Consider the following 144,179-nt stretch of genomic DNA (forward strand, 5'->3'; position numbering starts at 1 on the left):
TCTCTGCTCCGGTCATCACTGGTCAGTTTCTGTCCACAGGACCACTGCTGACCGGATATTACTTGGGTGGTGGACCACTGTGGTAAACACAAATTGTGCATTTCAGCAGATGGGCTACACTCTCTAACTGCACACCTACATGTTTAATTAATAAATGATTCCTGTAATTGGACGATAAGTGACACTCTCAGAAATCTGAAGTATTTGAGTGGCACTGCACTGAAAATGAAACTGATGTATTTGTAATGCTTTTATAACAAACAATAAATGGACTTTAGCCCATTTTCTAGCCCTGAAAAAAAATAATTTTAATTATTTAAACACAGTATACACACAGTAAAAACTTTTTTTCCAGTCTCAGCAGCGCTATATTTATTCTTGAGGAACATCATACAAAAGCCTTAAATTAGCTATACCCATAAAATCAAGAGCCAATGCATATACTAAGCCAAATATTGACCTGACATATTGGCTGCTTCAATATATCTGCCCAGTGTTAATGGAATACATTTCATTTTTCATTACCTATTTATATTTTGATTTTCAAAAGGCAGGCTTTCGCTAGGGCAAATAAAATATGAATGATAAAGAGAACATATGAGATGCAAACAGCATCCAAATTACAGAGAGTCTCATATTTCAGAAAGGTTAGTGTACTAGGCCTTGAAACCACAGCGAACTCTAGAAAGTCACTGTTTAAAGGCCACTGGCTTTATTTCCACTGGCTGCTTATTACCGATGCCTTAGTTTCATTTTCCCCACTGAACCGGAAAAAACTTTGCTCACACACACACACACACACGCACACACACACACACACACACACACACACACACACACACACACACACACACACACACACACACACACACACCTATTGCCTATTATGAGTAAGCTTCAAAAAACACATAAAAGTCCCATGAATTGCAGCTTGCCACCAGTGCATATAAATAAATCCTGGACCTTGACTTCACATCAGCTCTGAGAGAACGTAACACTTCACAGGTCTACACAGTTTGGCTCTGATTGAGTAAAAATTATTGAATTGATGTTTCAATCTAATTGCAGAGGATACTTATTGTGTGATATCCTAATTTTGGTTTAATTAACTTTTTAATCAGCCTTAAAAGAAAGTAAAAAAAAAAAAGAAAAGTCTTGTTAATCGTCAACTCGGATAATGACTAAAAATTATTTCTTGTATATAAAGGCCTACTTTGACATTTGACTGATTGAGTCAATTAAAACATATTACACTAGCAGCGATTTCATCAAGTAAAATACATAAAACTGATGTTGCATAACTTTTCTCCCTAAAAATGCTTATAAATCAGTGTGCATGAATATCTGTTTGCCCATATGAACAGAGTATGCATGAATCCCACAGGTGGTGCTTTCATCCCTGAGCATGCTGGCTGATTTGTGTGTGTGTGTGTGTGTGTGTGTGTGTGTGTGTGTGTGTGTGTGTGTGTGTGTGTGTGTGTGTGTGTGTGTGTGTGTGTGTGTGTGTGAAGCCTGATTATCCCCTGCCCTTTTCGCTCATTAAAACAGGCCTGTGAGTAATCTGCTTTCGGGCATGTCAGAAATCAGCCCTATATGAAGAGCTTTAGCTAGGCATGAAAAGATGAAAACTGAAGATTGTCCTTTCAATCATATTCTGTTTCAGCCCAGGACCTTTTAAAAGCTTCAATAAAACTGATGACACTGGATATGCTACCAAAAAATGGGAAAGACAAAAATAAAAATGTATGGCGTGGTCCTTGTAACCTTTTGCCGGAGCACATCATCGTTTTCTGGTGCTGCCTTCTTGGTTCACCCGCTCTGGCTGGAAGAGGACACAGCCTGTGATTACTCCGACACTCCCACACCACCCTTCCGACTAAATCATTTTTTTAGACAAGAACTCAAACACCTTCTCATCCAGCAAGCAGTGCGCGTTTTCGTTTTCCCTTCTCACCTCACTGGCATCTTTACTCAGTGTAATACGAAACCACCGTGTTTGGGTGGATAAAGAGCACATTAAACATTTGGGATTAGAGCAGGGAGGGGCGGATTTTATTGCCAGCACATAGCAGGGGTATAGCTCATTTTACAAGGCTCAATTTACAGAGCAATCAGGGATTAATGTCAGTCTCTGTCTATAAATCAGCACTTTTATCAGGCCCGGGACCCCCTCAGCATGCTAATGGATGGCAATGAGAACTGTAGCGTTTGGGAGTGTAACGCTACAGTGCTGGAAGGGACGAGCTGGCAGCAGTAAATGGAGCTGACCCTCCCACCTCTACTACTCACCCCCCAGGTCACAAAGGGAGTAGTATATCAAGGAATAGGACTGCATTAAACAAACACTGCTTACGGATGGGGGAGAGTTATTTAACAGCAAAGGATAGTACTCAAAAAAGTTTTTAACCTTCCATGTACCTTTAGAGCAGTTTAGAACCATGGGGGGGTGGTACACACATCTTTAGGTAGCTAGCCCCCAATCTAATACTCTCTACCTCCTTTAACCCTTATATGGTCCAAGGGTCTGTGGGACCCATTTTTAAAAAATCAGCTTAAAAAAATTCTACAATTTTTTTTTTTTTCAAACTGAGATTCATTGGTCCTTGGCTCATTTTCTGTGAGCAACATAAATCAGAAAATATTTTCAATGACCACCCCCCCGTACCCCCCCCTTCACATTTGTATTACATACAGGGTCCAGGGTCCACTGGGCCCTGGGCTAGTCAAAGTGGGCAATCAACATTGGGTTGGGTAGTTGATAGTCGTCTGTATGACTTTAAAGGATATACAAACAAAGGACAGAGGAGTTTGGCATGCAAAGGTGAGCAACCATCAACACTTTTGATGGTTGTCACATCAGGGGTTGATTGCATATTGTCAGACAGCAGACGAAGAATCTCTATAGAGACAAAGGGGTGAGATCTGAAAGAAGCATCTTTTCTCTCAGCCCTCATTATCCCTCCCTCCTCTCTGGACCTGTGTGTGTGTGTGTGTGTGTGTGTGTGTGTGTGTGTGTGTGTGTGTGTGTGTGAGTGTGTGTTTCATCCAATCATGGGGACATGATGCTATAAATGCTAAAAATGCTAAAAATGCTATAAAAGATGGCAAAGCGATTCTCAGTTCAGACTGCCTTACAGCTGCTATTGGAAGAGACAGAGGATTTTGATGGTGATTCAGAAGAAGAAATTTCAGGATCACATTTCTGAAATATCAGAGTCTGATAGTGATAATGAAAAGGAGGATGAGCAGCAGCCAGCTCCGTTAGCACCAGCCCGTCAGCAGCTAGCCATAGGACCAGCCTGTCAGCCAGCATGATTTATGATTCATTTCCTTATTGTGTTACATTTTAATAAAAAAGTAACTAATAAATAAATGAGAGCAAACTAATTTAACATATGTATTGTTTATTTTACTTGCAATTGGGCTAAATCTGCTGATTATTTTAACAAAAAATGCAATGGGTCCCCCACGCCCAGCTGGACCCCAAGAAGGCAGACCACGCCCGGATCTCATCAGGGTTAAAGCAGTTGCATCTAGAGGCTATATGCCTCTCAGTAGAATCAATCACAATTCATCATTTTATCCATTCGCGGAATTACAGATATAGTTATATCACAGGTAACTGTCATGATTACATGCCACTGTAGCACAAGACTAGGATGGAGAGATAGGGAGGAAAGAAGAGGGGAGAGAGAGAGAGAGAGAGAGAGAAAGAGAGAGAGCAATATCCCTTGCAGAGCCACCATTATGTGGAACATTGCCCAGGAGAGCCAACAGCACAGATCTTGCTGGAGTGATCAGATTCCACTGAAGTAAAGAGGCAGTCCACCACGTTAATGTATTTGAAATGACTGAGGGGGAAATGGATATTTAAATGTAGTACTTGACCAAAAACTCTCTCTATTATCGTGGCTGAATTCTTTATCAAGCAAAGATTACATGGTTCTGAATTCATCAGAGTTTGGCTGATGTGCCAAGTATACTGGCCACCATCGAACGACTGCAGCCAATACCCATTTAAATAATTTGGCCCAGATCAAGACAATGAGCCATTGTCAGTAAGTTACTTGGTCTATATATAAACAAAGACTGGAGGACGGAATTATTTTAAGTGCTGTTTCTGTATAACAAAATGTTCTCAAATTTGATTTGCTATTTTTTTAAGAGCAATCATGCATACCTTATAATACAAAATGAGAGAATTCTTTATGTGACACTTATGTATATTCTTGATAAATCATTTATTCTGTTAAGTATGTGAACACAATATTTTTTATATATCAAAACAATATGTTTTTTTTATTTAGAATACCCAGAAAATATATTATTCAATTTACATCAAGGGGGAAGAATATACATTATGAACATCTTCACAGTATAATTCTAAAATAATATAACTTCTTTCAATTCCTCATACTATAAGCATGTATGAACATGATTTTCACTTAATAATTTAATTAGCACGCTCTCGTCCTTTACAGTGCCATTCAGCGGGCCATCAGAGTCAGAGAGATGAGACTGTAAGTGATCTGGGGGAAACCATCAACCTGGGGCATAATTCTGACAGCGAATGAACATCATGCATTTGTCCTGAGTTTCTGGTAAGAAAGAGAATTCAAGGCTTCCAGAGATAACTCAAGTATAGCAAATTCTACAAGTGTCTACAAGGGCCTAATTAAAGAAACTGTGTCCTAAAGTCGCTGACTAGCCTTATGATCCTCAACAGGCCTTCCCAACTGGAAGATTATAATTTGGCTTATTCCAGCATTGTATTCGATTCACAATTAGCCTACAGTATAAAGTACTGCCTGAAAAATGGAGCTTTGTCGGAAATCAACCGCAGATTCACGTAGCACCGCCCCGCTGTACAGCGAGAGAACGTAATCCAGGATTGTGAATCATGATATATAATGACATAATAGGTTCCTAGTGCCTGTACAACAAACACTGCTCACCATCTCTCGCAACTTTAAACCATGGCACTGTGCCATAACAATAATCAACATGCCAAATCAAATAACAGTTCACCTTCATGCACCGTGGGGACACAGCACAGCGCTTTCGCCAGGGATAAGCCGGCGTGCAAGTAAATACACTCTAGTTCAGCTGTGTTCGCCAGTACTGAGGTGATCATAAGCTTTTGTTACGCCGTGCCCCTCTTTGCCGGTCGGTATTAAGTTACCTTTTTGGAAGCAGTTTTAATACAAGTAATTACGTCCTCTTCATGGCACAATGATTGTTGTAGTATAAATACCTTCTCTGGAGAATGGCCAAATGGAAATTACATTTAGCTTTTACAGTGCTGTCATACAGTGCAGATGAAAGGAAATATCTTGCCAAAAGATAAAACCCTGTTCAAATAGACAGAGTTTACATTACAGTCCTGGAGGGTTGAGGTTTTTTTTCATCTTAATGCAGTGGTTTCTTTACAAGTATTATATTCATAAATGTAGATATTTTTCAAAAGATAAATGACTAGAAATAACACGCACAGCAAGAATTTCGCAGGCTCTTTATGTGTAAGGAACGAAAAATAAGAACTGTATCCACATCTAAGTGAAACGTTACAATTTTATACCGTGGAGCATCAGGAAATAGTGGAGACTTGCAATCATTCCAAAGTACCATGGGTAATATTCAATACATCACAGCCTAACACAGTGGAACTTTTTTAAATGTTACATTAATTCAACCAATCTTTTACCAGTGCCATGTGTTTTGGACGTCAGTGAGCTGACAGTGAAATTAGCGGAGCAGTCACTGGACCCAAGACCCCCAGGTGCCCCATGGAGAAGCATTGGCATGAGGGGACGTCTAGAGTCATTATCTTCATTAGCACGTCTCATCAGCTCTATAGCCTGTCCTACACTTCCGACTACAGACCTCACAGCTTCCAACATACACCATCTTGAAAAACCCCATTTGTCTCTCATTTTTCTTCTACAAGTCATGCTAATAGTCCAGAGGTGCTGTGAGCGTGATTTGTGTAATAACCATTGTGCAGCTCAACTGCAGATATCTTATGCAAAGTAGCATAGCTTTAGAATTTGCCCACATTTGCTATTAAAAATCATTTTGTGCTGACATAAAAAAGTGAGACATAAAGTGATTCACCTCATATGTGTTACTGAGGGGGAAAAAAACACAGAACAATCCATTTTAACGTATAAGCCTGGTACAGCTATGTCATGAATGTATAACACATTTGTAAACTGAAGAATGAAAGAAGGATTGCAGAGATCAGTTCATTACGCCCGTGTCCCTGCACGCTTGACACAGCTGAGTAAGCTGGGGAGGGTTTCGAAGGCCTTGTTGTGCATCATATGGGAGAGGACCACAACGCTCCGCTCTGGTGTGGTGCTCCTGACGCAGGTCCTGGCACCAGTAGACCCATGCCGTCTGGTTTGCACCATTTCAATATTTCAGTGGCAGTATTCCGTCTGGTTTACACCATCGCAGAATCTCAGTGGCAGCCAAGGAAGCCTAACCCAGCCCAGCCACCAGCTGGTCATCCGACCTCCTGTTTCATGTAGTGGAAAAAATTGGATTTCAATTAAAACTTGTACCCCCACCAGTTTTAATGATGAAAATAATTAAAACGTGATAATTAAATGCAGTATGACCTGTTAAATGAAGTGCATTTTTTTTTCTTCAAGAAAATCTTGGTGCAAACAAAAATGGCAGAGGACTTGCATGATGACAATGTGCGAAAAGTGAGAATAAATTTTTTGGCCACTTTTTGATGGCTGTCTAAGTTTTCCAATTGCTCCCTCTTTCCAAAACAAGTCAAGAGCATGCAGATGTGCACTGCTGCACCCAACAAACACACTTACACTGCTAATTCAACATGTCCCATCCATTTTCCCAGCCAGCAGAGCACCTTGAGTGTTCCCATCTGTGTGCGCATGTGCATGTGTGCTAGACTCTTTTTTTGCAGTGCCAAACACTTTACATTTGATAGCTTGCCAGTCGACAGAGCGCTAGCCCGCTCAGGAACCCATAAAGTGCCGGTAAAAACGACACAGCTCCACATGAACAGACTTGGCCACAGTGAATAAATACATAAACAAGCAAAACATTTAAATATACATGTGCATACATGAGTGGGCCCTGCTCGGCACCTCTGAAGCAGGGTAGCGGGCCGATAAATTACTTTGGAAATGGGGTCCGCTTCATGGGAGGGGCCTCGAAGTTTCTTCGAGCCATTGACGACTAAACAGCTAAAACATCATGTCGACAACCTTGGAGCTGCACAATAGCACTGGGTGGGTCAAAGGAGAGGAATCACATCAGACTGTTTTGTGTTATTTGTTTGTTCTGAAGCTAGAACTTCGAGATTTTAGATAAATGCGATACAAAGTGATTTCTATATATTCTTCATTCCTCCTTGCCAGACTACCACAAAACAAATGTAATTGTGTTGTAGAAGCAAACTGTGACGATCCATAACTTTCTAAAGATCCCCAGTCACCAAATTGTAATCGGCATTGCAAGGTAAAGTAGACTGCTGACGTCCATCTATAACCCTTTGTGGAGTTGCAGGCATGTATGACTGCATAAGTTTCCACACAGAAGTTGAACAACTTCCCCTGGCTTTCATGTATATCTCTCTCTCTCTGTCTCTCTGTCTCTCTCTCTCTGCGTCTCCCATCAGCCACAGCAAGCCCAGGCCACGGCATGTTTGGCGGAGAACCGGAGCGCAGGCCGGGCAGCGGAACAAGAGCTCTGCCCACGGCCATGGAGCTCAGCTGGCCGGGTGAGGGATTAAATGAAAAAGCACAAAATGGAAGCCCGGGCCTGTTCAGGGATCAGCGCTGCGGGCCATGCATGGGGATGCTGTAATGCTGTAATGGGATTGACTGGAAGCAGCATGGGGGAAGAGCCAGGACTCATCGCCCGCCGTGCGCCCAGGGTGACGAGACAGAACTGGAAGGCTGTGCACTTCTCTTACCCATTCAGTGGTGGGATGTGGTGTGTGTTTTTGTGGAGTGCATGAGTGTAATTGTAAGAGTAGTCAAAATATAGCTGCACATGTGCATTGTGCATTAAAGGCAGTCACATCATGTAATGTGTAATAGATTGATAGACAGACAGACAGACAGATATAAAAGACGAGGTAAGTAACTGCAGTGTAATTAGGTAAGATATGTACAGTCTCTCTCTTTCTCACACACACACACACACACACACACCCACACACACACACACACACACACACACACACACACACACACACACACACACACACACACACACACACACACACGATTTGGTAAGTGCAAATAAATGTATAAATATATCCTTTAAATTTGAGCTTTCACAAGACCTCAGATGAAAAGCTGTTGAAGCTCATAAAGGTTACTGGGAAGGTCTACAAAATAATTTCCAAAGATGCCAGTCCACAGTTAGGCATACAGGTTATAAAAGCATTCTAGAAACATCAAGGTCACGTCAAAGAAACTCAAACAAGTAACAAAGTGCCTTAGAATGGCATCTAAAGATCTGCAAATATCTTTTGCACTTGGTAACGTGTGTTTATAAGTCATAAGACAGGTACTGAACTTGTGAGCTCATAAGAGTTTACCACAGAAGAAAGCATGTCAAGTTTGCCAAAGACCACTTACATCAAAGGGATTAGGATCACGTTCCTTGACTACATGGGTTTTTCCATCTTTTTGTAGGACTTGGAAACAGAAAACGAAGCAAGTTACATTAACTGTTCTATTAACTACCAGTCTATACAATCCTGAACTAGAATCTAAAATAGTGGTTTGGAGGTGAAGATCTCTCACCTAGATGTTCCACAGAACTGCTGGAACAAAATACTCAGGTGAGACAAATGCTATCCTGGTATACTGTATGTATGCGGTGTTATGACTGGGGGGAAACAGAACTGTAAAAACTAAACCCAACAATATAGCCTATTTTAATGGTACCAACTTTCTCTGCTGTAAGTTATATCAGAAAACTCTATAGCTTAATGTTAGGGTGCACACCTGCGATTCAAAACTCAAATGAGTTTTGGTCATGCACCATGATAATGGTCCAAAACAGAAGAAACTGAACAACACAGTGGCTGAGGTGAAAGTAATTACATGGGTCCTGACTTCACTTACGGTAAAATATGTATTGGGATCTGAAGCAGACTGTTCAAGCAAGACATCCCCCCACCAAAATACACATGAACTTATTAACAGTTAACAGTATTTGACCCAAATACCTTTCAGCCACTGCACAGGACTGACCGGCGGCTCTGAACTGCCACAGGTTGAGGACGTTGCCAACCAAGCACCTTACCCTATCCACTAAACACCGCTTATACGTATTAACATTTGTTCTATTTGCCCAGTGAAGACATGTTACTTTAAAATGCCGCACGATGTTCATTAAATAAGACTGACTTTATTTATTCTGACTTATTTGAGGATCCTATCACATTTCAGGAGGTCATTAATGCAGAAATGAAGATTATTCTAAAACATCCAATTTTCCAAAGAGGGTTTCCTTCATAACTACATCAATAGATTAGAAACTCTAACTGAAAGTATGTCCAAATATGAAGCAATACATTTCTACTCAATTTTTCCTCATTTAACATATTATATTTGCAAATTCTGTATATTTGTCTGTATATTTTGTTATATGACCAGATAGTGTTTTTTTCAGAAGCATGGTAAGTCTGTCAAGATGAGCAGCAGGGTAATACAATATCAATGCAGGGTTACCAGCTAGACATGCACATTTATCTAAAAACATCTAGGAATATCTAAAGAATTTATCTAAAAATATCTAGGAAAACCTGATTCAGGATATCTCTGGAGTTATATTATTTTTGGATGGTTAAGGTTAAAAAGGGCACCACAAAAAGGTTTATTATGAAATATTTGACCTTTTAATTATTTGCTTTAAATAGGGAAAATGGGAAAATCAACGTTCTTTTCCCTTGTCATTGTGAACCTCTACTCTGCAAGGAGTTGATGATTGATTGTGCTCTTTTATTAATTTAGACTATGGTCCGTTACCTCCAAGGCAAGACTGCCTGGTTGTTAATAAGATCTTTAAGAAGCCCTTTAAAGAGGTGCGATATACCATAAGCAGAACTTCAGATCCGTGGCCTTTAACTACATTCCAAAAAATGAACCTTTAACAGCAAAAATGCCACAGGTAGTGTGCTATGATCTTGAAAGAGATGAAGAAGTTTAGTGGTTAAGATCTGATGTGCAGAGCTACTCTCTGCTTCCTCCAGGCCTGCCCTCTGCTAAATTGAACAAAAGTAACAAAGCTGACATTCAAACTGCATAACCACAACAAATTATTAGGTTTCCCTTGTCTCATTTCTCTTCAGGTGACTGCCAGGGTTATTTTTAAAATACCAAACGAGGTACCAGCTATAGGCTGCACACCAACAAGTGCTTTATCAAGTGATGGAAAGCACCTGACTGGAGAAATCTAACCTTTATTTTCTAAAGAAAAAAAAAGAAGCATGCTTTAATAATTTGCCAAGACTACTGAGAATACTGAATTCACAATTTTTGCCAATTTGTTTCACAGCCCTGGCTCGCACTGAGCTATTTTTAAACAGAACAGGTTTAACACACTCAGTAAGTGGGTCAGTCAGTGAAAGTGTAACATACACTAGGACAGAAACAAGGAGGCCAATAGGAACAGAAACGGCAAACCGAAGGTCACAAATGCCTTGCGTTAGATGGGTGCTAGTGTAAAGAGTCGTAGCACTACGCTCTGCGCTTGTCGCTGATGCATTAAGGATATTGCACAATCTCTCTCTTTTAATCCTCTAATCTGCAGAACTCGGGGATTTGCTGGCTGCATCTGGCAGACCCCGTGGACTGGGGCTACACTCTTACCGCGCAGTCATCATATCCGTGTCCCTCCGTAGGGGTCTGGGCACACGTCACCTCCGTGGCAGTGGTAATTTGTTGTAAGCTGTGGTGTTAATGGGGTGGTAATGGGAGCTTCCCAGGTGAGGCTGTGATGACAGTCTGCATACGGTCGGTGCTGATGACATGTAGAGGAAAAGCTTATTGCATCAGAAGTTGAGAAGGGACTATAGGTATAGAGCTATAGATCATTATTGATCAATGGTCTATGATGTAAACTAGGATACCTAAAACCAATATCCAACTTAACCAGATAATAATAAATGCATTAATTGCTACTCCCATGCTTGTATATTGGACAGGCACTTGCTTATGCTGTTTTAAGTGCTTAAGCAGCAACACTAATCTACCACCCAGGATATGCAGTGGATAAGCATTATCTGTTCATTTTCTAATCTCTTGAAAGTCTCCACTTTGTTAGAAGGTGCCCAGCAGCATGTCCAAAGGTAAGAAGGGTGCTGTAACTGAGTAGAGGCGCTATATCAGTCACGTAAGATCACATATGTACCTCTACAATCACAGGTAGCCTCTACTGACAATACTCAACCAGATAACATGGAATTTTACAAAGTGATGTTTGAAAATAGAATGTGATTACAACTCACCAGTTACTGCAAGTCTGACAAAAGTGTAGGGTATTGTTAAAGCAAGCGATCAATGTGGAACTAATGTCCACATTTCAATTCAGCAAATCCATTTTTTTATTCAATGTATTCTCCCTCACCCTTCAAAACAACTTCACAAAAAGCTCTTCACAAAAAAAGGCTTCTGGGATGATGGATGACTAAATACCAATGATGAATGACCAGGTCAGTCAGGCCCATAGAGCCATTAGCAAAGCTTTTACTGAGATGCCTGACCACCAAGATCGACTTTCCCTCCTCTATGGTCCAATGTAAACAAGCAGACTACTTGCACCACATGTATAATCTATGTGCCTATGTGCACACCTATCTATGTACGTTAGATGACCTTTTAATTAAACATACGATTAAAATGTATGTTTGGTAAATATTTTCATTCTATATTTACACACAGACTAATATATATATATATATATATATATATATATATATATATATATATATATATATATATATATATATATATATATAAACACACAATACATACCCTATCTGCACAATCTAGTTTATTGATTATAACCATAACCACACCATAACCTCAGACACACAACACATTCTGGGTAACCCCTGTAAATCGAATTATCAATGGCGCGTAAAGGAACAAAAACGTGGATGAACTAAGGGTCCCATGCAAAGTCAACCAACATAATTGCCAAGACTCGCTTCCATACATTCGTGACGACGATAACTGAACATTCATTAACAAAAACGTGGCGAACGCCAATGTCACAAAGAGTTTAAAAAGTGGATAATCAGAAGATTTCCCTTTCCACTGCGGCGGACCTGTGTTAGTATGCGTTACCATCATCACCCAGTAGCGCCCAAGCTGCAAAACACCCCGACGCCTGGACGGAGTTGCTTCTGAAGAATACTAATAATCTCGTCGCTGCCCATTTATTTTCGAAATGTCCTACCTGGTCAGACGGTCGTCTTTCTCTCAAAGGAACCGCATTATCTTTTCAACCTTGTAATGAACTTTTAATCCGTGCGCGAGATGCTGTATTGTTCCCGCCGTTGTCTACTCGCGCATCCGCCCTCAAATACTCATCACTTCTACCCGAGACGTGGACGTAGTAAACTCACAGCTGTTACACACACCGCACAACACCGGGCTGCATCTTCTTCCAGGACATATTTCCTCAGCGTCTAGCTGTTAAAACAACAGGAAGCACATGTCAACTGTTTTCATCCTTTGAAGCAACAATCAGTGGGGGAGGGCTGAGGGATGTCGTTTCACGCTCCGCCGAGCACAGTGGACGCCACCATCCAAGGTGAGCGAGGTCTGTGTGCCAGGGGACTCATAACCTACTTTGACGGTCGTTTCATCTGTGCAATTTTAGACCACGTTATATCGGCGAGGAACATGTGACGTCCTTTTTTTGCTTGCTTAGGCGCGTCTATCATTGTTTGTTTTTTTTTTTAATAAAAAAATATTCAATTGTGGTATTTAACAGTAACTCAAATAGAAAACGGTGAGCTACACGTGTTCTTGGAGTTCAAAGCAAGAAGCTCCAAGCTCCACCCCAATTGAAAGAAATAATTCTTACACACACAAACACACACACACACACACACACACACACACACACACACACACACACACACATATATATATATATATATATATATATATATATATATATATATATATATATATATATATATATATATATATATATATATATATATATATAGATATATATATATATGCGTGTGTGTGTGTGTGTGTTCATATATATATATATATATATATATATATATATATACATACACACGTGGCTTGCTGCTTTGTGTTAATACGTTACATTTCTATTAAGCATGTGTGTAGGATAATACAAACATGTTTCTCTGAAGCACAGTTGAACAAAAAAAGTGTTCCTCTCTTGATAATGACAGATTGCATTCATTTAGTTTGGTCAGGGAAAGAGCCCCCTCCAGAGAAACACGGATAATTGAAAAAGGGTCTATAGATCGGAGAAGCGACACATGAAAACAAATATCTCGCGGATCTAACAGAATTACTGCTGATGAGAAATAATGCTGCCATTGGAAAATATTGATTCTAATTGTAAATAAAAAATAACACTTCGTTTTATGGCTTTGATAATACACCATGTTTGACCTCAAAGTGTATTCTAATAATTTAATCATATTTTCCCAAAGATAATTTTTCCCCTTTCTGGTAATTATGCTTTACTAGACTTTTATGATGTTATGATAGCTTTTCGGTAAGAATAAAGCAGATACATATATAAGACTCATGTTTTTTTGAGTGTTAGATCTTGCCAATTACTACTGTAGGCCTGTACCGACACTGCCTTAAAGGTGTTTCTGCCAAAAACGTGCTTTGGGTGGTGTATTTTCATGACACGGGTGAGAGAATCAGAGCTTGCAAAGGTGCTTGGTTCCTGTGGTGAATATCTGGAAGCGTTGTGAGACAGTATGAGGTGAGGTACTGAGGGAAACAAAGCACAGTGTGTTGCTAATTGCTGAGGGTTTTTTGTACCCAGCAGCTATACAGTCACAAGTTCTGACACAAAGCCACAACACAGCTCCCCGAGCAGCACAACTGATAATGCTGCAATAATGCATGCAGCATTAAAGAAGTAGATTTCTAGGATTTCAAAAAGCATTACCATTACCAAAAGGACAGGCAAGATTCATGTGTCTCATACCTAGCAGTGCATCAGGAATACATCTTAATGTGTCTGTGGAATGTGTTGTCTAATGGTTTTTTCCTATGAGGTATAGTTTTCAGTGTTTTGATGTTGTTGACAGCAAAGTACTGTCACCCCATTCACCAACATCACCTTGTGTTCAACTGCTCACACAGGGCAATAACACATATTCTGTTTCCAATTAAAACAACAGCATGAAAAATTACATGTTCGTTCCTCTGTCTGACTAGAGCTGTGGCAATGTGTCCCTCTGACACTATCGACAGTAGCGTGGTCCAAATGAAATGATGTGTTTTGATTGGTTAGATTTTGTTGGTCTGTTTATGATACATTTGGAATGTTCATGCATACAGTGGCATGGTGGGGGTGGTGGGGGCTGGGGGTCAAAGTTCATCATGTTTGCAGAGATGAATGCATTTTTCTCTATGACTAATAGTGTGCAGTGCCCATGTGTGAAATTCCTATCTAGTTTTTTTGTAAGGAAGCATCTGGATTGCTGTCTGCAGTGCATCAGAGAAGTAGGATGCTTTTGAAGCCAATACTCAGGGGCTTAGGTCAGCCCTCAGATGCCCAATGACCTACAGCAGTGCGATGCAGATAAGAGTGAAGGCATGGCAGTTTAACGGTGACCCAGCGGAACGCATGAATGAGGGTTATATGTGCCAAATTGATACCCCCCCATAGGTGCAACTCACTTCAAAGCGCTGGTCCTTATGCTGCCTCACCTTTATCTTTTCCACGAGCCTCCATCACTGCCTTTTGTGAGGCGGCGAGACTAAATCTGTCGACTGGACAGGTTTCTCAGACAAAAGCAAAAAAAAGTGCTTATTAAAAATGTCTCCTTCTGTCTGTGAGCCAGGGAGATAATGGAGACATGGAAAGCATTAATTCCGTGCTATTGGGTTCATGACGTCGGGTTATCTCCTCTTCACTAATGTGGGAAGTGTCTCAGCCAGAAAATTTCTTACTAATATTTTCAGATGTGAAACTGAAATTGCACATGTGCTGAGCAATTGGCTTTCTAAGACTCAGTTCTTAGTGCAGACTGTCATACCATTTCTCCTGATGCTCCTAAGAAGAGTGTCTTAATTAAGAGTTTTAGCAAGTACGATTTAATATGTTCTTTTCGATCACCCGCATCAGTTGTTGTGTGAGAGTGACGTGTATTTGAGGATATTCAGGCCTACTGCTTGCTTAGAATGTGGCCAAAACTCTCAGTCTTCTGGATATTTGGCCTAAACACAGCAGTGGGATCAGAGACGTTCTGTTCTCTGTAGAGAGGTCTCTGCAGTAAGGCACCATTTCATATCTGTCACAAATTAAATACTTTTTATGATTTGTCCTTAAATACTTAGCAACATAATACTTAGAAACTCTACTTTTTGTTCATTTTGTATTTGTGAGGTGAGGTTTGAAATGACACCATTAAAAGATAAGAAAGAAAGAAATCAATCAGCATCATATATGAAACTGCCGGTAAAAGCTCAGTTATCATGACAAATGACTGCATAATAGATTAGCTGAAACTTAATATTTATTGAGTTGCAGCTATGAAACAGAAGCAGATTTCGGAGCATTAGCAGGACTACCTAAAAGTCATTAGTACTACACTTTCATCTGTATTTGTATGAACATGTTTAATTATCTGTAAATCACAGAATGTATTCATTACTTTTAGTCAGCTGTGTCAGATAGATGCTAAAAATGCAATATGGGTATTTAAGAGGTACAGTCATAAATTATATACTGAGAGTTTATTATGAGGAAATTCAGTGGGGCTGAACTGCAAGTTTGTATCTTTTAACAATTTAATTAAATCTCATAGCATTTTGGATCACAAAATGTTCCATTATCATTTGTTTTGTTAAACAGCTTATATGGCATGATATCTAATGGAAATTATATCTAATAGATCTGATTTTTATAAGGCTATCCAAGAAATCACAATTAAAATCCATTACATATGAATCAAACTTTTAAAGAACATTATTGTGAAATTTGAAGATTTAAAAAAGTGGCATTCACTTACTTTGAGTATAATGTCTAACATTTAAAGGCAGATGTTAGAAAAGGGAATAGAATTAAAGAAAATAACATCAAGAAAGAAAAAAAAACAAGGAGCACTGGGATAAACACGAGGGGAGTAGTTCAGTCGGACTGTAATAGCACTTAATGGCTTCAGCTATTTCCAAAGGCAAGCGTGTCAAAATATGCAATTTAGTAACGGGTAAGGAAGACCTGTCTGACCTGGTAGTTAACTGTTCCCAAGCCACAGCACAGTAACTCAAAGTGTCTGAGAGGCCTTTAGCTTGAATTTGGTTCAACCCCCCACCGCCCCCCACCCACTGACTCTACATCCGGTGTAGCACTATCAAGGATTGAGTGCCACGGTGTGTGTTATCAGTTTATTCTGTCTGCCTTGCACACATCTGCAAAGGGCAGCTGATATCCTTGGGTGCCTCACGTTTCAAGGGCAGCTGAGAGAAGCCACTTTTGGGAGGCACTTTGTGCGTTCCCCAAGGCCTGGGCGTTTGGGTCCTACCACTCTGATACTGTTATTTACAGCAACCTTCATGCTAAGCTGCTTCTTTTGACATTTCAACTGTAGTATCACTCCGTTTGATAGAAGACCAAAGTAAGAGGAGAGGCTCATTAATTTTACACACAGTCTTATAGTGAAATCTCTTTAGAATGCGATACACTTGCAGGTTCTGTGAGTATCAGTTGGAAGCTATAGTTAAATAATCAATGGCATGAATGCTGACTCTATTATATTGATTTGGTTTCTCTAACATTCTCCTAAACCTGCTCTGGAGGCCCAACAGGCACCGTGTGAGCTGGGTATAAACTTCACTCTACAAATCACAGTCTTAGTTCTTGAACAGAGCTGTGAGGTCTGTGACGTTTGCTGGATGACTGGATCAGAGATGCCGATGACATTTGTCAGCTTCAGATTTTCCACATTATGCCTCACAGACCATTAGCCACAGAACTGGTTAAGAGGACAAACACTTCATGGGTAGTTCTCCACATGGAGAAAAAAACTGACAAATAGATCTCTGTAAATGCCATATTTTCTGGAAAATCTCAGTAACACAATGTGTCATAACTTAGGAGTAGTGTAAAAATTTGTGATTAATACCTTGTCTTCACCTACCTCCACTGTAGATTCTGCTTCGCCATGAATGAAGAATGCTAACATCATCTGGAGAAAGGTTATGTAATTATGCCTGACATGTAAGTAAACCTCCAATTGGCCAGCAAGCAGAGCCGTGTCATCCAGTAGCGGTGACTGATAACAGCTGAAGAGCAGAGGTCAAATGGAGATGACTGATATAGGTATGGGAAGAGCAGCAAACCTCACTAGGCAGACTGTTCAGGGCAGATACAGGCCTGGTACGCAGATACAGGCCAGGACACGGAGGAATAGGAGAAAAGGGGCTGGTGTAAGGGGTCTTAGTCCAACTTTATTCAACATGAAAAAGCCAGCCTCATTAGTCCTGTGTGTGTGTGTGTGTGTTACACATAGCTCATATGCAAAAGATAAGGGTTGAAGAGGGACTTTGAAATGCTGCTGAAAGGAAAATATGACTTACAAAAGATCCCCTTAAGCTGATTCAATATATCACCTGAAATAAATAGGATAATAGAAGCACAGAACAAAAGATTGGTTAGGTCACCACCGCAGCTCACAAAACATACATAGCACCAGTGTGGAAAACAAAACAGTGATTCTGAGGCAGTTAGGTTAAAATGCAGTTGAATGCTGTATGCAATTTGTAGATTTATAGTGTAACAGTAGGAATCCTTCATGAAGCCCAAAATCTTTGTCTTGTGACACAGCTCTCACACAGAACTCAGCCTCCATTTCCTTTGTGAGATGTTTCAAGATCTAAGAAGAAACACTCAGCCAATAAACATGCGACACGTCTCGTCAATAAACATGACCCATTTCTCAGACTGAAAAGAGGTGCAACGTTATATGAGTATACTGTCTAGGTCAGCCTCAGGTTAGACACCATCACTTGTGCTGCATTAACACACCTGCGCATTCACATTCACTGTGACATGCCCTTCTTCCTTCAAACAAACACACACACACACACACACACACACACACACACACACACACACACACACACACACACACACAAACAAACACACTCACAGTAAGGTGCAGCTGTCTCAGTGAGTCAGACCTGTGTTTGTGTGTACGTGTACATTTGAAAAGCTTCAGAAAGAGACATAGATAAAGGAGGAAGGAGAATCATCAGAAGCAGCAGAGCATCTGCCATTATATATTCTGTTGGGCGTCTTGTTGTTGACGTAACAATTGAATTTCTATTCTATTTTATATTTGAAAATATGTATTAATTTTGAGTGAAGCCACTGCAATCCACCATCCAGACTGGAGGCTTCAAAGCCTTTTCAATCCTACGCCTCCAGTTTGAAGTGTCTTTTTCATATAAAAGTGAATAAAGATGCTATGGAACATGAGTAGCATAGTAATGATCAACTCTCAGCCCAACTGTTGGTAGCGAATTTCTCAGACACAAATATTATCATTCAACCTGATGTGAACACCAAGATCTAAGCGTAAATAACCTTAAAGGAATGCATGGGTATTATTAAAATTCTATTTAGGTGGTCTCAAGCCTGATGTGACCTATCTACTATCAGTATTCATAAGCTAACCCAAATGGTAAGCCTCAAAAGGATAGAAGTTTGGATGGCTTAAGGGCTTTAGATTGAAATAGGGAAGAGGAACCAGTAAGCAAAAGTGTATAAAAAAAGAAAAGCTTTGGCAGAATAGCTAACCAGCAGTCCTCAGTGACACTAGAATTCAATACAAAGTTAACAGAGGCACGAGTGACGTTTAGTAAGATAGATGTGATGATCACAGGGATTGTCATAATCTGACAATCCAATTCTTACAGCATAATCCAATCAATGTTGTGTGCCTGTGGTGTGGATTTATATTCACTCTGATCTGTGCCAAAGAAATTAACTTACCACGCAGTGCTTTTCCAAGCTCCAAATCCAGGCATATTCTACAGTAAAAATACTTGTCCTTATAAAATTTATGGGTAATTTTTTTTTTCATATAGACTCATGAGATACATATTGGGTCACATACAGTGTTTAATTTACAGAGAAGTAATCCACAGGGAGATAGTCAATATCAGGCTAGGAGACTTGTCTTCAGGACCATGGACAGCTCCATTGTGGCTGTCAGGCTGAACAACACTGAAATATATGAATCCCCTATGTGAACATTTTTTGACTTTATATGTAACCTCCATAAAATTAACGTGTTAGTGATCTAAAAGCCAATGTCAAAGAAGTTAAACATTAAATAATTACCATTGAACTACATGACTGCAATAGATTTCTAAATCTCTCACTCTTAACATCACCTGCTTTCCATGTTCTTTGAAGCTTTCTGAGAGTGTCTGTGTTGTGCCCAGTCATCCATAAAAAAGGGCAGATGTGTGTGTGAGCTTGTGTCTGTACATGTACTACTCTGAGATTACTTTATGTCAGCAGTCACCATGTTACCTGTGAATGAAACATTGAAGGGGAATGATGGATGTCTTGTGTCTATTCAGGCTGAATAATTTAGTCATGTTGCCAATGAGGCTCATTGCGTAGGGACTTAATAGTATGATCATCACTGCAGACTCTAATTTCAATATTCTTGTGCATAAAAATCTGACCATTCTGTAATATAAGCATTAAAGATATCTGAGTACTCAGTGAAATTATGTGAATATGCAATTAGTTTGAAAAATCACTTTTGCTTACATAACTAAATTACACAGTAAAGTTAAAATGACCCAGTCCAAAAAAAACCCAAACAAAAACAAAACATTGAGACAAAACAATAATAGAAAATTTTAACTGCAGGAAATAAGGAGACCTAAATTCATATGTGTTAAAAGAACTTATGCAGACTGCAAACTGAACCCCAGGCCTGTCTGTACCCAAGACCTCGAGCTCCAGGAAAATCCAAACCTAAAACTGCTCACTCTACTGTCCTTCTGACGTGAGCAGACCCACGTTCTCCTAGGCCTGGTTAAGCAATGCTTTGCTTGGTTGCAGTGCACTGGATAGGGAGGACAGGGAAGTAGACAGGAAATGCCACATGTTGTGAAACAGATAAAAACCATAATAGACCTATCACTAAAAATGTAGTGCTGTAAGCAAAGTGAATGTGCAGGCACACCTTACTTTTTCTAAGTCATAACATTATGCGAGCCAATATACCGGTGCAAAAATAATGATTATTAGTATGTTCTCAGGGAACTGATAACCCTGTCTGGCAATAGCTGATTTTTTTTGTGGAATGAGAATCTAGAATGGTAAGCAGCATCTACCCAGCTTAACAGTGTTCTGTGGCCCATGCACACAACAGAGCAGTATAATAACAAACTATTCATCTTACCAGATAGTAGTGATCATGCATTGAACCTTCTCGCAGGGACTTTCAGGAACATTAGTTGCCAATTATCCTTGTGAACGTACAGTCAGATGAACATTCGCATTAAAAATGCCAACTGACCTTGACTGTTCAAATCACTTAGATTACACTCCACTTGACTTGTGAGCCAAATGTATTGATCCTCTCCAAGCATATGAGAAGAGAAGTGGAAAAGCATTCACCAACAGTGTTATCCTCTGGTCAAAAATTAGCCCAAAAGCTGCTCTCTGTGCTGCATGTGTTTGCAGGAATACTGAACACACAGGTATTACAGGCAAGTCCTGTAAAGAGAAAAAAGGAATGATCTGTTGTGGGTGTTGTTCTGCTGAACATCTCTTGTTTCATAACACAGATCGTCTTCTTTTGGCAGTGGGTTCAGTGGCTGACAATGAAGCATGCCATCCACCCCAAGCTTGGGCCATTAGGCTGGGTTTACTCTGGCTTGGATGATTCAATCTTTACTTATTGGTTTAATCAGAAAGGTCTCTCGTGGATATGAACCTATAGGTTTCAGTGCTTAAGTCTCTCATGTCATAATGCTGTCAGGTTGAAGCTAGAGTAGTTCACCCTCCAGCCTCCTCTAAGCCTTGTAGAACTAGTCAAATAAAACTGCAAAAGGACCTGTAGGATATCTGTGGAGATGTTTTAAATTAACTGGCTCTCCCAAAAGCTATTAAGCTTTTTTTTCTCCAAAGTTCCTTGATTGAATCCAAGTTGGGGGATGTGGCACTGAACCCTGTGTCTTACATGTGCCTCAACATTTCCAAGACTTGTGTAATTACAGTCTTAACTGTCAGCAACGTATTTGCAGTTTCTGGGTTGGAATGTCTAAGTGTCTAAGGGTCTGTTTGAACACAGTGATATTGTGGTGGATTTCATTTTTAATGTATATAAGTACAATTTTACCCAACATTCTACACTTAATCACTCATCAAGTGAGATGAAAACTTTTTTTTTTTTGAAAATGTATAAAAAATTCTCTGTATTCCATTTTCTTTAATTATCTTGGAGATGTGTCTAGGACTCAGTTGGAGTCCACATGTTGCAAATTGAAGTGACTGGATATAGCTTGGATATATAAAGACACACACCTGGGTGCCCACAACAAGCATCATCAGGATAAAATCCAACCCATGAAGTCCAAGGCGATGTGGAAGGTCTGTGGATCTCTTCAATCAAATTGTGGCAAGGCACAGTTCAGGGCAATAATATAAAAAGGTCTCAGACTTTGAGTGTTCCTAGGACCACTGTGGCCTCGACCATTTTGAAATTGAAGAATATTGGCACAACCTTGAACCTTCTTGGGCATTCAGTCAAGCAGGGCCTTGATCAGGGAATTAAGAAAGAACCTGAGAGGTCACTCTGAAAGAGCTACAAAATTTCTGGGCAGAGATTGGAAAACATATAGGATGGAAAGCACTGGAGAACATATAGGATGGAAAGCACTGGAGAATATATAAGATGGAAAGCACTGCATAAATCTGCAGCACACCTTAAAACCAGGCCTTGAATAGCAGCATTTATGCGTAAAAGGCATATCATATCCTGTTTGGAGTTTGCTAAACAGCATGTAAAGGAGATGCTCTGACAACATGTAGAAAAGGATTATCTGGTCTGATGAGATGAAAACTGAAGACCTTGGGCAGAACAGGAAGAAATATGTCTAGCACAAAACAGGAACTGCCTATCAGCTAGTAAGTACCATTCCTACAGGGAAACAGTGGTGGCATGCTATGCAGGTGCTTCTGAGCAGCAGGGACAGAGAAACTGCTAACAATTGAGGGACAGATGAATGCAGCCAACTATAGGAACACCTTTAAAGAAAACCTCTTCCATAGCATACACACATTCAGAACGGGGGCGACAGTTCACCTTTCAACATGACAATGATCCAAAGCAAATTACTAAGACAACACTCGAGCGTCTTTGGACAAGCTTCTGAATGTTCTCGAGTGGCCCAGCCAAAACTCATAACCCCCATCACGCATCTGTGGAGACACCTCAACATAGCGGTTCACAGATGTTTGCCATCCAGTCTGATGGATCTTAAGAGAATATGCCATGAAGAATCGAATTGCCCAAACCAGGTGAGGAAAGCTTGTAGAGACGTTTCCAAGACACCTTTCAGCTCTCATTCCTGCCAAAGGAGATTCTACAAAGAACTCAATACAGGGCCTGAATATTTTTGTAAATGAGAGATTTCAGTTTTTACTTAAGTGTATATTGATGGGTAAAATGGCAGTTATATTCAAAATCAAATCTCTATGACATTAATTGTGTAACAAGTAATCAGAATTCATTCTATATAGTATATAGATTCGGCAGACCTGGTCAAAATATAGTTGTTTGAAAGTGGCCCAGACAGATTTGTTCATAATAGTGGCATCAAATCTGAGCACAAACATAATATGATACAGTGGTGTAATATGTCCAGTTATTGACCATGGGTCCCCATGTCAGTAGTTCTTACCACATTAAAGTCACTTATATTTTTTTGAACGGTTTCTTTGTGGTTCCTACATTTCTGAGGTATGAGAGTGGAATCTCTCTCAACTAGGATGTATTAGTATCTGCACTACATCTACAAACCCTTGCCTACCATTGTATGTAAAGCTCAATTTTCAAAATAACATTGCAAGCCCTAAAATGTTTGTGTTGAGTAAGCAGGGTATCTGTTGTCATAATGAGGTCGTAGTGTTTCCACCTGTAGATATTCACAGCTGCTTTGGCATTTAAGTTTTTGTCTGTATTTTATCATTAGGGCACAGACAGTTAATTAAGTAGACTGACTATGTTGCATACACAAATGAGAAAGTGCATGGGGAAATACATTACAAGTATTTTCAAATAAAGATAATATTAAACCTGCCTGAAGTGGTATATGAAACATCTAAAGTTACAAATGAAAACCCAATCCATAGCTATCTTGAAACCAGACACAGCCAGGTCAAGTAGCAGGTAAACCTCTAGAGAGGTCAGTCAGTGTTGAGGTCAGTATCCTCTTAAAGTGGTTCAGAAAGACACAGCGAAAAACATCTCTCTTCAGAAGCGCTGCCTTGTCGACTTGGTGATAAACCTCTTGGCTTTTTCATATTTGTTTCAAATTGGAATGGTAATTTACTCCAGTAATGACATCATATCCAGTTAATAGCCCAGCTGTCAGATTGAAGAAATGTGTTTCCTAACCCTGGACCACCACTCCTTCTCTACATTGCTTCTTCTCTGCTTGAATACACCTGACTCAACTTGTGAGCTAATTAACCATTCCTCATGAGCTTAAAATGAGCGTTCGAGCAGGAAACGACTAAAAGGTGTAATGCTGGAGTAATTCCAGGACTTTAGGGTTATACCGTGAGGCAAATTCAACATACTAAGGCTTTCATGAATAAAGTGTGATTTGCTAAATCAACATTCCCACTCCAGCTTAATCGATTTTGTGAATGTGAAAAGGAATCAGGTAAATGAGTTCATATATTGGCCTTGTGTGTTCAGGTTTCATTGGCGCATGGATATCCTTGCTGTGTGCTTTGGTGTCTGCATACAGATTAATAAAGACAAGCTATGCTGCACACATTACACTGTAGTTTCTTAGGGGAAAATGTCAGATATTCATAGAAAAATATTTTTCATAGACAAATCTTCCAGAACCACAAGGGGGCACACTATCCACCCCCCATTGAAGGATTGCTTCTGGATGTCTGACCCAAGTCTTCATTTATCACATCAGCGGTATGCTGATGTTCATCTCAGAGGCTCATTACCATGACTGAGTCTGTACAGAGCAATTTACCGCAACAGGGAGTCTCCACATGGGGTTATGGATAAAGTCTGTGGAGCAAACTTGCGTGCAATAAATCTGCCTTGAAACTTCCTAAGTGTATGTGTGTTTCAACAGCTCCTCGGAATTCAACATGTCCTTATGACCTTTTCTCTGAATCTCACAAGAGTTAACAATATTGGTTTAATATGCGTGACCACAAAAGCTGTGGAAAAACAGTAACAAAACAAGGTCCTTAACTTAAACCTTTCGCTATTTAACAAAGATGCAGAGTGGGCAAATCTCCACAGCTGACTTTACAGACCCTGTGCTTGCCTAGTCCTACTGCTGCTCCCTCACAGATGGTGTACATCTCAGAAAAAAATGTAGAAACAGTTGCTTTTCAAGTGGATGGGAGGTTTGAGAAATGTCGTACCACATAAGACCGAGACCCAAGCCTCAGTAAACTTGAAGAAAGCCTTGGATTAAACTTCTTGCCATTTCTCCATTCGTGTAAGCTTCCATACTCTCAGAAAGTGATTAACACTTACTCTTGTGTGATTCTGCTCAGTGTGAACAGTTGGTTTGAATCCTTCATGTCACACAGAATTCTGGGAGCAGCACAGTGTGACTGGGGTTGGACAGGAGCAGTCACCATGTGTCAGAGTTCATACGCATGATCTCCATCTGCTCTGAGAGGTAACAGCGGAGGCCATGGGTGCTCACTGGCTTATTCTGCAGAGGATCAAACAATGCTAAGTTATGCTGAACGGATCACATTTTATATTATGGCGCGTGTCACATATGTCTAATGTATATGGAGGAACAATTTGTGCTTTTACTCACTTCAGACCAACTTGCGGCCTTGTGATGGTGGCCAGCTGAGTCGGGCATTAAGCTGTCATCTTTTTCTGACCGGAGGTGTGGCAGGCCTGGCCATTTGGGACCCATGCTCAGTTACTGCCACCGCAGGTTCTACAGTGATGTCTGGAAAAAGAAATGTGAAATGAAGCGTACAAGCCCGGTGCCAGTAAACTTTTCCTGTTAGCACAACATAAGTAATGGGGTCAATGCCCTATAATTTCTGTCCGTCAGTTCCAAAGGCTTCAGCTTCAACCACTGAGTCCGTGAAGTAATTAGAAGCCCTTTGGAAATTAGCTTCACTGGCAGAAGGCCTTTTATCTAATGACATTAATGCTTTGTATATTGCCTGATCCTGACAGTACTAAGCATGCATCAGCTGTGTTTCTCTTAAGCTTTACTTTGAACATTTGCCTTTCAGCTCTCTGCAGGTACCAGAGTTAACAACAGAAAATTCTGATTACTTGCTGTATAATAGCGACATCTGTCACCATCTAGTTTTTCAAAAGCAATTAATATGAATACTGTAAGCATGTTTTATCCCACCATTTCAAGTTATCCACCAGGCTAGTTAGTCAGAATAGTTGCATTTTTTATATAAGTGCATTAAAATTACACAGTTTTCCTCTATTCTGCAGCACTAACAGTATTCTATGAATCCATCAATATGAAACAGACAGACCGTTACGGAACAGCTCCGGACCCTTCCCTGTGGGCGTGCCGTTACGTCGTCTGCGTGTCGTTATGTCCATGTTTGTACTTCCATGGGTGTGGGTTGTTTGTGAGCGTGTTTGTGGTTACACCTGTGCCTTGTCTCGAGGTCACGTGGGTCTGTGTAATTCACCTATTTAATGTGCGTTAACGCGGTGTCTTGTGCTCGTCTTTGTCTAAAGTTTCGTGCCTGTGTGAAAGGTGTATGTACTGTTTGTACTCCGCACGGAGCTTCACATGTTTGTCAAGTGTTATTAAACGTTTAACGTGCCACAATTGACGTTCGTCGTTCCTCCTGCATCGAGCGTCACACAGACAAGTACAAACCTTGCCTTTAACCTTGCCAATGCCCCCCCCCCCCCCCCACACACACCCCCTAAAAAGATCATGTTTATTTAAACATGTTTATTTATAACATAATTTATAAATAAACTGCAACACACTAAGTAGTCACTGTACTAAACACTAAGGAGACAAACATATAATGCATGAACTTCTTTTGGGTAAGAATGAACACCTGAAAAATACTTAGAAACCAAGGAAGAAGTTGCGAAATCAATCAATGTTGCGAAAGGCATAAATGTGCTAATGAAACAGAGATTGCCAACCATCCAAGATGTTGAGCAGTTGATGTTGGTGTGGTTCAATAAAAACAGTGGGAGATAGACTTTCGGAGGCGATCATTTGCAAAATGTATGACTGTTGCGTGCAGATCTCGTAAAGAAAATTCCTGGAACGAGTGCTATGACAGTTATTCTCTATAAAACTATCATTATTCTCTATAAATGTGTTTTTTTGGTAATATTTTTGAGTGTCTGGAATGGATTAATTGGATTGACATTATTTCTTATGGAAAATATGGTTTCAATTATCCTTCATTTCAACTTCGGTTTTCGTCATTAATCCATTCGAAAGTGTCGACGATAACTGAGGTTCTACTGTATTTGAATCTGTCAGATCATGGTGAATAAATGAACAAGTTCAACAAAGACTCCTCCAGCAAAGTGGCAGGCAACAGAGAACACTTTAATCCTCAAGTACACAGAATTTTAGCTTTCATCCTCTCTATTGTCCTTCCTTTTGGTACAAAACAACAAAAAGAACACACACACACACACACACACACACACACACACACACACACACACACACACACACACACTGATGTTCACTATTAAATCAAAGTGCCTTGTGTGGCTGTTTGAGGGAGAGGGAGCATTACTTTATGTTCACAGCATCTATTTCTCCCCATATCTTTGATTGAATTTCTTTCTATATTGACAAGATTGGAACATGAGTGCCCTTGTGAATGTAGAAAAATCTTGATACACTCCTATAATAAAACCTTATGTTGTGTGCAGGCCACTGCAGAATGTGTCAAGATTAGTGTATGGAGAGGATGTGACCTGAAACACGGCACATAAAAGAGGGGCAGAGGGAGAGAAGGAGAGAGAGAGAGAGAAGCAACAGTGATACATGGCAGGGCAGGTCTAGGTACAGGTCTAGGCAGGACTGTGATCAAAGTGATGGCAGCTGTTCTCCTGAACCACACCGCACAAGACTTTGGCGTTTAGCTCCATGCATTCTGAACGTAGCATCCTACAATGTGTTTACACATCGTCATAGGTTCAGCCTTCTGTATATTAGACTCCTATCTTTTGTGCTTGATACCACGTAATTAGGCCCTTATATAGATTTTCTATTGATCAAAACATCATATAGTAGGTGACCTTGAAGCAATATATATTGTTTTATGTCTTTGATACATTTTGATTTGAGCATTATTTTAAGTGTTGTGTCTTTGACTTTCTTGACAGGGTACTGATCTGGTACGTCTGAGAAGAACTCAATCCATCTTTAGCTTTTTTAGCTAATCATTGGGAAAGCCAGAAATAAAAAACAGCACACAACAATTAGCTAATCTTATTGCACTATGTGAAGCCTTTCAAACAGCTGCCCCTTGAAAACAAATAGTAATTATGAGACTGCAAATTTGCCACGAGTGCCTCCAAGGCTATGCAAAACAATCTGGCAGATATGTTAATTGGTGTTTACATGACAGTGGTCGACTGACTCTTTGTGAGAAGGACAAGAGTAACAGCAGACTCGAATGGTACGGGCTCAAAAGGGCTTGACCACATCAAGCTAAATCCAACAAGCACCCAGAGATTCGGACAGACATGTCCGGACACGTTCCTTTTAGAGCGACTTCCACTCCTCGGCTGTGGGCGAGGGGAGGTGCCTGTACTTGCATTTTAGCCGTTGTTCTTTAGTTTCCTCCAGTCCTCTCATTTATACAGCTTAAGACAAGCAGAGCAGACATGAATAAATCAATCACTCTGTTCTGGAGTCTTTAATATCACAGCTTTGATAAACACCTTATTATAAAACGTCACACAGGCTGCACTGATCCTGGTGAAACACGCAAGTCTCCCTTCGTTTGGTGGCGTCTCCCAATCCAACATCTATTATGTATGATTCATTGAGAGGAGGTCAAACAGCTGCTGCCGCAGATTAATGTGCACATAAATATTAATAAAAGTGCTTCTAAGGCTACGCTCCCGTAATCTGCAAAACAATTGGGCCTCCTGGGCAGCTGAGTGAGAGCGGGAAAATCCCGCTGTGAGATTCATCATTCCAGAAATGCCTGCGATTCCAGGAGAGATGCTTAATCCATCATGTGCATTTATTCATCAGAAGCCCTCTTTTTGTGCATGTTCGGGTCTGAAGATCAGAGACGTGCTGCTGGAGGGGCGTGGAGAACCCAGATTCGCCTGCTGCCTTCAGCTGGCTATACGAAGGGCTTTTCCTTGATGTAGTGTTAGGCAGTGCTTATGTACAGATGTTATGTGCGATATTTTGAGTGTTTTCTCTGTCTGGAACATCACAAAGCACTTAACCCCGCTGTGTACGCTTGCCTTCTATCTGTGAATTCAGCCAGATTCAAACACAAACCTCACAATCCCATTTTCATATACCAGGGTACATTTTGGTAGACACCCACACAGAGTGGCACTAGCATACCTGATATTTTAATACAAAGTAGTTTTTTTACGCTTAATGATCATCTAACAACTTCAATTTGTCAAACTCCTGCTTACCCATCACCTCCATGCATTTGTTTATTTATTTTTGAATCCATTTGGTATTTGTGGCACTCTTAAAGTGCAACAGTTCAGCTATTATGCTAATGCTGGTAAGCTTGCTGGAACCCAGAGTTAAATAGAGTTGCAGAGACTGGCAGATGGGAGACCAAGGCCGCTAATTAAATGCGAAGCAGAGCAATGCAAAACTGTGGGCATTAAAATATTCCACTAAAAGCTGGGGCCTGAAACACCAGTGCAATTATCAGGTTTGCACTCCAATTCAATGGTGGTAAATTGATGTTACGCCATACACTCAACCCCATTTAAATTTGCTACAGTCTATAACAATGGCTGCAAGAAACAGTGTTGGATTCTCATTGCATTATCAATTCATGAACAAATTGCTCATTTGTGAATGCATCAGGTTAAGGTTAAGCACCATGAAATGTTAGTGGCATTCAAGAGCCTGGAATGTCCCTTTGTGGCTAATGATGGTTTTAAGAAATCTATTATCAGATGCAATTGTGTTTGGGACATCCAGGGATTACTCACTTACAGTAATGGGTATTATGGGTCAAATATATTACCATGAGTAGCACAATTTAATAAAACAACAAGTGTTCACCTGGAGACACATATCTCAAACAAGATTTGCTGTAAGCACAACAATTTTTCTGTCATTTGCTGGCTGACATAGGAGATACTAGATATTACCACAACCCCAGATATTACCAGATGTTACCACAACAAAAGCCTTATTTTTGTTGGTCCAGAATGTTGAGGGCTCAACGTTGTTAACAGGCTCAGCGCAGTTTAGGTTTTGCACAGACCGTTCCGCTATTTATTTGTGCCATGACAAAAGCTTTACTTATATCTTATGGAAAACCAGCATTCATATCCATGATTATCTGATGATTATCAGGAAGCTGAAGTCTTCCACTTCCCCACTCAGCATGATTTGCAGTTATTTTCTGTTATTTTGGCCCTAAATGGTTGTACCAGACCTCTCAGAGTAAAAGTGCCGGTCCAGAATACAGCAGTTCTCTGGCTGTCTGATGTTATCTGGGCATGATCTTTTGGCAGCTTTTATTCCAGACAGATATGGTCTGTTTTTCTAGGGCACTAGCGAGTGTCCAAGTGATTGGCCTTGCTCTCTGTTTGAGGCTGCCCGTCTAATAGCTTCCTATACGAGTTGCTATTTTGAGAAATAGAAGGCAACCTAAATGTTTTATAAAGGAAAGAAGACTTATGGCTTATATAAAATAAAGGTGTTTTAGGAGTTTGAGTTGAAAGAATAGAAACTCATCAAAAAAGCTTCCATATGATGAATTGTTAAAGGTAGAAGTGTAAAGGGCACAGAGGTTAAAAAAGAGAGAAGTTTATCCAGTTGGTCCCGTCTTTCTCTTCACTCTCAGAGCATCCAGTAAACATGTTCTTCTGCCACACCTACACTTATACCCAAATGTACTGCTACTGCCGGCCCCGTGAGACTTGGTAATAGCCGCTTTCAGACTCTATTCGTAATTAAGTCCCACGGAAAGCCACATGACATTGTGGACACAAAGCTGAGGATCCAGATTTAGTGGCCGCCCCGTCCTGGCCCCGGTGACAGCGCGGGTTTGGGTCATTAGTGCAAACTGTGCAAGGAACTAAGTGCTCCTGTCCTGTTGGCATCAGCCTGGTCATCAGTGACCCAGACAGTGCCCCAGGGCTCCATCTCCCTCAACCGGGCCTCCCTGTACACACCTCCCAGAGCTTCATTAGTCCTGCCATGCTCTCTCTCTCTCTCTCTCTCTCTCTCTCGCGCACACACACACATATACACAAACACATTATGCTGAATGATTAACTGATCTAAAAATGTCTGCACGTTATTGGACATATCTATTTTCACTGGATAAGAAATGGCTGTCGTGGAATGTACGGTCATAAGATACTGGCATCCAGTGTACAACTGATATATCATCTGGGCCATCCTGACCACAGCGGATGTAAAGTAACTTTACCCTACATATAGATTCACCTGTTAACGTGAACACAGAGGTGGTTTACATGCACACATGCATGTGGGGGTTATTTTTGGTGTCTAAATTCTGGCTCATCATTCACCCCTCTAATTTTTCCCCGAAATAAATGAACCATCAACACAAATTCAACAAAGATAATTAAATTGCCAGAGGAACTCAGAGGCCAAGAAGAAATATGAAAGAACACGATTCGCCTTGTTGTCGTGGGGCAAATTACTAAATGATGCTCTATACAAATGAACCATCATGCTCATTTGTCAGCTCACTCAAACCACGGCCTCTCCTGCTATCAGGGTGGAGAAAATGCATTTTCTCTCCAACCCATTAACAATTCAATAACTTATGCAAAGCACAGGCAGTTTGTTTATTCCTTTCTCCCTTTTGATAGGTTACATAAATCTCTGATATTGCAATATTGATAAACCATTTTATCCATTGCTGGCTCTGCATTGAAACTGTCCTATGAATTTTAAGCCAAAGGAAGGAATCACCATGGTCACATTCTTGTGACCAGTCGATTTCTACAGGAATCATTTTAGTAATGGAAATGCAGCATTATTCATGAGCGGCTGTGACCACGGCAACACTGCCGGATCCATTCAAGCAGTCCGGTCTGGCCCACGAGTTCAGCTGGGTGAATGTCTGTAGACTATGCTGGCTAAACTATTTACAGTCATTTGGTCTTTTGTGGATACAACCAAACCATCCGAAAATGTTCCTCAGTTCCAATTTCTAGCACAGAATCGAAAAGTAGACGATGCTAAGTGAATCTTTTGTCTTGGACATACTGGTGGAAGTATGAGCAAAGTATGATCATCAGAATGGGATCACACCAAAACAGTTCTCTGGGAAGCTCATATATTTGTACAGAGGATGAATGTGGGTATTCAGACTCCTGCTGCCAATTAGTTATGATAAAATTTTATAATTAGGTTACAAATGTACCACTCTTCATAAGTGAATAAAGTGTGAGAATAGCTTGCAGAATTAGATTAGGGTACAAAGACTTTTTGAAGACACTGAGTGACACATTTAGCCCAACCATTGAGGTCTAATGCAACAATTCATATTTCTTCTCTTTAGCCACTTTTGGGCTTCTTACCCAGATGTTTAAGAATGTGTAAGATGCAACTGCTATGAATGCAGCCTTACAGACAAGGCCTACATTATTCAAAGGAACAGAGTTATTCAACAAATGGATGAGGTCCACATTGCCTTATGCTAAGCTTAATAATAATAATAATAATACATATTTTAATTTTAAAAATACATATCTATAATTTTTTTTAAATATTTGTATAGTTTTATAGATAGATATATATCCCTTCCCCAATGAAAATGAAAAAACCAGAAACATCTCTAACCCCCTAAACTTTTATTTAGAACTTTGTGTATGTATTTATAGCAGTAAATGATAAAATACTAAAATGAAAAAAAATCTGTTTATGCATTTTTTCTTATCTTTGTTTGTTTCTTTTTGTAGTCTGTGTGCATCATTTATAATTTTCCAGAGTAGGCTGCAAAAATAAAAAAGAAATAATCAATTTAATTATTTATGGTGAACTCACAAATAATCAGAACTGTGAAAGAATGAATGTGTTCTTTAGTGGGGTGAGGGACACCATCAGGATGTTTTGATCAGATGATCTGATGGACACCATCAGGATGTTTTTATCAGATGATCTGACGGTCTTTGAGGGTACATGGCTAGCAGTCATACTACTGTGGTAGGATCTGGAAAGACATGTAATCACTTTAAGTAGTAGGATTTTAGTAGGATAGTTCTCTTATCTCTGCACATGCTATGACTGGCTGCTGCATTCTATACCCTCTGCCATTGGGCCTTGGAAGTCATTTCCTTTGAGAGGTCTAGCAGAGCTATACAGTAGTCCAAATCTAATGATACATGTATGAGTTTTTCACTGACAGTTGTATTGAGAATATTTCTGACCTTTGTTATGTGATGCAGGTGATACGGTGCTCCATAACTAACATTGTTTAAATCTTAGGTTTCAGTCAAATGTGATTTTTGATATGGCATTAGGGCTGATCTGATAGGGACTCCAGATATGCTATAGGGACAGTGTGGTCATGACCGTTCAAAGTGATAATATATTCTCACTGTTTTGTCATCGTTAAGTTGCAGGAAATTATGACTCATCCAGGATTGATATCTTCTGGACAGTTAAAAATCTAATGAGTGGGACGGGACCGTGCGGACCGGTAATTGTGTGTCGTCTGCATATTGCTGAAATTACATATACATTTACCAATGACTCTGGCTAACTGGAATGGGGTCTAGGGGATAGCTAGCAGTATTTAAGAGTAAAATCACTTTTGTAAGTGTTTCAAGGTCAATCTCTGAGAATGCCCACATGGTGCTTCCTGGCGCACTAGATCTAGCAGGTCTGTGGGAATCCTGATGTAATGTTGTTCCTGATAGAAGATATCTTACTGACAGAATCTATCAAATTCATTACACTTATAATTAGAAGGTTCTAGTAAGGTCTAAGGTTAGAGGTTAACAAGCCTATCCATTGTAGCAAAAAGGAATTTAGGAATGTTTCGGTCAAGCTAGAAAATTAGGCTGTCCTTACAATGATAATCCTTTTGAGTTAGGTTTGCAGATTGCTAAAAATTTCAAATTGTACAGTGAATTTAGTCCATCTTCATCTTGGTTCTTGATTTGAGTTAGACATATAAAGTTGATTGGCCTGTAAAGAGGGACTTCAGTTTTCTTAATAGTGTTAAAACTGGCATGCATAGTGAATGTAAAGTACAGTAATGGTCTGAAATTCCAGTATCAAGCTTGTCTGACATCTTGATCTATAACTAAATCTAAGGCTGGTGTGCTAATATTTATGTGTGGGGCCAGTTACTTTTTGCACAAGGTCAAAGGAACTTAACATGACAAGATCATTAATACCAGGATGTATGGTACTGATCATTCGCCAGTCAGTCATAATTCATCAGATTCTTCAAATAAACCTGGCTGATGTCTTACTCCCAAGATCAGTAGCAAGACATTCAAACGTGCTCTATTCACCAAACCCTTGTTGTCCAAGTCACGTCATGCTACAAAAACTACATTTTACTCCCCCACCCCTTTGGTAAGCCAGAACAATAACAAGACAACACACTGGTCTGAGAGTCAGTTATGGCAAACCACTAACAGGTTCCATTATTAACTGACGGCAGTCTGAGCCAACACAGTGGTCAGTGTGAATCATTTCCTAAATAACTATTGAATAAATAGCTGAAAATGGAATTCTGCTTCTTATCAAGATTCCTAGTCAGGAGAAAGTTGATTGGGCTTAAATATGAGGGGCTGCTAGATTTTCTCAGACCATTGTAATCATCTGTTCTTGTAGGAGGACAGGGTGTCACTTAAATAAGCAAAAACAAGCACTTGGCTAACTATTCTGGGATTGGTAACAAGCATAGCTTTTAACAAGCTGTAAGAATGGCGGCATGTTAGAAATTACATATAAATGCAAGCACAGCCTCATTGCCCTCTGCTTGCTGTTTGACAGCATTTCAGCACACACCATTCTAGCCACTGATCTTTGTCTGACATTGGGAGGGAGAAGGGAAACTTTTGGGAAGCATGCAACTGCTGTACCTTTATTTCTTGGGAAACCTCTGCAGATAATTAGGTCATGACCTGTCCCATCAGACAGCATGAGAGCCATGAAAATGCAATGTCCAAGCTAATTGGCTGCCGTGCCAATTTACCATTTGAAATATTAATAGGAACATCAGGCTGCCCTATCAAGTCAACAGTGGATGCGCAGCTCTGAGAAATCATGATTAGATTTCCACTTCTAGCAGAACTCAATGAGTTGCATGCATCCATGGTCTATGGATGAAATTGATGTGGTGCTAACCTGGTTATTTCATAATGAGCTGATATGTGGCTGACAGGGTAAAAACAGCCAACAAGTCCTAACGACTGCTAGTAAATGATTAATTGTATTGTAACGATATTGGAGGAAGCAAAAAGCAACTAATACAGACTATTGATAGTCCAAAGGCCACTGATTGCCACTTCAACCTGTTCATGACCCAGTTTCCTGTTTACACCAAAGAAGGCAAAGATATTGTTCTTTTTTTGCAGCATTGCATTAAGTGAAGGAGATGGTTCCCTGAGATGGTGGACGGCACAGTCATCTCCAGGACCCCTGAGGCTGTAAAAAGGAAGCATTCCTCTCGGCGAGTGTCCTACCAGAGGGCTGGACATGATGACTGGACGTGGGAGCCCCAGAGGACTGCAGGCACTCAGGTCGCAGAGAACAAGAGTGATCATGTCAAATGCACAGCCACGTCAAACTCCGAGCAGTGAAACTTCCTCTGCAGGGGTGCGGAGTCTTTAATAGTGGGTTTTTCTTAGCATCCTGAATAAAAAATTTTTTGCGAGACCCAGTTACTCTGTAGGAACCTGCCAGCCCGTGGAGTGTCTCTCTCAGACCAGCATGGGAAAGTCTTTCAATTAGCTGGTGCCTTTAAATGAGAGAAGTTGACACTTCCGCTTGATTGCCTAGTGACTCAAGAACTACCCCTACAGCTGTCTAGACAACAGCAGATCTGTTGGCTCCCTCCTGAAATTGTCCAGAAAATGACGTCTTCGCCAACACACCTATGGACTTAGCTTGAAGGAAATCCAGGAGAGACACATGGATTATAGCGGTTATCTACCGCCAGGCCTGTTTGGCAGACCAAGGCAGAAAGTTTTGACAAGAAGCCTGTGCAATGTGCAACACAGAGATAAAAGCAGTGAATAATAAGCAATTACTTCATTAGTTTAACTGAACAAGGTTACATTAGTCTCAGGTGGATGGAATTAGCCTGAGAGCACAAGTGCAGACTGCTCTTAGCTAATATTCCTCTCATATAGAACTAAAAATTCACATAATAACAAGCGCGCACCATTTTCCCCAATTCCTTTTATGTCTTTGAAGTGGAATTCGCTGTCTAAGATAACAAAGGGTGACACTCTGTTGGATTGGTACCACAAACACCGTTATTTGAAGAGCAAGAACATCAGGGGAAATAATGTCTAGATAAAATGGATGAATAAGTCCAAAACATTAAAGTAATTCTGACGATAATTAAAGTACAGACCACCAACTGTTACGCGCAAACAAGCAATTAGGAGCAGCAAACACGTTATGAAGAGAGGCAGAGCAGGTCTCGCTCCTGGGTGACCTTGAGAATCGCTTTGGGATGCCGCAGCGATGCTCGGTGCTGGCAGGCAGGCTGTGTCTCCGGGCTTGCTCACGTCGTAGTCGAGGCTGCCAGGTGGATAGGTACAGTCACTGAGCCACATTGCCCCGTTACATATTTAAACTGGAGAAGCCTGCCCTGGGGGCGGGAGGTGGGATGGTGGTGGTGGTGGTGACACAAGAGCACATCTGCCAAAGCCATCTCCGAGCACACCTTGACATTACTTCTCGCCATGCTCCAACATCTCCTGCACAGACTCCGTAGGAGAAGAAAAAAGGGAAAAAAAAAGGCGCACGGGGGGGTTGGGGGGCGTTGGCTGAGGATCCCGAAATTGAAACGCAAAGCCGGGGGAAGGTGTAATGGCGCACCGCTGGAGGGGTCAACGCCTGGCTGAGCTGAGAGATGGAGACGGGCGAGGACGGGGGACAGGAGGGGAGGGGCCGGCAGGCGGGTGGCCAGGGGGCAGGTGAGCTTTCACCTTCATCTCTGCAGGGGTGGGGATGAGCGTCCTCGGCGAGGACATGGACGTCACGTGGGGGGAATGTTAAACATAAATAGACCTGCAGAGAACAGGGCAGCAGCAGACTCACTAGGTGATGCCACAGTCTGAGTAGTGCACCATGTCCAGTGTCACCCCCTACAGGAGACTAATGACACAGCAACGCTTCATCACACAGCCCACAGGCAAATGAGCAGAATTTGAAGATACATCAAAAACCATGAAGTTATTCCATAAGACCACCGAGATATATATATAGATTATGTCAAATGGTAGGAACACACATAACATTCTAAACATATTAAATATTTTCTGCAATTAGGAGAAGTCTCCAAGTGCAGAAAATAGAAAATGTGTGATCCTTATTCTGAATAACATAATTGGTTGACTTCACAGCAGCACTTGGACACTCAGAGCAACAAAAAATGTGCATATTGACCCAACCGAACCTTCATTCTTATTTATTTATTAAAAATAAATAGAAGAAATGTGACCTTGTCAGGGATCCATTAGGGAGTGTTGCCTCCTTATATATACGCCATGAAAAGCAGTGGTGGTCATATTTTATTCCTTGCAATGCTGTGCATCTGAAATGGCTCCATACACCGCCACCATACATCGCCAACCATCCAGGAACCTCCACTCCTGCAGAGGGGGCTCTAAAGCACTTGTTGAGGTGGCACTGGGTCCCAGAACAGCACCAGCCCTTTTGTCGTTGTGGGAGAAATCGTGGTCCTTCTGCTCGCTCCTCCCCGCGGCCGCACGGGTATCATCAAAGCACCTCCGCTTTGATCAACTCTTCAAAAGCCTTTTCTGGACTCCCATCAATGCCATTCTGACAGCGCGGGCTTTCTGCCACCAGTCATAAAACACTCATTAATTCACCGTCTACACATTGGGCTTGATTCCCGGACCAGATTCTTGTTGTATTTTGGCTATATTTATTTTAAGGCGTGTGCCTTTAAAAGTAACAAAAGCGAAAACGGTGCAGGAGTGGAATCCTGGTGCAGAGGGTATATACGTATATACTTCTCAGGGCCATTCAAAGTATATTTCATAAATAACGCATGACCACAGCAGAATTGATGTTGCCTGATAAAAACACAATAGCCAGGCTGCATTCGTGGTCAGCTGCATGATGTGTGACTTATAACTACGTACATGTGAGCATTGAAACTCGGCGAGACACTGGGCTGGCATCCCAATAGAAGAGTTGATCTTAAGCCCTTCATTTATACTGATTACGATGCCAGAAATGCACCAGACCTTAAGGAATCTGAGTAATCTAAGGAATTTATCTCTGAATAGCAGACCTGTGACTTATCAATACCAATTCCCCATAGCGTCCTCGAGGTTCCGTTCTAACTGTGCAACACATGGTTACGTTACAGCAAACGTGGAGAACACACGACATGAGTAAATCTCAGACTATTATATCAATGGAGCAGCAGCACCACACACCAACAGAACTGAACCTGAACAGTCAACAAGGCATGCTGACTTGCATCAGAACCATTTAGTTCTGTCTGAAACTGACCTAACAGGATTCGGAAAGCGAGCAGGCAGGAGGCTGACACGGAAAGGCTCTTTGGTTAGTCCAGGGAGCTGCCCCTCAGCCTGCATGGCTGGAGATGCTGAAAAAGCCCAGACTGACAGGGATCCATTAGGGAGCGTGGCCTCTCCTTAGTGCCAGAGACCTGGGAAAGACCGGCGAGAGACTATCTGCCTCCCTCTCTCTCTTTCAATCTCTTCCTTTTTTCCGGCTATGCTCTCTCCTTCCATCCTCCATCAGTCTGGATTTGGGGATGTGCGGGGTAGCTGGGGGTCTGCACGGAGACACTGCAAAATGGGGGACAAAATGTTGTGACCCTTTTCCAATCCCCACGGCTATCTGCTATTACGCTCCGTCTCAGAGGGTTCTCAGAAGCTTTCAGATGAACTTTTAGGGAGTTCATCCCAAAAGCACTTTTACAATACTTTACAAAATCTTATATTTTTTTGGAATGCCTAATCATGGTAGCTTCCCTGAATTGGAGATGGCTGTGGGGGGTGTGGATTGGTTTGGTGAGTAGTATGGGGGGGGGGGGGTGTTTTCAAAGCTGGAAGACAACACACTCACTCTCTGTCACGCACACACACACCCCTCAGGTATAAACACCAACCCATTCCTCTTTGTGTGGCAAATTAAAATTCCTCTCGGACAGCAGTCTCAGACTAACAGTGGAGCCATGTCTGAAGAAGCAAGACCTGACACACATGGCTCTGTCCGCTGCCCACAAAGAAAAGTGGAAGTGCTCGCATAGATCACTTCTAATGAGGCTGTCTGTTGCCACACTGCTCCGTATTCTAGTCCAGCTACTTTAAACGGCCTTTTAGGGCTTCGCTTACAGACTTACTGCTCCGTACCTGTTAATTAAATACACCAGATTCAGATACAAACATTTTCCCTGTATCGAGTAGCATACTGCCTGGTGATGGAAGCATAATTTGCTGTAATTACAGGCAAGAGCCACATTTGATAGCGAAACGCACCATGGCCGTGAATCTGTGCGACTAATAGTTTTTTCACTTGAAGTGTCCTTGCTGCACTAGCACGGCCATAATGAATGCAGAAACCAAATAACCAAAGTGGGAGAAACAACAACGGGCTGAAGAATGAACATCAAACGACTTCATTTGCATGAAATTAAAGCTGGAGCATTTCATATTTGGTAATAAATTGCATGCTGTTCGAAAGCAGTTGATGAGTTTACATAATGCCGTATTTAGAAATGCCATATGAGCTTGATGACACGAGCACGCCATTCTGGGCATAACCAGAACAGATGTTGACTTTACACCACGCATGGCACCCGCAGGAGGTCCTTGTGGAGGGAGGACACCTTCTAAGCTTTGTACCGTGTCCGCAGCGAGAGCTCCTCCATGCCTTCAGTCTCCAGACGACACGCGTCATCGCAGGCACTCTTATGACTGCACTTAAGACGATTCAAGCTCAGGAGCTGGAGCCCAGAGGTCTGAAGACAGTAGTATTCATTGTTCAGGCATTGATATGCTTCAGCGACTCCTCACTAACAATGACACACTACTATCCCTCACTGCTAGGTGACCCTCTAAACGGCACCTCTTTATCTACTCTATATAGGCTTCTAATTGGCGGCGAGCCCAGACAAGCCTTTAGGAAGGTAAATGAGCTCTTCTAGCTTCCACAGAGGAGACTACACATTTGTTCTCAAAGAAACACAGAAAGAAGGCGTGCCCCCCCCCCCCCCCCCTCTCCATTACTTCACAGCATGAGAGGTCTCGCATACATCGAGGTATACATCAAGTTATATGTTATGAAAGCAAATAAAAACACCATGGTAAAACGATCGCAATTTTGCCATAAGCACTGCTGTTTACCACAAAACACGACTGCTCAGTTAGATGTATTCAGACGCAAGTTAAGGCTTTTCAATAGCAGCGTAACTTGCCCATCCTCTCTAAATAGCACATGGGAAGTTGTTTTCAGTAGCCTCTCCATCCCGCATCTCCTCCCCACCCCGTCTTTGTTAACTTCACACCACCAATTACTGGCTGGACGGTTGTGAAAACCACAGTCCGGCTACAACCACAGCCCTTCTGCATCATCAAAGCCTTTGTTAAGAGCCACCGGCTAATTCACCGCTGACTTCTCTTTATGCAGTCGTTTTATTTCTTTCCATCCCCTGATCTCACACCCATCTCACATTTGTTTAAACTCAGCCCGGGCTTACACGCAGCTTCCTTTACTGTCTGACCTCTATGGATCACACAGCCATTAATGACATCCATACGTACGTGGGCTGTCCTTCATACCCAACATATCGACCATGCACAGTCTCTGTGGACAGTAAACATCCACAGATCTATGATGCTGGGGTCACCTTGCTTTTAGAGCTCCAATCTTCACTGTTGTCATTTCCAAGCTGTCTGTCAAACAGCAGCACCTGAACACAGAATCACAGCCTTGGACTGTAATCTGTTGGAGAGAATTGTGTATTAGGGCTTTGATAGAACTTGTTTCTTTATATGGGCAAATACAAACACACACACACACACACACACACACACACACACACACACAGGGTTATGTTTTTTATAATGACTCAAGATCAAGCCCGTTTCCAAGTTGGGGAAACCGTTCTGTCGACCGAGTTTGTATCCATGACCTCCCATCTCTGTGCTGCCCTCATCAGCGACAGGACACAAGTGCTGACTGCATCTGCCATGCCACAGAGCAAAGAGGAAGAGCTGACCTTTGACCCTGGACAGAATTCAATTTTGGTAAAAGGACCTTCTTGCCACCTACTTGCTGCGGACCCACAGCACCGCCGGATATAAAAACATACCGGGGAACTGGAGTCACTGACCATTTTCCAGGGAGGATATTGTTGAGATAAAGGACACATGTTTGGACTGGTTGAGGTGTCAGAGTGCCAGGTAATCAGACTACTGCACCTTTACAGTGCTGGTACTATTTTGAGACGGATACCACAGTGTGCAGTACAGGATGCTTAGATTCAAGAGCGGTGATGTTTCTTGGTCATCTGCTTGAAGGTAAAAGCAAAAGAGTAAATTAGACCTTGATATTTATCATTTAGAATAAAAAAATATCAATATGTGGATCTTGAAAAGATACTTCTGTTACCAAAACTGGTCGCCTAATTTAGAGTTGTAGCAAACACGGTTCCTGACAGGACAACGTTTGCATACTGAACAGTTCCTATGCTGCGGAACTCTCTCTCAGTGCATTTCAAATTAGCCAGACCTTCCCTTTTCATTTTTGCACCTTAACCCTCAACAAAGGAGTCATTAAAAACCAATGATCCCTTACACAAGTCCTTCAAATATGAAGTCAGACGTGAGCCGGCGGAGGCGCTGCTACATGCTAGCTCACGCTCATCTGCTCCAAGCCTCCCCCACGGGCTGATGGAGCTGAGATCTACCACTTGGTGACAGCACACTTAATCAGCACAGTGAAACGGAGGATCACAAGAGACGGGGCTCCGTGTCGCGCGTCTCTCCGCCTCCGCCGCCACTGTTTCAGCGATCGCTGAATAACCACGCGTGATCACGGAACCAATCCACCGCTGCTTTTAAATTATCGCTTCAGTCCCACCCGCCGCATGCTTTGTCAAAGACTGCAAGGCAGTAAAAGTGATATTAAGAATATTGATTGTTGTGTACGGTGCGCTATTAATAATGGTGAACATGGGCCGGGAGCGATATGTGGGCCTACAGATCTGTCCCTGTAGGATGGGGAGATGCACGATGGGAAAGGTGTTCTTCAGGAGAATGATGGATTGCGGGTTGCCAGTCATGCACCAAGATTGGTAAAGGCTCTAAAGACAAAAATTAATGTTAGCAATTTTGCTCTAGGAGCCATTAAATAGATTACAAAATGGATTTTCAAGAAAGGGAGCATACAGTAAAGTTCAAAATTGCAAGCATCAGTGAATGACATTTTCAGATAATCCAAAACAGGAACTTTGTTCACAGAATGACATCTGAAAAATAGCCAGTGCTTCATTGTTTAGAAAGTCTGTCCTAATTACAAAAGTAGGCTAAAATACCAAAACAAATGTTGAGTTAACACTTAAAACAAATTATAACACTTTGGTGAGCCTACAGAATACTGATAGGCTATCCAACTCTTCTTGCCAGCACATTTACCAATAACAATACATTGTTTTGATTTTTTTAATGAAAAATCAGATGTAATAAAGGGTTGAACTCATTAATTTAACTTGCCACAGAAAATCACATTACCAAAGTGTCCCTATGTTTGAAAGCCAGAATGCCTGGTCACAACATACTACCTCTCTCAAGTGACCTCAGCTTAGCCCTGTTGACAGCAATCATTAATAAATTCAGGCATGTTAAAAATGGCTCTCCCTCCATTACGCAGCATCCAGGGGTGTCATGACCTTCCATAAATTTGAAAAAGGGCGCTACCGAGGCGGAGCTGCAGGGAAAAAGCGGCGATGAAACATTAATATTTTCACCGATGTTTTATTTAACTACCTCGCAGCAGCACTAGGGGGATGGAAAACATTTACCCATCGGAAATGATATTAGGGCTCTGGCACAGGCCGCGTGATGTCTTGTTTATTTTGCAGAGAGTAGTTCCAGGGAGCCATTATGGCGGGAGACATGTGGGCTCTCCGTTCCGCCCGGAGAGCAGGAGGAACACCGGCCTCACGAACCCAACACGGCTCCTTTCATCTTAAAGTAACACAGAACCACCGTGTGCTATTGAACCGATGCTCGGTTACACGGCACACAGTTCATAGGAGAAAGTCCTGAGTCCTGTTGATGTAAACCGCGGGAGGATTCGGCTAATTGATTACTTCTAAAGCTGGGCTGTGTTCTGTACGTACCACTTGAACACGTGCTCTTATTTAACAAATATCTTTGTTAAATTGGAAAGCTTTGCGATTGGAAAGCTGGTTATCAGTATCTGCCGACGACGACGATAATGGCAATTTCACTCAGGCACCGAGTGGAAAAGTCGGTTTTGAACTGCTCTTTCTCCAGTCTTCACTTAAAAGAGATCGAAACATCAAAGGAAACATTTAAACAACAGCCAAAAGAACCCGACTGCCTCCCAGTACCGAGTAACCAGTAACTGTAGCCTTCAGCTCAGCCTGAAATCAACACCCATTCTAATTTCAGACTCGGGCACTATGAATTTCCTGGAGCGGATCCAGGTGATCTTAACATTACACTAATTAAATACTCGCATGGAGCAGCTCGGCTTTTGATTGATGTCTGACCACTTGGGATCACCCAAAAGTGCTCGCTCCGCGTTCTGGCCTCCCACGAGATGGTGATGAATGGCGAAACAAACAAATGGAAATGTTTATCGTACTCTAATCAAATTAACCACTCTATTGCACCCTTAATTGTTTATTAAAGGTCTTAAGATGAAATCACATAATGAACCTGTTACCCGTTTTAAGCTTTTTTCCAATTAGGAAACGCACTGACTCATGTCGTCTGAACGATGTCATTCCTATGAAAAAGAAGCTTTGACAAAGTTCTGTTTTTTTTTTTTTGGAGTGCGAGAACTGCTTGTGTTTTTTCTTCTGATAAGATAGTCACAGCACCCTCTACTGTTTCCTACAGGCTAAGACATTTAGCAAGGGAAACGAGAGGACGTCTGGACTTTTAAACCAGAACCTCAGACCTACGCCAAACCGGAACATTCAGCTTTGTCCGGTGCGACAGAATACGAACAGTTTTCCGGTAACCCAGAAACAACACACGCTAACTCCAAATTTCCCGATTTAATTGAGGAAATATGAACGTGCTCTGTGCTGAATAAAGAGTTGTTATTAGCAGTAAGTATAAGAATATACAAAATGGACCGAGGCATTTTCTGATAAAACGCGTTTGGCATGCAGATGCGGAGGTGGTCCAATTAGCTGTGAAGAACCATGGGAGCAGCATTCGACAGAAAGCTCCAGGAGCGCACATAAAGTAACCTTCCCACGAGGTACCTGATAATAAAACGACTCCGCCATCTGCAATCTAATTAAAAAGTCGATCTTAGAGCCCAGCCCATGCTAAATAAGAGATGAAATAACTCATCAAGACGCTTATGTCTTTAACGACCCCTCTGCTCGGCGCAGCCTCATCGCAGGACAAATACGGCCGCTGAGAGAAAAACATCACATTACTGCTGAAATGCATCGAAGACTTTTGCTAGTTGTTGTCATATGCTACACACGATTAAACAGATTTTTAAAAATCTAATCCCGATTATCTTTTTCTTTCAAGTGAATCATAATGTGTGAATAAACCGTTATAATCCAGTCATTTACACTGACATAAACAGCACATGGTAGCCTACATGTTGAAGTGCTTTGCTGTCTCTTTGAAAACTTATTGCTACGCTGGTACTGTCTTTAGTCCAGGATTGACATCAAGTAAATCCTTGCACAAACAGGAGCCACAGTGTGTAAGTGTTTTTTCCCAGTAATTAAAGTTAATAAAGAAACAAAGCAGTAACACATCTGTGCATGTATTTTCCTTCATTTCCACCTGCTGACATGAGGCACAAACAGTATGCAGCCCCATTGAAACCAAGTCCGCTTCACAGTCCTTAAGTCATTTCTGGCTAATTCTCTACTGTCCTTATGTTTTCAACTGTTTAGCCTTCCTATTCATTCAGCATGTAATTATGGGTCCATGCTTCAAATGATGTCCATAAAATGGAGCCCTTCCATCTTGGACAGCTAAAGCCCAACAGGGTAGACCTTCACGCAGAGCTGGCTTTAATGACTTTTTAATGGGTCTTTTATGCTCTCAGTTTTAACAACGTACTTACAACAGCTCTAATCATTTTATTGGAAATGATGAATGATTGAGAAAAGGCTAACATTAATTTAATTTACCGCTCGGTCTTCCCATGTTGAAAACCCAAGAAAGCATTACAGGGAGAGGAGACAGAAGGGTGGAGTGAACGCAGCACGCATGCTGCACTAGGGGAGCAGCCGGGCTAATTTATGATAGCAGCATTGTTGCTTCCTCTTATCTCTAATTAGCCTGCTTTTGTTGAGCCTACTGATTTCAGTGTCGAATCAGCAAGGCCTGGTTAACAAGACAGTGAGACGGTGGAAGTGCACGGCCTTCTAGAACCTCACACCATTCCTCAATCACAACAGGAACTTCTAGAACCTCACGCCGTTCCTCAGTCACAACAGGAACTTCTAGAACCTCACGCCGTTCCTCAGTCACAACAGGAACTTCTAGAACCTCACGCCGTTCCTCAGTTACAACAGGAACTTCTAGAACCTCACGCCGTTCCTCAGTTACAACAGGAACTTCTAGAACCTCACGCCGTTCCTCAGTTACAACAGGAACTTCTAGAACGTCCAAAGACTTCCAGGCTGTGATGCAATTAGTGCCTGTTGATTTAGGGGAGGGAGAGGGGACACTAATCTACAAGGAGATGCATTAACCCGTGTTCTCCAGGAAACATGGATTAAGGAACATTATATGGTGAATTATGAAAAAATGAACATAATTCTTCCCAAATGTTGCTCTCACAGATTCAGCTCTTCAGATTAAAGAAAATGTAGGAATCATTCATTCAAGAGAATTATGCATATACTGCACTAAAAAAATCAAATCTACTGCAGCACAATATTATGCCATCTTAATTTATGTTTGAAAAAAGGTCATATTTCTTAGTTGTCTTGAAGACATGCTATAGCCCTCTAGGAAATATTCTCTGGGGGCATTTCTGGAGCCAAGGCAGGACATTATAGTGTGGTGGCCTGTGTGATACCTGACAGATGACCATTTTCTCTGTCAAACATACCTGTTTTCAGTGTAATAGACAATTGAGAATTTGTAGTAAGCAAGATGATGAGTATCATTGTTAGGAAGCACATGCTACATGGCCTTTCAAAATTAGAGAATGTTCTCCCATGCAGCCTCATCATGAACATTTAATAACACAAATGACTAATAAGGAGTTTCCATGGAGAAACCAACTAAATGTGAAATGTATACTTCAGCCAAAACCTGTGATTATTATTGTGGGAAAAGATACATATCTACACACTCATTTTGGGGTTTGATTAGTAAAATAGGGGTTTGATTAGTAAAATTTGCCATTTAGTGAAGGGACTGAATGCAGCTGATTGCGGGTGATTTCACCCAAATCAACGTGTCAAATAATAATTAAAGAGGAAAAAACAAATAACAAGGAGACCTGTTTGTTTGAGCCATAAACATGCAAAATGTATTACACTCTAGGCCTTGGTAAGCAGTCCGTGACATTCCTTCAAGATGTTGCATTCTGAATAAGAGAGAAATTCATTATTCTGGAACATGACTTTATTATGTCTGTGGTAACTACATGCGCAGTTTTCCTCTCCAGTAAGACTGGGTTAGCTCCCTTACCTTCTCATCCTTCTTCTCCAAGGGCTCTTTACTCGTGCCGGGCTCTCCAGACTCTCTGTTTTAGCCTGTTCGAGCCTCCAGCTAACTCTCATCCTCCTCCTCCTCTTCCCTCCCACTCTGATGGGATTTATTAAGTGGACAAAGGGCTCAATGATTGAAACAAACACTTGACATTTATCCCAAATGCCATAGCTGTTAATTAGGAGACAGAGAGAGCTCCTTAAAAACAAAACAATCATTAGATGATGATATGCACAGACCACAGCTCTGATTGGTTGCTATGGATAGATACGAGGCGACATGAAATCCAAAACCACCCATGAATCGCGCCTTCGAAGTGACCCTACAGAAGTGACCCTACAGAAGTTAGCTGTAACCAAGATGGAGGACCGCCAGCACCTACCTGTCCGACATCTATTGAAAAATTATTCCTACTCATGCAGTCCAAAAGATTAATCACCAGGCCTGACCAAAGGTTTATCAAACAAAGGGGGAGATAAAAAATCAGTACCAGCAGTGTAAAGTGACCCATTTAATCCTTCAAAAGATGGACCATTTTGCAAATGAATGTAATTCATGAGCCCGTTTTGTTTTGTTTGAGGAATCAAAAACAAAAACATCACACTACAGTGAAGTTCATCACTGAATATTTCATGACTTAACCTTTGCAGTTCAAAGCGCTGCTGGGTGGACTTTAACAAAAACCAATTAAAGCACAATGTGTTATTTTAAAGCAAAGACACGTCGATTTTAAGGGATGAAAGAAATGACTTCAATGGAGAATTGATCTCTAATTGATTATGTATGATGTTGCAATCTGGAAACGGTGAAGGCTGACGAGCTCTGCAACCCCCCCCCCCCCCCCCCCCCCAAAAAAAAGCCCACACACCACCGCACTCGCGCACACACTAATATCTAGTACTGAATCGACTCTGTTTCATCAACCCTTAAAAACTGCCAAATATCTCCTGCTGAGTTCTACTTCAGTTATTCAGCAAGACAAATGCAATTAGTACAATTACTTTACTTCTTCGCTGTTTTTTTTTGTAAGAAATAAAACTAATACGGTAACAGCAGGCGTTCATGTGCAGTATTTGAATGGAGATGGTAACGCCTACTGGCGAGAGTGGGAACTGCAGTTAGGAATGAGTTTACCTCGTGTAAATACAGTGCTAGCGCATAAAAATCACTACACAAATTACGAAACTCTAAATTACACTTCATATGTAGATAAAACTGACGCAAAGATTATCTAATGAGAAGTGAGCAAGCGAGCAAGCGTTTGACCAACTGAGCCTAATTATTTACCAGTCCATCTTGGAGACATGTAATAGAAAATGTACAACAGAAGATTTTTTTTTGTAGATTTTGTTAGAAGATTCAGAACGTGTTAGCCATCTTAAATACAAAAGTCATGACTTTGAACTAAACACTGAGACCAAATCACCAAAACTGAAAAAAACAGCACAGTGTTCTAAAATTACATTTCTAAAGTTACCTTCCTTGATGTAAGTACAGCTTCAGTGTCAAATTCTGAGGTGTCTCTCAGTCACCAGACACTAGAGTTTATTGCAAGGTAAACTTGGTCAGAAAGACATATAAACCTAACCTATCTTGGAAACGCGAGGATTGACCAATTTTTAAACCATTTCTATATCAGTATTTTCCTACAGCTCTTTCCTTTAATATCAGTTTGTTTGCTGATTAGTTGTTGGACACCCTGTCTCCGGGACCTTTTCTCCGGGACGGTTTCCATAGCCGCATCATGTTGTTTCATGCCGGTGCAGACTCGCGAGACCGGTTACGCGGTCTCGTGCTGCAAAACCAGGTTGAAGAGGTGTAACCATGCCGTACCGTAAAGTGGGGGGCTTTACTCCCTCCGTTTACTGTTGTACACAGAAGTTAAAACATTCCTCTGCGCTCTGAGCAGACGCTCACATGGTTTACAAGGGTTGTAGCAGGAGCAGCTTGAAAGAGCTGAATTCAATCTCCCGTGGTCAGCTCAAAGGCGTAATATCTGCTCTGTGAAGGAGAAAGTTCGGCATCAGGACTACCACACAGCACATCTCAGGCTGGCCCTCGCTTTGGAAACTTGCTGTGCGTATGGAGAAGCCCAGGTCCCCCCAGCGTGTAGTGGTGACACTTGGTGCAGGGAGCTCCATACCTTTACCCGCCTGCTCTATATACCACCGGCACCTACCAGGTCTCTCTCAAATGCCTGCTAAGTCAGCAACTTCAGTGGAAAAAGCTCACAGGAACAGGTTCACAATGACAAGATGGTTAGGCTTTTCTGGGATGTGGGGGAGAGAAAGCACAGCTTAGACGATTGAGATTAGTAACGCTCGTGTTTTAGTCGAGACGTTTGATTTTTAGCGTATGTCTGTGTATGTGGTTTCGCAAATCCGATTAAGTCTATAGTTCCTGTTTTGCTGAGGCAGCCTGTCTGCGTGTGGCATAAGTTATTGTGATTTTCAAAACAACTTCCTTTCTTGTTTACAAACCTCTATGTTTGTGGTGAAGTGATTTGTGAAGATTTTGTAAGTAGCCTCGTTGCTCTGCAAACTTGCATAACAAAGTGCCCATTGTCAGACCTCCTTTATCGTCGACACAGACACTGCCTACTGACATTTCAGCCTAATACGACTCACCTGGGGCTGCCCTTATGACTGTGACTTTGTTAGTTCAAAGAGGAAGCTCTTTTTCATGTGCCGTTCATATTATTTCATGCTTCTCTGTGATTGCCATGGGCAAAAGCTTCCACACTGTGTAGCAGTTATCTTGTAGGCTGCCATAGAAAGAATGTTGTCATATGAACACTATTCCTATGCGCTAATAGGAGACTAAATTAGCCATTACTCATTATTCTTAAGTACCATTTTGTCAAATTGTGATGTAAATTGCAAGTGGAATAATCTGCAATTGCCCAATGTGGTGGACATGAATCTCTCACACAAGAAGCGGGTACACAATAACACAAATCTGGAATGACATGACCAAATGAATATTGTTTAATAAGCAACCGCTTGCATTTTAATGAACGTCCCCAGCTCGTGGTTTCTTGCATCACTGACAGTACTGAGCAGCACGGCTGCCGTTTCATGTCTTCAGCAACTTTCCAATGGCTAAAGTGGAATTCACATTTTCAAGAAGGTCAAGTCAGACCCTCACACCTGTCTTGTACAAACACAGGTTTCCAAATGACCTAAACCAATCAGACTCCATTGACTGGACTTCCGAATCAGATTATTAAGGCAATGCACCTTTAGAAGAAAGGTTCTTTAAATATGAAATGTTCATGAACGCATCAATATTTGCATGACTTAGCCCAAATTTGAAGATGTGTATAGTATGAAATAGGAAAGCATCTGAACAGAGCTTGCACATTTCATCTAAAGTGCACTTTGCTGTAACTATAACATGGTTAAAAAGTTGAGCAGCAGTATAAAACGCATTGGATACTTTTGAGCTTTGTACATTTAAAAAAAGTACAATAAAGTACAAAAAGAATGTAAATGTGACATGACGGATGCTTCTGAAATTGTAAAAATGAAGACATGATAGTATTCGAAAAGGTCCCTAGCAATACTGAAAAAACATCAGATACGCACAGCTACACGTGGGAAAACCTCAGGGGCTCCGTCTCGTCACGTCATGTCCTCCGCAGCCCCAACAGAAGCCCGGCTGCATCATAAACAGCGTCCATCAGAGTGCGGGACCCCCCCTCCCCTCACGCAGCAGCAAACACAAACATTACATCTCAAAACACACAAAAAAACCCTTTTTTGCATATTCTCTTGAATTCCACTCAGCTGATAATGAAGACCCGTGGGCCGTCCTCCCTCATGGGCGGCAGGGACTCCATGTTCTCGATGAGCACGTGCTTGTCCTCTCGCTTGGCCAGGCTGTGCTGGCCCTGAGGCTGACATAAGGTGCTACGCAGCTCCTCCAGAGACACCTGCAGGTCCTTGAAGAGGTGGAGCATGCTCACGCCCAGCACGATGACCAGGAAGCCTCCGACAGTGCCCACCACATCCACCCCCGACATGGAGCCCCACTCCTTGAACAGGATGATGGAGGTGGACAGGACCACGGTGGTGAAGAACACGTAGTAAATGGGGTAGACCAGCAGGGTGTTGAAGGTGTCCAGCGACTTGTTCAGGTAGTTGATCTGAATGACGACGGACACCGCCAGGATGATCAGGAGGATCCAGGTGAGGGGGTGGAGGAACACGGCCGGGTCGGAGAAGGAGGTGCGGATGGCGATGCCCAGGCCCTTCACCGAGGACACGGTGAAGGAACCCAGCAAGGAGCAGATGCTTATGTATATCAGTATGTTCGTCTGACCAATACGAGGAGAGAAGTAGAAGATGAGAGCCAAACACGCCATAAGAAGGATGCTGGCAAACACAAGGAACCCTTGAAGGAATACAGCAGAAAAAAACAATTGGTTTGCAGCTTGTTTTAAGAGGTACTTTCATAATGCATTTCATAAAGGGATAGTTTAATAAAGTGATTAAAAATAAGATCAGAAAATAAGAGCAGAAGAAACTATGCTCAAGGCTATGCTATTAATTAAAAGAAAACAAATAAACTTTATTCATCATGTAAACAAAAACAATGTTCTCCAGGAGAATAGATACAATAACAAAATCGCCAAGTTCTGGGAATCTAAAAGGAAAATGATGTGCACACTCACCTGGGTCCAGCAATTTATCAGTCATCTCGTGTAATGTTTTCACCGCTTCCTCTTCTGGTGCATGTATGACCATTATGGTGCTTCCCAGAAGGCTGAGCATGCAGCCTAACTTCCCCAACAAGTTCATGGTCTCCCCAAAGAGGTGCGAGGAAAGCAGAGCACTGGGCAGAGCAACAGACACCCCACAAGCCACTCACAATCTACAACCCATCAGGATCCACTAGTTCAAGTGTGTAAGTGTTATAAAATTATTACAGGCTATATAGTTGGCGTGGCAGGTTTTGGTTCATATACCACAGGATGGGTCTGATTAAACACTCCGGTACAGTGCGAGTGCTTGTCATGCAGTGAATAATAAAAGAAATAAATCAATCATCCAACAGATGTAAAGTAACAAACTTAAGATACCCTGAAAAGCAGGATGGACCATTATGAAAGTTCTCATATTCAGTGCAGTCTTGAGTGCGTTCATACATGGTCTTATTACATTTACCATTTTAAAACCTTGAAAGTATAAACTTTATAGTCCATCTGTTGGCATGCACAATTTATATTCATGATCCTCTAGGCCTTCATTAATGGTCAGCTTTTGACCACAGGGCTGCCGCTGGCTGGGTAATTTAGTGTGACCACTTTCAGCCCAGCAGTGATTCCTACCTGCGCCATATCGTGCATACCAAACAGATGGGCTACAGTCTGCAATTTAACATTTATAAAGAGCACCTATACAATATATGAACCGAATATAGTCAGCAGTGCTTAGGCACAAGGTAGGAGTTAGGTGTCTGGTAAGAGTACATCACACTGTTGTGCACTTCAGGAAATCGAATCGTGCCATGAAGGACAATAGATTATTCATTAGGTCAGGATGTTACCTGAAAAGGACACTCAGGGCTCCCAGAGGAGTGACCACAGTGGCTGGAGCAAACATGTAAGCTGCAAAGTTCGCTGCCTCACCGCCTCCCACTGTGCCAAAGAAATGCACAAACGTTACTCGTGTTACTCAATTACTATGAGTGTTACCAAAGGACTTGGACCAGATTTACTGATGTCGTACTGCTTACTGGTCAGAAGTCCACCCCACCACAGCCAGTCCTTCAGGTAGCCATGACCACCTTCCCCTAGACAAAACACAGTTGTAGATTTAGAGTATCGCTGCATTAGTCTCTGGCTCTACTAGAGATGCATGTCTCAAAATGTATGTCTTTTTAATTAATACTTTTAATGATGATACAGTCCTACAACAATCTACAAAAGCTATAAAATAAGAACCCACCTACGGATTTTAATGAGCGTGCGTTTGTTTTGACTAAATACACTTTCATACTATAAACCCATTTTACTTCACCTGTTTGATCAAGCCCATTGGCACAGGTCTCCACCTCTCTAGCCAATGTTTGCAGTAAATATGGACTATGTACAAGTGAGCAGATTTCATATTAGCACGCACGGTTTGCTTAAGCAGCCTGCCTCCGTCACTTTCTATTACCTAAACATATATTGTGTCACCTGGGCTGAATAGGTCCTTGCTCAGTTAACAGTGATCAATAACACACACACACACACACACCTGCCCTAGTTTGACCATTTGTAGCCAGTCGGAGCAGAGCTTTCTTCTTCAGGATCACACTGCCACCTATAAGGAACGCTGAGAAGACGGCCAAGGTCAGACCAATCCAGAAGTTGAACCTGCTCCATTTGTCTGGAGCAACAGCAGTGGCAGCTATGGTGGAGTTGTGTCCACTGATGAAGGACCAGTTAGTGGCTCTTCCAAAGTCAATCTTGCAGGCAGCCGTGGACGTTGGGCAAAGCAACGTGATTACTGTGCCTAAAACAGGTGCAAAAATGCATTATGGGTTAAACACATGTACAGAAAAGATTCCATCAGCAAGGATACATGTGAGGTTACATACGATTGGCCATATTCACACAGCTGTGAGTGATGTTTTAAACGTTTACGAATCTCCTCTATTATATTTTATTGTAACTGAAATGTAAACGACATGTTTGCAATTCAATACATTTTATATCGGCACTTAACATGAATATCATTTGTATCCAAATCGAATGTATAGATAACTAAGTATGTAGATAACTAAGTTAACAAAAAAGGGATAACTAAAATATAGCTATAGACAAACTATATTTCTAAAAATACTAGCCACCCAACAAAAAGCACAATATCATTAAATAAAACAGAATTGTAACATCATGGATACATTAAATAATCCTTATATTATTTGATAAGGACTGACAGGGCTTAAAATGATTCAGCAGGGATAGGTGGTGGTAGGGATCGGCTTTTTACACACTGGTCATCTTAGAGGAATATTTGCTCTGTCAACAAGGATGTTCATAACATCCATTCTTCAATATAAACCGCTTGCGACTGCAAAGTTAGGCTATTATTAAAGCTTATTCACTAATACAGATATCAGACCACTGGTCATGGAGCACACGTATCAATAGTTCTTGTGTCGAAAGACAGAATTGTCAAATATATTAAGAAGACACTAATCCGCCCGTCTCCCATATACACACGAACGCGTTCTACCTGTTTCTCTCTCGTTCGCTCACTCAGACACGTACACGTTAACATTTACAGCTGTAAAAATATAATATAACATTATAAAGTTGGTTTGACTACTGAATCATTTATCTTACCATTTTCACACAAATCAGAAGTAAGACGAATGACCTGCATCGTATTAACTTCTCGTGACGATATTGAGAAGTAAAACTTAACACAACAAAATATTTAATCCATCTGATGACACGTCCATTTATCGTTTCTGACAGTAAATGGTTGTTTACACCAGAATTTCGCCAGAACTAACGTTTTAAGGCCAAACTATAACCATACGAAGACTCAAATTACGCAGTGTGCTCACGGAAAAACCACACACAGGTGTTGCTACCGGCCCCGCCCGAACGTTGGTGGGTTGAGCCCGGGGATGGGCCGGAGCCAACTAGGCTAATTCGGTTAAAAGTGGAACCAAGCGAACCAGTAAAGTCATGCTCATTAATCAACGAAACATGAGCGCCAGTGGTTGTGAACTTTCAGTGTATCGCTCTCAACCATCACATTTCTCTTCTTTTTTTCAACTTCGATGAACACCAATCTAGGAAAAACATGCTTCATTTTTTATACGTGCTTGTACGAACACTAAAGTTGAAGTGTTTGGGCTTTTTTATGACTTCAACATATAAGCCACTGTGCAACTGATCGTTTCACTGAATAGCCTGTTCATAATTTATAATTAACGGGCAAGGATTGTGACACTCAAAGCTGCAACATATAACTATGCATAAATCATGTCCTCAAACGTCGCTCCCAGCTCTTTGTCGGAAGTCTGGCGAAATAAACTTTGCGATTCCATGTGTATCTTGTGTAAAGTGATCAAGTCCTTTTTAATATCCACTGTGAAAACATGTCTCGTTCAGTCCCAGCATCAATACAAAATTAGCCCTTTCACCATTTGACGACAAAGCACCATAGGGACCTCTAACTGTAACTGTTATCATTTTGATCATTATGAACACTGAACGATCAAAAATTATTTTGCTGGCTAGTTGAAGTATCACACGTTTCCAGAAATGTGAATATGTACCTAAGGCCTTTTCACAATCAGACAAGATCAGACTAGCCTAAATAACATGCTTGTCCGCCTGGTAGTAGGGAAGCAGCAATGAAATAAGCTCCCTGCAAGAGGCCAGATGTTATAAGTTTAGCTAAGAAAAAAGCTAACAACCTTGAGCCATCCAGCAATCAATGTTAGACAGAATCCACATCCCACTTTCAGTTACAGTAGAAAAAAAATGTGTGGATGCTTTTCAATGTCTATTTACAAAATCTCCAAGCTTAGGTATGTTGATAGCCCAATATATGTATAGAAGAACAAGTAAGAAGTAATTTAGTTAAAGAATGATGGTGAGATTTTGTTCACTAAGAAATGAATATATACTGTAAAAAGCTCCAAAAGACCAGTTCTCATATCTTATGGTACATTTCAGGTAGTTACTGTAATGTAAACATATTAGGAATGTCCATGTTGCACTTGTTGCACTACAGGTTGTACCTAAAATCAACACCACTGACCAACATTATATTTTATTTATATGATATTATTGTATACTTTACCCCAATATATTAATTTCTTAGCATCCAAACAAAAACAAAGTGCTTGTGCTGAGTTTTATTTTGTAAGTAATCAATAGATGGCCTATAATTAGCTTCAAACAATATAAAAATTTGGTTTTACCATTTAAGTCTGTTATAAGACAAACAGGTTTTCCACCTTTCTGTGGGCTCTAGTAGTGTCAACAAAGCCGGTGTCAGGTGTCAGGTGTGCTGGGGTTTCAGTGGTACAGGCTAATTACACCGGCAGCCTGTCAATGCTGTATCGTGTGGTTAGGCCCAGTTGAGACTGCCCAGGCAGTGCCTGGAGACCTGGTAACCTAGCGCACCTGTGCTCACACAAGAGCAGAACGAACGTCATGAACCTTAAAGGTTTGAGGTTTCTGCATGCTGCCCTCCAGATCAGAGATTGTAACGAGAGAGATGTTGTGCTTTTTTCTGAGTGACTTCATGATTTGATGTTTTAGTATCTGGAGGATCTATTAAAATCTGAACATTAAAACCAGTTTTATGTAACAGTGGTATGAAATGGGACTAGAAATGGGAAACGTCTATTTTAAAGTTCTTTTAAATGATTTAACCAGTAATGAGGAAATTTCATTCTAAGTAATGAGCAAAATTGGAAAATGTTTTAATATGAAAAGGAAAAAGATATTTAAGGTAATATATTTAAATGTGCATTTAGTGGATTCAGAAAGAGAGGACAAAACCTTCCCATCCAGGAGTTCAGCCAGCTTCCACCAGTAATTATGTGTTGTGCATACATAATAGTGTTGATCCTATTAAAAATGTAAGTTCTTTATAACATTTTTCAGATAAAGCAGATGGATTATACCTAAATTAGACCTTTAGTATATCACTTCATTATTGTTTAGTGTATGCAATTAGATTTAACAGACAGACAGATTGACTGGCTGACTAAAGCCTGGTTTATACTTTCGCGAGTGACTGTAGCGCGCGGCTCCGCCCACCTCGCGCGACCCTGCGCGAGCGGTGTAGGCGTTTATACTTTCGCGAACGTCGCGAGCGTCGCTGCAGTGTTCTCCGAAACGATAGGTGGCGATAGGTGGCAGTGGAGAATAAAAAACCCCTGCGAAACCGGTGAAAGAACATTTTACCTGACCAGAGACCGTATATATACACCAGGCATCAAACATAAATATGACTTTGCAATGTTGTCCGAAACTATATGTGGTAGTATAAAGAAACACCCCTAAAAAAAAGGGAATGAACATTTACCTGACGCATTTTAATGTTGCTTTGTGTTTCAGGTTTGAAAAGTGCTGGAATTTAGGCTAAAGTACATTAAAATGTTGAAATTACGCTAACAAATACGAGCCTCTTGTAATTCCAGGACGAAACATGAGAGAACGTGAAGACGTTAAGATTGGGCGTTTTGAAAATAAACAACCATTAAATAATGTGATAAAAAAGCGAATTATTTCGATTCATTTCGAGTATATGTATAAATATTTAACTTAATTAAGTTTAACGTGCTGGGAAATATTGAAATGGACCTTTAAAGTGACGTACAAGTGCTTTAATTCCACCTTGTATAGGTGTATGAACCCGGCAAACATGACTTTGTCCATCGCGCTGAAGCGCGGCGCGCGCGCGAAGTTACAAAATTCGGGAGGTGCACGACCTCGCGCCGCGACAGCGCGCGAGGCCCTCGCGCACGGGCGGAGCCACCGCGATTACGTCATTTTCGCCGCGCGGACCCTCGCGCCGCTCGCGGCGCGTCGAGTATAAACCAGGCTTAACTGACCGACCCACCGACCCACGAATAAAAAAAAACAGGATTTTGCTATTGCAATGCAGTTTTATACCACCAGATGGTACCACATTCCACTCTATAAAAACTTTCGTTTTTTTTCTTAGCCTCAGCATTTTTTTCTTCAGGGGATAAGAAGTGATGATGTCTCTTTCAGATAACAGTCACACTACCCCAAATCCTCACATTGCCCTTATCAGTGAGTAGGCAAACTATTAAAACTACTCAAAAAGAGAGATTTTAATTTGAAAGGGGGTGAGACGTTTTTTTGTAACAACATTGTGATTAAAAAGTTGTTTTTTTAGGTCTGATAGGATTGAAATCCCTCTCACACTTAGCGAAAATAATGAATCACTAATGGTTTGTTGCTAAAAGCTTGACCTGGGTTTATTACGCTTCCTCTTGTAAGTATGCCTGCGCGCGCCACGGCCTCAGACGCAGCCACCTCCAGGTCTCGCGCTAGAACAGTACACTATCTGACAAGAGCTCGTTGCTCTCAAGTCTGTTCGTGTGGTATTTTGGAGATGCCTTTTGTTCGGCGCGTGTGCTGTAGTAATTACAGTGATCATTCAGCGCCAAGTCTCGTTCATGCTCATCGCCTCCCACATGAGCGCTGCTAAACAATCCACATACAGCCACATAGGTAGGCCCTGCATCCATCTTTTGACAGTAAAGGAGGTAAAAAACATTGGCACAGGTTTTGTGATGCAGACTGAATGGTAGTCTTTAGCGACCGAACGATGCCCAGATGATGGTAATTTTAATTGTTATAGGTGTCTATTGGGAGCCTTTATTTGATGTAATTGAGTCTGGATGCGATTGTACTCCATAGATGTCCTATTGGTTCTCGAGTCTATTTCTGTGAGTTGTTTTGAACTGCACATTTGTGCGGCGTTTGTACTTTATTCAAGCAAGTGGTTTAGCTCTGCTCAGTATCGTAAGATGATCAAATGTGAGTAATACATATATTCTCTTTTTGAGAATCTTTAATGATACGTCTAAACAAAGCGAGGCCTTAAAGCACAGTCCCTCAGCTGTCCGCGCGAACCAGCTGTAGCACAGGTTTGCCGTTTTATCTGGAAGGAAAAATGGAGAAAGACGCTGACGGGAAGACTTGCTTCCGGAGCCCCGTCGCAGCATCCCAAAGTTGAATGGCTGGGGTTGGCATGGCAACCATTTGGGGAGAACCGGGAGGAAAAAGAATGCGCGAGAAACAAGAGAACGCGCGTTGACTTTCAGAACGATGAAGTAACACGACAGTGCAAGAAGAACGCGCGCGCGCTTGGCGGTGGCGTATAGACCACTGGGTGCTTCGGTCCGTCTGTAGACGACCCACAGCTCCAGATCTGCACATCGCTTACTGTCATGTGGCACGAGTGTATAAACGAGCGAAACGCGTAGAAGTGGGCGAGATTCTCTGGTGTGTGTTGTGACTACAGGGTCACAGAGAGAGCCTGATCCTCTTGGCTGGAGTCTGTAACAGTAGAAATGAGAAAAAAGGGTGTGCACGCGCAGACCTTTAATGCTTTTGGTATTTAGTGGTTGAGATTTTTGTAGGGAAACTGAAAAACGGAGATAAGGCAGATAAAATGTGCCCACACAGGAGAACAGAGATTAAGGTTTGCACTATGCGTCTTTTTATCGGCAGTGTCACTCTGAGGCTACTTCATGTGGGTATTTTGTAGGCAGTGTTGGGAGGACGAAGAACAAAAAAAAATGCAGCTTGTTTAGAGAAGGTCTAGCATTTTATATGCGTAAACACATTGATTTATTATTGAGCACGCATATAGAAATAGGCCTATTCAGTTGGTGTTTGGGCGTTTTTTAAAAGATATGTAGAAGTAGCGCAGGCTCATGTTTTCATCATAGACCCACATTTTCCAATATCAACTATGAGTGACTTTGCAGATCGTTTACTGGGGTGTTTATGAAATCAGACTGTGCGACAGAGACTATTGAACGGCGCCGTTCTGTGCTCACCTTCCGCTCCCTGTTCTGCATTAAAGTTTTAAAAAGGGCACAGAGGAGAGACTACTTAGAACGAAACATCAAACAAATCTCGCATTATCCCACATAAGAGTGGAGCAACCCACAGTGAATATAAATCACTGCCGTGGATGCGCCTGCGTGCCAGGGAGGGCTCGGTGGAGACAGAATGACGGGCATATGGAGGAACATGTTGCTCTTTAAGTGTTTTATCAGCGCAGCATGGGGGGTGAACATTTGCCGGGTTCAATAACTCCTTGGGGTTCATTTGAAACGCTTCCTCTTACTTGCTGAGGCTTTAGGAAAACATCCTGATAATCGTAATCCAAGACACCGCGAGGCAGCTCGGCTGCTTTTCCGCTTTGTCCGGGAGGAGAGATGGACTGAATGATGTTTACTGTTCCGCTGAGTACTGCCGAGTCCCCCGCGACGGTTCACTCCTCTTCCTTTCTGCACTTCCCCTGGCCGTAAATGATTGAGAAAGCCTGGTGGTGTGAAATACGGCCCATTGTGCGAGTAATAGGGCGAAAATCAGTTGAATGAGGCTCACAAAGCACTTCAGAGGGGTCTGGCGTTTTTATTTTCCGAGCACCTTTTACAGTAACTATGGAGACCGTCGGTCGACTGACTGCAGAGAAATTCAATAATTGGCCATGCAATAGCAGTTGTGATTGCCTTTGGCTTTCCCCATGTTGTTTTGTTTATAGACCTGCAGATTATTTGTTTTGTAACCTGTTCCCATCCTGCTTGCTGTCAAAAGAAGCAGGCCTCATACTTTAGAACCGGAACAAAAGTCTGTCTTTCCTTGGACAGAGCTTTGTGCTCTTTGGAGCTGACTGTGGGCTCAGCATAGCGGCAGTGCTGTAGAGGTGTCTGCTACCCGCCTTCACCTTTGTGACACGACGTAAGCACCTGGGACAAGTTTTAATGAGAGAACAGGACATGTAACAAATGGATGGATCTTAATTACAGAGCACTGGCTCCTGTTTAGCATGCATCTGTGGATTATAATAGCTGAGTATGCTGTGTGCCGTTGTATGCAGTGTTTCAAGTTCACCCTGTGCGAATTGGGCTCCGGCGTCGGAGATTATAGCCCATGGCTCTTCAAGCTGTATGCACCGCCAGGTTGACCTGGCACGGGACTAGGGGTGGACTTAGTGGGTTTGTTTCTGGAAACAGGCCTGGCCTTAAGACAGCCTAGTCCTGGCAGGTTCTGAACATGGTTTTCTTAAATCCAGGTGAGGTGCTTTGCAACAAGTGTTGGAATATCAGTTTAAGATATTTCACCTTTGATGAATAATAACGTCAGAAGTGAGGATGCAAGAAAATTGCTGCTTACATAATTACCAAATGTGCAGTGTTTTGAAGTCTAAATTCGAAGCAACGTCAGACAACAATATAATGCTACATATTTAGATTCAGAGCTGAAAAGTCAACGAATGGAGATTTTGCAGCTGAACTTGGTTCATGCAGGTTGAAGACACAACATAGAGCTTGTATAAAGGGACCATTTCTAAGTTATTTTATAAAGAGACACATCATATGTCACTTCCAATCTGTTCTTATATTTCAGAGCATAAAAACATGCCAACAAGAGCCTGACGGTTATTTGCATCTTCTGATCTGATAAGTGTCTACTGACATTAATGGAATGCAAATCTTCTGTACAGTTTGCCTGATGATATCTCATCTTCACAATCAAACAACACAGCCTGGTGAGCCCATACCAGCAGGACAAGGAGGAAACGAGAATCATACCCTCTTTCATTAGCCTCAGGCAGAGTAAAATATGTAGGTATAAAAAAAAAATAACAATACGTCTAGGTGTATTCATGCACCCCGAGACAAATGCATATCCAGAAGCATTGATTTAGCGGCCTCTAGACAGTGCTGACGTTATTGAACGCTCTGCATCACATAAAAGCCCATGGCACCTTCTCGTGATTGACTTTGAGTGAGAGAGGGCTGTTTTTCGCCAGGCAGCTTGCGCAGAAAGGCCAGGCCTACGGGGGGGATAAAACAGAAAGAACAAATGTGGCATTTATTGAGATCGATACCACACTCCAAGAGGCAACTGAAAGAGCTCGCAGGGCGCGACAGTGCCGTGTATAGTAGTTTTATATCAACACGGCACTGCAACGGGAGTACGATGATCCGCGGTTCCCGTTTAGTCTGAGCTGCAGGAGATGAGATGGTAAAATGGAACACCACAATAGTGAGTAAATGAGACAGAGTGAACCACACAACCCCAAGCACCCAACCACAATCCGTCCCAAAACGAGGATTTTAGAAGCTGCTGTGGAATTACCACTCTGAATTCAAGTTGATTCATGTTGTTTGTCAAAATATATGTGAGAGAAATGGGAGAGAGAGAGAGAGAGAGAGAGAGAGAGAGAGAGAGAGAGAGAGATAAAGCCACAAACCTGCACGGTGGTTACAAAAGTTTATTTCTCAGCAATCCTTTTCAATATGTTTTCTTTTCATCAGTTTCAGAATTCAAGTCATGTCTTCCTACCCTTTTTCTGAAAGGTATTTTTTTAAAGACTGATGTGAATAAAAAGGAACAGACTGTTCGGAAAGGAAAATTACTGTCCAACCAAAAAGAAACAATATATAGGACAAAAACCCACCAATTACAAGATCAAAAACAAATGAAATGATACCAAATTAATAATCCATCAAATGTAAAACAATAAAAGCGTCAGTTTTCAGCATGAACACACCACATCATATTAAGATCAAACTTTTTTTTTCTCTTTTTTAAATAATTCAGTAATTTTTTACAAATCAGTTCAGGTATAAAAAGACCAGTAGTAGGTATTATCACTCAGCCCCACTGTGCTTTGCCATAGAGTTTATTTGAGGAAACACAGAGATGGAGGTTGAATCCATAGCCCACAGGCAGGCCTGGCTGACACCGAGCAGGGGCTTTGCCCAAGGGCTGATGTGATGATTGCTCTTGTGTAAAATGTCTTCTTGTGCTTTACGATGACATTCTGGTCACTCAGTGTCATGTACTATAGATAGGTCCATTAGGAGTATGGCTCTGACGGAAACAGCCTATTTCAGCCTTACGTCATTTACCTCACCAAAGCAGGACAGCAGGACCTCATCAGGATCAAATACCTGACCCGCTTGACCCAGGTTTATGGTTCGCTGGACCGTCAGCCACATACTACTTAAAAATTCGAAAATGGTTTGAGTGGCACCATTTCTCCTCTCAAAAGTGGACCATTTGTTATTGGCCTGTGTTTGTTTTCAACGTCATTTTTTACAGCACATGAAATGTGACTGTGAATGTGACAGCAGTGAGACTAATAAGCAGATAACGGGACTGCTACCCCCCCCCCCCCCCCCCAAACCCACTGTTAGAAGCAACGCATTCAATCACTGAGTTAATGTCAACCCACAAACTACTAGTGCTCCTAATGGGAAATATCTCCCTGTGTGTTTTCATGATATTGCAACAGCAGTGTTATAACACCAGATTATCTCACTCTCTTCATGGCTTTCAGCAAACTGTGAAGTCTCCAGTGTATGGCCATATATAGTGTATAATATCCAATAAACGAATTTTCTCAATAACGAGAAGGATGGGCAACTCCTGCAGATGACATCTCGTTTACAGCTCACTGTGGGAAGGACACGCTCATAACGTCTCACACATGAGGAGATGCTGGCAGTGGAAGACAATGCTGGATCAAACCACGATGGGAAAAAGGGGGATTGGGCATTCAGAGTCAAACACTCAGTATATATATACAGCATTCCTGCAATGTCTTTTGTTTCAACTCTCTCTCTCTCTCTCTCTCTCTCTCTCTCTCTCTCTCTCTCTCTCTTACTGTGTCTCAGATCTAATCATGGCTCAGAGACCGGGAGCAGGTGATTCATCACATTCACCAGGGCAGAGGGAGACAGAGCCAGAGATATCTGCTCCTTTCTCTCAGAGAACAATCTTATCGGGATGCATTGGCAGAGGTTTGAGCAAACACGTTTAATGACGGAGGAAGACCTTTTGACATCCTGTAAATAGAACCGAAACACCACAAAACGTTGCATCCCACGCCCCAACCAGTTCCAGAGTGTCCTATAGACCAATCTCACACCGTATGAAGTACATCACTCGTCACCATGGGTGAGAGGACGGTTTAAGGTTTGACTTTGGGATGGCCTCCATGTAGCTATGCTGACGAAATATACACAAGAGGCAAATTACCACAGAACAAAGGGTTTATCCACACAACAGCAGCACAGGAAAACAAAATGAGACCAAACGAAGGAAATGGCACAGTGCAAATGTTACTGTCCTTAGATTGGGTGGGAGGTCCTGCTTCACGCGGCTCCACGAAACGCTTCATACAAAAATCCCCACACAGGCTCCTTATTGCACCAGATTGGCTTAAAAAAAAACAAAAACCCTCCTTAGAAAAAAAGTTTCTGCCCCTCCTGCTCTCTCGTCTCCAAGAGTCCAGAGTGTGTAGTCAGCAAAGTCCATTTTGGTTGAAGTGCAGTGCGATGCTTCTCTGTGTGGCTTCCCTCTCTGCGTGTGTCTATCACGTCTCCTCTGTCCATCTGCGTGGCAGTGGGGGGGAGGGGGGGTGCATAGGGGGGGGGGGGGAGTCGGTGCCCATCTACATGCCCGTGGTGCTGAGTCCCATGCCCGCCGCCTGGCCCATGCAGGGTAGAGTCTGTGCCCCTTTGGGGAAGTCGTGGGCCACCACGCGCCCATTCTCCCCCCCGCTGCCCATGTGCGTCAGGCTGGACCCCATCATGGCTGCATCAATGATTTGCTGTGGGAGAGGAAAAACGGTGTTGGGGGAGACAGCAGACATGCCACAGACAGACTGCTTACCCCCGTCGGCACAGGACACAGACAGGCTGCTAACACCCATCTGGAGAAAACAAGGCCTTTAAACAGGATCTAGTCTTGCTACGACAAACCTGTAGAAAAATGCTTAATAATGATACATAATAAAACTAATTCATGTAATGTATACTCACTCAGGCATAAATTAGGTGAATGACACAGTTTCACTTGAACTGTACATCTCTGTCATGTGGACAGATTGTCCCAATAGCTCAGCAGTTAAAAATAATAATAACAATACAATAAGTGTACGCTGAGAACCCACTTGAGCCCACGTTAATTTAGCGTAATGGCATCCTGCAGGCTAAAAGCAGAAGTTAATGATGTGAAAACAGGACCTGTCCACAGTCCCCCAATGAATGATTCAAATCCGGCACACGTCGGCCGACCGCACTGAGATCTGAGATCTGATGCAGAGTTATTGTTCCCACCGTGGTGGCGGTTTTGTGGCCGCTGTGATGTAAGCATGGCAGTTACGCAGCGGTCAGGGCCGCCCGAGTCGGGCTTGACGCGCGAAGATGGAGGCTGTTTGGTGCTTAGACAGAGCAGCAGAAATGCCACGAATGGCATCTGACAACAAGCTTCGCGTACAGCACTGCAGTGAAGCGCTTCAGCAACCGAAACGGTCCATTCGTTGGCAGACACGTCTCTAACGGCTGCCATTTGAGAGGCAGAAACCACCTTCTCAATTGGACCGGGCCATACAGACAGGTTTAAAAATGTCATTTCCATGTCCCCCCCCCCCCCCCCCCACCACCCCACTACCTGACCTGAAATAAAATTATGACTCACTGCATGGTTCCATGGGTAATTGAATCTAAATATGTCACTGTATTTCTTCCTAATTTTTTCATGGCGACAGCAGAAAAGCGTTTGAAGGAAGTGTGTGCCAGGATTAGAAAGGCACGGTAGGAGGCTCGACTGTATCACACCCGCCCCCGGTTGCCTCTTTGCTGCTAACACCCTCACGTCTAGAGGAAGCAGGGTAGACGGAGGGCAGCAGTCAAGCACGCATAATAGTGGCAAGTACTTCGCACCAATTAATGGACTTCCACCAAAATACGGTTGGTGATTTGGCCTTAGCAGAACTACTTTAGTCAGTTTCTGGCAATAAAAAAGACAAAAACGGGAAAAATGTTTTCGCCAAGGTCATGAGAATGAAACGGTGGTTATCTTTTCTTCACTGGATCATGCAGAATGTGTGAAAGCATTTGTTTTACACACCTTCATTCTCCGAGACTCGATCCTGGACTTGTAACAGAACTCAACCAAGGCCACCAGCATGGCTAGCCCCAGTCCTCCAATGAGAATGTAGAAGACCCCAGCCACATTGCTGAGGCTCAGGGCACTGGTCTTATCCTGCACAGTGCAGAGAATACAATAAGATACCCAAGAACAGCATCATACACAAACACACACACAGACACATGCACAAACACAGAAGTACACACACACACTCACAAAAGCACAAACAAACACACACACATACACCTTATTCCTGTTCCTTAGGTTATCCAATATATTAACACACAAAACTACAGCTATGACACACAGTATAGTGCACTATGAAGCTTGCATAGAATGGATAGTGCTAATGTTAAATGTCATAATTATTATATCAGATTTATTTAAAATATTGGCAGTTATAAAACATATCTACTCCACACACTGTACGTAGGGTTTTCTATGTCATGCAAAGGCATGCGTACGTCACAAACTGGAATAACACATATCACACTTCGACACACTCATCTCGTTTTCTTCCTTTTGTTTACATATATAATATCTATCATGGAAATAATAAATGTCAGCTACAATATCTCCCCATCCTACAATCTAAACGACTTTATATTTTTTTTACAGAGCAAACAGCAAAGTTAAGAAGTCTTTGGGAGCTCGACTGGAACGGAAGCCTTTTGTGCACTTTTGTGTGGAATGTAGGCCACGCTAGTGCCCTGCGAGTGCTTCCCCTGTCCCGGGTGGTCGTGACATCACATTAGTGCTGGTGGGAGCCCGTGGCATGCAGGAGTTTGGCCACCGCACCGAGGTCTCATCCAACAGCATGCACACTGTCTCCGAGACATGGACAAGAATAGACAGCACCACGGACCTCTCTGGGGAGGGACGGGATTAAACAGAGGCACGCTTCACTCCAACCTGTCATTTACTCATGAGGGTAACGGTGCATAGATCGAGATGAACGATAATAATTGTTTAGCTAATGACCGTACTTCAAAAGAATGGAGCAGGAGGTCTATGACATCGTATCTAATCATCAGCTTCACAGCCCTTAACCTTAAAATGTATTTGATGATTTAATGAACACTGCTGATGACATCCAGTTTGATCACTATGGGCAACCACTATCCTGTACGCCGTACAATAGTCTGAATTCGTCATCTGTTCTGGAAATGCTTTTGGCTACATATCGCGTGCGTAGCGGTAAGAACAGTGCTCTCAGACTCCAAAAATCAACAGCAGGTTACAGTCCCCGAGTACTACTACTGTTTTGAAAGCCTGCTAGCAAAGACCAAATACCCCTAATCGTAATCACCAAGGACAGGAGAGAGAGAGACAGGGACAGAGACATTTATTGCTTTTCTTAGACCCCAAGGCACCTCGCGGAGCGAATGACGGAATGTTGTTAGCACAAAGGGCCACGTGTGTTGTCTGTGTTTTGGGGTAAATGGCAGATTGGAGAAGGGCAACGGGGGGGGGTGTGGGGGCCTGAGGCCTCCTCTCTGAGTGAGGCGAGGCACCAGCGTGTGAACTGACCTTTCTTCCGGAGTCCTTGCTTCCACACTCGCCTTTATCGTACCACCATTTGTTTTTCAGTTTGTCTAAGACGGCTTGCTCATTGAGCTTCAACACCGCTAGGTTTACGGGGATTCTTCAACCAGGGAAATAACATAAATAACATTACCCATGTTATCTTATGTTATTCAGCATTTAAGCAAACATACACCCATAATATAAGTACTCATGTGTGCTACGTGTCTACAAGTAGATCAAAGAAAGGGGAAGAAACATCACATTTCACAAGTCTGAGTAAAGTGTCACTGCCAAAGTGATATGCATTAATACTCCATCTAGCTCTCTGGCTCCCTACTGCAAGATGTGTATTACTATATCACTTTGGGTAACCGGCAAGAAGTGGAAACACTCAGATATGCACGCCTTTGTTTTGTATTAAGAAATCATAATAGACTACATATCAATTTATCAATTATAATTGATAATTATAATATTTATATATAATATTGTGGTTTATAGCCGCAGGGTGCAGAAATGCAGGCAGCAGGCGAGCGGCCGGAGTGTTTGGTGTCAGTGGTTGCCGGTTACCCCCCAGCGCCGTGGTTACCAGCCGGATGGCTCATACTGTGGCTGACCTTGGAATCACCTCCCCCGCTGCCGCACTCGCCCTTGTCGTACCACCATTTGTTTTTCAATTTGTCCAAGAGGCCCTGCTCGTTCAGTTTTAACACTGCCAGGTTTACTGGGTTTCTTGAAATGATAATAACATAATTGGGGTCAGCGTGAGTGGTGAGAATGGTACGGTGAGGCAGAGGTAGTGGGGGATAAAAAGTGAGTTAGTCTAAAGAAGTAAAATAAACAAACAAACGTAAAATTAAGTAAAACTCATCTGATTGTGTGCCTGACTCTACAAGACATCTTAGTTGTCTTGTGTGATGTCATAAAAATGCAGTGTGACCAATGCGTGACAGATTTTACCAAGTAAGACATTGATTGTTGGGAAGGGAAGAGAGGCCATTAACAGTGCTCTGGATGTAAGCTCGTAATCATGGACTGGTCTTTTGGCCTATGGAAAAAGACTCTCAGATTAACCCGGTATGCTTCAGATTATCACCGGCTAGGTTGTTAATTTCCTATTATGCTGGGACAGGTCAAAGGAGAGCTGGGTAATCCATTGGGAAGTTAGCTCTCAGGTGTCTGCCGCTGTGGCCAGAGCCCCGGTAACGATCCTGCTCCTCCCTCCCCCCAGCCGTCGTCTGCTTCTCCACCCGCGCGGTCCCGGGGACGCCCTCCTGCCCCGTGGCAGAAAGGACCGCTGGGAAGGAAAGGGAACGGACCGTGGGTCTGCTCCTCTCTGGGCCAACACTGTCTTTCTCAGTAAAACCCCCTGAGCTCCTTCCGAGCCCACCCGCCGAGCGCGGAGGGTTGGGGTTGGAAGGAGGTCAGCTCATGGGTGACTAGCAGGTGTGCTTCATCCATGACCTTTGCTCTCTGAAATACGTTGCTTTGTGAGGAAGATTCACAGGCAGAGTGTAAAGGAAACAACAGCATTTTGATGGAAAGCAACATATTACATGGAATGTGATGCCATGAGCTCCAGAATGATGTTAATGAGTCCCAAATCTTTTGGCAATGTCTCTATTCGGGAGAATGTGCTACATGCTGAAGGGCCTGCTCGCCCTTACTGGGGTTAAAAGCAGTACCACCTGGGAAAATGTCCACATTTTCCACTTCAGCATGTTTTTCCGGTCCGTGTTTGGCCCACCTCTCTTCTTTTGTAAACCATGCAGGTGTTAATTTGTTAGTAATGGGATTACTACAGTGTCTGCTTCATATCTGTGAGGTTATGAGAGCTCAGTATATGGGTGGTGCTGTAATGGTGTGGGATGCATGGATACCATGGAGCGAATTCTGAGACAATCAATAAACACAAGAGCATTAGTGTGGCATTTACACACATATCACATTAACAATATCACTTATTACAATGAAAATATGAGGCACAAAGGATTTAAATTACATCATGTATCATGAGCAGTATTTGTTTATACAGTAGGACAGAGATAAAGACAGCCACAAATATTTCAAGTTCATATCTGGAAAGAGAGTTTACTCAGGAAACCATATCTGAGTCATCAGATTAACTGATACTCAAACAACAAATGATATTTTCTTATCATAACAAAAGCTGATGAATCAGTGCCAAACCTAAGATTTCACATTTGGTGAGTTTGTTGTGTAATAAACAAAAACAACAATATCTAAATGACTTTTTGCTTTATTCTGTAATAACCAAACAATAATCTGTTTTCAGTGTAAACTCTCTACCCTTTATAGTCAAGGTCATTTTCAAAAGTAAGTGCTTGTTGGCTTTGGCTGGTTAGCCAGTGCGCTAATTTTACCTCAGGGCAGAGCCTTTGGGCGTGGCCACTCCATAGCCCTTGGAGTCCAGGTTGCCTCCGACCTTCATGGTGTCGCAGGGCTTGCGCTGTTCGATGTACTCGTTCATGGTGGACTCCAGGAGGTAGGCGTACTTGCCCTTGGACTTTCTCACTCTAACCACGCCCTCGTCAGTGGTTTTCACAAACACGGAGGGGTCTGCAGATTTCATGTAGGACCACATCTTCTCAAACACAGCTATCTTGGATCTCTGAGAGTGGAAACAAACAAAGATTTGTTTCCATATACATATACGTTTGAAGATGATTGAAAGATGGGAGTGAAGGGGCCATGAGAAAGCAACGTATTAGAGTTACAGATGATTCACATGTAATTGCTACCAATACTTGTACAGGAAATTCTTATGTATTTGAAATTTTTCAGTGTTGCTTAGCACAATTTCTCTATTTTTGCAATTTTAAGTACTGGAAAACACGTGACACATTTTATCCCTCAACTGAAGCTAATCTCTCACTCTGAAGAACTCTTTGGTGGATCCTCCATCCAAGGTCCCATATGCAATCTCAGTTTGCTTGGCCAGGTCTTCAGCGCTCTCTATGGGTGACACCATCCTCTCCACCGTGAGGAAGGCAGCCAGGTTAGCCGTGTATGAGGAGATGATGATGAGGGTGAAGAACCACCAGACACCCCCAACTATTCGACCAGAGAGTGACCTAAACCATGGAGACAGTGAGCTATTGTTAGATTACAACTACTGACTGACCAAAATAGGTAGTGAAGACAAGCAGCAGGCCTACTTACTCGATTTTGTTATAAACCAAAGGTATAAAGGTCTGTGTTATGCAACCTAACTGCTCTGAATAAATTAATAAAGTATGACAGGTTGGTGAGGCAATAACCACATGCCTGTATTTCATAAAAATCGTATTTTAGCCCTCAATAACCTAGAAATGAAAAGCTAGTTTCTCTTTAAGCAATTTTGGGGTTCTATTACTATTCTATTCTATTTTGTTCTACTAATAGTTTCAAAATTAGACCTCTAGGACAAGCAGGTGTCTGTGTTGATGACCTCCACCATCAAACTGTGGTTGTCTACCAGTGTTGGGGGGGTTTAGAAGTTGAAAAACAGGAACAAAAAATATTTGAAATGCTGTCATTCTTTTACAAATGTGTCAAATTCACACCACCTATCGCTGAAATCATAGTCACTGTCAGGTTCCTCCTTATATTCTCCAGTTGTTTTAAGCTCAGTTCCACATTATTTTCCTTCAGGTCTGCTGGTTCATTACGAAAAGCCAAACAGCACGTTACGAAAGGCGCTCACCCAATGGGCCTTGGGCACAGGCGTTTTAGACAGCAGACTGATGAAAGAGACCTGGTTAAAGACCAAACAGAGCAAAACCTTCCTTTATCTGTAGACTATTTATTTTAAAATGGCCTATTTCTTATTCTGAGATTCTGCCTCTGGACTTCAGTCCCTTATTTCTGATCAGCCTGATATGAGAAGAAGGAAAATAACAACAAGGAGAAAAAAATAAAATAAACTCTGTGTTTATATATTTGGAATATGTGGTGAACTTATATAATCTGAAGCTTATTTTATGTATTATGTATTTTTTCCTTTATAATACATTCAGGATTGCAGTACTCCAAGGGGATCAAAGCAGTGTTTGAAATCACAGTGATTTCCAGAGGGCTGAATTGAACATTTGATTGTTCTTTCTTTAGTGAAGTACATGAGAAAGAAATCCACAGTATTCTGCTTGTGAGGTGAGCATTCAGTAATGCTTCTCCAAACTCATACTCTGCACTACACCTGGAATCCTTCACATTCACATGGTTTTCTCTCCATATTCACATCAGTTCTGTTAAGTGCTTAGTCAAGCCTCTGCCATCCTTCTTGTCTGGAAAAAAATAATATATATCCATTATTCAAACTCATAAATCAACCTGTGGCACCTTACTATATTTTTCCTAGTAAAGTGTACACTTACAGTTACTCCCCACCTCAGATACATGAGTCTGTAGGTGTGTGTGTGTGTGTGTGTGTGTGTGTGTGTGTGTGTGTGTGTGTGTGTGTGTGTGTGTGTGTGTGTGTGACCTACTGTCGATGAGTGAAAAAGGATAGAACGTACAGCAGGAAATCTTCATGAGAACTGAAGCTTCTTTAAGTGTCTGCAAGAATTGTCTGCACCCCGTCTACATCAGCCTCCCCTCAGCCTTACAGGAGTTCTTTATTTGTTATCGTATGATTTAGAGCTCACACCTCACACTTCATCTAAAGGTGCAAATCATAAAACACCTGAGCAAGTAGAACAGCAGACAAAAAGTTCAGAGCACCATAACAAATGGTGTCAAACCACAAGAGGCCTGTTTCTGGATGTTTCAAAGGTGACTCACATCTCTTAACAGGAGGGACTGAAAGAGAGAGAAAGAGAGAGAGACCAAGAGAGATAGAAGGGAGACAAAAGACAAAACAGAGAGGTAAAAATAGACAAGTATGCTAAGTTGTGAAGATAAATCGGGCCCCTCTTAGGATTTGCCCAGCCAAAAAATAAATATATTAATAAACAGAAAAGTATATAAAAAGTATATATATTATATATCTCAATTTCTCTCTCTCTCTCTCTCTCTCTCTCTCTCTCTCTCTATATATATATATATATATATATATATATATATATATATATATATATATATATATATATATATATATATATATATATATATACATATATGCATGCGCCAAAGAGAACATCCTCCCCCACAGACCTCTTTCAAAACACAGAATCTCCTTTTTCTTTGAAAAAAATACATCCCTTCAACTGCTTGCATGACACCTTCAGCAGAGGCACGGGAGACACAGGTGACGCAGAGAGAGGGAACCACAAGTGAGGCAGAGGGAGACACAGGTGAGACAGAGATAGAGGAAGGCACAGATGAGGCAGAGATGCACAGAAGGAGGGAGATCCAGGTGAGGCACAGACAGAAGGAGAGACTGTAAAGGCAGAGAGAGAGAGGCAGAGAGAAAGAGAGCCCAGATGGAGAGAGGGAACAACCCCCCTTGCCTGACACCCTACCGCATAATTCAGCAGTGAAGCAGGGGGCACAGGAGAGGCAGAGAATGAGGGAGACACAGGGCAGAGGTAGAGGAGGAAGAGGAGAGGCAGAGAGATGAAAGCAAGGCAGTGAGAGAGAGAGAGAGAAAGAGAGAGAGAGAGAGAGAGAGAGGGGGAGCCCAGATGGAGAGAGGGAACAGCAGGGCACAGCAGCACTGATAGCGCCTACCAAAGGAGCCAAAATCCACCCATCCGCAGCCCTCTGTCTCACTCTCTGCACTTACGCCCGGCCCAGCTCTCCCTTCACATCTCTCTCCCTCTCCCTGCTCCACCCTCCTTCCTCCACCCTCCTTCCTCCGCTCCGCTGCCGTGAGGGGGGTTTCCAATCTTCTGGGTCCAGCACCTGGCTGGTCTGTCAATCGCACAGCAGTTGGGCCACTGATGAGCACAAAGAGGACCCAACTCCCGATCTCGGCAAAATGCCAACAACGCTCCAAACGTTCCACAACAGCAGTGCTGTGTCTCTCCCTTTTCTAAAGTAGCTTGTAGATGCCCAGAGCACTTCTCTGGATCTGTAAATAATTTGCAAATTAGGAAGGACGGCGGTACAGTAGGAAGAAATTTGCAGTAGCAGTAAAAGGAAGTTGACCTTTGGGGTGTGGGAGCTGTGTGTGGGAGGCGTTTGTGTGAGTGTGTGTGGAGGGGTTATGAAAGTATTTGAGGACGCTAACTGATGAGATGCTAACTAACCCAAATCCACCTAACAAAGGATCCGCATGGCTTAAGAGGGATGACTGCGGCTCATTAAATCTAGCAGCATATCGCTCAATATTATTCAAAACGTTAATGGGCTAACTAAACCTCTGAACACTGGCCCTCCCTATATTCAAAGCTCAAAAATGATTTTTAACAGAATTCCTCCGATCAAACGTGTGTGACTGCGCAGATACACGACTCTTTCTGCTGAAGTTAGCCCCTTCAGCTCATGCTGTCTGCTGTCTTCATCATTAGGGATATGGTGAAGGAGAGAGACAGGGAGCACTGTGACAAGCTAGCGAGCGTCCACACGCCCGTGCTTAGCGCTGGACATTCCCTCACAGCCGTGGTGGCAGGGTCACCTCCACAGTGGGGAAAGGCCCCAGGCTGATGTGTGTGTGTGTGTGTGTTGGGTGTGTGTGTGTGTGTTGGGTGTGTATGATGGGATAAATAGGGGTGGGGTATTTTTGAACGTGTTAAGAGTATATGGGAGGGAAATTTGAAATGACAGTTTGTGGCTCCCAGGGGAAGGGAGGCAGTCAGAATATGATCACGCTGGCCGTGAGGATGAGTGTCTCATACATGCACGCACGCACACACACATAGATACACAAACACAAACGATCTCTGTCTCTCTCGTTTATACATTCAGTCGCTAACGTACTCGAACGCATAAACATACGAACACACATGCACAGACACACGCCCTTCGCCGCATTTCACACTACACACTGCATATAACACTTCCTCGAGGTTTCAAACTTACTCATGCACACAGAGATGATCTGTGGACAATGTGACCTGTTCCAGAACTTACTGGGCCTCTAGTGCACCTGTGGGCATTGTGAAGCCTGTGCTATCGTAGTTCACACTGCATACATTACAGTGCCATGCACTGATACAATAATGCCCACATAACCTCATAATGCTTCATTATGAGAAAATGCGAGTGCCATCTAGATGAATAATGTATGTATGCAAACATTACCATAAAACCGGTTTAGTCAGAACAAACGATTTCCTATGGCACAGGAAATAAATCAGGAACAGTTAACGTCTACACTGAAATTATTCCGTAAGTGACGGTGTGAACTAAAACTCCATGGCATTCTCATTGGAGTCCATTCTGTTTCTTGGTGAAAACCTCAACAAGTGGATAAGCCCATTAAGGGGTAAAATAATAATGAGGTCGTCTAGAGAGACTATTGAAATAAATACACACTAAGGCACCAGGCACAGAGATTCCACTCTGCAGCAGGGACTACAGGCCAGTAATGTGTCTGCAGAGCAACAGTAAACGCATTATTGCATGTGGCAGTGTCAGAAAGCAGGAGATAAGCCAAGGAAAACGCCCTTGGATGGACGACAGAAGAACAGGAATAAGGAGGCCACAGATTACAAGACGTCGCTATCTCTGTGAGGGTTTTGCAGCACCTACCCAATCAACTCCACCGCTTGTTTGCAACCTCACGTACCTCACTTCTGCTCAGGGACGGGCTCGGCCTGACTGGGTAGGGGATCGTGGGGGTGGGGGAACATGTGAAACAGTGGGGGTGGTATGCAAGTGTGGTATGCAAGCCACACACCAGCACTACAAACACAAACATCCAACGCATACAAACTTAACAACATGAAAAGCAACAACAAAGAACATCTAACAAAAACCCCTGACACATGAATGAACATGTGGGGGCGGGGGAACGTGGGGGCGGGGGAACGTGAGGGGCGGGGGAACGTGGGGGCGGGGGGAACGTGAGGGGCGGGGGAACGTGGGGGCGGGGGGAACGTGAGGGGCGGGGGGAACGTGAGGGGCGGGGGAACGTGGGGGCGGGGGAACGTGAGGGGCGGGGGAACGTGGGGGCGGGGGAACTAAGTGGCTGCGTTTTTTCACCTTTATCAGTGTTGCAAGAAGAAATCCATTCACGCGTCTTATCAGATTAGGAAGCTAATCAGAGAATCAGAGAGGCTAACTGAGGTAACATGACCAGTGTGAGGAGGGGGGAGTGTTGTTTTCAGATGATAAAGTCCCCGTGAGCATGAGCTGACATGAATTACAATGCGAGCAGGCAGGGCTCTGAGTGGCAGCTCTGACATTTATCAAGGACAAACACTTTTTCTGTCATGGATAAATACTATAAGCAGTCTGTTGTGTGCTCCCTGCATATTACACACAGTGGGCTTTTCTGTTTTAGTGCTGGAGTCAAGACTTGGAATGGAATGCAGTACCAATTATTGAGTACTAATACTCACCGATACTCACAGACTGTGAAGCTGATGAGTATGATGTGTACAACAGAAACCTTACAGTGATAACCTTCATTCACCTTCGTAATCCGCCTAACGACAACACGACACGCCCACGATGAACAGAGCTCACCCATTTGCTCTTCACAGCCTGAGGAGGATGGGCAGATTACCCTCTCTGAGGCCATGGAGGAGAGACAGTAAGTGTTCGGGTGAGTTCCTCCATCTCTGTGCTGAGGGAGGAGATGATTCAGAATCAACCCTCTCCAGAGTCACTCAATCCCTTCATCCTTGCCTGAGGTGACACCAGTGCAGGCGAGCGTCTCCCTCAGCGCACACAAGTCCTGAGGAACTACCCCTCCCCCCACCCTACCCCTTTGTAATTGGCCAATAAGCACAGATCAAAGGCTTCTGTGAAGATTTCATTAAGGCCTTCTGGCTGACACCAAGTTCAGCCCCAATTAGCCGATCAAAACCGGACATCAAGAAAAAAAAAAAAAACTTCTGCAGCTGTTCAGCCCGTGTGGTGAGGGGAGCCCTGGGAGGAACAGACAACACATACCCACGACACACTCAGGCACATCTGTCATGGCTGCCTCACCGAGATCGCAGTCTAATTCCAGCACTCCGGCTCCATCTCCCCGGGCCTGATGGCACGCATGTCCTACCTAAATGTCAAACGGTGACGGAGGAACCAGCACTTCCGGAGGCTCGGGGACAATAATGAGGGTAGAGAGTAGAGGCGATGGAGGTGCGGCAGAGGCAGTGGTGCCCGCACGAACCCGCCAGTGCTCCCGCTGTAATGACTAACAGCGAGGGGAAAATCACGGCGTGGGTGTCAGCACCGCCGGAGGGTCGGGTGTGCCGCGGGTCAGGAGCGTGCCAAGCGATAGGTCAGAGGACACGTAGCCGGGGGAGGGGGCGTGCTGTCGTTGGGAATCGGAGCACAGTCGGAGTGGAAACGCCTCTTTTGGAAGCCAGAGACCTCGATGATGACGCGAACGGTAGGAGTGAAAGGCGCCATGAGCAAGATGGATGACGGCTTTTAATTACTACCGTGCCTCTGTTCGTCTGCGGCAAGTTACGGCCTCTTTGCTACATGATCCCTGGTTTACGAAAACCTCAACTGTGGATGCATAAAAGAAACTAAAAATGTCATCATCCCCCCTTCATCTTTCACTTATTCTACCAGTAGCTTGTCTGGTAAGCACAACAGAACAAACGCTGTCTCACAACTAACATTAATTTTCGGGCCTAGCGAATCCAAAGCAGCTCGGCAGCCCTCGTGGCCCAGCAGTATTCTCAAAGCCCGGATATCCCTGATCCTCAGACATGTTCGGGTTTACGTGGTGTCTCGAGCCGATCTATTAATCCCGAGCAGGAGGTTTTGTTTGCAGCCGGAGGATTTCAAAACCAACACAAATCTTTGCTCATTACTCAGACACTCTTCCCATGGCATGGCCGTTTTTTTTCAGGCTCCTTGTGCTGCATCTCCGTCATACTGTCTCACACCTTTACTCTCCTTAAATATACACATTTTAAATATAATTATTATATTTTAATTATAATATACGCATATATAGTTTTTGAATATATGCTTGAGTTTTGCAATTTTAAAATGATTATAGGTTTAGATTGGATGTAACTGTACACATTTAAAAAGCTACTCTTTATTTTTGTGGACATCGTTGTTGAACGGCGCTGCCCTTTTTGGCTGCGGTAATCGTCACACCTCCACCCCACTGTCTGCGGGATGAAATCCAAGATGGCGGTGCTCACCTGGGTGAGATGTCACAGCCTTGCTGCATGAAGGCCCCCAAGGAGAACCACAGACTGTTGAAGATGCCGAACTCGTTGGTGTGCTCGGGCGGCTTGTCCTGCTTGTCCTGCTGCGTGGGGCTCTGGGCGCGCGGGCCCTGCGACGGCGAGCGGCTGGCGGCCTCGGGCGAGGGCGTGGCCGCGGTCCCCTGCTGCTCCCCGCCCTCGTCCGCCTCGTCTCCGTGCCACTCGTACGGGCTGAAGCGGCTGACCAGGAAGAGCACCACGCTCACGCCGATGTAGGCGAACACGATGCACATCCAGATCTCGTAGGCCAGCGGGTCCAGGAAGGAGAACACGCCCGGCTTGGACTTGGTGGGCTTCTTGATCATGATGGAGATGCCCAGGCTCATGAAGGGCTTGGAGAAGTCGATGACCTCTTCCCGCACCAGCGTGATGGTGAGCGGTGCCACCGCCACGTCCGCTTTCTGCACAACACACGACAACCAGCAGCAGGTAGAACGTCTTCACCATCCCCGCCCATATAATACATGCTGGTACACCTCTAAACACAAGGTAGATGTTTAAAATAGCAAAGAAAATATGGTAAGACTCATAATAAGTATACAATGGGAGATTTAAATGTCCTTTTCTTTTTAGTATATCACAAGTACATCATAACTCAAAATCATCAAATGCATCAAAAACAAAGACTTTAGGCTCTCAATTGGAAGGGTGGGGGTTTTAATCCCGGCTCTGTCATACCGCCACTGTTCGATCTTTAACCGCACCAGGGGTACAATACGTACAAAATGGCTGACCCTATGTTCTGACCCCAGCTTCCAAAAATGCTAGGAGATGTGAAGAGAAGCATTTCACTATACTGTACATGTGTATATGTATATATGACAAAATAAAGGCATTCCAACTGGCTTAGTCCTCCTTGGTATGCAGTACTCCTGTTTAATATGATAGTCTTCCCTGAAATGTCACTTCACATTAAGACTGATGCTGGTGTCAGTCCCACAGCCTGCTCTCTCAGTGGAGAGGCATTCTGAGAAGAGTCCTTCATACAGCACTGGTGTCCAGGCTGCGTAATAATGCCACGCTTTCTATTCACTCTCTGAAGGAGGCACTTAGTCACACTGCTTGACCTGACTGGTACTCAGCCTGCACGGATGCATTCTCCATCCTGGGATAACAATACCAGCATCTGGAAGTCTGAAAAAGGGAACATTCATGACGTCTGTCCCATTTTTCCATGTCAACGGCCATTCCCAACCCTGCAGCTGTCCATCCTTAATCAGTCTGCATGGAAAGCAACGGCCTGCCCAAACTGCAGAAGGCGGGCTGTGACAGGACAGGCTGTGACAGGGTTCAGGACAGGGTTCAGGACAGGGTTCAGGACAGGACAAAGCTCTTGGATATATAACACCGCAGGCAAAAAGCATCGCAGACTTGTTGCTCTTAGCTGGACAAAGTGTAGTCTCCTTCTGGCCTCGCTGGGGCACCAGCACCCCACACATCCTCTTCACTAGATATTTGTGTCAAAGTAACAGACAGTGGGGAACGTGGAAATCACTCCCACCGGTGAGTGAGAAATGGTGAAGTTACGGTATGAAACACATAGGGTGTTATGTGCCCCAAGTGTTAGCAAAGATTCATAGAAGAGACTGCTGCCACTCCACAGAGCTTACAAAGCACTGAGTCAGTCCAAGAAGCTGATATTATTTACCTTCATTTAAAGGATTCCTGGAACTGTCATGACAGACTGGGTTGCAGTATGCCAAGAGTTACTGTAAGAACACTTTAGTCTAGAAAGTCGCTCGTGTTTGCCTACAGCCAAAAAATTGGACTCAAACATAAGATAACAGACAAATCCCATTATAGTTAGTTGGAAAATTACCTTCTAGCAGCATTTTATTAGAAATGTGGATTTATTGAAGACAGAAGTTTCTTAGAGTTAAGAAACTATAGCCCTATTCCCATGCCCTGTTTGTGGTAGTCATCCTCCTACCCTTCATCAGTAGTTGGTTCTGACCACAGTAATGCTCCTGGCTGGAGAGATTTGGGTAGCAGCCCAGCTCAGCATCACGATGGACATGTGTAACATCTGCAGATCCTGATCCACTCATACCAGCTCAGAACCAACTAGCATGCCACTGTCAGCATCTCTGCAGGGTTCAGACTGCCTCAGAGACTCGTACCTGTGCTCCTGTGGTCAGAACCTGACCGTGATTAACAGTGATGACAGAAACTGTGGGCTGCTGACAAACTCTTTATAGCCACAGATGGGCTGCGCTCTATGATGGTATACCTATAAGATGCACTTATATGACAACTATTAGACAAGGCATGTAACATGTAGCATACAACTGAACTACGGCTGAATCTGATGTTCATGGAAACATCAGCCTTAGAGGTGCATGGCTCTAACATGGAGGGCCTGTAAGCAGGACAAGGCCACCTACCCCGTACACCAGCTCGCCGACCATGCCGTTCCACATTTTGGTGTCCGGGTCGCGGGCTCCGTACTTGCCGTCAGTGACGAGCTCGAGGCGGTACTGGTAGCCCACGTGCTTGGCGATCTCAGCGGCGAGCTCCACGCAGTAGCCCTCGTACTTGTCGTTCCCAACGAACTGCTCATGGTTCTTCTTCAACATCACATATGGGGACTCCTGAGGTGGGGGGGTCAGGAGGGAGTGCATTTAGAGAGAGTGGAAGATCACAACGGAGACGCAAGATGGTGGACATTCCTTCTGAGGGCGTCAGGGGCCATTTGTTCTCCGTCCTGGATGTGATCATCTAGATGGACGTTGCCCTCTGCCCTCTGCTGAAGTGAGGGACTCTTCTAGATATGGGCTTATCATTTCTGGCCAGAGGACCATACAACTGCTACATCACGGAAGTCACATGGAACCCTTAAAGTGCTGAAGTGAGGTGAAATATCCTTAAGGAGAAACAGAGTTATGTTAAATGAGGTCAGTGTGAGGAATAGAGCGGACTGATCTGTTGCCAACTGGGATATCTGATGCCTGCAAACAGTGAGTGAGACTAGCACGGTGTGCTCATAATGGGCAGAGGAGCAGAAGATCACCTCCCAAGAGCTGCGCAAAGTAGGTGCATTAAAAGAGCTTGATGGAGGTGGTGCTAGTCGGGGCGGTGGAGGTCAGGGTGGTGGTGGTTGGGGGCTGAGGGGTTGTGTGCGGGGTGGAGAGACTGACGTGGTAAGGTTTCCTCAAGGGAGGTGGAGAAGTGTCAACCTCTGAGGTGCTCATCTGCTTATATCTGCTTATAGCCCTGTGCTGTACCACTGCAGAGGTGAGGGGTTATGAAAAGCACCTCCGGGCTGCCCATGGCCAGGAGTCATCAAAAATGCAGCTGTCTCTTTTGGGGAAATGGAGAGAGGAGAGACACTCCCAACCCCTCCAAACCCTCAGGCCCCCCAAAAAACACAAAACAACAACACACCAGCCAATTCTACGTTCCTGCCAGTTCAGAAACATGCTGCTTACTGGAATTAGTGTGAAGTCTCATTTTTTGAAAACAGTAAAAGGTGATATTGTGTACAGTATTGGTACATACTAAACCCCATTAAGAAGTAGCTTCATTTGATATGTCAACAGACAATGGAGTGGTTAGAAAATGTGAGATCAGACCTGTTTTTGTAAAGACAGAGCCAGTACATGAGAGAGAGCTAGCATGTGTTTTCACCCAGAGTGAATGCAGTGTGTGGAATACCATTCAGTTATCACAGCTACTACCAGGACTTCCTCTTTCTTGTCTTCTCTCTCTCTCTATCTATCTATCTCTCACTTTCTCTATCTCTCTGGCTCACACACATACACAGAAACAGAAACAGAGGTAGACCCAGACGCACATGCCCCCTGCTGCTGACAAACGGCGGCAACTAATGAATCCCTCCGAAGAGAGCTGTGCTCTTGAAAATGGGAGCAGGAGCAGGTGTGGTCTGTGGCGCTCAAACAGAGAGACGGGGCCAGGATGAAGCGCTTGTCTAAGACGAGGGTCAAAGGGAACCAAATCAGACACACCTCGCTGGGACACAACAGAGACAGGGCGAGAGACACCTACGAGAATGGTGGTGACTATATAGGTCCTGTTCTGCAGGCCGAGAGTCTCGTTGATCACGTGGGCCGACGTCGCAGTGCTCACATACTTCTCGTTCTCGTTCCAGTAGCCCACCTGCAGCCAGAGTAGAGGGGCGTCAGGAGCGTCAAGAAGCAGAGGAACTTAACTTCATAAGAAGAAGGGCCATCCCAGCCCTTGGTCCACCTATGGTTAAACCAACCACAGACTCTGAGGTGGCCGAGGGAAATGCAGAGATATTTGGCACAATCCCCAAAATGTTCACAACCATTAGCATCCAGTCACTGTAAGAGTCATGTACAATATATACTGACACCATGGTTGTTGAAAAGGAGAAAGTTCTACACTGGGAGTTTCGGGACTCAGATGTAAATGTCTGTTACCTTTTTGGGCCCACTTGGGCCAAGCTCCATAACGCTGACGGTGAAGTTCGTCCGATGCCCTTTCTCATTGAACTGGACGTGACCTGTTAAGCCTTCTAACTGCACCTGGGACATGAGAGATGCATCTTATATAAACCCACCAATTGGCAAACCTCATGTGCTCCTACCCGTATGCATCACAGAACATAATTCCCCTTAGTTACAGGCAGCCTGCAGCTTTAGGCCTTGATCTCCAGGGGGGGACCTTACCTGCTGCAAGGCCCTCTGGATGTCGATGCCTTGACCCCAAGGGGCCGGCGGGTTGGCCAGGCACTCGCCTGCGTTGCCACGGCGAGAGATGTCGATGCGCTGCTTCCTGAGGTTTTGGAAAGCGGTGGCCATGATGCTCACGCCATCATAGGTCAGCGCTCCTGTGTACTGTGCATGTCCGCACAGACAGCAGAGAAAGATACAGATGACCAAAGAGGACGAGGCAGAGCTCAGAACAGAGTCCCACGCCACATAGCTGACTGTGTTCACCGCTCTGATGCTTCCGGTTCAATTTGATAATTAAAGGATTAGGTATAGTGGTTCCAGAGCTGCCAACACTCCGATAGCCCTAGTCACAAGCAGTCAACCCCATAAGCATTACTTTCAGAAATAGAAATGCTTAGAAACTGAGGGACTAGGGTCAGCGTTTCATATTACATCAGGGCAATCAATCTACATATGGGAATCCAGCTCTGTAAGTTCCCATAATTCTCTGCTATCTGTGAGGTCAGTGGCAAGACATCTTAATGAAACAGTAGTCACGTCATATCTCACCTTAAGCCTTCTTTTAGGACTCTTGAGGTCTTTGCTGTCAAACTCCAGCCACTCCTGAATGGTCCTGCTGACCATGGGCTCTGTGTAGTTCATCAGCTGGAAGCCTGTCACATTGGCACCACCCTTACTGAACTCGGTGAAGTTCATGTCCAGAAAACCCTGACAGCAAAAAAAAAAAACAAAACAAAAACAAAATAAACAAACCAGGGTGAACATCAGCAGGAACAAGTTCAGAAGCTCCACATTCTACCGCAGACACTACCGAGAACCTGTATTTAAAGAAATTACACTGTTATTCCAAATACAAGGCAATATCACGGTCGCGGAAGAAATGACAACTTTAAAGCTGTGCCCTTAACATGTTTCAAACAGTGATTAAGGAAAAGTGTAGGTTTATTCAAAAGGCAGCCTATTCCAGTAATGAAGCAGGTGTGGGCTAATCCCATTTAGGAGTTAATTATAACGTGTGCTAGTCTTTTACAGAATGTGCAGCGGAGAGAAAAAACCCCGCTATGCCTGAACTGGCTCAGAAAAACCCAAACACACAATCTCTCTCAGCTCGAGCCCGCCTTGTCCGTCTTCCTCAACACCGAACGGAGTGGGCTGAAGGTAGACTGGCACAGAGACAATAGAAGATGTGAAAATATAACAGACAATCAATGAGCGTGTTCTGCACCAAATTACATAATCTGATGCCGGTGTGTTGTTCAACACCCCAGAGACTGGAACATTTAGAACTAATGATACGATCATTTCCACAGAGAATATACATGCAGGGTACGTCTCAGGTTTTGTGTGATAACAACACATTTTGTGTGTGTGTGTGTGTGTGTGTGGGGGGGGGGATTCCTCAGGCGAACCCATGGGTTTTTCTCACACAGAAAGTGTTGCATCCTCACAGCCTTTATTATCGTCATTATTTATGGACTGACATCTTTTTTCATTATTGCTGAATCTAATTTTGCAGCAGACTAGAAAGCATTTTGGGGAAATCTTTGTCACCTTCACTAATCACAGTTATGCATTTCACAGAACTGAACTGAATCTGGACCACAATGTGCCCATTTACCTAGACAGGATTTTTCAACATCCGTGTGTGTGTGTGTGTGTGTGTGTGTGTGTGTAAGAGAGATAGAGAGAGAGAGAGGGAGGGAGGGAATTCAAACACAGAATTCTCCTCTTAAAACAATCCAGCTCATGATCTATGTCTTTGATTGGGCTGCATCTTTTGGGTGAGTATTTCTATGTATTTTAAGTATTTCTATGCAGTATTATTTCTACACAGTATTGCCTAAAGAACGAATTGTTGCAATTTCTCTGGCCTGTAATGTATGATCTTTGTACCTCAACCTCCTAAGACTGAAAGCTGTAGGACTGATTTTTATAACACTTCTAACACCCAGTGAGAGCTGAACTTTATCTTACAAACAGTCCAACCTTTGATCTGTGGAATTTATCAAGAAGGCAAGACAACGTAAGCAATTAGTCTGCAGCACAATAAATCCAATTTTTATGTTATGACTTTTTACAATGGTTCTGAATACATTATAATTATATATTCATAGATGACTGTGTCAAAAATACTGTACTGACGCAATAAAAAAAAGAGCAGTCAATAAATGCTCAAATAAACACTGACAATAGGGATAATGTCAGACGTAGTGTCCTTAAGCAGCAACATTCAAACTTACAGTGTTTATTCCAAACCTTCCAGAAAGATGTGATTGAAGTCAAGAGACTCTTGTTTTGGGTGGGAATTAGCTTTCTTAACAAAAAGCCAACATGGCTCAGTTTCAATTTTACGTGAGTAAAATTATATACCACATACTGATATGTGGACAGTGTCAATTACAGTGACTGATTTCTTCTGGGTTTTGAAAAGAAAGAAACAAAGAAACAAACCAGGTGCTGGAAGCATAAAAGAAGAAATCATCAGCCTTCCTAATCCACCACTCCTCTGAACACACACACACACACACACACACACACACGCGCGCGCGCACATGCACACACACACACGCACACACACACACACACACACACACACACACACACGCGCGCACATGCACACACACACACACACACACGCGCACATGCACACACACGCACACACACACACACACACACACACACACACACACACACACACACACACACACACACACACACACACACACACACACACACTAACATGCATATTCACATGCAAAAACACATACTTACATGCACACACACACCCACACACAAGCACCCCCACAGCTGCAGAAGAAAAGACGTCTGATGCCGATCCTTCCAGAAGAGGCGAGGACGATCATTCCCAGGCCCAGCGGGTACTGAGCAATCTGTCTGCATTGTGTTCTGCATTTAAAAAGTGCAGGTGCTCCGGTCAAGCCGCGCTGAAGGAGAGCGTGTACAGCAAAGTACCGGCCCACCACTACCCATCTGCCACACAGCACACTCCGTGGCTAATGTACCCGAGACAACCTGACCAGCTGCACCCTAAAGAGTGTGGAAGAATTCAGTGTCTGTGGCCGTAGGAGCACTTACCAGATTTGCCATTATAAAGTGGTAATTCTTCAAATTCTTTCTTTGTGCTGCAATCTGGAAATCGAGAAATAACACAAGACATTTGAACACGTTTTAACACAAGAATAACAACCTAAGAAACAAGACATTCTGGGTTCCTCCTCTGCAGAGACCTGCGTTCGGTTGGTAATTGTGCCACTTTCAGCATGGCATCCCAGCAGGAGATGAATTGGTCCTGTAGGAGTTCTCTGTGCACCTCTGGACCCCCCCACCACCCCCCACCCACGCATGTGGAGTATCTGTGCTTGGCAGAACACAAGGGCATCTGGAGTTGCACAGGGTGGTCCAGGGATTTGGCATCTCTCACCATGGGAAGCTTAGTAATAGGCCTTAATGACTAAATGTGCACCATGACTGTACACGCGCACACACACACACACACACACACACACTCACACACTCTCACACACATACACAACTGTGAGCAGTAGCAAGCCTCTGCAATTCCTTAGACCGGGAGCCCAAACCAAATAAACCCGGTTCTGGTCTCTATGCGTCGATTAAGGCTGTGCAGGTCATGCTCAAACCTCTCATGGGCTCCCCTAGAGTGCTCAGTGTGTTTATGAGGTATTAGAAGTAACTAACTTACTTCTGAGCATGACCAATTGCACACCGCCCTTACCTAACTACTTTGGCCATTGCCAAACCACAGGTTGTAAATGAACTCCTACAGAGTTCACTCTATGCAAATTAGATCCAAATGACCTCTACAGGAGTTGATGTAAAACTTGCGAATCGAATGTGTCTCATCTATCAACTGTTACCAAGGACCATATGAATTAGATGCTAATGATTCATGTAGTCATGGCCCCATGGTCAGAATACATGCTTATCACTGCATTTGGTCAGTTCTGAGAACACTATGCACTTGTGATAAAGGTTATCTGTGCCTGATATAAGCTTCTGAAATTCAGACGTCTACACATCTCTACACATCTCTACACATCTGTGCATGGATGTCACCACATCATTTTTTTTTGGTTTTCATATGTGTCAAAATCTCCATTTGTTAAGAGATAAATAACATTATGCATTATCAGGCCTGGGTGATAATGTAACTTTAGATGTTTAGATAAATGGTTATTGTCTCTACAATTTATTTTTAGTGGGTAATGGGTAGAGTACGGGTATTTAATTTTTCTTTTATGCAATAATATCAATTCCTCAACAAACTGTCTTTATTCATTTATTTCAAATCCAAACTCCTGCTAAACTGTCACATTTACACAGTTCTTCTGTGCAAGCATCACACAGCAGAGAGCAGATCACAAGTGCCAGAATTTCTTTGTGTCATTTGCATGTATCCCAGCATTCTTTGCCAGACTTTAAATCTCTTGCAATTATAATACTGCACTGTATAATGTAACAATCTTTGAGTATTACTCTAATGTCATCCAGCTATAACTGAGTGATAGGATACTAGGGTGATCGCTTTCGTGGTAACATCTGTTACTCTGCTCTTGTAAAATCCTATAGGCCTTCCTGTCTGTCTAAGGGGAAGAGCAACCAGAGCCATGAGTGTGTAGTTAAAAGGCAAGGCGGGTTTATTTCTACAGTGCTTTACATACACAACAGCAATTCAAAGTGCTTCGTAGTTACCAAGAGGAAGAGGAGTTTATGCGAATAAAATAAAATTAAAGATTAAGATGAATTAAACTACGTTTCAAATTAATGAATTAGAATTAAAGAAAAGAAAAAAAAAATAAAAGAAAAATTGTGGCTTTAAGGTTAAAGGTGCGGTGCCACAAGAACTGAGATCTACATCTACCACATCTAATCTGAGCTAAAAGCCTGGCCAAATAATAATGTTTTTAGTCTCGAGTTAAAAACATCCAGTGATAGAGCTCTTCTAATATCCTCCGACAGCTGCTCTCATTTAGAAACAGCGTAGCTAAATGTTGCCTCTCCAAGCTTAGTTTTTACCTTAGGCAGAACTAACCAATTACTTCCTAATGACCTAAGAGTTCTGCCTGGCTCATAACTCTACAGCATATCAGATAGATATGCTGGTCCTACGCCATTAAGCAATTTATAGACCAGTAATAATGTTGTAAAGTCAACTCTGTAGTGCACTGGTAGCAAGCATAAGGCTGTTTGAATGGAGGTGATATGTTTTCTCTTTTTTTTTGTTCATAGTGAATTCTAGATTTGGTTTAGTCAAGAAATCTCTTGTTGATGTTCTTAAGATGATACAATGCTGACTTAGTTACTGATTGTATACAACTGCTAAAACTGACATCAGAGTCTATTAGTGCATCTAGGTTATGAACTAGATCTTTTTGAGTTTTTCGAGTACAAGTAGGCAGCTAGTTTGTGCCTATCACTGCTATTACCAAAAACTGCTATTACCCGAGTATCGTATGTACACCTGTGGTACGATGGATGGTTTGGCCAAGTGAAACATGTATTGAGTTGAGTAGGAGCAACTCAAGCATTAAATGTTAAGGGACATTGCGAACCACTGACTCTCTTGCAGCCACCTTATTTCCTATTTCAACAAAATAATTCCTGCCTTGCAGGCATGAACCGAACCATTTTCTGAATGTTCCTGAAGGTACAGCAATTATTAATAATTATAATAATGCACATGTATAATACCCAATGTACATTTAATACACTGATTTGTATGTCATTGGTAACAGCACTAAACTGGGCCATTTTCATGATAATACTGTGTGGTGATGGCCACGTCACAGGCCCACCAGTGGGTGGATAAAACATTAAATTGCTCAATTGATATTAATTCAGTGGCCATATGTGCTTACAAATCTGTTAATTTGTCAACCACTGGGAAGAGTAACTTGCTAATATTAATGTAATTATTGATAATGCTGGAGAAAGAGGTTAGTCATGCTTCGCATATGATCATATTGTAAATACACAGCATATCTTTGCAGTTTTCTTTGTGAATCTGAAGTTTTGTTTTATGCTATCTACATTCAGCTTTCCTGCATTCTCTCTTTTGACTTTGAATTGCAGAAGCATCTCTTCTGAGACGTTTTAACTTTAACTGGAGCAATATCATCCATAACACCACCAAGTTTTGAGTTGTTCAGCAAAATATCAACAGACCTGGATGGTTTGTATGTTGCCGTGCCCAATTTGTGCCCACAAACAGTGCAGCCGTGCTGTCATTTATAAAGCTCTTCTTAAAACTGACACATGATTTTTTGAGTTCTAGAGAGGCCAACATGTCAAAGAACACACAGTAAAAGTAAAACTTTGACAAAGCTACATAAATTGGTGTCAGCCTTCAGCAGCCGTTATATCATACAATGATTAAATAAATTGAGATTAAGAATAACTCTCTGATAAAAACAAGTCTTCAAAATGTTTTAGAAAAGCTTAATTTCCAGCAGCAACAGCACAACAGCTCAGGTCTACTGCACCTAACCACGAAACTAAAGAATCCTCCAAACCACCACTTTAAAACTTTAAATCCAGCAGATAGGGTGTCCCCATGATGTCTAACATAGCATAGCATCCAAAAGCTAATATATATTATATATATATTATGACATTTTAGTAAATGTGAGTGTTGTTGACATTTTACGACGTTTCATTTATGTATGTGATTCTTGTGGATACTGGTCAGTGATGAGACATTCACCAGGTTAATGATGGAGTTCAGCCTGTCCAGCTCACAGTCCAAGATGATCTTGTACTCCTTCTTATTGTCCAGGTCCTGGATGGCCTTCAGGAAGGCTGCCTCCGTGAGAGTGTCAAAGTTGATGGACGTCACCTGCCAGGTCTTCTCTGCAGCGGTGTCAAGAATCTTTTGCAGAACAGTCAAACCTACAGGACACACGTGCATTACACACTTCAGTTACACAAATGTAACCCTATAAATAAGTGCTGCCATGCAAAAGAACTCAACTTATCTCAAGCCTAAAATAACCTCACGGTTTGCCTGGTCTTCTATATGTCTAGGTTAGGTAACAAAGTTGTACCGGTGTCTTGTATGTCATACTCGTTTTGCAGTAGTCATGGAAACTCTATGTACTCCTGGTCTATCAGTCTGGGGATTTAGCTCAGCAGTTCTGGATTCTCTGAAAAACACTCTCCATTGTGCTGGTGAGACTCCAGGCCGAAAGCTTTGTCCTTAAGAGCAGCAGGTGGTCTGAGCTGCTCTGTTCCAGCTATGGTGAATGTTCCTTTTCAAATCAGCCCTTTCACTTCAACCTGTTCTTCATATGGCTTTGCTCTTTAATTGAGAGCGAACTGCACTTCTAGGTCTTTCAGCAGGAAGAGGGATGGGCAGAAGCATGTTTGAAACCACATAATCTGGCCATATTATACAGATTATAGTGATCACAGCAAGGCAGGCCTGTGAAGTATGTGAAGGTTCTCTCTCTCTCTCTCTCTCTCTCTCTCTCTCTCTCTCTCTCTCTCTCTCTCTCTTTCAGCAACCACCATCTTCCCTTCACCCCACTGCAGTACCACTTCCTCTCAGAATCTGGGCAGCCGCGTTTGCACATTTAATCTCTGTGTCAGAATCAGAATCAGGCTTTACTGGCCAAGCATGCATGCACATACGAGGAATTTGTCTTCAGTCTCACAGTAGCTCATAGTACACAGTTCACAATATGCAGTACAGACAAACAGAACTTTGTATTTTATAATTGGGGAACTCGCTTACAAGTGTGTTCTAGTAACACGGAGACTTGGCAAAACAAACTGATGAGATGCAACCACAGCTGACAATTTTCTGCTGTCCTCCTCAAGCTACACCGGATGAACATTTGTACACCTCAGACATCACGCTGTGAGCTTGATTGTGACTTTGGAACGCCGCAGTTTGTCTCACACTGTGGCACAGGTGCAACAGACAAACGAGCTTCACTTCAGACAGGGTTACCACCAAGCTACTAAATGAACAACTTGTTCTTGGCCTGCTCATGTTAAACAGCTGATAGCTTTGCTCCATGAGAGAGAACTAATGAGAGAACGAACCACTGACTGTTCTTCAAATAGGAGCTATTTCCCCATCCTGACAGCTTGTCGTCTATGCAGCAAACAAAGTGATATAATTAGATTTATTAAAGGACCCCCCCCGTTCTATTTTTGTTTGAGTTAGATTTGATTTTCACGTTAGTGCTTTACACTTGGTGCACAGAAATTGACTTTGACTGTCGTGGAAATGAATGTCGTTTCTTTTTGGTTCGCCTGTTTTCTGTAACTAGCTCAGCGGATTATTTCAAATGGGTGATTATGAAAAATCAAGACCTTCTGAATTAACAATTAACAGCTCAAGACAATATCCTAAGTGTTAGATTACACAAAGGAAGATATCTTCTTAAAAGGAAAACGTCAAACTCTCATTAGACTGTTTTTGACATGGCTAAATAGAAAAAGTGTTTCTTGTAAAACCCACAGCACATTTAATGAGCAACTGAGTGACGAAACTATAGAACTGCAGAGCGGTAAACTGTTGAACTGGAGGATCTCCAACATGTCATCTTAAGTGCTGGGCTAAACGTTAAGTCTTTTGTCAGCACTCACTGACTGCATTTATGGACTTTAAGAAGGGAATTCAGGCTGCGTCCTAAGTGAATCAGGTGAGCTTGCTGACAGACTCTACCTTGAAAGGGGAAGATCAAAAGCTGTGTGTTTTAAGCAGCTAAATCATCACACAAAATCTTCACAATCACCGTGATGATGAAGCTGGCCAATCAAAATAAAGACCACGCTAAAGTTAGCAGAGCTTCACTTCAAAGACAATGCAGGGTCTCGAGTTCCACCTGAGGCAGAGTTCACCGCACCTTCAAAGTAGTCAGCCAATCAATAATAACCATGGGAGTGTCTACAAACCTACATCTGTGAGCACTGCCTTCTGAGAAGACCAATTCTGAGGAACCCAAACAAGAACACAGATCAGACGCCACTCCCCGGGCATTGACTTCACAGCTACTGAAATACAAGGGAGTTCTGCCTGGCACCAGTGACCGCCTGAGAGTAATTCATAAAAAAAAACGACACCAGCTTTACTACTAAAGAGAGTAAACTGATAAACGAGATCATGTGACGAGGTGATGTTGATGGTGGAGCCTCGACTTGCGTTTTATGATGGCGGGAATGAAAATGGGGTGGAGGCAGCAGATAAATAGATAAACTTTCATTCTGGATGCAAAGTGAGACCGGGTCTGTGGAGCTGAAGCCAGGTGAGAGGAGTTAGGAGGATGAGGTGTGGTTGGCTGTTCCTGTTCACAACGTGCTGTAGAGCCCCAGCTTATATCTTGGTAAGGCAGGGGCAAACAAACACCTCTGCGTGCTTTCCCATAATCCACTGTGGTATCTCTCAAAGGGTGAGCAGTGTGCTATATCAGTCTGCAGAATTCCATTACTATTATACGCTAACACTGCATATCATTACTAAAAATGTAGAAGTATATTTAGACACGGTTGGAATTGCTGCATAAAAACTACACTGAGAAAGCAGAAACAATATGTTGAAACACTAATCCAACTTTGTATTCAGATATACATAGCTTATACATATTAGCAATTGAGACAATCATTTGGCATTATGACAAAACTAAATCATTTGATCATTCAAATCAAATGTAGAAAAATCTCAACTGCTTATGTTTCAATAACACACAGTAGCAACTTCGTACCTCTTCCTGCTTTTTCCACCCTCTGCCCTCTCCCCCTCCTGTTCTCAACTCCATGTAGCAACAGATTAAATCGATATCTGGATTATGCTGGCAGATTATACTGGTTTGGTTATGCAACAAATGCAGGAGTTCGGTGAGCTGTTGTCCAGAGTTGCTGGCGGTGACATTTCATAATGTCTCCCTGGCTTTGGACAAACCCCCGCTCTGTCCTCTCCAGCTGCCGGTGTGTGCAGACACATTCGAGCAGGTCTCGACAGCTGTGAAATTGTCTCACACCAGTGAGCAAAGTAGCGTTATCACCCCGTGAGCAGCACCGACCTGTAGATAAGATGACGGTGCGAGAGGGAGACGGACGCCACATTCTGCCGTTTTGTGTCGCATCGCGCTACCGCAGACGATAAGGGAGGAAATGGAGGAAGACGAGCGAAACGGCTGGACGGGGAGGACGTGGGCCTGGGTGTTGACCACCTCTCCACCACTCTAGTTCTCTACATCTCCACCTCTTTAACTCTCTACTTCTCCACCTCTTTACCTCTCTAATTCTCCACCTCTTTACCTCTCTAATTCTCTACTTCAAAACCTCTCCACCTCTCCAATTCTCCTCTTCTCCACCTCTAGTTCACTACTTCTCCACCTTTCTACCTCTCTACCTCTCCAGTTCTCCACCTCTCTACTTCTCCATCTCTCCACCTCTCTACCTCTTCACCTCTCTACCTATACACCTCTCAACCTCTCTACATTCCATCTCTCCATCTCTCTACATCTCTACCTCTCCACCTCTCAACCTCTCTACTACTCCATCTCTCTAACTCTCCACTTTTCCACCTCTCCACCTCTCCACTTCTCCACCTCTCTACTTCTCCATCTCTCTACCTCTCTATACCTCTTCACCTCTCTACCTATCCACCTCTCCACTTCTCTACCTTTCTACCTCTCCACTTCTCCACCTCTCTACTCTTCCCACCTCTCGAATTCACCTGCTCATCGCACATTTTCCAAATCACGCCCCAAACACTAATTGAATCTCCGTCCGTCTTGTGCGGAGGCTTTGGCTCCCGTCAATAAGGCCGGCTCTGTGTCTGCAGGCAGCTCTCCCAGCGGGACCTTTCAGGAGGCAGCAGGCGTATTAGAGCTGTCCAACTTGTTAGTTTAACTTTGTAAACATCAGCAAGTTGTGCTCATTTAATCAGCTCAAGTCTACACAGCAAGCTCATTCCCTCCATGCCTTCAGTGTAATAAAGATGTTGTGCACATGGAAAATATAGTGTGGGGAGTCGTGGTGGGGAGTAGTCAGGATGCAATCATTTAAGATTAAAAAACCTACACTTACTGCTTCCCTAGGGCTCTGTGACGCTTACAATGAGGCGAACGGCAGTAGTGACATGAAAAGAATTCTGCTCACTGAGGTGTTAAAACCGACAAATATACAGTCATGTCAGTCCACGTGAGACACGATGGTCCTGAACATAAGTACAGTCATGACATAGTAATAAGTCACAGTTTTGTTTTACCTGTGAGATTTGTATAACATGTTTGAACAGAATTGTGTTATGTTAAGCCCCCTCTCCAACCTCTCCCCCAATCCCCCCCCCCCACACACACACACACATGGATACACACACACAGACATCACATGCACAAACAGAGGAGTTATTTAAAAGGTTCAAAATAGCCCTGAGCCAGAACATTGCTGTATCTCTGTATCCAGGCAACAGGAGAGCAGTGGGCGGTTCCAGAGGTGTTTCGACTGGAGTGTCACAGAACAGTCTCTCACCTTGATCAGTGCAACGATCGCGAGCTAGACGCAAACATGCGCTAGACGCAAACCTCAGCTAAGGCCTATCCCACTGTGGTTTCATATGCAGATGGTGGATGGACATTTTTCACAATGCCTCTTCCCCCCCCCCCCCCCCCCACCTGTCCTGCTCTTGTTCGACTGAAGGCTTGCCAGTCACTGCAGCAGGCACGTAGTGAACAGGAGAACATCTCAGAAAGGAGATTGCAGGAATGCAGCACCATCTCAGCGAGTCACAAATCAGGGTGCCCCACTGAGCCTGCCTCAGACCTCAAATTGTTCCCAGTGTGCCAGAACACAACAAAGCTCCTAAATGAAACCACTTAATGCAAAAATACAAATAAATGTAAACATTTATTCCAAGGGTGCCACCCAACACCTTTCTCAGATACCTTTCTTGAGCTTCTCATTTTACATGTAAATGGGCCCCTCCATAAACAAAACTACATGAGTTTACTCTATACAATCATCTTACCTCTTCTTCATCACTCTTTTAGGTGCCGTTGTGCACCATGAGTTAATAAGTACATCATTTATACATTAACTAAGTTATGGAAACTCAAATATGTCAAGGCAGTCATCCACTGTAATCTGGCTGTACACAATTAGCAACCTTTCAACTGGAATCTCAACATCACTAAGGACTCATGGCTAATATTACCGCGCCCTAGACACTGAAAGTGTCGGACTACAGTATGAAGACATTATTCTGAGGGCCAAGCCCAACGGCATTGTACAACTTCATCATCTTCCTCATATTTCTACATTAATTCTTTCTGCAAGCTCCAGAAAGCCTTGTTACAAATGATTATATCAACCACATCATACACGAGCCATCCATCCATACGGCAAACGTGTAAACCTCATACCTCTCCTCGACGTTATAAAGACACGGTGGAGGAACCCACACTGAAACCTCTGACTCCACCTTCGGGTTTGTTCTACTTCCCGGGCTCGCCGCCCCTCGCTTTCTCGACGTTGTAGGAAAGCACCTACCTGATTCTGAGCTGTACATGTAGACGAACTTGTTCCACTTGTAGTGGTCCACGACAGCCACCAGGACGTCCTGCAGCTCTGGACGCAGCTGCATCACAAACTGGTTGTTGGTGTCGATGGGGAAACTGGGCGTGACGAAGCATACGTGCAGGGCCCCACAGAAGGACATCAGCATGTTCATGGTCTTCCTGTCGTACAGGCCGATGATGGCGTACACCCCTTTGGCAAACTGGGAGCAAACTGGGAAGAGTGGCGAGAGAGGATTAGAAATGGAGGATCGCTCAGGTTCACGCACCAGTGCACATGTTCAAAGGAGCAGGGAGGAATGAAACAAGACGTCAATACAGACGATCAAAGAGGCGCGCTGGACGTTATTTAATTTTGGCTTTGCTTTCCAAGGAAATGATAAGGCACTTTACGGATGAGCAAGGATGTTTCTGATAAACCTTGGCCATCCTTAGCCATTCTGCTCTGATGAATCATGTAACAGCTCCTGCAGACAAGGCTGGTCAGATACAATCACTTCCACTGCAATCTGTTCCAGTCCTTGTCTGAAAACTTGCATCACCCCATCGGTTAGGACATCTTTGTCACTAGCCCTCTTGGAAACAACTTTGAAGCATTTACTTTTACCTGCATGTTCAAGACAAATGCATCAAAAATGACTAATGACATTTACAACATATATTTACAATATAATACTACATTGCTGTATTAATAGTTTCATTAAACTGGTTATAAATCATAAGAGTGTCAAATTGTCAAAGAGTCAAATTTATAGTTAATGAATCAACCTAATAGGTTTTAACCTATTAGGTTAAAAAAGTGAAACTCAGCTGCTACACTGAGATCCTCCGTGTACATAAATCAGGACAATGCTACTACTGTCACACATGCAAATGCAGAACCCGCCCTCGCACAAGCAAACTTCCCAATCAAATAAGAGCAGCCCACTCTCCTCTGGGAAGAACTGTGTTAGTATTGAGCTTCTACTATTTCACGCACCACCCACCGCCCGTGGCTTCATTCATACATCATTGCCCATACAAATCAGCGGCGTTCTCCCAACTGCTGCACCGACGGCGCAGATAAACAAATGTTCCGTCATTACTTCAATACGTCTCATCTTCGCAGGAGATAAACAGCGGTGTAAGGCTACGCAAGGCCGCTCGATCGATCACCTGAGAAGATAAGGCTACGTGTACGCGCGCATGTATTATGGATGGGGTGCACAGTTCCTTTTTTATCTTGTATTTCCACTTTCAGTGTCAACAACAAAAAAACACACACACCATAACATTTAACAAACTCCAAAGGAGTGCTCAAGCACACGGGCAGGGTGCGATTCTTCTATCGCTGTGAAGATGTGCGGTGGAGTCGGACTGGACAAAAATCAGCGTTTCAGCCCGAGGCGATCTAGCAAACGCTGCCATGTTTGCGACAGACGGGTCCAGAGGTGAGCAATCCTCTGATGGCCGAGCCTCCTCTGCAGATTTGACGAGGTTTTTGCTCTGGCAGCCGCCTTTGGTCAGTGCTCTAGCCGCCGTCGGTCACAGACAGGCCCGGGGAAAAGGAGCCCCGTGTGGTTGTGCTTCCAGAGAGGAGCACGACACCACTGGGATGCTGGCCTTTCACGCCGCGCGCGGCTTATAGCCCGGGCTACGCTCCTTTATCTTTGCGAAGGAGTCATCCCACAGTCACGGGTTTTGTATTATTAGAAACAGTAGGGAGGCACTGAGAATGGTTTTTTTTTCGGTTGCAGCTATACACTCATGAGACATGATTTGTGAACTTTTTGTCAATTCCGGCATTAGCGGCTGTGTAAAATATGAACGGACCTTTATATAAGTAACAAAAAATTCACAATAAAGGCTTAATAAAAATAAACAATATGCAAACATATAAACAATAAAAATTAATGAATGATATACACGCAATAATGAATATTGCCATATGTTTATTGAACAAATATCTTCCTTTCATACATTTACTGAAAAAATGTTTATTAAACAATCAAAAAGATCTTTTATAGAAAATGCAATAAACTTTTTTTAGCAATAAATTCAGATCAGTCTTGCACAGTGCTTTGATCCCATTCCACTATATAACACTTTCTGTTTCTGATCCTGTATAATTTGGGGGAGGTCCGGTTTCAGTGCACTCCACAGCATCCTGCAGGACCAAACCTCTTCTGAAGATCACAAACACCCCATCATTCCGCCTCAGAATTTCCTGACACTTGTAATTCAGTGTATCCATAATGATTATGAGCCCTGAGGCTACAGTGCAGCCTACAATTACTTCCTGTCCACCACACTTCACAGGCATGTGGCTGCAGTGTTAACACTGTGTACATTTACAAATTTACAATTTACAAAAACAAGCTAAACCTTTATCTGAACTGCCCACAGAACACTGTTGCAAGAGTGCTGTGTACCTGCCAACTTGTGCTGGACCTGTGAACGTAGACAGTATTACGCACAAGAAATGCATGAAGATACTCAGCTGCTACCCTGGGGTTCTCTGTCACTGGAGAATTCTCTGTCCTTCCCTGGCACTGACCTCTGACGCTATCCCTCTTCATAGCAGAATAGTAACAATGCAGAGTTTCATCCATGTGTATAACTCTCCGTGAACTGATGGAGACCTGGTCTAGAAGTCCTTTCCAAAAATGTTTCTTCTAAATCCTCCAGAAATTTCTGGTAAGGGTCGTGAAGAGTGGAAGACAAAACTTTAGTGTGTTTTTTTTCCAGAGCACCTGACTCTTTTTGAGTGGTCATTAGCCTAAGGTTTCACATATTTTTACATAAATTGTAAAGACAAAAAAAGAAGAAAAGAATTAATTTGTAAGGTCAAGATATGTCCAGGACCACAATAATTTCACCAACACAGTGATTCTAAACTGGAGATCTACTCCTCGAAAATTCAACAAAGGATTCAATCCTTGATATTTAGATGTGTGCCTCATGCAAAAACAAAAAAACGAAACAATAACAAAAAAAGAACCACAACATAAATAACAGACTTCATTGTGATAGAAAAATCACTCATGAACAGAGTGAAAATCACCACAGTCTGATGAATCCTGCAGCTGAGATCAGAAAGGCTTGAGGAATAAAAACCGACCTGTTCCACACTGTAGATAGATATTTTCTTCATACAGCCTGCACACTTATCATGTCTATACGTCATGAATTAAGCACAAGGTCCGATGTATGTTAGATAGTTAATAATATCATAATTGAAGGCTGTGCTGCTAGCTAATACTATGGGTGTCTGTAGATGCTAGCTTATGATGGCTGAGTAACTGGTTTATAAAATCTGTTACAAAGTTATTTGTATCACCTTAGATATGAAGTGTATACCAACTTGGTATTCGAATCACCAATAGTGTCTTCTTAAGCTGTTGTGCCATGTGTAGCATCGATGTGTCTGATACAGCTGCTAAACCAGCTTACTGCAAGCTCTATCTATTCATTCATCCCACACTGTTGGTAAAGGGCAGAAGACTTCCGGCCCCCCTCAGTTGCACATCGCAAGATTAACATGCCTGATCTTCAACCTCTCCAGCTGCCTCCATCACAACCCCAGGACAGGTTCATATTCCTAGTGGCTAATGAGATCCTTGTCACAACCGATCAACAGTGAGATCCCCTAAGACAACCTGCACTACCAGTGCCAAAGGCAGCCCACACTATCTAATGGGGCTTTTTTTAATCTGGAAGAGCTGGAAGTTCTTGCTAAAGGGTGCGCAGCTGCTGCGTAAGTGGTGATGTATGAAATAATAACCTGTAGCTGAAGACAAAGAGCTGGCTTCACCTCAAATACAGGATACATTTTAGGACACAAAATTTTCACTCTGTGGTTTTACATCTGCTGGCATTACCTTTGTAGGAGACGTGCAGGTAACTCCTCCTTAGCTCTTGGTTAAAGGAGCTGTGTAATCAGTGGGGAGGGCCAACAAAGGGCTGTTTGTTCGGGCCTGGCCCTGATGTAGGCCCACTCAATGGGCCCCTTTGGAGCCTGTCTGATTGACATGCCGTGGACATTTGCCCTGACTGTCTGTCAGCGTGATGGAGAGTCTGATATGTGGAGGAACGAGAGTCCGGGACGGCCGGCCAGACGAGTGCTGCGAAGCCTCACGGCACTGCAGGTGTCCACCTGTGTGTCCACCTGTGTGTCCACCTGTGTGTCCACCTGTGTGTCCACCTCTACACAGCCAAATACCCATCACATGAGCCTTAAAGGAGAATCTAAATCATGCGCACAGTGAAAGCCTGTCTGATAGAATTATAATGATTTCCTTGGAATTTTGTTGACAAAGTAATTTATAAAAGACAGATTACTTAATCACAAAAGAAAATGACAGTACTGTGATATTGTTAGTAGTGTTTCTCATGTGGAATGTCCTGAGGAGTCTTGAATGACACATTTTCATCATACTTTAATTGAGTTTAAATTATTAACAACTACTTCCCAAAAGTTGTTTTGTTCTAAATTATTTGGTCATACTCAGTCTATCCCTATATGATATAAGATCAATCCTTCTCTTGTAAGCATCTCTGGGGCATTAAGATAAGAAGTAAATAAATTGTTATCAAAATCACAGAAATTAATTCGTTTCATTTTTAAATGTCACAAGGAAATTATAGCTCACTCTGCAACCACAGTACATAGTGACATAGTAACAATGTGATATTACAGGCAGCTCCAATCAATTTCAACAACTGCAATTGGCTACGAATCTTGGTCAGCATGACCATCCACGAGAAACACAATGACCACAGGAGACCAACTCCATGCCAGTTTTAAATAACAGCATTTAGCAAGAAAGCCAACGTTATAAATACCAGCAATTACATAGAATAGGCAAGGCTTTTCTACACATTTATTTTCTGTTGTCCATGTAAAAGCAACATTCAAGCAAAAGAAAAACAAGATCAATGCAAGGAACAGGCTGCATCCAAATTCCCTTCTTGTTCCCTGTGTTTTATTCTGCATACTGAAATCAAGTGTGCCTGGCGTCCCACTGCTAACTACAGCAACCACCACCAATACTAAACACCGAAAGAAACAAACATTTCTGGGAGGAAAAACATCCCACCATCCCTAGGTCGCTTTCAGCTGCTCCTGTCCCTAGAAGGGGATCTCCATTCAGGGTGGGGTTTTAAGCACTTCTAAGACAACGTCTTACTACAGTATGCTGCAGTGTTCAATCATCTACTTCTCGTTAATATGGTAATTCTAATCAATGCGTTCGGTCCCACTCTCGGGGAGGAGCTCACCTTGCTTACACACAGCCCGTCCCATCCTTGCATGAATGGATTTTTTAACAACCGCACTCCCCTTCTAACTCCGCCTGGGCAGACGTGTGGAGCGAAGCGGCTCGCACGCGCGTTCTGAGGTTCGCAGAGGAATCGCTCGGGCTGTGATGTGATGAATAATAGATTAAGTGACGGCGGGGTAGCCGGGTTGCGTGGAGGGTGGGGGGGGGCGTTGGGGGTGGATGCAGGGGGGGCCGATAAGTGGTGCTCCACTGAGACGTGGTCACACGGGCGGAGCGCTTCAGCCTCCCGTCGGAGCGCCTCCTTCACATGCTTCCGGCCACCCTGAGGCACATCGTATCGGGGTGTTTTTGACTATGCACATGCTCTTTGAAAAATGTTTACAGTGATCGGTGAGATGATAACAGTAATGTTCAACCAGGCTGAGAGGCTTTCGATGGTTGAAGTGATTATATATATGTACTCGTTAATAAAACACCTGCACATTATCAGACACATATATAGGTATAGGTGACTTTTCTAATGTATAATTAGAGACTGTAGCAGAGCTTATAACCACTTCTCAATGGTTAGATTGTGACAGGATCACTGCTGACCAGATATTATTTGTATGGCAGGCCATTCTAAACACAGCAGTGACAATGACACGGTTACGCCACTGCAGTGGGTGTTATGCTGTTACGAGTGTAACACTGGACAGCAGTGTCACTTTTAGGTCGAGAGCACCGCATTATTAATATCCAGCCAACATGGCCCTGAAACTGGCAATCGGTTGGACGGACATACAGATGGGCTATAGCCTATAACTACATATACACCGTATTGCTATTAAATGAATGATTCTAAAAACATTGTGTGGTAGGTGTGTAAGGAAGGGCACAGAAAAGGTGTGAGTGCTTTGTCTCTGTATAGCAGCAGTGTTGACCTGGTAATGTGTTCATTTGTATGACCGTGGACAGAACCCTTCTTAATATGCACATTTCAGCATAACATAAATTTAGGCAGTGGGCAGCACATCGCTTATGTTTTAATCATCTTCAATGACAGATTATGATAATGTGCGTCTTCACTACAGGGCATTGTGACTAATAGCCTTCATTTGCATTTGCATGTCAATTTAATTGTTAATCCTTTTTTTTCTGGGGAGCTGATTTCAGCTAGGACAACATCTGATGAGCCAATCACACACACACACACACACAGGCTGAGCAAAATGAACATGAAATTACTAGGTTCAACAGGCAGTTATATTACTGTAGTGCTGTCTCCATGTGTCAGACTTTTCTGACATTTTCAGGGCATGAATTCTTAACTCTCAAAAATGCATAAAGTGAACAGCAACTACTTCTGAATTGTTGGTGTCTTTCTATTGTTCTGCGGTGCACAGACAGTGCAGTGTAGTGTTGGATCACTGTGTTCAATTAAGACTGTCATGTGATGTACAATTATTATTATGGCTTCAAAGCATTTAAGAGCTATGGTTAGGTGACGTCTGCCAATTTGGCATATGATGATGTCTACGGGGAAATATCGTGATGGATAATAACATGGATGGATGATAGCACCATACAGGGCCCCCCTGCCGAGCACCTCCATCTGCAAAGGCAGTAGTTTGTTGTCCTGTAGTGTTGTGTTCATCCCTCAGGTGGGCGAGGCCTATTAGGATCATTGCAATGCTGGCTAACCATTGTGAGTGGACAATGGTATACAACCAATAAGACCTATTCATAAAAAACCAATATGATCTATTCATAAAAACCAATAAAACCTATTAATTTTTTTCAGCATTGTCAACAAGAAACTTGAAGTAGTTCCACACAGCAAACATCTATCAAGCATGTGTACTTCCTTATCAGAACAGACAGCTAAACGTCATTAATTAATGTCAACGTCATTAATGTGTTCGGGGAAATCCACCAGTCTTTTCTCCGATCAGGCTTCCAAAGCCATGTTATGTTTTCTACTGTCTTTCCAACAGCCCTCAGTCTTCACAGTCATACCCGAGCTGGGGTGATATGACACGACAGAGCATGTAAAAGAGAGTAAATCAGATTGGGACCTCACTATGAAGCACAGACTGTCATTCTGCAGGCCGTAAAAACAGGCTTCTCTCACCCATTCTATCCCACTCAGCAGAGAAAGGCTAGACACAGCCCACTGAAAACACCGTCTGGTGCTGCACGCAATAGGATTTGAACCTCTGGCTTTGCAACAATAGGATGTGACATCAATTTATAATGCAGTGGTTCAATATTTGTTGATATTTCAAATGTTACATACAATCAATATTATCAATCAATTAATTTTTATATAATACATCCGGGGACCCAATTTTACATTTCAGTTCACAATAAAACCAAACAAATTCAGCTTTATGGTAAATATTAGCTTGGCTTGAATACAAAACCCTTAGATAATTCCTGTCATCTTTCAGCAGTGACCACAATACATGGGGGAAGGCATTTTAACAACCTCTCAAATATTTTTATTGGCTACATCATTTCACAAAATGGACTGACCCTTTAGAATGCATCAATCAGAACTGATGTATTGTTATAGACCAATAAGGTAATTAGTTCCACATAATTGCTTTTCACTTCAAACATAAAGATGCAGTGCCTACTCGTTACGCTGCTTTGAAGCCCACCCTCTCCCAACGTGCTCCACATTCATACCTAATATAGTCACTCTCTGGATCAGTCGCAAGGATCTCCACAGCCCAAAAGGCCAATTACGGTGCATTTCCACTACACCAGCAGGTATCACACCGAATTTCTCAGGACACTACTCGCACGCAATTAAAAAAGCACAAACAACTTCATTGCCTAAAGGACAATCTGAAGCATCGTGATTGTTCCGTGGTGATGCCTCCATCCGAGACTGATGTGAACTGTCTATTCCCAATACGCAGATATGTCCTCCTACACCCACCATAAAAGCACAGCTGGCCACATTTTGCTGGAGGTCCCCCATCCACGCTGGAGCCCCCGACTTTACCCCAAAAAGACAGCATTAAAATCAAGTCTTGTTGGATGATGGGGGACATTACCATAACAAGAGCTGGAGACTGTACACTCAAGTCTACGGTTGAACGTGACATAAACAACGCTAATTGTCTGTGTCAACTGAGACAAGAAGAAAAAAAAACATGTTCTTGTTAGTGATTCCAGTTACAAAATATCCATGAATCATGAACTTCAAACAAGCAGCACTGCCTCAGAGATGACGAGCCAACGTTCAGTGAAGATCCTGCCATCAACCCGGCTGTCAGGAGTTAATATGAGCAGCACGCCCCTCTCACCTTCACTCTCAGTAATCACAGTGCATTTTTATGTTAAAAATGTTATGTTTGTCAGATAAAGTAAATAGTGTAATCTAAACTGAAATACTGGTGCCTCTAATGCCATGGTTTGTGGGAACATCAAATGTGTTTATTCCGGTAGATAATTGTGCTTAAAGATTAAAAGATACTCTAATCTTTAAATTTTGCTGTGGTAATTAAAGTAAAATCACAATGAACATTTGATTGATTAAAAGAAAACCAAAATATCCACCATGAAAAAGAAGAATAATTTCTTTAGGAACATATGGTTCATACATATCCAACCCGTCAAGGAGTGAGATGGCATGACTAGACTATTATCTTCACTGCACAACTTTGAGTGCTACACGAGCTTTCGTCATACAGTACGTCTAGGAGGCCGTGTCTTCCACTTTACTTCTACAGTGCACATCTATACTTGTTTCACACTCGTCTATCCTGAAGTCACCCCGTTTTACAGAGCATGGCGAAAATGCTTCCTTTCAAATTACAAGCTAATCATAATTACAAAAGACGGGCTGCTTGTGCATCTACCACATCTAACAGGTGACAGAATCACGTTCACGCTTTATTACATGAAATATGTTATACAACTTACATGCGTATGTCATGGCAAAACTGCTCCCGGTATCAACCATGTCCACTTGTGGTACCAGTTTAGGGACTTCCTGGTGCTGCGAGAGCGCGAACCGAAAAACCTCATATTCGTGGGAGTCGGTGGGGAATAAACCCCCTGTTAAGACAAAATGTACCCATTTATGACCAAGACATTCACACCTTTAAATCAAACGGACGAAGAAACGTTACTCGCACTGGAATGAATGACACGCAATTGGAAAACTTGATTATCACTGTTACAATAACCGACAGAGATGATCAAAGACGCACGAATCAACTCACCTATGTTGATGTTACTTGGGAAACTTGAACACGAACACAACCCAACCGAACTGATGAGGAGTAAGACCAAGCTTCGCGGCATATTTCCTTTTGCATTTGCAACGGAAAACGAGCCGAAATCCAAACATATATCCCCGAGTGCATCCGTTAGTTCTCTTACAAAGCCCCCATAGCGGCGCGAGGCGAGCTGGACGTGGTGGAGACTCACAGCCTGTCCGCGCGCTCCGCGTCGCGCGCAACCCTCTCGGTGATGACCGCGCCGCCTAAACGCGCCCGACTGCCAGACCCGCTTACAAATACCAAGATTTAAACGTGTCGACACCGAGCGGGGTCACGTTCGCTTTTCCCTGACACCATCACCGCATTCTCTCGCACGTCGCCTCCTGGTTTTCAGCGTGCTTTTGGAAATGTGCCGCTGAATGAGACTCGATGTATTTGAACTCATGCGCAGACTGTACCATTTTTGGATGGTTAATGCTCTTCAGCATACATATAAATATAAGGAATTTAACTTATCAACATCTATGATAATTACCATTACACCAAAAACAACACATTGTAATTATTATTATTATTATCATCATTATTATTATTATTATTATTATTATTACTAATATTATTATTACTCATATTATTATTATTACTACTACTACTACTACTACTACTACTAGTAGTAGTAGTAGTAGTAGTAGTAGTAGTAGTAGTAGTAGTACTCAGGTACTTGTTTTAAGTAATAGTTATTTTGTGAACATCCATGATTAACTCCCACGTAGTGCTACTACCTGAGTAAATCTTTCTGTTAAGTCCTTCATATAAGCCTTTAAGCGTTGTTCATGACTTGCAATTTTCTGAGATTTGACAAAAAAAGAGGTGAGCCTCCTTCATCCAATGGAGTGCTAATGAATATGATAAGAATATATTTCCCTGCTCAGAATAACAGGCAGAGTGATCTATTCAGTAACCTGAAGATTTTATAATAACATGGTGCAGTAATAGCTTTAAAACAATAATGTGCATATTTTACATTCCAGCCAATTATGTTGTAACAAAGTTGATTTAATACTTCAGAGATCATAAATGATTGGAACCAACTGACAGATTCACAGAAGGTAACTTTAAAGTTCTCTGTGTAGTCTGAACGAATATGCAATGTTGTGATTAAAAAGTAATCTGCTGAAAACCCATTCACAGTGGGTTAAAATTGCAACTCCAGATCATAATCATGTATAACCAGCATGTGGAATTGATGGATTCCAAGGATTCAAACTGGAGTAAGACATAATATGGTTAAAATAAATGGGAAGAGTGCAGATGGGTTTCAATGGGCAAGTAAAAGAGGGTCTTTGTGGGTTATATTATGATTGAGGCCCCAGTTGGGTTGCGTGCCTAGATCATAGAACCTTAATAGCTCGCTGGGGTAGCTTGATGGCTGTGGCAGGGTCCCACAAAGGTTAACCTGCTTCATAACAGAAAAGGCATTCAAACCCATAACTGTAGATTTGATTCCTCCTATGGTGTATCACAGAAATACATTCCAAAGATGTGACATCTGGCGTGAGCGCTAAGAAAAAGATAAATCTGAGATAAATTTTGCTCTTCAAGCTGTATTCCTATTTTCTAAAGCCTATTTAAATCTATTGAGAATGAATGTTAGGCTCACAGTCAGGGCCGGAGTGGGACACTTTTTCAGCCCGGGAGTTTTATGACCAAATCCGGCCCAAAATTATTTTTCCCTCCCAATCGGCCCAAACTAGAGATTAACATGAACCGGCCCATCGGGAATCCTCCCGAATCTCCCGATTAGCCACTCCGGCTTTGCTCACAGTCAAGTTTGCCTGCTTTCATAGAAGCATTTTCATTCAAGAATTTCTGAATACTTCATTCAATATTTGTAAAATATTTCCATGCATTCATAAGTCATAGTAAGACAAAAGTTCATATTTATGAGTTTGACTTTAGAAATGTTGGAATCACAATATTATAGTTCTGAAATGTCTAGGCATAACTGATATGACAAAAACCAGTAAAAAAATTCCTCATAAAAACTGACCCACACTGAGTAGCTGAGTACACCTGAGTGTACACTGAATACACCTGAGTTGCATATTACACTAAGGAATATCACTATATAATATATTTAATCAAGTACAGTTTTATAAGTCAATTACAGTTGTGCCAAAATAGGGAAAAATGAATCGGTACATTCAAAACGTGTACTTGCACTATACAAAGTCAACAACAAAAATAAATAAACGTAAAAAATCCTGAGCAGTTTACAAAGTTCAACTATAACAAAGCTAAAATAAAATCATGGCAGTTAAACCTTGTAAGTACTTTAACAATCGCCTTACAGCTGGTGCATTGACACCAATCTTCCCAAATCTAACAAAAACCTACACTTTTACTGCACTACTGCCCTACAACTTTTTATTTCTTGCTTTGATGACAAAACAACTCACAGGTAGGCATGGAATATGAGACTTCCCCAGAGTTGCATCCCTGAAAAAGAAAACACCCCCAGACCAGTGTAGCTGCACGACACAGTCCATGAATATATGAACAGACCCATCAGTCTACAGTGTTACTTCACAGGCAGGCAGCTGGGTGGAATGAGTCTATAATGATAGTATACTGTTAAAAGAAATTGTCTCAAAACACCAGAAATGAGAACAATGGAGCTGCCAGCGCATTTAAGGAGACAGGTTTGCTTTCAATTTTCCATCTCTGTTTTTTATTACTCCTTATTTGTTTGTAGGTGGTGTGAAGAGGCTTGAACAAAGTTAAGTTACTTGCAAAGTTACTTACACCCACGACAGGGTCCGGAACAACAAGATGGTTTGCATTTTCCCCTATGAAGTTCTACAAAGCAAAAGTTCTTTCGGTTACTTTTAAGAAAGGGAATAAAAACATGCTGAACATTTTTGCACTTCCAGAATATTCTGAAAGGGTTTTACACAACAAACAAAAGGAAATAAGCATTATTTCCTAGATGCTTAATATTGATATCTAGATGCTTTGGACTATTAATTATAGTAAATGTTTATTTAATGTTTTCGTGTTCAGATATTGTCTTTATATATTATTATAGTCTTTTCCATGCTTTGTTGACGTATTGCATAAAGGTTAATAAACTGGTTCATAAACCATTCCTATATAGATAAGAATATAGGTATTTTTTTAGCTCCTGAAATGTTAGTAATTCTAAGCGTATTTGGCCTTAGGGAATTCCAGTTTCAAAATACAATAAATAAATAAATAAAACACTGATCTTGCCACCAATTCCAGCACAGGTCTGTTTTGGTTACTAGCAGATCCTCTGCTATGATCAGATAAACAGATAGCTAGCTGATGCTTTCAAAGCCTTACCCGCAGCCATGTGTAAGCACCTCAAAATGAAAAGTTTGTTGTGTGTGTGTGTGTGTGTTACTGACCTTTAACCAGAATAGTTTCTCAAATATATATATATATATATAACTGTGACAAAAAACAGAATTATTTTTTGGTCTGGAGAGCCATATGCATTTGATGTTTTTTTAATTGATTTTTAGCTTATTCAATTAATGACAGTGGGAACAGAGCAGGCAGAACTGAATGGCTCATTTCTCGTATCTGATGGTGAGGTTGGTTAGTATGAACAGCTTTCCCCTTTAGCTTTAGACAAAATAAAGTGATTGAACCCTTTGATTCGCTCGCTCGATTTCCTGCAAAACCGAATCACTGTTGTTCTAAAATCACAGAGTGCTGCTGCTGAGCACCAGATTATGATCATCATGTTTCTTTGTTTCCCACACCATTAAATATCATTTGGATGTCTGGCAAAAGCTGTATTTCTTTCAGTCCTTCATACAGCTGTAATTTCATAAATAAGAATGAATTATTATGTCCAGGAGTTTTCAATGACACTCATTTGCAACTATCAGACATCCATATATTGTTTTTTAGAATAGATTTCTAAGGTTTTTGCAATTTGCAGTTGCACTGATCACTGAGCGAGAATGGGAGCATCTTCAGGTCAGGCAGATTTTAACACTGTTAATGAATAAATGTCAAGAGCATGTTGAATTACTCATGCGTATAATGTAATGCACTAGAAGCATGAGGTGTTTTTGGGTCTTATTTCTTGACCCCACTAGCTCTGTATTTATAATTTTAGGCCTTTTCAGCCAGTTTATCAGTGGTTGTTCTTGCTTATTTTAACACAGCAAAACGTTCTCTAAGATTCTCATATTCAAACCATACAGTCAAAATCCAGCTAAAAAGGTGAATTTCAATGTGATAGCCCTCTGGTCTCTTGGTGTCCATCTGAGGCAATAATCTTGGTTCCCTTTTGGTATGTAACTTTGGTATGTTGACGTATATTTAAAAAGACGTACTGGTTTGTGTGATATGCATTCTATGTGAGTTGAAACCTGAATCTAATAACTGCACTAATAAATGCATTCACACTTGAAATTAAGTCATTGATGGCTGCTTACGTTATTTAGTTGTCATGTAAATGTGCAGCAGAGAACATCCAGTGTGTTTATGATGCCTGATTAGCTTAACATTGTGACCTGCTCAAATTCAAATGAAATACAAATCAAGACGCCTTATGCAAATAGAGAAGTATGATGTCGAAGACTTTGTAACTTTCCAATTTAGCTGGCCAGTGTTTTCTTTGTGTGTTATTCTGTTCCCACTAACAATATTTTGTGTGTATTTATTAGCTCGCAATGTTTTATTTTCTTTAGCAGTGCTATTAAACATTTTTTTATTCAGAACGCAAGACTCTCAGGCAGAGCGCAGTAGGCTGAGAGGCGTAGCCACAGGCCACGCCCCTTCCTGGCAGAGCCATCGTGCACCCGGCCTGGCTGGCTTGAACTGACATATCTGGATCATAGCGCCACTCTCCCGGTCCTCTGGCACCTGACGTAGCCGCCGGATTCAGCTGAGACTGTGGCTCTTTCGTCCTCTTCTTAGAAACAGTCCGCGGACCTTTAATTTCCCACTTTGGCGACGCTTTCCAGGAGCATTACAGTGAGTGAGAAATCAGATGAACTCTCTCTCAGAGTCTTCTGGACTCCAGGCTGAGTGGATTCAGTCACGCTGTGAAATTCACCTGGCCAGTCTTGGGCATACAGGTCTGGGAAAGTCTGTCCCTCAAGGCCAGATTAGGCCAGAGAATGTCCAGGAAAGTCAGAGGGACAAAAAATGAGTTTTTGTTACACTTAGCCGTTTGCTTTAACTGTACAGAAACCAAGGTTCCTTTACCATACAGATATGCCTCGACATTTGCTTAAACAAAGAGCATCTTTACACACCTCATTACCTCTTCACTTTTAACCTCTGTGCGCCGGTCAGTGATAGCATGAAGGACGTCCCGGCTGCCGTTGATCCACACACAACACGCTGGACACAGGTGGATCAATGCAAACGGTGAAGCAACTGCAGGCATCATAGAAGATGACCTTCCTGATCTCCCTTGATACAACAGCAAGGACCAGTGCTGCCCTTGTAAGTATAAATAGCTCTAGACATACCCGATGCCTACATTCAGGGTGCCTGATTGTCCTGGTGGCACATACTGTCATATTCAACACCCATTTATGTAAAGGTGGGGGGGGGTGCATGAAACAGTGCCGAATGCCTGTGGAGACTGTGCTCACGTGTCCTCAGAGAAGTGTTCGTAGAGCCCTCAGTCTAAGGATGTTTATTTCCCAGCTAGTAGTGAAAGGTGACGGGGCATGGCTAATTCTCCCGTGCTGCGAAGAAACATTTGTGTCCCAATTATACCTTAAAAGCTTTTCACCTTTGAAAGACAGACAGAGATGCAGGAGAACTCAGAACAGAACGCGGCTGGGCCATTACAATCGTTATGCTGCAATGCCGGTCAGAGCAAAAAAAAAAAAAAGAAAAGAAAAAAAAATCCCTCCTTTCAAATGAATTTGGCCAGTGCGTCTCAGTTGTCAGGTCTCGTTATGGCTGGGAAGAGGCAAGCGTTCGTTTGGAAGGGAGAGTCGAGCAGTTGAAGTCCGGCAAGGGTTGAGCAGTGAGTCTGCGACTGTGGTGCGCTGACCCAGCTCGTGATCACCACGCAGCACGAGGAGGGAGGACGAGAACATGGGATCCCTCATCAAGATACACGTCTTTCCCATCTGCAGCGTCTGATAAGTCACCACTTCTGAAAATGGAAAGAAAAAAAAAAGCGCCACATTTCAGTGCGCAGATTATGTGCGCCAGAAACGCCAGTTCGGTGAATGTTGTGACTAATCTCATTTTCTGCAAACTCTTCTGTTAAATGTGCTTTTCTACATTTGGCTTTGTATCCAGATGGAGCATTAGGTGTTTCACATGCAGCAGAAGAGAAAAGAAAACCCACCTATGTACTTGGGCACCCATTTCAAATTCTATTTGGAGACATCTTATCACTCTGGTGACACCTCTGTATAACTCTATTGAGACATGACCCCTGCACTAGGGGCTCCAACACTTATGCACCATATTTACAGTCACTGATGAATAACACATAACCTGCAAAGTGCCTTTGCAATAAATGTTTTGTATTTTTTATATGTATTTTGCCTTAAAACACTGGCATGTTATGTCTAAGTTTACATAATGTGATGTGCAAGTTTCCCTTTTGTTGTTTTGGCATTACATGCAGTTCTACTCACAATGTTCTCAACTGTCATCACTTTGTAACCCCCATGGCGTTGAGAGATGAGGGGTTGGAGACAAATGCCGAGAAGAACAAGGTTTATAGTAGACAAATCCATACACTGAGTCAATTAATCGGTCCATAGTCATACCAGGTGACCAGTCTGGCATAGACACAAAACCTAGACCTAGAAAACGACCTAGAAGACATTATAACAAAACATGAACTGAACAAACATTACCAGGCAGAAGAAACAAACTTACAGAAGCTGGCAGGGAACAACACAGTTAAACACAGGAGATAAACATAAAGAGATCCAGATACTAACAACCAAAGACAGAGTCTCAAATTCCTACAAACATCAGACAAACAATAACCAGCCCTGAACAAGGGCAAAGACAGGGCTTATAAAGGGCAGACAAGCAAGGGAAATCAAAGGGGAACAGGTGGGATGGATAATTAGAGGGCGGAGTCACAGATTGGAAGGCGGGACAGACAGAAGTGGAAAAACACTGGCACATGGAGGAACAACAAACAAGGAAGAGCCAGGAATACAACACTGACAGGTTGTATCAAAGCCATAACAGAATCAAAATATAAAATACAAAACTGTAGTATGGCCTAAATTTCAGCTAAACTAATGAAAGAAAACAGCTTTTGTAAAATTTTACATTTCACAATTCAAAAGGTTTATTTAATTGAACTGCTGAAATGAAGATAATCCCTTGGATAGTTTCAATATGAGGGAATAGAAAGGTTTTATCTCTACAGTGGAATGTTTTCATGTTTTTCGAAGGGAGTTTATAGTGTCCAGGAAATATAAATATGCTACCTATTCAGTCCTAAAGTTTGTGTTATCCCAAAATCTAACATGTTTGAAGAGGAAACGTGGAGACCCAGGTGTAAGCCACTCATGCATTTACATGAACCACTTAAATCACACAAATCCTCACCCGAATCCTCAAGAGTGTTCAGTAACTGCAAAGACAAAATCAGAATCAATGCAGCAAAGGCCACTGGTGAACGTCAGTAGTTGTTTCTGAATGTTTGCTCTTGGAATAGCAAACATTAAAGTATAAGCTCAGAAGTAAAGTTACAAACTGAAAAATTCTACTAAACTGTAACATGAAAGTTACCATCATAATGCGGGTTGACAACATACTTAGCACAGCAGTAATCACTTTGGTGTTTATGAAATTGCACACAAACCCTGTGTTAGCACATCTGGAGAGAGTGAACGCTGTGCTGTCATACCAGTGAGTCACTCCTTTCCCAGAGTGGTTCTAATGTGCGTGTCTCCCGTGCCTTAGGTCTCGCAGAATGTGAGTTGGCAGCGGTGGTGTCAAAGGGTGTCAAAAGTGGCATGCAGTCATGTCTTGATGTACATTTCCCACAGCCAGTCAATTGAGGGGCTGTCAGGCAGCTTTCGATCCAGGTGAGACGAGGAGGTGAAACACACCCGTCAACCTCCAGGGGGACTGAGCTCAGGGTGAGCCCAGGATGAGCTCAGGGTGAGCTCAGGGTGAGCCCAGGTTCGTAAGGTCATGCTAAGGGAGATGGAACTGTGGTGCACGGGCGTGTGATGATATCGTACATGAAAAGATACTAGAGGGACTAGATGACATCAGCACCTGGGCTCTCCATCAGCTCTACGTGGAAATTACTGCTCATCATCGGTTTCCTTCTTAAACCATGCCTAATGGCTTTGATTTCAGTCGTCATAGCAACTGTGGAGGCTCATTGAAGCAGTTTTGTGCATTCAAGTGGGTGGGGGGGGGCACTAATGAACAGGGGTGTCAGAAGTTGGAGACGTGAATGAGCTGACTGCCCTAGGACAGCATGGGGCTGGACCAGAAGAGAAGAACATGGAGTTTTGTTTGGTTTTCCCATTTTTAATTTCTAGGTAATCAATATTATAAGCAGAATAAATAATTAGGCTCTTAAATACTGGCAGAATAGGCTGAGGGATTGAACTTTCTACCCACAGAAGAAACTTAAGATTTAAATAAGGCTCATATCAGCTAGATGCAGGGGCCATAGTCACTGGCATAGTGGAAGATTCTGGGACCCCACAGCAAGAAGCAGTGTGGAGGACCCCCCCCACACACACACACACACAGAGCTCACACACATACCCCAACCCCCCCATCCCCCCACCGACCATGGCCTGTGTGCTCCTCCTTTACACCACTGTAATCGTGCCTTTCCTCTTAACAAAATCAGTTCAAAAAAAGCAAAAAGCAGAACAACCTTCAGCCATACTGATTTAAAGAACTATAGTACTCCTATAGTACTCCTACAGAACTATAGTACTCCTATAGTACTCCTACAGAACTATAGTACTCCTATAGTACTCCTACAGAACTATAGTACTCCTATAGTACTCCTACAGAACTATAGTACTCCTATAGTACTCCTACAGAACTATAGTACTCCTATAGTACTCCTACAGAACTATAGTACTCCTATAGTACTCCTACAGAACTATAGTACTCCTATAGTACTCCTACAGAACTATAGTACTCCTGACCTAACCTGCGCCCCATTTTCATTACGTGTGTTTTTACTCCACAAATCTTCTTTTGAAGTACAAGGAAACATCTCAAAACCGTTGTTAATGGTAATCAACCATACACTCAAGATGTGATAGAGATCGAAAAACACTCAATTATTCCTTTAATCATATTATATATAATATTTTATATGATTAAGGAAATACAGGGTAATTGTAGTATGCAGCAGGTCCACGTTGAGTGCAGACAGTTAAAATGTGTGATTTCAAACTGTGCAAGACACATTTGTGAATGTGCAAGTTATCTGTACATCGCCTTGAATCTTGTGCCACACTGCTAGCAATGATCCTTTTGTCTCTAGAGTAAGGAATGCTATGAACTATGAACTCTACACCGCGTTTTAAAAGAACCCCGCTGCGTATCTGCATTAAACATACAGATATAGCGATTGGATGAGCAGCTTTGAAAGTACAACAGCCACACAAACGCACAAATATCGGAAAGGAACAGTTACGTTTGTCTTCCTTACGGTACGTTAGCAAGACTTGACATCTAGGAATGAAAACCCCTGACGATTAGAACGATGCCTTAGCGCTTACTGCCTACTTCTGAAGACTAATTAATACTGTGAATCCAATTGCCGCTAGGGTTAAGATATCGGGCATCAGAAAGCTCGGTTAATTCAGTGAGGACTGGCTTGAATGATGGATCACATAGAGACGAGACAGATGGGGAACTGCTTTTTCCTTTTGCATTCCCGTCCATTAATACACACGCTCTCTCTCTCTCACACACACACACACACTCGCACGCACGTATGCACGCGCACACACACGCACGCACGCACACACACACACACACACACACACACACACACACACAGCTGTGCTGCATAAATGCCTAGATAAATTACTTCTGCATTCATTTAACCTAAAGCGGACCTTATTATCTATAAAATCTTACTAATAACTTGCCATTCAAAGAGTCCATACTTTTTATAACGCTTTATAAAACATCGATATTAGAGAAAGACACCTTGGTACAGATTCAGCTGAACCATGTTCCAGTTTAAGGCAGTTTGTTAGAGCACCCTGTTTATCCAGTGCTTGATTTCATGTTACGTATTCTTAAGCAATGCTGCAGTGTGTTGTATTTTATATAGTTTAGGTAAATAAAACATATCCAAGATTTTTCTTTTACATTTTTTCCATTATGTCCACTTATACCTTACGAATTACGTGTGACTTTATGTTCCAAGAACTATACGGAGTGTAAAGAGTCCCTATTATTGGGCCTTGACGATAGGGATCGGATAAATAAGCTCCGTTCTGATTGGCTGCCCTGTGTTGCGCTTCATTTAAAAAGCGCTCAGAGATGAAACTCCTGAGAACTGCGATGTAAGAGGGTGGGGCTAAATTGTTGTAGGAGGAAGTATGTAAATTCGTTTGTTCTCAGTCAGTCAATGAGGTGAACAATATGAACAGAAATAATCGGCAAAAATCGCAGGATAAAGAAGGAAAGGGACAAAATATGGGAATTATAGATACATTAGAATTTCTGTGTGAAACGATTAAAGCAGTACTCAGAACACAACATGAACATGGCATGGCTAGTATATGATGAGAGAAGAGACAGTTGGAGTCATAGATGTCAGACAAAGTTTTTTTCAGTTAAGATTTCTAACTGTATAGATTTGGATATTAAGTGGTGTGTTTTGAAACAACAATATTTGCACATTGCTTCATAAATCTTTATTTCAAATAGTTTTCAGTTCAAATACTAAGAGTTTTAAGCTTATATATATAAAGAAACTAATTTTTTGTCTTTCTAAGTAAATTCAGTACACAGAATTTGCTCATCTATGAGTGTTATGCTCAGTTCTCTAATCTAATTTAGCTACACTGTCATCTCCATCCAAGAGAGGGAGATGAAATCTAAGCTCAGTTACACACATGCTCAAACAGACACACGCACACGCACACACACACACACACACACACACACACACACACACACACACACACACACACACACACACACACACACACACACACACACACATGTCTGCTGGGGTAGCATGCTAATGCATAATGCATTAAGTAATGCAATGAATAATTTGTAAACTGACAATTAGCAACATGTCGGGGGTTGCAACTTGAAAGTTGGTTAGGAGGTCTGTGCACATGCTTTTAAATGCTGTTTTATTCAGCAGCTACACAATTCCCAGCAAAACAGCAAATCTGGAAAGATGTTTATAACAGATCAGAAATGAGAATAAATCAGGTATCATACGTATGTGTGTGGAAAGGAGAGTGAGCAAAGGATGTGGAGATCTGAGCTTTATTTCTTGTATCACTTGGTGTCATAAAACTGTAAGGGGGGAAAGTACCAAATTGTATATAGCGTGAATACATTATGCATTAGGCAGCTTAGATGTACAATGAATAATAATTTGCCTCTTTACTGCATCATTCATAAAGAGCACATAATAATTAGCCTATGCATTAAATATTTCATGAGGACTTCTCAATGGCCACGAATCAAAGTGCAAAGTGTTCAAGCGTGACAAGGAGGAAAAGAGTGATAGCATGTAGTGGACACATGTTCTGCCTGTGTGAGACTGAAAGATATTTCTATAGTTTTTATGAATGGTAATGTTGTTTGGAATACATTAAATCTAGGTTCAATAAACTACAGAAGAAAGGTGGGGGTGTATAGCAGTTACTGCAATTTTTTTATAATGTGGTTTTTTGTCTACTTCAAGGAGCATCAAACATTAACACAGTCTTTAATGTAAATATTTAACTAGAGCCCTTGGCTAGCTATTTAGTATAATTCTAAACGGCCTTTACTTGGGACTGTTATTAGATGAAGATTAAGAAGTGTTTCTTTTAATTGCACAATTAAAAATGGTATGAAATGCATTCTTGTTAAATTTCTGAGAAAGACAAAGAGAAAAATGTTGGCATTTCACACTGTCTTACTGCCATGACACATTGTTTAGACAATACCTAATAGTAATTCTGCCTGTAATTTTCCTGTATGAACTCTGCTGCCTCAGAATGTTCATATAAACTCCCACACACTATAGTAAGCTTACACGGATGCTTCTAGTGGTGACATATTGATGGTATTACCTAACAAATAAGGGGGGGGGGGGGGGGGGGGGGGGTGGGTGTCAGAGACAAGTAAGGAAACAGGTGACAGGGAATTTTACAGGTGTGAAATTCTGACTTAACCTAATATGGATCTGCCTATATAGTGTTTTTAGAGATAATAGCATAATTAATGCTTACAGATGGAAAGGATCACTCTATGAACACATACTGAGAACAAATGATCACCTTTCCTGCACACCTTTAAAAATGCATCTGGGCTTCAAGCCACCAAGACTAAGAATCACAGCCTTTATCTCATCTAGTGATTTTTTCTAGATAAATCTCATTTAATAAAAGCCCAGCGATGATTGTCATGTCTACAGCAAGCAAATCAGTTTGGGAATTTGCATTTTCACCCTTGTTATTACTATTTTCTTTGTCTCTCTTTGGTGTGCTGTGTAGCTGTCTCCAAGGTTATATGTTCAAAAGAGCCCATCTCAGCCTCAGTGTGAGCAGGCCACGTTCCCTCGGAGTCTCCCCCCAGTGTCAGAACCCAGCGTGGGTCTCTGTATGCAATCTGGAATGGCAGCAGAACAGAGAAGCTTTTTCCCTCTTTTCACATGTTTAAAAACCAGTTGCTACTGGACCTCCACGGGTCATGTGCACTGCAGCGGAACTCAGAAGGTAACTAATCACAGCGTTTACTCAAATTTGGACAGCTCATGTCTGCTGGCTGCCAGACATCCTGCGGCGTTTTTCCGGGGTGTTGAGTGAGCACAGCTCTGATTACGGTCGACTGAGATCATTGCTTTGCAGACATCTGCATGGTTGGAGTCCCGGCCCCAGACAAGGCCTACTAGCAGGACACAATGGTCAAGATGCTGACTGACGTTTCAGAAAAACATTTCAGGCACAATATCAAACTCAATCTTACTTTCAACATTGAAGTCTCATTTTCTGATAACCCCTATAGCTAATTTTAGACCTTACTTTCAGCATATCTGATAAATTGCCAGAGTCTGATAAATTGTCTCATGAATTAAACTTTATACTGAATTTGTGGTTATCCACTTATCAACCGAAATCTTTATCCAGGGTTCGTCATACATTCCAAATGTACAGGATTACACCCCTAATATGGAGAATAGAGCACAGAGCACAGATCACTTTAATGCAGTGGCAGATTGAAACATAATTTTCTCCAGTAATACCTACTTATTTAATTAAAGTCAAATCAGCTTGAAACAGACAGAGATTTATTCCCCACATCCACAAAGTGTCTTTGCTTGTTGGCTTCCTCCTTGTCATGTGTAGAGCAAGTCGATCAGAGAACATCCTCTTTTGAATTGCAGTTCCTCAAGACAATTTCACAGGGGCTTGATTCCACGTCCACAAACCATAATCTGGCTGTGATCAAGCACTTTTGCTTGGCTGAGTGCGAGTGTGTGTGTGTGTGTGTGTGAGAGAGAGAGAGAGAGAGAGAGAGTAAGAGAGAGAGCGAGAGAGAAAGAGACAGACAGACAGACAGAGAGAGAGACGTGATTTCACTGACAGACTGAAATGGAAGATCAAAGCAGAAATGTGTCCTGCTTTCAGCTGGGAAATGTACACATGCTTTTGATCTTCACAACATAGGTGTAATGGCTTCCATGACAGGAAGTGTTTGTGGTTGAAATGAGAGATATGTTTGAATAGTTCTGATCTAACTGAGTGCATGTGAAAAAGACTTGAAATGGGTCCAGTGACAGAAACTGCTCGGGTGTCATTTTAAAATGGATCTACTAAAGAGCAGAAACCAACTGCGAGATCAGCCATTTTGCTTTTCAGCTGAATGTTATTATTATCTTTGTCTTAAAAAGTAAAATTACAGGCCTTCAAATATAATATATTTTGCTATCTTAGCTAAAGACATGCAGACACATTCAGAATGTCACCCATGAGAATGCCATTACGAAATTATCTGTCATCTCTATGCAAGTTCCTTGCAGTATTGTCTATTGATTGTACTGATGAGAAGAGGATGCCCTTTGACGGTTAGCTCCATTTTGTGAGCCTTTCATTAGCTCGTCACTGTTGTTCCTGATTTGACACCCTGTGTATTATTCCTGCTCAGTGTCGTTATTCCACTGCCCCTGTCCATGGTGCTGAAAGCTGCTGTGGGGAGGAGATAGCAGTGCGCTTGGCTGGGCTGTTTGACAGGGTGAATCACTGCTACAACACCCTGACTGAGAACCCAGTCAGCTTAGTCCCACATGCCCCTCTCTCTCTCTCTCTCTCTCTCTCTCTCTCTCTCTCTCTCTCTCTCTCTCTCTCTCTCTCTCTCTTACACACACACACACACACACACACACACACACACACACACACAAACTTGGCTCTGACGGCAGTACGGGCTCACACCACACATTGTACAAAGATGCTTTAAACCATACAGATGGTTACTTTTGGCTGTTCTTGAAAGGGTAACCACCACAGGTTATGAAGTGGTAGCGACAGATAAAGTCATACATAGAGAGTGCCATGAAACTATACCACAGCTTGTGTGGTTTCCAATATTGCATATTTTTATCACAATTTGTTCAGTTTGAGGTGTACAATAGAGATAATCTGTAAGAAAGATACTCGTTGTTCAGAGCACTCAAGGAAGTGTGCATGTAAAATTTGGGGAAGTAATTAGAGACCAAGAAATGCTTACTATTTGTTTTTGTAAAGTCAATTGTCAGCCAGCATAAGGACACTTTCTGCTGTAGTTTTGTGTGACTGCTTCCTTTGTTTTTAAGTGTAAGGTTTAGAAAGTAGAATAATACAACAATATCACTAGAATTTAAAAACTGGTCATCAGAGGTCGGCAAGATTGTTTTGTATTGCTTATCTCATTAGAGTGTTCTTCCTTCTTAATAATGGATCAGGTGGCTGATTATGATAACCTAATATTTGGCCTGTGTCTGTCTGTGATTTCCAGCCTTATGATGGTCTGTTTTAAGGATATTGAGACACGTTTAATCCTTATGATGAGAGGAAAATTCCAGATGTAAATGCCGCATGTAGAAGGCACTGGTTCAGATCTTTCATTGGCTCTCCTGATTATGATGCAGCAACACAGAACTGGCTAAACATCTGAGCAGCTAAGTGTCTAGTGACCTACTGCTGTCCTGACACATGTGGGCTGTATTTAAAAAGAGCGGCAATTGCTACATTGTTGCCCCAAAATTTAAATACTTCCGAAATGAAGTTGCCATCTTGCATGTTATTTCTACTACACTATGTATTTGAATGAACATTAATACTTAAAGGGAAGCCACACAACTTCACAAGGATCTTCAGTCACCTCAGCTGCCATCACAACATCTGTCCTTTGAATGATAATGGGATCATTGGTTGAGAAACAAGAATGAAATGACGGCAATGACTAAGAACACCATGAACACTAGTTTCTAGGTTGTCAAACAGACACCTGGATGATCACTGGGATACTAAACACCTGGATGATCACTGGGATTCTAGACACCTGAATGATCACTGGGATTCTAGACACCTAGATGATCACTGGGATTCTAGACACTTAGATGATCACTGGGATTCTAGACACCTGGATGATCACTGGGATTCTAGACACCTAGATGATCACTGGGATTCTAGACACTTAGATGATCACTGGGATTCTAGACACCTGGATGATCACTGGGATTCTAGACACCTAGATGATCACTGGGATTCTAGACACCTAGATGATCACTGGGATTCTAGACACCTAGATGATCACTGGGATTCTAGACACCTAGATGATCACTGGGATTCTAGACACTTAGATGATCACTGGGATTCTAGACACCTGGATGATCACTGGGGTTCATAGAAGGTGTGCAGGGCATAAGAAATTGGCAAGCTGAGCAATCCAGAGAACAATCCATTTCCAAACAGAAAAAAAGTTGTATGGGCCCTTTTGTAGCAAGTCCAAAAAAAAAACAACAAAACAAACAGTATTTGTTTGTGGGAGATTGGATAGTCCTAAATACACTAATGTTGCTTTAATCCTATAGAGTAATATTAATTTTAAATTATAGTTTTGATTAAAGCACAATAGTGTAGTGCTCCCATTCTCATTTGCTGGTTTTCCTGCCCTGTTAAATAAGATTTATAGTCTATAAATATGATAAAATTCTTGGATTGATTGCTTGCTTAATTAAGTTGGATGTTTTAGTTTTGTTTTAGCAGAAGTTGCGAGAGGATATATTTATGCATATCAATCATGTATTTACAATCAATAATGCAGCCACTAAGTTTACTCTATATTTAATTGTGTTAATATAAATATCAACGCAAATTGTGCCAGATAGGTTGAAATAAACGTCTTCAAATGTGAATAGCATTGCCCAAATGCAACTTCCTTCAGCAGCAGCAAAATGTACAATGAGATATTGACTTTAATTTACATACTGACTTTGCACTACTGCAAAAATACTGACTTTAAGCTCCTGAATATTTAAACAAACATTCAGATGTTCTTAGGCAAAGAGAAAGCGCAATCTAGTTTGTATGGACAGCCACTGAGAAAAGCATCTTGTCTGCCATCTGTGGCCCCACTCCTGTTCACCAGAGGGAGTTTATGGCTTTTAACAGCCCACTTTGGCCACCGATCTCCAGCTTATCGGAACCAAAGCTAATATGCTCACTGATGGTAATTGCTTTAGTGTTTAGATGCATGCAGATGCATTTATTCTATTGTGGGTTCTATTACAAGCCCACGGAAGGCAGTTTGATTTAGACTGGAGGAGAAACGAAATGGGGCAGAATTACCAAAGCATTTGCCTCATGTCAGAACCATCTGCTCATGGAGTTTCAGCACACAGCTGAATCCTGACATACACCTCAGCCAGACAATAGCTCACTTACTCAGATTTTGTGCTGGCAGAACATTTTAATGTTAAATGCTTTAAAAAATACAGGCCCAGTGAAAGGGGAAAGAGTACCAGAGACAAAGAAAGAGAATGGAAGAGAGAGAGAGAGAGAGAGAGAGAGAGAAAGAGACCAAGAGAAGGCTGAACATAAAAAGACATAGAAAAAGACAGAAAAATATACAGACAGAAAGAGAGAGAGAGAAAAACAGACAGAAAGATAATGACAGAGATAGATAGAAAGAAAGAAAGTGGCAGAGAAATACACACAAAATGAGAAACAGACAGATAAATGCACCTAAAGAGACACACAGAGAAATACATAGACAGAAACAGAAAGAGTCAGAGAAATACACACATAGAATGAGAAAGAATGGCTTTAATTCAACTTGCTCCATGGTCACCATCATCTCAAATCACTTCACAAACAGCGATTATCACCAATCTGGTGGGAAAAAATTAAGCCCGTTAAAAAAGTTTCATTAACCATACATTTTGCTGCATACACATATAAAGATAAAGTTAATAATGCACCCGACCAAACAAACAAAACAGTCTGGCAGCCTTTCCGATGCATAACACAAACGCATGAAGCTGAATTATAGCTGCCACGTGTCCATGGTACTTGTAGTTATGGGGATCAGTAATTAATGCCCATGCATGCTTACTAATGAGGGCTAAATGAGAAGCTCCCTGTGATGGAGAGCAATTGGAGAGGAAACCGCAGAGGCTGGGGAGATTAGGGAGCAGAAGTCTGACTGGAGTCACAGAGACACAGGCCAGAAGATACATGGCATTAATGGCTTGATTATACAACACATGCTCCAATTATTTTGATTAGGCCAGACCAGAGGGCTTGTTATAACTATTTATTTCCTCCAAAGCCTCGAGGGTTCAAGGAGATAAAAGAGTGTAAGCTCCGTGGGCATCTGTTTATGGGTGGGAGGTTGGTGAGGGCGCCAAATAATTCAGAAATAAGAAACTTCACAGAACTGTTTAAACCCAAACCTTGCAGCTCCAGAACATGTGAGATATTTAAGTGAAAAACCAGAGTTGTGTGGAATATCAATCCAGCCTCATTACCAATGTAAATAAAATCATACACAAAACTAGACCCTCCAGAGAGTATTCATGTGCAGGCATGTCATTGCATACATATGTTGTGCCCTTATTAAATCTATGTGAATACTATGTAGATGTTCAATACAAATGACACAAATCTATCCTGTCCAAAATTAGGCTTAGCAAAAGATTTGACTTATCCTGATAAAATGAAAGAAACTGAAATTTCAGAATCTTCATCTTACAAGTAGGTGTTATCATAATAGCTAAAATGCAATTATACAACACTATAGATTACTGTTTTATATTCAGTGACTGTGGTTATTCAAACAATACAACATGTAAAGTGAAGAAATTAACATTTTAGATTGTTTGCATAATTCCTTCCATTTGCTTACCAGGCAACTATTACTTCCATCTGCAAACAGTGAGTGTCTCAATGCCTTAAGCAGAAAAAATAATCACACAAAACGAATGCAAAACATTCCTCCACATTATAATGCTTTATGCTATTCTGTTTTTGAAATACAGTATACAAACCCACCAAATTGACTTGACAAGTTATTTCTCACTTATGTAAATGTTTGCACTTTTGTCCACCAGATCACTCATACAGTTACAGTCCTGACTTTCTAGCAACCAAATCTAGATATTGCATACTTCAATCCCATTTTTCAGAACACTTATTCAGAATAGCATTCTTATTCACACCGAACCTTGACATACAGCATTGAGAATAAGTGTAACAGGTGGTTAGGGTAGTCTGGACGCAAGTGCAGGAGAATATAGATTTAATAATAAGAATTAACAAAACGGAAATAGCAAAACTAACATCTAAAGATGAAACACCAAAGCAAACTACAAATAACAAATAAAGGCAGCTAACTGAAAATACAGTGACATTACACAGTACAGAGAAAACTAACATGGAGCAACACACAGGGCTAGACAACACAAAAGTACAGTAAGGGAAGGAGCTACTAAGTGAAGGGAACAATCGTAAACACAGGGATTAAATACCAGACTAACAAGGAACTTAACAAGACACAGCTGACTACAATAACCAAAGGTGGGGTTATGAACAACAGGGGCGTGGCATACTGAAAACACCAGGAAAAAACCTAAATCACAGAAAGGACTGACAGGGAGGGAAAACAAAAATTAAAGTTTGACAGGTGGAGATGAAGAAGACATATTAGATCTCATCAGATTCAAACTGTATCAGTTTCTCATCTTCAGACAAACACAGTTTCGGAATTAGACCCAACAATTTCTGTGCTGTTGAAGAAATGGGAAAACATTGCTCCTACAACCAATGACTGTACACACATTCTTAAAAACACATTTAACATGACTAACAACACCAGTCTTCACCTTTTAGAACACCAGTGTCACGCAGTTGAAGGTGCAGAGTGAGGCGGAATGAACATGGAAGCCAAGGTTTATTCATAGAAAGCAAAACGTGAACAGAGATTAACCAGAAGTAGCAAACACCAAAATTGAAGAAAACAAGCACAACAAACACAGCAGGAATGATAGCAAACAAACAGAAAACACACACTAAGCATTCACCTAAGATTAAGACAAAAACGCCAATCAGGACTAGGGGAAAAGGAGATGCAGGCAGGGATTACTCATAAGATGCAAAAGGGCAGAGGCAAAACCAAATGAAAACAACACACAAACAAACAAAAACAAAAACAACACAGGACACATGGTGCTGGGTGCCATAACGGTAACTCCACTGAGGGGGGAACCATGACAATAAAGTTATTCATTACACTCAACAACTGGAAAAATGTCTACAGATCGTATATCAATGTAAAAGCTTTCAACATCTACCAAAAAACATCATCTTCCAACAACCAACAATTCCTACAAAACAACCAAACACAAGGCTCAACACTCATATGCACATTACTCCAAACACATACTATTTCCTGTATGTTCTAAAAATCATGCATACCTACACAAATCTCTAACTAGGTTGTTTTTCATGATATAAAAAGTGAAGTATGCAGTTTTCTCTGCTCTTTCACCCTCTACAGCTTGGTGGCTTTAATTCTATAACCTGTTCATGAATTTGGACAAAAGTATGTTACATAAGTGTTCTTTATGCAACATGCAATAAATAATTTAAGATATCCATTTCATGCATTCAACATATTTTTTAATCCTTTTGTAAAAAAAAAAATCTGTAGTTTAAATATTATTCAGCTAGTCGTGGCCCAAAAACTACAGCATCCATGAGTCTAGAGCCTGTCTGTCCTAAAGCGAACAATTTTCAATATGCATATTTTCTCTTTCAATTTACCAGGACAACGCAGGCCTATTACAATATTGTCAACAGGTCGGGCTGTTGATGATGGCATAATGGTGTGGGGAATGCTTCCTTGGCACACAGTGGGCCTCGGAATACAAATCAAGAATTGTTTGAATGCTACAGCTGAGTGTTGTTGCTGACCAGGTGCATATATTTACCCATCACCTAATGGCTATTTACTCATCTCCTAATGGCATGATAATGCACCGCTTTACAGCACAAGTCGTCCTAAACTGATTTCATGACCATTATAGCGAGTCCTGTGTACTTCAGTTAGTGTTCTATGGGCATAGAACGAGTTGGGGGAAAAAAGCAGGAATCAAATACGAGTCTGCAACAGAAGAATTTAATGAAACGTAACATTAACGTAACATGACCGATAGCACCCATAGAAACAAAAAGGGCTTTAAAAGGAAAGAACACAATAACAGAACAAATACACAGGTGGTGCAGGCGAATGAGGCCAAACATGCAGGCACCACCTGGGGCGGGGGGCAATAACCCGAAACACAGAACGTGTAACAGGAAACGAAACATGAACAAAAAGCCATGTGCCATTCCGCCTACCAGCAGAGAGATTACAGTAGCCTCCACTAAACATGTGCCCACCGGCATGCAAAAACAATGGCAGTGGCAAAGCAAACAGAGGGGTAGAAGGGGCCTGGGCCATATCAGAGAGTGCTAAACCAATCAGAGCCATTCAGAGGAATAGATGGTTCAGGCCCGGGAGATCAGGGCCCAGGGGCCCACTAGTCATCCCAACATAATTCTAAAGGGGACAAACAGAGAGAATAAGATGGCAGTTGCATCCAATCTCCCTTGCTGCCTCATACAAGAAAACTGGCACACGACTCCTAGCTCTGTGTGGGAGCACCCATGCCTCCTGGGTGAGACTCAGGGGTTCCGGTGCCCATGAGAAGAGCTGAAGAGGGTGAAGCTCTGGGAAGCAGTGAACCTGCATACACCAGACAATGAGTCCACTGGAAGAGGGAAGAAGAACCAACAGAGGATGCAGATGAAAACCAAGAATGGTGAACTAAATGGAGACTGCTGCTTTCAAAAATGGTTGGTCATTCTGTCACAGGTGTAGAATGTGCGGGATAAAAGGAGGAAGCCAACATTGTCTTCAACGGAAACGTTTAGTGAAAGTAATGAAAACAACACCAAGCATTAAAAAGGCACTAACCACAACTAAAGAATGCCAACTTAACAGTAACAATCACTGACCACATTCAAGCAAAAGGGCAGGCCATAATTAAGGACAGACCATAATAACATAACACACGGGTGGTGTGGGGATGAGCTGTAAAGCACACCACTTGAGTGGCGTATGGCATAAAATCAACACAGAGAACACAGAGAATGAGTGAAATACAGAGTGAGACATGCTGTCTGTCTATGGTTAATTGTGCTTCTTAGCAAATGTCTAACTTGCAAAACACTAGGTAATGACATTGACTCCTGTAGTTTAGTAGTAGTTTGACTCAATGGTATCTTGAATTCTGGCCTATCCGTACTATTACCTAGGATGAATTCTGTGATCAGATGCAAAGCACTTTGTAAATATCTCTGGATAAGAGCGTCTGCTAAATGCCGTAAATGTAAATGTAAAAATCTACACACGTTTGCACCGCCATCTAACAAAGACTAACGTTACAAAATGGCTGCCTCCGCCACCAGACCTGAAGGCATACAACACTTGTAGGACATGACAGAGCAGGATGGTCACATCATAAACATGTACCTGAGAAATCTGCAGAGATTACTTAATGCAATGGATTGTGTGGTTACAAACTGATCAATGACAGGCATGTTAGCAGTCTGTAACTGTACTGTGTAAAATGCACCTCTAAGTCAAATGCTCCTAATAAAGCGGTCAGTGAGTGTGGGTACAAGGTCCGTTTTTCAAATATATTGGCGAGTTTAAGTGTTTATTCTTGACCAATTAAAACTAATTGAGTGAACTATTAAGTAAACCATTGCAAAGATCAGATAATGCATGATGTGCATGCACTGGTTCAGTGTGTCAGTGCTGCAACACTGACAGCATGCGTCACTGATGTTTCCTAGAGTTTACACCGAGTCAACATGGTTTGTTACTGCTCCGTCGCATTGTGCGAGGTACTTTGTGCTAATCATACGCATATGCATTATTCACTTAATGCATTATTCACCTCTAGTGGACACACACTCCATAGAGTACAAAGGTAGAAGCCTTCAAAGCCGTAGTGCTGCAAAAGCTGAACCGCTCCCTCTTTCTCCACAGTGGAGAGGTGGGTGTTCCAAGCCAGGAGAGATTGCAAGAAGGAGCTTTGAAGCTTTTGCCCCTGTTTAAAACAGGGGAATCATTTGCGGTGGGAGTTGAGTCTGGCTTAGACCAGGGCCAGCTAAGATTAACTGGACTAGCCCTCCTATGCCTATTTTTTATCTTAGTTTAGCCTTAATCATTTAGAATGCACTAATGATTCTCACAGTTGTACCACCTTTCCAAGCTGGGATATCAGAGGTTATCGGATGCCTTTTCCATGACTGTGATATCTTTTTGTTTGGGTTTTTGTTGTTGTTTGTTATTATTAGGTTTGTACTTGCTGCTGTTGTTTTGACTACAGGCCATGCTGCACGTCTGTGAGCTTCAGTGCACACCGCTATGCCGCAACCCTGCATACTCTCCACTGCCTGTCATGTCACATGATTGTATGGACAGGAAAGAAAAGTGCCTGTTATTTTTCTCTCTCAGCATTCTAAGTCATGGGGGGCTTTGTCCGTAAAGACGGATGCGCTACAGCACACCTGAAGGCCAAACACAAACACAAACTGCAAGACTCTCCAAGAGTCTTTATCCATCGTTACAATATCGCAGAGGCAATAAATGCATCTGCTGGGTGGTTTTCAAAGGTTTATATTTGCATCCTAAGCAAAATAATATCTAAAATGTAAAATAGCAATATTCCAGCCTGTTAGATATTCTTCACATATCTGCACAACCAAAATTAATTACCAGAAATGATAAAGTACCATACACATTTTTATATAGTGACAGAACTGTGATGACACTGACAGACATCAGTTGGCATTTGGTCTAATTACAGACAACAACATAGGCAGAAAATCAGCAAACCAGTCAGTAATTACTCTTTCATCCTACGCCAGTTCCATACCCAGCCAAGGACCAATAAAATAGCACGACTGTGCCAACTCATTACAATTTAATTGGTTCATTCTGTTTATTGGCTCCTTAGGTCCACATGAACCTCCTATGTGGTTTCCAAAAAATTACTATCAAACACACTGGGCCAAACAGTCACCTTGTTATTTCAATAATTTGCCAAATTCAAATCTATTCATTAACTTGCAAATGCTGGCATTTACATTCCCAGGTGTGATCCAACATCACACCCATGCTTAAATGATAAAAAACTAATAAATAAATTTAAAATAATAAAAAACTTATTATGCTCCACTTGACTAAAACAAACAAACCTCTCTAGTACAGGAAAATATAAATTTTACTTTTTTCTGAAGAAAAAAACCTGAAGGCTTGATTAATTTTTTAACTAATTGTAACAAACATAAATAGTGACGATGCTATTTAAACAAGGCACACTTGAACACAAATTAATTATGGATAAAAATACTATGGGATTTTGAAAAAAAAAAAGAAAATTTAAGCACCAACCAGAATTCAGTGGTCACAGCAATCTACAACATTGTGCATTTATGTCATACTCAAAAATACACACACTGTGTAATGAATCATAATTTTTATGAAATTTGTCATCAACACTTCAAATAATAGCACAACTTAATTCCTAGTATTTAAATCTTTAATCTGATATGAACTATCCATCTTTTCAGAGGTATGTGTAAATCCACATTCACACTTCACCCACCCCATATCAAATCCGACATTGGAATGGGTTTTGGATTCTCATGCCAAAATGTATATTATGATTAATAAACATAGTGTCACGTTGGCCGCCCTCGTGCTAATGTGTCTGTCCCTCGTCTTGTTATCGCTATGTGTTGCACGTGTGCGTTCTTAGTCTATGTGTATTTAAGTGTGCATGTAGTCCGTGTCATTTGTCAGTCGTTTGCTCATCTGTCAAATAATGATTGTATGACACACTGAAAATTACACTGTAGTGCTGTGTCGAAATCAGGAATGTTGGAGTTCTGGGCCTGTTGGAGTTCCTACACCCAGTTGACTGCATCATTCACTGCATCTATGCTAATGTGAATCTTTAAGCTAAGCATTTCATTACATCATATATTTTAGTAGCAGTATTCATCATTAACACCATCCATGAAAACCAAAAGGCAGTATTAGTCACTATTGAAGGCAAAAGGCTTCACTTAAAAAAAACCCACTTGAGAACCCAAAGCACGTGTTATGTACTAGCCCTACATTTCACCAATGAAACCTTTGAAGAGGCTTTCTAAAGTCTTTTTTTTTTCCATATCCCAAATCAATGTCAGTTGATCAAGGTGGATGCAACCCCTTGAAAATGTGTTGAATGAAGTGCAAATGAGCGTGACTGGATGCTGTTTGTTCCAAGACCAAAAGCAGGCTTCACGACACATCGACTATTGATTAGCTATTCTGTCCCTATATGGGTCTCCCACATGTTTTCAATGGCTAAATGAAGGAAGCAGAGTGCCCAGGATGACATGGGATGTGTTAGCATAACTGAAGGTAATCAGCATCAAATCACGGTCGTTTTTCAAGACCGCCCAAAGCGAGACAGGAAGAGCGTGGGCTCTCAGTGATGAATAGTGGACCATTCATTTCACTAAACCGTATTTTATCGGTCATAAAATACCCGCTGCTTAGTCATGCTCCCATGATCCCATTCTGTTAACGCAATCGCTGAGGACGTGTGTATCGCTGCTGAGGACGTGTGCATCGCTGCTGAGGACGTGTGCATCGCTGCTGAGGACGTGTGTATCGCTGTTGAGGACGTGTGTATCGCTGCTGAGGACGTGTGTATCGCTGCTGAGGACGTGTGAGCCTCAAACTGACCTCATTGCCTACAGCGTAAGATGAATCGCCACCCAAGCAAACACACTCGGGTTGTGTTTGCTGCTGCAAGCTCAACAATCACACTTCCTCACACAGCGCATTTCCTGGGCCACGTTCAGCTGGCCGTGGAGGCCCACAGAGGACTTGAGAGTAATCCCAAAGCTGAGACGTGTGAATTTCAGGTCTCCGGTTGGAAGGTAAAGAAACATAATTGGGACAAATGTCGGCGAAAGCAGTTATGCAGCTGCAAAACGCCACACGTGCAGAATGTCACTCTCCAACAAGCCCACGGAGGGCCACTCAGTAAGCTCACCTGAGAGAGAGGGAGAGGGAGGGAGTGCTAATCACCGAGCACCGTGCACAGGGAAATAGTTATGAGTCACCCTGCTTGCCTGCCGTTATGCTTTTATGAAATGCATAGATATGGCTGTTAAATTAATAAGTAGCCTGTTATCTTGGAAGGAAGCAGTGATATCACACAAACCGGAAGATGCTAATGTTAATTGATCGTATCCACAAACGCAGTAGGCTGGTGTACTTGGACGTCATTACAGCCATTGGGGTTAGAATACTGTTTCCTTTGATGATATGAAGATTTACAGCATGAAAACGTTAGAATGCAGCCCTAATAATTAATACATGTTAAGATGAATTCACATGCCAAGGATTTGTGCAAGTTTGTTTGATTTAGAGGCTTGTTTGTGTCTTAAGTTGGGAACATTCTTTTATTACTATCACTAAGTAATGTGCTCATATGAAATACATAACATGTAGTGAGTCTGCATCATGCAATGCTTTGATTAATGCATACTTCAGTGACTGCCTTGGTGACAAGGTACTTGGAAATAGACACCAGGCATTAGAAGGGTTAAGCCTTGACACTAAGCTTCACAACCATTGACTTATACTGTATATGTCCCCCTTTAAATTCAATAGTTCAAACCTATTTTATGCAGAGACTTCCAAGAGCCTCTCTCCCGGAGTGAGCGGATTCCTAACAGGAAGTGTAACATCTGCTGACAAGATGACACATTTTCATCATCAACCCTCTGAAAATCTGTCCAAAGAGAAGCGAGAGGCACAAGAAGCCAGCGTGGCTACCGTGACTGGGGAAGGGAGCAGCCACATGCAGCCAAACGGTTTTAATAGAACTGGGGAAATGGAAAGAAAAAAACAGTCCTGCAAATATTCTGGTGGCTTTCCCACATTTTATTTTAGAGGTGTGACAGTGTACTTCACAGATGGCATAAAATTCTGGTGTTCTCATCAGGGAATGAAGGCAGTCTCAGCAACATGTCCTGACACGACTGAGTGAGTAATGCTTCCCTGTGAAGGTCCATTCTCTCATTAAACCTTGTTTAGCCCCGCACTTAGCAAGCCCACAGAAAAATGGGCCAAAACACTAAATACTTATTTTCAGCCTTGCACTGTATAAGACCAGGACGATATCATAGATCACTGCAACTGGTGTTTATTAGGGCCAACCAACAACAGTTGAGAGGACATTTCGTAACCCGGCTATTTTCATGCTAATCAGTTCAGGATTATGTGCTGCACTCCAGTCAGATTGCATTAACAAGCATTGTAGAGAGAGGATTGTGGAGACATGCGAACCCAGACACGCTTAGCGCCTGACAGTTTAATCATTCAAATCCTCCCTGCTTGCCTCTGGCCTCTCTAGGTGGCGGATACACCCACTCAAATGACACATCATACATTATATAAAACCATTTTGAAGCAGTCAAGCTGGGTGATGGTTCCTCTATAAATTAATCAAATTTAGAAACACTTCAATATGCTTTTCTTGATACAATTGACAGAGTATGCCCTATATCATGTCATTATTTTAAGTCTTTAATTCCTTCAAGCTATATATTTTTACTTAATTGTATTTGCTTTTTTAATTTGTTTGCTTGTTTTGGAATGGTGTCTCAGTGAAAATATATTTTTACAAGAGTAATATTATGCAAGAGTAATATTAAGTATACAGAATGATCAAAATCTTTCTCTCTTTATCTCTCCTTCTCTTCTTAATTTGCTTTGAGTAAAATAATTGAAGATTTTCCACATGAACCTTGAGTAAATGTTACGTGGTTACTTATCTTTTAGCCCTGCTGTGTGTCTGTGTACATAGTGTTAGACAGTAGGCATGTGGACAGACTGTACAGTAAGACTCTTCCGCTTTGCCAAAGTCAATAATCACTTTCAAGCAAGATGACAGAGTAACTTCACTGAGTGACTTATCTTGTGCCTCGGTGTCTTACAGGCTGAGAGGATTAGTCCAACACTCAAGACAAGACTCAAATAGCATTGTGACATCATAAATATTCATGATGCTTTACCCTTTGTACCTACCTTGTCATGGCTTTGATATATGATTCCTTTTCAGCTCTGAGAATGGAAGAAAGTTCTACAGAAGGAATTGAAAATGTAAAAGTTGTATATTAAAGCCCATCAACAGTTTCAATGTTGGTCATTTACTTTTTTACTGCCTGCTTAAAATGACTCTGCCTGTATTTCCTCCTTTTTCTTTGGTTCCTTCTCATTTGAATGTAACAATATTGTTAGGACTCTGTTTTCCTTAATGTCATTTCTCAATGGGCCATTGTTTCTACACTACTCCAAACCCACCTGCCTGTGATCCAAAGACAAAAGGAGAATAATGTGTGTAGAATAATACTCAGACTTTTTTCTACTTTTATATTACAACCTTATGCAATACAGCAATCTGCTCCTGTGTGTCATAAAGTGGCTTGAGAAGGAACACTGGACTGACCTATGTATGTGCTTGGGCACCAGGAGTATGCTGTGCGGTGCCCTTTGCTAACAGAAAGAAAGCGAAGAAAGAGCCAGTGACACTAAAAGATCCAGCTCATACCAAACTCACAGAACATACCTAAGAGCATTATGAGTTAATGCTGACAGTGGAGGAAAGTGTAGACACGACTGAGGTCAGTCTGACCTGATTCACAAGTCCTACGTGTTGGGCTCCATCAGCCTGGTGACCAGCTGGCAGCAAGTTGGAGGAAACTGTGAGCAAGAGAGAATTCTAGTGAGCCAATCAGACATAGTGTGAAGGTTCCCCCTCTGCAAAACGTTTTGGGTATTTAACACCAACAATTAAATGTTAGCTTTTCCTCTCCAGAATAAACTAAATGGCTTTTTCTTTTTTTTACAATACTCGTCCTTTGTTTTACACTTGTCCTGAATCTAAATTGGAGAAAAGAAAAATCACTCCACAACAGGTCAGGGAATACAGTGAAGGATACAATATCCAGTCAACTGGTACAAAGACAAGACATACCTATATATAGACAGACAAACGACCCTCAGGTGTCGGGGTACGTAATGGGCCACACCCACCTGAGGGACGAACACAATGCAACAACAACAGGACAACATGAAATACTGCCGCAATACCGCCCCTGATGTCAGGGGTGGCCGGCAGTGGGCCTCCGTAATGTGACACCACTGAAACAAGCTCAGTGGATATAATCTGACTCACGTGACCACAAATTAGTTGGAAAACCTAGCCAACATAAACTGGTGAATTTCAAATATGAATTAATCAGACGAATGTGTCTCAATTAAAGCTAATACATACATAGTGAACAGGAAATATAAGTAAATGTTTTCTCATATTTTCAATTCGAATATGCAGTCAGAGCTGACATAGTCTGTGTACCCTTGCTATTTTATTCATCTACTGATAGGCCCACAGTCCCTGAGTGCTTTTTAGTATGTTTATTGCTGTGAATCCTCACAGATTCAACTTGATGTTTACTTCAGTAAACATCATGTGATCATGCAATCATAAGTCCAAGTTTTAAATCTCTGAAATGTGGACTCCAAAAACTTACAGTCCCACAGACTTTGGACTTACATTCTATGGTGTGGTTGTGTTCTGTCTTCACTCCTATTTGTAACAGTCCACACGAACAAGCTTGACCTAATGCCAAGAATGCAAACACAGCTCTCACTCCAAGAATACAGCTCTCCCTTCAACAATTCTCACATTAGGTGTCCCACCAGCCCACAGAATCTCTTTGGACATGTCATATGCCTTCACCAGATCAACAAAGCACTTGTATACTGAAGTGACAAACTCTCATGCCCCCACAACTGTCTGGACGACTGTAAAGAGCTGGTCCAGCATTAAACAGCAAGAATGGAACATGCGTTGTTCCTCCTGAAGCTTGACAATGAGATGAAGTCTCCTTTCCAGTATCCTGACATAAACTTTCAAAGGGGAGACGGTGTCTGAGGTCCACTTTCTCAAAAACGGGGACTTCTCACTACCCCAGTTTGCCAAACCAGAGGCACAGTTCCAGAGATATTGTAGAGACATATCAGCCAAGAGAGCTCCTCAACATACATGGACTTCAGCAATTCTAGGCCACCCATGGTATTTTGCTCCTGAGAAGCTTTCCAACTACCTTGGTGACTTTAACCACGGAGATGGAATCTGATCTCCTAGTAGTCTCTGGTCTTACCTCCTGCACAGGAGGCATGCATCATAGGTTAAGGAGGGCCAGATGAAGGTCCTCTCTGCAATATGAAGTCGCTTTGCAGTGATCTAATCATCTACTGGAACAAACTCCAACTGTCTAGTCACCAGTTAGGGACTTAAGAGTATCCCCACACCCACATCCAGCCTCACCTTGTGGACAACTCCAGAGTAAGAGATCACTCCCTATTGAGGAATTCGGTTCCAGAACATTGTGCATAGAGGTAAGCCCAACCACATATAGCTGGTATATTTCATCCTCATGTACTTTCTCCATTTCCATACATACATATTCCATGTACAAGGCCAGTTTCTGCCAAGGTCCCCACACCTGTTTCACCCCAGATCTGTTTGTAATGGGACACACTACCAGGGGTTTCATGGGAATTTGCGCATGCATAAATGATGTGAATGTGAAAGATGTGGGTGCTCGATGGTTGCACTACACTAAATGACTAACAGCAGCTATCATTTATCATCATGTTAAAAACAGTTCAATACCATAGAAAATAAATAAAAATGCATAAAATGGGGAGGCAGAGGGCAAACTAGAAAAGTTTTGTACTTTGTGGTTCCTTACTGCATTTGGGCCAAACAGGCAGGCGTTTTTAATGTATCTGGGCCAGTCCTTCCCAGCATGAAAAACAGAGCTGTGAACCAGATCCATACTGCTGTGTGTTTTGATTAAGGCAGGGATCTGTTTGGTACAGCCATGTCTTATGCTACAGTAGGTACTGCCCTTTACTGACACATCATGTCATGCCATATGGGAAATGTTGTCGTGTTTGTTGAGCTTCAACTGGGTTCAAGGTAACACAAGCTTAATTAGTGTATACGGTACACACTGCAAATGGATAGATGTAATGAGGTTAATCAAGTGATCTTTACAAATAACAAAGAATGGAAACTACCTGTGGCTATGCGTGCCAGTGCAGGATTTATTTAATACAATCCTTTTATGACCACGTGTCTCATGCTCCATTTTTATCCCTTTTTACTGTAATAGATTAAAATAAAATTTTTATAGACTCGGTTAAACAATATAAACAATATGCTAAAAGGCTATTACTAAAAAGAAAGCAATTAACCTAAATGTTAGGGATACCCTGCCCCTTAATGAAAGCCCTCTGCATAAATATACTGTAAAGCAACACCAACATATGTGCATATAACTGAACTCAATAGTAGCATAGCATTTTCCCTAACTTGATGCCGTTCATTTAAGAATTCAAGTCCAGCTGGGTGTCACTAGGGATTGCTACTGTTCCTAAAAGGGACATAGGAACAGAAAGACCAACTATTTTTACATTCAAGACACCTGTGAATTTTATGTGTCACACCTAGATGGATATGAGGTATGTGCAGGTAGTTTTATTGACACGGGGGACATACACAAGGTTACAATGGACATAAATGGAAAAAAATGAAAGAAAGCAGAAATGGAAACTAGCTAAATGAAGCATAACTTGTTGAAAGGTGGAATGAGAACTTATAGCAAGGACTTTCACAGAACAGTGTGAGACTACAATACACATTCATGTTCATGTACACATGTAGATCCACATATACAATAACTGAACACTAATACATGAAAACATGGGGTTCATTTAGTTGCTCACTCTACAAGTGCTCGGCATATGTGAGATTGTCTTCAGGACTGATGGAAAAGCATCATAGGTGCTGCTTTATGAAGTTGGTTAACAGAACACCAAGAGTGTGCAAAGCTGTCATCAAAATATAGGATAGATACGTCAAAGAATCTAATATCCTAATAATAACTACTAATAACAACTAATAATAAGTTAGTTGATATTTGTTTACTAGAGCATAATAACGTGTTATTTCATTTGGTTTGTCATCTTAACTGTTTTTAAAATGTCAAATAAAATAATATAAATAATTTAAAAATGTGGTGTGTACATAGACTGATGAACAGAAACATGGCACAGCCTTCTGTCATGAACATTAAGTATGCAAGTGGATTTTTGGAGTAAAACTTGATAACCTTGCAAACCATTAAGTATGCGCCCTTGTTGGAATGGAAGCATGCATGTTGAAAAGCGCCCTTCATCCCTGCAATCCAGCTTTACACCATCAGAGACTTCAGAAGGGGAGGGGTAGGCACTGTGTTTTAGCTGATGAAAGGCTTTACAATAACGTATACAATTATCTGATCTGTCTTTGTGCATTTTAAATTGTTCACCTGAGGAGACCTGAACTACTCTGGAATTCAAAGTACATGTTTTAGATTCTCCTTTTGGTCTAATCTAAACGTTGCACTTTTAAACTGGTTTTGCTTTTTCACTTTAATTAAATATCTATGACCTTGGTAGGTGGTGTGATTTAGTGTGGGTAGAGTTATGGATTATTAACTCAATGTACACAAGCTCAACTTTGTTCATTAATCACTGGGATTAGGAGCAGGAGACTGAAGGGCAGACTGATTCCAAGCAAGTGAGATCATTCAACAAGGTTACCCATTTACCAAAGCTTTGAGCTATGGTGAAAAACAACATACCATGGCTCCCTCTGCTTTGCCCAATGTTTATAACATTTTGAACAACTAGCCAATCAATCTTAAATTGAAAGAATGAGCATTTCTCCTCTTGCTTGTTAACGATCCAAGGTCCAATACCAATTCCCAGTCCATGAACGTCTCCTCATTCCAACAAATTCTGGCTTTCTTGTGGGTTTTGTTTATAGGTTTTATTTTTGCCAAACCACGTTTTCTGCCATGGCATGAGCTCCACTCCAGATCTCTTGCAGTGCTGCCTATGGTTCTCCTGCTGCTCTCTGGCTGACTTTTGACATCACACTGTTCTTCTCAGGAAGCAGAGATTTATTCCAGGCAGTTCTTTCATGGAGATCATTTAGTTGTGATGACTCAGACATCCTAACCAACCTCCTCTTTAATGGGCAGAAACACAGTTCTTATATGTTGCTCTAGGGTTGTTTGTAACTTCCTGGATTATATGCCTTTGTTCTCTGAGAAGAAACTTTCTGAGGAGAGTTCTACAGACTAAGCACATTTTTTTACCCTCTAAAGTAATTATTTCATTCTTGTTGGGAAATGGGAAAGGATGATAGTTTATTGTTATTTGTATTTAAAATGAACTAAAACAGACAGTCATGCTAAAGCACCAAATGCACTTTCCACAGTGTTTACAATGAAATGCTAATACACTCATAGGAACTTTGTCAGGTACTTTTCTGTATATGCACAAAAAAGTACAGTATATCTGCTTCATATGGACATGCAGTTTCTTGAAACAATTCCTAAGGGTTTTCCTAATCAAAATATAGAAACCTGTCACGTAGGGCAACGCCCCCTCTCGTAGCTGCCACTCTGGGTTCCCTTATGTCCGTGTTCCCTGCCTGTTCATCCCGCCCAGCTCGTTTGTCTTCGTGATTCCTCGTTTGTTACCACGCCCCTGTATTATCGTTCACACCTGTCCCTCGTTTTCTGTCCCATGTATATAAACCCCTGAGTCTCCCTTGTCCTTTGTCTGGTGCTTTGATATTTTGGATGTTGGATGTTTCATTGTTTCGATTGACCGTAGTGTATTCCTGTTCTTTTGCTCCTTTGCCTGTTGCTCGTGTTTCTGTTTTGTTATGCCTGTCTACGCCTGTTTTACGGACTGCCCTCCCGTTATCGACCCGGACTGGCTAAGTGACGACGAGTATGGTATTCCCTTTAATAAATCTCGCTCCTCTCAGCGATTGTGTCCGTCTCCTCGCTCCGTGGCGCAAGCCACGTTACAAAACCGTTACTGTAATTGTTTCAGACAGAGAAAAAGCAGGTTGCAGCACAAGAGCGCTGAAATGAAAACTTTGCAAAAGTGAAAACTCTGACAGAGGTATGCAAATCGCTCAGCCTCAGACCGTAGTCTGACAGGAAGTGGGAGAGTAAGAGCCGGAATACTAATACCACCAAGAAGGTGAGAGGTCAGCACGAGTTTTCATATCAATCTGCTGATTAACCCTGTAAGCTGGACAAGCTCATTAAATACCCTTCCCAGAGGTAGACATAGCTGTTGTGAAGCATCACAGTCTGAGCATTTGCATAATATGTAGTCTGAAAATTACTGCACATGTTTTTCTATTGTATCTTCCTAAAGAGTTGGTCGTAATGTTATTGGGCTGCCCTAAAATTACATAAATGTTTGTTTCAAGTCATAGTAAAAGTGGCCAAATGTGGCATGTCGATGTTACTGAAATAAAGAAATTTGGCAGGTCAGTGCAGAGGCAACAAGACGTGTCTCAGCAAGAGGTAACCATAGCAACAACCTTCTAAAGATTAGGCTTGCAGCTGAGAAGTCTATCAGCATCACATAACAACACTCCATCTCCCAAAACAATGACAAAAGTGTAGTAACTTAGAAATGTAACAAGAAGTCCTTACTTAAAAAAAACAAAGTGGTTATCACTATTATAGCCACTAACATTATAATTTACTCTAGCTTTAATGTACACTTTATGCAATAAATTGGCTCTCATACAGCTTTCTGCTTTTAATCCAAATAAAGCTAAAATGGTTATTCTGGCAGAAGGTTTGGAAGATCTTTGGCAAGGGCTTAGAAAGCTCAACAGAATTAACAGCATTTATTGATGAAAGCATGTAATCAGTGTCTCTCTTTCCTTTTATGACAATTCAGAATCATGTGAGGCCTGTCAATGTCATCTTTAACTCACCTTCACATCAAAGATTGTCAAAAGAAAAGCACATATATGGAAAAAAATGTGTATTTACCTAACCGACACATTTAAAAAGGTACAGCAAGAAATTCTTTTTTTGAGTGATATGACCTACGAACCTCTTTGGAATTTCAATGCTCGTTAATGAATGAATGAATGAATGGGACTTGCTGGACTAAATGTCTTCACCGCGGTACCATCTATATAATACAGAATGTCTAGCTGGCCCTCACCAACACTGCTAAGGAGCTGTGAAGATAGCTCTAGGCAGGCAGGCCCTCACTGCACTGAACATTGTTTTTCAGTATTTCCTCCTTTTTTTTCAGATGGCCTTCTGACATTCACGCTTTGCTCTCTCAGCTGGAGTTCCTGGGGTCCTCCACACTCACCCTTCCTCTGAGCTTCTAAGGTCTTTATCTCAACCAGATCTCAGTTCCTCTGCCAAGAACATGGTGCATGCTTACACTGAGTTTGTAAAGCTAGAATGTAAAAAGCCTATAGTGCAGTGGATGTCCAGTGAGGCGTTCTTGGTGCTGTTTAGAGCATTAGGCCCTTTTTAAAGTGTCCTGTTTACTTTTAATGCATATCTGAAATCTCAATCTTAGTAACATGTCAAAGTAGAGCCAGTGCTGCACGAGGTCTTCATAATTGAACTTGTTGCATAATTAGCTGTACGTTCAGATGAAAGGCTTAAGAGAATGTTAAGTGCCCCAAGCCTCCACAAGCCACCCACTCATTCCATTAACACACATACACACACACACACACACACACACACACACACACACACACACACACACACACACACACACACACACACACACACCCATATATACATGCACATGCACACACATACACACACAAACACTTTTACATTTCCCACCGCTATCATAAGTTCATATTTCTTCACCTTTACTGCTGGCTCCACATTTTTTCAGTCTGACTTCTGTGAGCCTCTTTCCATAAGCCTTTGTAGTCTGAGCTTCTTCCCACAAGCCCCTGCAGTCTGCCCCTGCTGGCACTGGGCCCTGCGCTAAAATGGAGGAGAGCAGTGCAAGCAGAGGGCAGTATTATATTCACGTCTATGGGGAAGTAAACATTTACTGCTTAAGGTTTGAATTGTCACTCCATTTTGCTGCTCTGTCAGAGTCTGATAAGACATCAGTGTCAAAGCTACTCACTCTCTCTCTCTCTATCATACACACACACACACACACACACACACACACACACACACGCACACACACACACACACACACACACACACACACACACACACACAGAGGAATGAAGATATTCTGCAGTCCTAAAAGACTCTGACATGGGAAGAAAGGCCAGTACTGGGTGTTAAATGGAGAATGTATTTCCATGGTTATCTGAAACGGCATCAGAAAAACACACTGACTGCATCTCAGCAGTGCAGAGGCTCTGAATACTCTGCACACTTGAACTTATTTGAATCTATTTGAGCACCATTCCCTTGCCAATAGTGTCCGTGGCATATACGATCTAAATATCCACCTCTACCCCTCACAAAATGACGACTAATCTCGGTGAGCGAGGGTCGCACATTCCTCCTCTGCAGTCTGCTTTACGGATCGTGGTGCCAGAGCACAGCTGCCTGTGTCCTTAATGCACTACACACCCAGTCCAGCGCATGTGACCTGACCCTGTACGTGACACCTGCGATTGGCTATCATCGCGCTGATCGACCGGGAGAGAGGAACTTGATCTTCATCGCCCACTGAGCGCTCCAGCTGTGGACTCCCGTGGACTCTCAGCTGCACTCTGCAATGGCATCGCTGGCTCAGGACTCCAGTCGCAGCGATGGGACGCAAGCTTAGCACTCGCACGCCGGGGAGCCCAGAATGCATTTCCAAAGCCCATAACCCGGTTTGCTCCGAGATAACGTGTGTGGTTCATCTTGGTACAGAACATGAGGTACACCACGGGGACGATAACAGCAGCAGGAGGTCCGCCCGCAGCCTTTTTTCCACAGCTGCCGTGCGGCGGTGAGGTGCGAGACGCGGCTTTCAAAGCGACCCGGGAGGACGTCGGCACCACGGCGGAGCCCGGAGATGTATACGGCGACATCTGTGTATCTACATGCACAGTTCGTCCCTGCTACGGAGAGTCATCAGCTTGCCGTTAATGTTTCCTGTGCAGTGTACGCTCACAGCACACATTTACGCTTAGCTTTTAAGGTCAAGTCGAAATTACCCCATGGCATCGATCTGGGCGAAAATAAACCCGCACAAAGGTGTTAATTGGGTTCAGATCAATGCACGCACATCAGAGCTTATACAGAGAGGATATGAGAGGGAATTCAGCTGAGCAGACTTCTACTGGTAGCCGCTGGTCTTTAAGAGACAACAGATGCAGTAGCACACCATGCTACCATTAGCATGTCTACTAAAGGCTTCATGGTGGTTTTGAAAATGACTCCTTAAGAAGCCATTTAGGGCTTAATTGAGGGAACAAGCGCCTTCCTCCACCTCTTTCCCCCTCACTCCTCCCTCCCTCTCACTCCTTCTCACTCTCTCACTCTCTCACCACCTCTGTGTCTGTCTGTTCTCTAAAACTGAAAGAATTGTAGTCAGCTAAGGGGTGCGGTGTCAATGCCGGGCTGCAAACCTAGAGATGTTGAGCTGTTGCAATCATGTTACTGTGGCTGACATTAATCTCAACAGTAATCTTATAAAAGCAGGACACACAGGGACATAGGGAAGGTGATGCAGTCCAGATGCGAGGTGACATTTATTAACTATTAATACACACCCTGCAGATTTGGTAAGGCAATTTAAATAGACTGACAGCTTGGAGCCACTGGGAGTGGTTCTAGGCGTCTCAGAGTTGTGTCTTCTCCTGTTCCTGGATCAGACAGCGTACAAATGGGTTATACTACACAGATGACGGCTTCAGTGCTCTGGAGATTTGCCCTCACTCGGAGAGAGCTCTCTTCCATTATGCCTCTCTTTCTACAGTCATTGTATTGCGATCTTTGATGTCACAGCCTGGATGAATCTTCCTTTTCGTTCCTCTTCACAACTGGAGGTCTCTGAACTGTCTGGAGTTGTCGTGCCAGAATGAAGTGTCCCCACCCTGCTGTCACTGCTTCCTTACCCAGCATCCTCGGTGCTGCTGGCTCCATGAGGAGGTCAGAGAGAGCAGAAGGTCAAACACAACCACAGCCTATCAGACGTTTCTTTAATTAAATCTGTCGCCACTGATTACCAGTGACCGTTGCCCTGGCAAACCAAGGAGGGGTAATTAGCGGTGAATAAGAGTTGAAGTCGTGGGGCAAATTGCTGGTGTCAGGTATCAGCTCCTCTATACACTGTGTTAAGAGGCAGCACAACTATTCTCCTCAGTAAACATGGCATCCACCATACCGTTTACCGAGCCTCTCTGCAACTGTCCTTCACACGCCCGTTCAGTGGGCGGGGTCGGTGGCGGCTGAGGGAAGATGGCGTTCGGGGGGTACAAGCCCATGGGAGGAAATCGTTCTCCATCGCCATTGTCTGTCAGGGCAACGTCTTTGCAGGTGGCGAATTGGAGCACGTAGCCTCAGCTGCAGAGAGCTGTCACTCCACTGAGACTGGCTCCACCCCCCACCACTCATCACGTCCTTCTGCTCACCCCGAAACAAGCAGCAATTTCCATCTCATTTGCACATGACACTTTTGTCCGCGGCAAGAGTTAATGTTGGGTTTGAGCTCCCTGCTTGGCGTGAAGGTCAGTCAGAGAGCGGATTCTTTTATGGGGTAGGAGAGGCCAAGCTGTGAAATACTGCACTGAGGAGAGGCCTTGTTGTAATTTGGATGACAAGGCATGCTGGGTAAGGAGTGGGAGGAGCGAGCAAGTATGGTTCAGGGCTCCGACAGGGTCCATAGATGATGACAAAGAAGCAGGACATTTCAGTGTTTTGATGTGGTTAAATAATTCAGTGGTCATCCATCCCAAAAGGATTTGCTTGAGTATGGGAATATGCTTTTGTGCAGGAAAACACAATCAGACGGGGATATTTCATGGCAAGCGTTAAAAATGAAATCTCATAATAAACTGAAAACAATTGTCTTATTATGTGAAGCTGTAATTAACACTCATTACTTCTCAACTGCTGAATTCTCAATAGCCTAGGAGGTTTCTCTTTGGAAAACAGATGATGATAATACACCAGCAATTACAGGGAAAATTTGGTACAGAATTATTCTTAATAATTATGTCCAGGTTCTGATTGTAGGGTTACAGTCTGTGCAAAGAGCATTAGTAACCAATTAAACATCTTTGCAAAAGGTATTTGGTAACCAAGAACTACAGGAAGCATCAAATCAAGTTATTGCGTTTGTAGAGCATTGCCACAGCATTTCCTATGTTATTTTTCAAACATGTAGTATCTTTGCTCACAGAAACCCGGGTGAGATGATGAAGAAACTGGACACGAATGAGATGAGGGAGAGACTAACTGAATACGAGTGAGATGAGGGAGAGACTAACTGGATACGAGTGAGATGAGGGAGAGACTAACTGGATAAGAATGAGATGAGGGAGAGACTAACTGGACAAAAGTGAGACGAGGGAGAGACTAACTGGATACGAGTGAGATGAGGGAGAGACTAACTGGACGCAAGTGAAACAGACGTAAGCTGGGGCATGATGGTGGGCAGGGCAGGGGGAGGGGCTACATAGACCACATGGTTATGAAAACAAACAAAGCAGAATGTGGGGGAGCAACACAGGCGAGGGTGGCAGTTACACATTAACAACACAAATACATGTGAGGAAATCTCAGGTTATAGAACTGCCCAGTATATTATTTGTTGATAGTTATTGTAGTTGCATTGTGTATTTACATCTCAGTAGGTGACAACACGCAAATGAACCCTATTACATCTCACTTTTGCGTAAACTGTGAAAATCTCAGATGTTTTGATATCAACATGATATAACAAAGTACATGATTCAACAAAACATTATTAGCTACACCAATACAAGCTAATTGTTAATCATGTCAGCTCAAGGCAATTTGCATTTCATATATATTTCAAGGTGTATGGTGTCTGTAGCAACATTTTATGACTTGAAAGCAGAGCCTCATGTGTTACTTCACAGCTGGGACATTCTACAGTCGGTTCCCTCTCTAACCTCCATTTTCACCCCAAGAGAGAAAGATATTGTGGTTATAACACACCACTTACCAGTATCAGTGCTTCCTGGCCTGACGGAGAAAGCTTATATTAAAATCCACACTACACCTAGAACTGTTTGTGGGGGCAGATTTAAGGGGTGTTTTTTTTTTTGTTTGTTTTTTTTTTTAGCAGACACCTCAAAGCTCAGACGTAGGATGGTCTGCCTGGCATTTCCAATCCAAAGACAAATGCTGGGTTACTTCTCGGGCGCAAAA

The 144,179-nt window shown here is 42.3% G+C and overlaps 3 protein-coding genes and 2 long non-coding RNA genes across 12 annotated transcripts in view; 1 reads left to right on the plus strand and 4 right to left on the minus strand.

Moving 5' to 3' along the window:
* Positions 1-12,790, minus strand: part of tenm2b (teneurin transmembrane protein 2b) — a 187,044-nt gene extending 174,254 nt beyond the window's left edge. Inside the window, 1 exon segment of the mRNA XM_076979759.1 lies at positions 12,457-12,790. The gene's annotated coding sequence lies outside the window, so the exon portion shown is untranslated.
* Positions 12,791-42,836: 30,046 nt separating this feature from the next.
* LOC143482308 (uncharacterized) lies at positions 42,837-44,581 on the plus strand. Its single transcript, XR_013122194.1, has 3 exons — positions 42,837-43,593; positions 44,012-44,131; positions 44,290-44,581. It is a non-coding gene; the product is annotated as an uncharacterized LOC143482308 (long non-coding RNA).
* Positions 44,582-49,783: 5,202 nt separating this feature from the next.
* On the minus strand, positions 49,784-54,454 carry nipal4 (NIPA like domain containing 4). The gene is made up of 6 exons (XM_076980351.1): positions 54,159-54,454; positions 53,065-53,322; positions 52,559-52,615; positions 52,370-52,460; positions 51,495-51,655; positions 49,784-51,214 (listed from the first exon to the last, which is right to left on the minus strand). The coding sequence occupies exons 1-6, from the start codon at positions 54,196-54,198 to the stop codon at positions 50,604-50,606; spliced, it is 1,218 nt and encodes a 405-aa protein (XP_076836466.1). The 5' UTR covers positions 54,199-54,454; the 3' UTR covers positions 49,784-50,603.
* An 8,729-nt stretch (positions 54,455-63,183) lies between these two features.
* Positions 63,184-104,475, minus strand: gria1b (glutamate receptor, ionotropic, AMPA 1b). Of its 5 annotated transcripts, none has more exons than XM_076979720.1 (16): positions 104,026-104,474; positions 103,724-103,858; positions 94,519-94,758; positions 88,721-88,905; positions 85,072-85,125; positions 82,525-82,683; positions 81,970-82,137; positions 81,721-81,825; positions 81,323-81,433; positions 79,702-79,908; positions 77,252-77,718; positions 69,928-70,126; positions 69,416-69,663; positions 67,035-67,149; positions 65,484-65,618; positions 63,184-64,182 (listed from the first exon to the last, which is right to left on the minus strand). In XM_076979720.1, exons 1-16 carry the CDS (start codon positions 104,105-104,107, stop codon positions 64,024-64,026), a joined length of 2,769 nt encoding a protein of 922 aa, XP_076835835.1. In that variant the 5' UTR covers positions 104,108-104,474; the 3' UTR covers positions 63,184-64,023. The 5 variants fall into 5 exon arrangements, 3 of the variants coding, with proteins under 3 accessions (XP_076835835.1, XP_076835834.1, XP_076835836.1); XM_076979719.1 differs by lacking the exon at positions 67,035-67,149 and adding an exon at positions 67,649-67,763; XR_013122046.1 differs by lacking the exon at positions 63,184-64,182 and adding an exon at positions 67,649-67,763 and having other exon boundaries at positions 104,026-104,475.
* Positions 104,476-108,127: 3,652 nt separating this feature from the next.
* LOC143481960 (uncharacterized) lies at positions 108,128-111,042 on the minus strand. 4 transcript variants are annotated; one of them, XR_013122114.1, is made up of 4 exons: positions 110,991-111,042; positions 110,679-110,861; positions 109,326-110,185; positions 108,190-109,157 (listed from the first exon to the last, which is right to left on the minus strand). It is a non-coding gene; the product is annotated as an uncharacterized LOC143481960 (long non-coding RNA). The 4 variants fall into 4 exon arrangements; XR_013122113.1 differs by having other exon boundaries at positions 108,128-109,157; positions 109,334-110,185; positions 110,679-111,023; XR_013122112.1 differs by having other exon boundaries at positions 108,128-109,147; positions 110,679-111,023.
* Between the last annotated feature and the right edge of the window lie 33,137 nt (positions 111,043-144,179).

The sequence above is a fragment of the Brachyhypopomus gauderio genome, chromosome 18 (assembly GCF_052324685.1).
Source record: "Brachyhypopomus gauderio isolate BG-103 chromosome 18, BGAUD_0.2, whole genome shotgun sequence".
NCBI lineage: Eukaryota > Metazoa > Chordata > Actinopteri > Gymnotiformes > Hypopomidae > Brachyhypopomus > Brachyhypopomus gauderio.

Coding starts and splice junctions, on each gene's coding strand:
- gria1b (XM_076979720.1), bottom strand. CDS start 104,107: ATGCCGCGAAGCTTGGTCTTACTCCTCATCAGTTCGGTTGGGTTGTGT. Junction 82,138..82,524: donor GTCCTAAAAGAAGGCTTAAG/GTGAGATATGAC, acceptor GGACATGCACAG/TACACAGGAGCGCTGACCTA. Junction 69,664..69,927: donor CCACCAAAGAGTTCTTCAGA/GTGAGAGATTAG, acceptor TTCCACTCTCAG/AGATCCAAGATAGCTGTGTT.
- nipal4 (XM_076980351.1), bottom strand. CDS start 54,198: ATGCAGGTCATTCGTCTTACTTCTGATTTGTGTGAAAATG. Junction 53,323..54,158: donor TTCTGATTTGTGTGAAAATG/GTAAGATAAATG, acceptor CACCTGTTTTAG/GCACAGTAATCACGTTGCTT. Junction 52,461..52,558: donor GTGGGGTGGACTTCTGACCA/GTAAGCAGTACG, acceptor TCTTTGGCACAG/TGGGAGGCGGTGAGGCAGCG.